This window comes from Rhipicephalus sanguineus, chromosome 1 (assembly GCF_013339695.2).
Source record: "Rhipicephalus sanguineus isolate Rsan-2018 chromosome 1, BIME_Rsan_1.4, whole genome shotgun sequence".
Lineage (NCBI taxonomy): Eukaryota > Metazoa > Arthropoda > Arachnida > Ixodida > Ixodidae > Rhipicephalus > Rhipicephalus sanguineus.
In genome coordinates this window covers 261771818-261881813 of record NC_051176.1, presented here as the reverse complement: position 1 = coordinate 261881813, position 109996 = coordinate 261771818, and the positions used below count along the sequence as shown (strand labels likewise).

The following is a 109996-nucleotide window of genomic DNA, read 5'->3' as shown; positions in this document are numbered from 1 at the left end:
TTCCAGGTTGATGCCAATTCTTACCTCTCCTTTAAAAGCACTGGGGAAGAGCGCTGTCATTGTTTCATTTCATGGTACAGTTAAAACTCGGTCTACCGAAACCCGATTTTACGAAGTTCCCGATCTAACGAAGGAAATTTTAATTCCCCGGCAATTACCCATAGGGTTCATTTTGTCATCATCCCGATCAACGAACGAACTTGGCCGCGAAGCCTATTTAACGAAGCTTTGTCTGAGATAAATGAATAAAAAGCGATGATTCCTTCTAATTTTGGAACACACGGGTTTTTCTTCGAGCGTCCGCTCTAACGATATCGTTTTTAAACATTCCTTGAAAACGTTCCTTGCCGCTCCTTTGGCTATCGGTAGCCTATCGTAGTTTCACGTGATCTGGGCTCCGTCGCCCGGCATGGCGGCTTCCATGTTCGGGCCTTCGCGCTTATTCACTGCGCATGCGTGGGCTGTCGGCAAAAACAATGCCATGGTAGATTTTGGGTCGCTACCTTATAATTTTATATTTGCCGAAGAATTTCGTTCTCGTTTCACAACTTCTCGATTTAACGAAATACTTAGAGCGTGGTCATCACTTCGTTAAATCGAGTTTCAACTGCAAAACTTTTTATAATTTTATCAAGCAGGCCAAAGGGATACCACTACTCAAAGCCTTATTCATTGGTCATCAGGAGAGAATGCAGGAAGCTTGCATTATAGTTGGTGTAGACAGGTATGTCTCTGACCATTTAGTAAAATAGTTTTTGGAAATTGTAACCGCTTTGAGAACAACCTTATTCCTTATCCATTAAATGTCTCAATACATATATCCAGCGACATCTCCAGCTTTTAAAGAACTGATTTTATATGCCCGACCGGGGCCAGTTAGTGTAGAGTACAGATTCTCGCGAGCCATGACGATACCATTTTTTATCAATATTTGAAACGGCCAGCAAGATTTGTATTATAAGCTTAATAGCTAAAAAAGTACGTCCCACCAACCTGGATAGCGAGCAATGTCTTATAATATCAGAAAAAGATGCATGCTCATTTCTTTAAATAAGAAGTGCCGAAGACCTAGTGAGTTCTAATATATCGGACATGCTCATAGGCGTGCGCAGGGTTCCCCATTTAGGAAGTGGGGGGGGGGGGCAAAGTTTCGTAGTAGCCCCCCCCCCCCCCCGCTTTGGATGAGCCCAAAGGACAACATGCTTCACAGCGGAGGATGAAAAAAAAGCATGGAGCGATGACGTGCTCCTCACAATGGCCCGCCCTTGATCCCTAATAAACCGGCAGTAAAGATGAGAAGTAAACATTTCTTGGAATGCAAGATTAGGGACCTTCGGCCGCCATTATCGTTGAAAACCTGCGTGGCCATAACTGGGTAAACGTCGGGCAGACTTTGCGCCACCTCCTTGGTGATCAGGAGGGGCGCAGTGTTTCATCCAATTTGTATGAAATTGACTTTGGTCTATTTTCGGCTCTAATTGGCAAGCCTAAAGCCTTCGGAATCTAGTAGTTTGCGATTTTTCAAGTCTTCATCGAATTTGGATGAAATCGATTTTCCCTCCGTTCAAGGACACTAGGTTAGTCTTGGGAAATCAGTTTTTTTTTCGACTTTTCAAGTTTCGTCGGATTTTGGTCAATTCGATTTTGGGACCATTTCGGCCTAACTAGTAAGCCTATAGTCTTTGGAAGTCTTGTATTTTCTTATTTTCACAGTTTCGTCGAATTTGGATTAAATCGATTTTGGGGTCCATTTCTGGTCGAAATAGTAAGCTTACAGCCTTTGGTAATATTGTACTTTCGATTTTTAAAAGTTCCACAGATTTTGATGAAGTAGGGCTTGGGCTTATTTAGTTTCTCTACTTTCCAACGTTTTGTTCAATTTTTCTTAAATTGATCTGAGGGTATCTTCTACCCCAGAGTGGAGGCTATTGGCTTGCTTTTTGGTAAAGAAATGCTTCTATAATTTGTTTTATCGTAATGCATGGATATTTCGAATACTCGAAAAATAAAATACTTTTAAAGGATAACATTAAGTCTTCGTCATTAATTAAACCAAAATATTTTTGAAGTGGCACCAGCAGCGAGGTTTGGACATACAACCCTAGCATTAATTTTAAGATTAATCGCGGCAATGCACAGACCGACTTGTAAGCACTGTTGGCTGTGCCGTTCCAGTAGCCGAGTGCTAAGGCGTTAAGCTCGAAATCGAGGGCAGTGGTTCGAATCCCGGTGATGGTATCGCTACAGAACGAAGGTAAGGCTAAACCCTCAGAATTAATGGATGCGATTGCGGCCGGAGGGTTCCTGGAATAAGGGGCCCTCCCACCTAGAGTGACCCTGGCCTCTATTTCAATCATTCTATTCTTTTAAATTTCGCCGCTTTATCATAAACCTATATCTTGCACGTGTTTACTAGCACCCTCGCCGCAGCGGTGGCGAAACGCTTGGGCGTGAGTTTCCGATACGGTAGGTGCTGGGTTCGGTCCCCAGTGCCGGCCGCCCACACAGCGGTTTCCAATGGGTACAAGCGGGCTTCGGGGTGATGCTACAGTGCCGCAGTGGAACTTGCTGCAATGTAGAGTCACTAGAAAAAGAGCACTCTACTGCATGGAACCAGTGGTCACGTCCCGTGCAGTGACCGGCAGTCCTCCTCCAAAATTGAAGTAAAGAAAGCCAAAACAAAAACCCCATGTGCTTTGGGGCCCCGGCCGGCCCTCTACTGCATTTAAGGGTCATTGCAACCATTGGTAACAACTCCAACGGTGGGCGTACGTGTCAGTGCAAGTCTCGATACATCCATGACGGCATCATTGTGTCCTCAGGAATACCGGCAGTGTGATCCGATCTGTATGTCTTTAGGGCACGGCTGAATTTCAGCCACGATAAGCTCTTCCCTGTATGGCTTTTCTTTATCTCAGCCAGGCCACCTGCAGGATTCGAACCAGCGCCCTCTCGGTTGTGAGTAACGCTTTAGTCACAAAACACCAGACGGCGTGTGTTTTGTGACCAGAACGGTATAAGGATATAGCGTCCGGCAATCCTAAATTTCTGAATTTTTGACCGAAAGGATAAGCCTATAACCTTTGGAAATATTTATTTGTTCGATTTTTGAATGTTTTGTCCCATTTTAAGGAAATTGATCTTACGTAAAAGAATCTCGGAGTTGTCTAACTGGTTCGTAGCAAATAATTCTTCAACGCGAACGAAGGGAGGACTAGATGAGACATATAATTGCAGGACGATCGCTGGCTTTCAACTGAACGTTTCATCACAAAATTGGGCTTACGTATGTTGTAGGAGCCACGCCCTCACTGGCTGGCTTGATATCGCCACGTGATGTGTACTAGCGATGCGCGTGTCCCATCCTGTGCCCTTAAAATGCCGCCTCCATCGCGCAGCGATGATCGTCTGGCTCCTACAAGAACGGCTCCTACAAGAACTGATCGTCTGGCTTCAACAAGAACCACACGCTGCCTGGAGTTGTTGCTTGCCGGCTTCTCGCTTCCTGCTTGCCCTGCCTTGCGCGCCTCGGTCGTCGTGCTGACGTTTGAGCCTTAAGTAAATTGCTGTCCGTTGCTCTGCGAAGCCTACTTCATCCTTGGTTTAACTACGGACGGGATGCAGCAGCCCAATACCCCCACGATGTGTGCCGTGACAGTGATGGCTGACTGAAACGACTGCCATAGCGGTGGCGGGTGCGGGGGGGGGGGGGGGGGGGGAGGGGGGGGAGGGCAAAGTTTCATAGTAGCGCCATCTCCCCCACCCCCCGCGTTGGACGAGCCCAAAGGACAACATGCTTCGCAGAGGACGAAAAAAAAAAAAAACATGGAGCGATGACGTGCTTCTCACAATGGCCCCCTTTGGCCCCTAGTTAACCGGCAGTAAAGATGAGAAGAAAACAGTTTTTGGAATGCAAAATTAGGGGCCTTCGGCGCTATTGTCGTTCAAAACCTGCGTGGCCATAAATGAGTAAACGTATCGGCAGACTTTGCGGCGCCCCCTCCTTGGTGATCATGGGGGGGAGGGGGGACTGCACTAGTAACATGTCATATGGAAATGTTACTAGTGAACTTTGGAATGCAAAACATTCGCGCTTTAATAAAAACGCAAAATACAAGAGCTTTACGGTGACTCCTTAATGTGGTTCTTAACCGCAGTACGTAAAGCACTCAGATCTTAGTAATTTCAAGGACGAATGCATCTCAGCAGATGCGCAGCAAATTGAGCAAGATATCTATGGTTTCACTGTTAGACCAGTTTAAAAAATTAATTTGTATGCGGTAGTGTTTTTGTAATCGTACGAAGTAGGCAAGGTGACACGGAAATCAGGCGAATTCTCCAATTACATACCGGTTTAAATTATCGCAATCTTTTCAGTGGGTTAAGAAAAATAATTACGTGCGTACGTATAGGCTCCTTTTTTGTGAAAGTCATGCTACAATTTCTCCACCACGGCTGGGCATCCGCAAAACGAAGTATATATTAAAGTATATCGAAAGCAAAAATAATAATTTTTCATAAATTAGTTTTTTTATAAGGTTATATAATTTTATAAAGCTTTCCATCGTTCAAACCGTGAGAAATTAACCAAACTAAACCACTAGAGCTTTGAGGTGCACCCCACACACTTGTAAAACATCCGATCTTACTCGAAGGACAGAGAGTGTTGCAGTGGGTCACAGTTCATAGCCCTCGCGTTACTTGAGCACTGGTGCACCTCAATGAAGCTACTGAGGCCTATGTTGTTTAGGCTTTTTTATAAACGACCTAATTAATACTGCAAATCAGTCAAATTTATCAGATACCTACAACCCAGCCTCTTCGTGGAATCTGGTGCCCTGAAAATATATGTTTGAAAACAGTTTCATTCAGATAGTTTCGGACATTTCAAAAATTTTCCAAATTGTTTGTAATTGTAAACTTTAGCTAGAATAAGGTCCAGGTTGTATCCGAGATAAAACTAGGCGTCATTTTGAGCAGCATTTATTCTGACGATCACTGGCAAGAAAAGCGTATACTTGGAAGCTTCACACTAATTTCTGGTTTTCCCTGCAAACTCCGACATGCGCTATCGTAAACGTGAAACTCCATTAAACCCTCTTCCTTTCTCTCCTCACCCTCACTTCTATTTCACCGCTTACATGGCTTTTCGCGCTGCCAGGAACTGAACGACTTTGAAACGGAGAAAGACACACACAGGGTGTGTCTCCGTTTCAACGTCGCCCAGTTCCTGGCAGCGCGAACAAGCCATGTTTCGCACCAACTAGCCCCATAGCAGCTTCACCGCTTAATCCGTAGTGGTTCCTCTTATGCCTACCGGTTAGTGCGTACCCTTATGCATTCGCTAAGACGACTCGACGAAAGCCATCTTTTGTTTTCTCAGTCGATGTGTTGATCCTGTCCCCCGCCACCTACGAAAACTTTCTGCACATAACGTGGTGTTGCACCGCCTCCAGGAACAGAGGCATCTCACCTAGTTTGCACTGCCTCCGTGATCGGCCCACCTTTGACCAACTTATGATGTCATGTGACGTCATCATGGGACGTTACGTCACTTGACGTCACAGTGACGTCATATGCTGACGTCATCACGTGATGATTTTTTGCATCACTCAAACGTCGACGTCGGCGTCCCGACGCCGACGGTCAATTTTCGCGCTTGATGAGGCATCTGAGGCTTTCGCCTTAATATTGCTATTTTTCCCTCCCGATTATGCGCAGTATTCTAGCTCGGAGCAGAGCTTCCCCTTCCACATAAATAAAATCCATTTCAAAAGGTCACTCGCACTCCGTCATAAAAAAGTGTTAGCGATGGCGTTCATGCTAAAGGTCTTTATCGTTTATGACCGTTTCAGTACTTTCTAACTTGCTCAATGTTGCCCCTGTTCACAAATACGAAAATAGAGTAACATATAATAACAATGTATTCCTTGACCCCTGCTTCCAGCCGACTGAGGGCGTTGCTAAACCTGCTTCTCTAACCCCTTCTTTCACTCGCAGTTCCCACTCAATATGTGTGACCAGTGGTCGTTTTGGGAGATAGATAGATACATAGGCGTGCGCACAGGAGGGGCGGCCGCCCCCCCTAATCACCTAAGAGGGGGGGGGGGCCCATCCACAATAATTGATATCCATGCGTTGCATTACATTTTCGCATACTCGGTATTTTCCTGGTACGCACAGTCGACCACAAAAGTTTACGGACCACACCAGTGCGCGGCCTAGAGCCTCTTCGCGACGTTTCCGTTACGCCAGCAGCGATCGACGCTACGCCCAAGACGCATCCCTGCCTTAAAGGAGTACTGACACGAATTTTAAATATTTTTGGATTGCCACTCTAAGAAGGGCCATGGTAGGGGCTAGTTGGTTGTACATATTTGGCACAATTTCGACGCGCTGTTTGAACACGAAGATACAGTCGCGCTCGTGCGTGTACTGCCTGTTGTTTTTTCGTGTGTCTTCGTGTTCAAACAGCGCGTCGCAAGTGTCAAATGTCACTCTAAGTAAAACACTTGTGTCGACAACCCTTATTGCGGTGCCTGGGAATGCATCGAATATATTTTAAAACCGCTACCTTAAAAAACACTTTCGGTTTCGATATCGAGGGACGGCTTCTTAGTCATCGCAGTGTCATCGCAGTGTGACGTCATGGGAAGACAGGAACTCCACATACTACGCGCAGATCAGTCTGCTCGTGGTGCACGTAAACAACGATGAGTGAATTATCGTCCAGTGACCCCGGGTGAATTCTGCGATTTAGGCTGCATGCAGGATGCACAGTTCGCAAACTCAATGGAACTGTGTTGACTCGTCGGGATAATGTTCGTTGCGGTGGGGCTGGCTTGCTGATGCTCAGCGAAGAAAACTTTAAAATCGAAGTAAAATATTTTACACGCGTTGTCTGATTCCGGTGTGCGGAGAGTGTTACCACTGCATACCGAGGAAATGAAAAACGTCCCTTTTCGATGTCTCAAAATCGTGTCAGTGTTCCTTTCATCAACGGCCCGTCTATTTTCCCACTAGGCACGAATATTTTCCACATTTCACTATTTTAACGCGACGCGCTTTTCGGTAGCCGTGAATACGTGCTTCTACCTCGAGAGCAGTCTATTCGCATAACTGTTATCAGTTCCAACTAGAGCATTGCACGGGCCGTGATTCTCGGCCCGGGACTCGTTCAGATTTACTCGCCCGAGCCCGGCCCGGCGACTCAAAGCGAGACCCGGGCCCGGCTCGAACCTGAGAAAGAATTTCGCCTACCCGGCCCGGCCCGGCCCGACCACAGATTCGGCCCGACAGGGGCCCGAGCCAATAATCTAGGTGGTGTTGCCCGAACATAGAATCGACCGCAAGGCGTTTTAAGTGGCAAATATCTACGCACGCTTGGCGCACGCTTTGCTAGCAAGTATACTTTAACCTACGGTACTTTCTAGTAAAAAGGGGCTCGCTCACCGTGAAAACAGTTGAGCGGACATACTGGGTACGATGAACGTTTGTTCGGCAGTGGTATACTGTACCTAATTTTCTAGGAATACAGTCGGGATCATCAAGAGCGTTTTGTAGGAGACATTGTAGGAGGAAAAATGATTTGCAGAATGAGTCCGGTTTCGATAAGGAGCGCAATGAAAACAGAGGGGACAGAGAACGGAACGCTCTCTTCACATTGTTTTTATTGCGCTCTCTATTGAAATTTAAATAGACACGAAAGTGAAACAATGAATCCGCTTAAATTGATAAATTGTACTCTGAGAAATCTAAATCGTTAATTTCAGCGACACACATGCATTAATGGAGAAAATCAAGGTCAAAGTTTCATTTTTAAATTTCACGCCAGAATCTCCACGCGTGACAACACGGATTTCAAAGCGTATTTTTCGTATTTTGGGTACTTTGGCTTGTCGAAATTTCCCGAAGCTTCGTACGTTAAGTCTATGGCCCCCTCGGAGACAATGCACTACATTTTTACCGATTAGGAACTGCGTAGGACCTAGCAGACGCCGTCGAAATCTATGACGTTCTGGCGTTTGAAGCGGGAATTTCAAGGCCGCGTCACCACCCGTAATTTCTTTTTGCGCGTTTTCTCGCTTACCATGCGTCTTCTCGCGGGCAGATCTTGGAATTGTGAAAGAGTAATTCACCAATACGACAAAAGTCGTTTTTTCCCTTTGGCGTCCCTTTCAAGCAAGGACAAAGCCAACCTTTCTGGATATGTACCGCCTATATCTCCATCATAGGAGCACCTTGCCACATCAAGAGAAATTGATGAAAAATGCGAAATTTATTACATTTGTTGTAAATGCACTAACCTAGACAAAAATATAACGAACCGCCCGCACCATTTGCACTCCGAATGCAAAAAAAAAAAACAATTTGCCATAGCATTCTATTATATATCACACCACTGCTACAGTCTATAAGTTTCTGTGGCATAGTTTATAGTTTATTTGTTCGCATGTTATTGCACAAAAAAACTGATTATCAAGAGATTCCGCTATAAGCACACCATGCGCCGTTGCATCACATGTCCTGCCGCGCTAAAGTTTCTTGCACTGCTTGCGCTAGCCGCAGGGGCGCACATCAGCCTTGCGAAATGTGAAGGCGTCGGCAGTCGTAGTTCTTAACTTCCGCCACTGGAGCAAATTTAGGATGTCTTTGTGAAACTCTGCAGAATGAAAACAGCAGTCCAGCTGATCCCTTCATTTCTCTCGTTCCTGAACGTTGTGCCACTCTTCGATATAATCTATAATGCCTCTGGGCTTTTCCTTCAGTTTTCAGCAGTGTTTTGATGCTCGGCTTGCACAGGGCTCTTTTTTTTCATATTATAATGGTGTACGCCTTCCCAACGATGTTGTAACGGTAGAAGGTGGCCTACGCTAGTAACACTATGCACTCGTAGGACTGGCAGTAGGTGGACGAAGTGATTGCGATCCATTTTCGGGGTTCATTTCAGTTTGGTAATAAAGGTGCGAAAGAGCTCTCGACGCTTACTCATTGGATGCATATGACTCGAGGTAAGCGGACAACACCCGGCGTGGAATTCGTTATTCTTATTCAAGCCAGATATTTCGTCAAGCGAATATACTTTGCCTTTAAACATGATATGTTTAATGGACTTATGCTATTCTTGCTCATTCCCAACGCTGTTGTGACAGTATCATGTAGCCCTCGCGCTATATAGTGCAGGGGTCTCAAACACGCGGCCCGCGGACCTCTCGCTATAGCGACCTGCGGCCCGCACATGTCTGTCTTCGTCCCATTTTTTTTTTATTTTCCTTATAAGTACGTTCTTGAGCTACACATTCATGACAGGTCTAAAGCATTTTTTCTTTTCGTGGGGCACCGCCTACAGCCACCAAGTGTTGATACATAACCGTGAAACAAAACTCTATATTGAGGAATTGGCGTCCAGATTTTAGTCATTTTGGAGATAGGCATCGATATGTGCGGAATATTGACGCCGAATACCCTTCAGAAATGACCCATATATGGAATATTACAAAGGTCTTTCAAATGGCAACGTTAGCTGACATCTGGTACAACCTATCCCCCCTCCCCTCCACTCCTACCTTCGTCACTGTCCAGGCCCTTGCGGAAGTAAATTTTCGTGAATGCGGCCCGTTAGCTGAGGCAAGTTTGGGACCCCTGATATAGCGGAACAAGACGAAAGCTCAGACGTTAACAATGTGGGCACAGAAAGCAGGCTGCGCATGTTCATCTCGCTTAACATGACCTCTGGGAGCCGACGCGGAGCCACGGAAAAAAGATGTATTTAAAGCGGTTTTATGCAACGAGACTCCGCGCAGTCTTTTCGTTTTAGTGGAGGGCTGGAACTTTCAAGAACGTTTCCCCGCCTTCGAGCTCCCTGATCGCACTGGCGATGATAAGTTATAGGTATAAATGTATTATAACATTTATTACTGCGATTACAGATAACATTGGCGATATAACATAATAACGAAGGCAAATAAAGTAAATAATAGTGAGATGTTAACTACGTAAGTGGCTGGTCTATTTACTTTTACTCGCTCGTTTCAGATAAATCAAAGTAGCCCTACATGCAAGAAGCAAAAGAAGATCAGTTACTAAAACTTCTCAAATAGCTTGCCCCCACATAAAAAAATCGTTTTACCGAGATAAAATTGTGAAACGTATATGTACGCGCAACGTGTGAGGAACACACTTGAAGGGGCACTAAAGAAAAAAAACAATTTTTCTATTATCAGCACATTACCTTAAAATTCCATAATCACCACGCTCGCTGCGACAAGAGTCTTGGTAAGCGAGAAAACGCGCAAAAAGAAAATGCGGATGTCAACGCCTCCTTGCAAGTAGTGCAACAAACACGGTGCGCCACAGATTGTGGCAGCGTCTACTGACATGTACGTAGTTCTAATCGTAAAAATTAAGTACATTGACCTCTGAGAGGGCCATCGGACATAACACTACCAAGTTCAAGAAGTTTCGTGACCCATTTCCTCAAAATACGAACAAATACAGCTTGAAATCGACGGAGATTTCGGCGCGAAATTTCAATATGGAACGTTGCCCTCATTGTCTCCTTATGGATGGTGAAACTAAGTACATTCCAGTCTCAGAGTACACTTTATTAGTCTTAACGATTCATTGTATCGCTTTAGTGTCCCGTTTAAGAACTGAGCAAAGTCCAATCCCGGCCCGACCCGAGCCCGCCACCTCAAACCCGGGCCCGGCCCTAAGCCCGGAGCTTCAGACCCGAGCCCGGCCCGGGCCCGCCGTGAAAACTACTTTACCCGGCCCGGCCGGGCCCGGGTTTTCGGGAAGGCCCGAGCCGTGCAGGCTCTAGTAGCAACCTTTTCTAAGTGATATCTGCCCACCGGCAAGCCGTTCGAAGCGCGCCGTGATAGCTTATCAAAAGTAGAAGTGTGACGCTCATACCGCAGAGAGGCGCTTTGCCTGAAAACAACGAACTAACATATGTGATGCGCGGCCGTAGAAAATTAATATACCAATGAATAACAAGAAGACCCGTGTTCCGGCACAGCGCTGCGGTCGACGGTATGTGGCGCACCGCTAGGTGGCGCGGACAGGCAGTTCGACATACACGCTCGTGTGGTCCGTAAACTTTTGTGGTTGACTGTACATTGCTTCTTGTCGGCTTAATTAACATGTTCTAAAGAGGGCTTTTGATTCACCATTTAAGGGGGATTGTTTGGGGGGTTCAACCCCCCCCCCCCCTTCCAATTTTCACATTTTGTATGCATATATGATAAACTCACACACAAAAACACGCCAGAACATACATAATAAAGGGACATACCCCATCCTCCCTTGAAAAAAATTTCTGGATGCGCCCGCACAGAAGAGAAGGAAGACTGAGAAACAAAGAGAAGGAAGCGAAGCATTGGGCGCTAATTTTCAACTGTTTCTTCTAACTGCGGAGCCAACAAAATACCACATTTGCGCATGCATGCGTCACTATCGTCAAAAAGCCATCACAGTTACATATCCACAATCACGAGATATTTCAACGAAGCCTTCATAGACAATGTTGTCATTCTACATTTGCTCTCTCTCTCTCTCCTCTCTTTTTGCATCGCCGCTACCACGCATTCATATGGTTCATATATATTCACTTGCTGCAAGCGTGGGTTTATGGGGTCTTAGGTTCGAAATCCAGCACCATCAAGGAATTTTTTTTATACGGTTCTTAACAGCGATTAGTCTTACATGACAAAGGCACGGACGGAGGGGCTCAAAGTTGTATCGTTGGCGTTGCGGGGAGATGTATGCCGAGCATAGGTCGGCAAAAAATGTGGAGCTCACTCAGACTCACTCATGGAACATATTTTGCCCTTAGAGCTCACTTGGACTCAGACTCACGAAAATTTTCCTCGACCGGACTCACTCGGACTCGGGCTCACTGAAAATTTTCTCAGCCGGACTCACTCGGACTCAAACTCGCGAAATTATTACTCACTCGGACTCACTCAGACTCAGACTCACGGCTCTGTCTGAGTCTGAGTGAGTCTGAGTGAGTCGACTCATGAGTCTGTTAGCGTATAGTTGGTTTTATCGACTATGGTGTCAATGTTCTTTCACACCAATATCTCGCATAATTGGTGCTCTACTCGGCACCTTTTCATCTTGTACCTTCAAAATATGAGTTACCGGTGGTTGCAATCCAGTAAGGACATTTTTATTGAAAGAGATGACTCAGATGAAATATTATCATCAAGAACTTCCTGCGAAAATGTTTTTGGGGGCAGGTCATGGCACCCCCCCTACGTCTGATCAATAAATATTGAGCTGGCGTATGAACTCTAGGGCTTTGAAGTATGTGTGAGTCGACGGGACCATAAACGTGAGCCGTCATAAGGCTGATAGTAACGCTGAAGTAGTGTAGATAGAACGATAGGTCGGCAAAAAGGTGTGGAGCTCACTCAGACTCACTCAAGAAATATATTTTGGGCTTACAGCTCACTCGGACTCAGACTCACCAAAAGTTTTCCTCAACCGGACTCACTCGGACTCAGACTCACTAAAATTTTTCTCAACCGGACTCACTCGGACTCAAGCTCACCAAAATATTACTCACCCGGACTCACTCAGACTCAGACTCACGGCTCGATCTGAGTCTGAGTGAGTCTGAGTGAGTCGACTCATGAGTGAGTTTGCCGACCTATGATGCCGAGTGGTATAAAGGCGTGCACTATATCGGCGCGGAGCATTATAGGTTTTGCTACGATTATGCCTAGGATGAAGAAGCAGTTGACTCAAGAAGCGGCGCGGCAGGAAAGGCAGCGGGAAGCTGATCGAGAACGGGCTCGGCGACGACGTGCCGACCCGGAGTTCCGAGCAAGATAGGCCGAGACTACGACGGCGAAGATCCGAAGACCCCGAATTTCGATCTAGGACGTGGTATCACGACTAGGCTACGACAGAGCAAAGTTAAGCTAAGGAAAGCCACAGCTCCACTGCTTCATCAGTCTTCGCACCAGTAGTATGGTGGCTAGAGGGCCACCATACTACCGGTGCACCTCTAGCCACCATACCAGTGGTGCGTAGCTGCCCCAATTTTCTTTTAGGGGCGAAGCACCTTAGGGTTCAGGCTTGTCCGGTGTGTGGTGTTGTCCGTGCTCACGGCACAGCACCGTGTAAAATCCCGTAAAAATGATTTAACAATAGACTATAATATCAATCATAATTGTGACAGAACAATATAAAATACCTAGAAGCACAAACCCTTTATACTAGTCGGGGAATTCAACGTAGACGTTATGGACCTTAGACCTAGCTTTGTCGTCGACGCTCACTGTCCGCAGTCATGGTGGTTAGAAAACCGTTGCTACAGCCGAAACATATCTGTGTATGTGAATCAAAAAAGGTTTACTATAGACGAACAACAATCGTAATCTTGACAAAACAATATAAAACACCTACAAGGACAAACCCTTTATACTAGTCGGCGACTTCAACGTACACATTATGGACCTTAGGACCGAGCTTTGTTGTCGACTCTTCATGTCACTCAATTTATATTATATGGGGCAACGCTCGGGTAATATATGTGAGACACAAAAAAAAGTTGAACAGTACACTAATATCAATCATAATTGTGACAGAACAATATAAAACTCCTACAAGCACAAACCCTTTATACTAGTCGGCGACCACAACGTACACATTATCGACCATAGGACCTGGCTTCGCCCATTCGTCATGCATTCAGTTTGTGGAGATGCGTTTTTTTTTTCTTGTACTCTACAATTGCAATAGTCGCTATACGTCTGGCAGGAGGAGTGGTAATGAATCAATCGCAAGCCGACGCGAGCTTTCAAGTCATGTTTTTCTCAGTCAACGTCCCTGATGGTGTGCGAGTCGTTTTCAGTGAACAGCAAGCAAAGTCACGTGCCGGCGCGTGAAGGGGACACTGCTCTAACGCAAGCGGTCGTGGCCCTGCACACCATCAAAAGATTTGCTTGAGGAAATACTCAAAGATGAGATCCAGCCATACGTATACAAACCACGTATATACGTATACTCTTCTTCCGTATTCACTGTGGCTGTTTGTTACGTGCCAATAAACCTTACCCCATTGACATTTTCTAAACACATGCCTTCTCGTAGGCAATCTGCCTGGCATAGAAATGTTTAACTGTTATCAATTTTCCTAAACGTACGAGAAAATGATTTTTACGGCGGAGCTGTTAAAGGCGAGCTCAAACGGGACGAGTATCGTCCGCTGCCTGGCGAAGGAGGGTGAGGAGGAGGGAAGAGAATGAAGCATGTCCATGTATAGTACAGCATAGCAAGAAGGTGGGAAAGGGAAGTGAGGGTGAGTAGGAGCGATGTGAGGGTTTGGAGGAGGGGAGATTATAAAAGCATAGCATAGCCATGTGTAGTATAGTAAGGTGTGGGAAAGGGAAGTGAGGCGGATGGAAAGTAGGAGGGGGAGGGCAAAGCATATGCGGAGGAAAAGGAAAGTGAGGGTGAGTGGAGATCTTAAAAACATAGCGATGTATAGTATAGCAAGGGGTGGGAAAGGGAATTGAGGGTGAGCAGGAGTGACGTGGGGGTGAGGAGGGGGCGGAAGAGAGGGTAAGCATGGCATAGTCATGTATAGTATAATATAGCAAAGTGGTGCGAAAGGGAAGTGAGCGTGAGAAGTGATGTGAGGGTGAGGAGAGAAATAAGGAGGGGAGAGGGTAAAGCACAGCATAGACACGTATAGTATAGTATAGCAATCGGTGGGAAAGGGAAGTGAGGGTGAGAAGTTGGAGGTTGGAGACATACGGGTGGTCAAGCGAAGAGGAGGTTCCTTCAGTGCTAAGCCATGCCCATCCTCACCTAGTTTTGCATCACTTCGCATTTCATCGCTGAGGCTTCCCCTCAGCTCCGTTGTACGTTGGCCTTTATGACGTTAAGTCAGTTAATAATTAAATTGTTGGGGTTTTACGTCCCAAAACCACGATATGATTATGAGGGACGCCGTAGTGGAGGGCTCCAGAAATTTTGACCGCCTGGGGTTCTTTAACGTGCACCTAAATGTGAGTACACGGGCCTCAGCACCTTCCTCCGTGGGCCTCAGGACATTTTAAATGCGAATGCATTTCTTAGTCGGGCTATGTCAGGCGTCGGTCGGTGTCTGCGCGCCTCTCCGCTCTCACTCCCTCTCCTATAGCAACAGCTGCGGGCGCGCGCGCTTATCCTCGCCCCTAGCAACCGGAGCAGGTGGTGCGGGCGGAGTAGCGAGAGTGAGTGGAGAGGAGGAGCGCGCTCTGGCGTGTGAGGGCGCTCGCATCGCGGGAGCTCGGCGGAGCTCCCGCGTGTGTGGAGAGAGTGTAGGAGAGGGTAGGTGCAGTGCTTCGCCGCTCCTTCTCTCGCCGTTCGCTCTCTCTCCCTCCCTGCGCCACCGCCTCAATGCAGTGCGTTTGAAACGCGTTTGTAGCGTTTGTGCTGCCTTGGCACAGCCTGAAAACAGCGCATTCTAAACGCGTTTGTGCTGCATTGAAGACGGTGGCAACATCCCTAAGGTGATTACGAACGCACGTAGGGAGCGTTCGTTGAAAGAGGCGCCCAAAAGGGAGACACTTGAGCGCGTCGATGTGTCCAGCTTTACACCATTAAAATTACTACGCCGTGTACTCTCGGCGCAAGAAATGCATTCGCATTTCCTCACGATTCCCTTCGGGGAGGTGGGGGCATTTTTTTCGCCACCATCGAAAAATGCGGCCGCCGCGGCCGGGATTGACGTTAAGTCGATTAAAGCCACGCATAATTTTTTTCTGTGTTTCTTTTCGAAAGATTATTTAGAGATTAACAGCACTACTCCGAAGGAGCCGTAATTTTCACTTAGAAGAGAATCGCATAGCCAGTGGCGTAAATCATGGGGGGTCAGGGGGATCCTGACCCCCCTTGTGTTCAGGCTGAGGGGGACACACCTTGCAAGTGTCCCCCCTTGAGATTTAGATTTCGAGCATCATATTGAATTGCTTGACTATTGAATCTTGCACACTCTCCTAAAAAAACCTACAATGAAACCTGAAATCCTCCCAAGGAGCAGAAACGAAGCACAAAAGTCATTTCCGTTTCGAAAGGCACTGTAGAGCATGATGTTTCTTAAGTGTTACGGGTTACTTCTGACGTGCTGCAATTTTTTTATTATACTTGGCTTTAATATGCAATGTAAATGAAGAATGCCCGACCATCTACCATTTATCTAGTTTTTATGTCGACGGTTTCTTGGAAGCTATTGATGATGAAGTGTGAGTCCGATTGCTGGACTATGGTTATGTTAATTTGAAAAAAAAAAATCGCCGGGAAACATAAATATGCTTTACAAGCAAGTTGTCGTGGGAGGCTATCAGGTATACACGACGACGGGGAGCGGATCTCGAGTTGAAGCTAAAGAAAAGCTGTACCTTTGCGCGTAATAACATGAGCGGGCTAGCATTTTCACTTGATCGTTTAACCTGAGGGATATATTAACTAGAAATATGCTAGAGCACACCTAAGACGCAGAAACTAACTTCACCAACGTAGCTTTCTACTATTGGCTGCTCATGCTGTTAGGGTATATAAGCTCCCTGACCTGGTGCTGAAGCCTATGCTCACTTTTTATTTTTATTTTCAAGGCATCATTTTAATTTTCACATAATAAAAATTAAACCTATATTTGTAAAAACAAGATGGCCACCTTGGCAAGATGTGTGTCCGCCCTTGTAATAATACTGGATTTACGCCACGCGCATAACGATTGGGAAAAGGGGACGTTAAATCTTTATTAACGGCAATGCCAGCTACATGCCAATTCCGGCGCAACCAGTCGTGAACCAGTGCAGGATCTTTGTTAACGCACGTAGCGGCAAATTTTGTGCGGTCGTTTCCCGTCGTATGGCCAAACTATATATGTTCAACCTTGCTGTGCTAGTCTGGGATCCTAGCTTTCCGAAAGACCATATGCTCGCCATTGCATGGTGTTAAAATGGCACCCATACCTAATTTTATGAAAACGTGATAAGAAGTTCCGAAACCGAAATATGCAAGACTTCACGAGTTTTTACACACGAATATGCTCGCATTATTTCGACAGAGAAGCACGCACTATCAGTAGGGTGTTTTAGCAATGCCGGTTTGCCGTATGGTAAGCACGGAAATGCCGTACCGTCGCGGTCGGGGCATCTGCAAGACCTTTATTAAGGCGAAAACCCTAGGTGCCTCATCAAACGGGAAAATTGACCGTCGGCGTCGTCCCGCGGCGTCGGCGTCAACACGAGTGATGCAAAAAATCGCCACGATATGACGTCATCGTCACGTCACAGATCGCCTAAATTTGTGACGTCACCACATGAAATCGTCGCTTGGTAAAATGTGGGCCGATCACGGAGGCAGTGCAAAACCAAGTTAGATGCAGAAAGCTCTCTGAGGAGCAGGGGGAGAGTCAATACATCGACTGAGAAGAGAAAGACGACGACGGCTTTCGGCTTCGAGTCGTCTTAGGCGAATGCAAAGGGGACCCTGTGAGTTTTCAGCCACTGCATGTTACCGCACGCATATTGTGGCACATTTAAAATGGATCGGTAATACCTTAGCGTAAACGGTACCCTATTACCTTCACTGCTAAAGTGCCCTAATTTTATTAGAATGTTACGAAATGTTCGGAAGCCGCAAAGCACTATCCGAAGTGAACCCAGAATAGACTATTAAAACTGTATGGAACTTTCAAAGACAAATACATTACAGTCATAAATACACCCACAATCGAATTTACTGGAATGGGATAAAACCTTGAAAAATAGAAACTACAAGATTTCCAAAGGCTTACCTCATTGGCAAAAATTCCACCCACAATTAAATTTATTAAAATGGGATATGAAACGTTCAAAATCTAAATTGCAAGATTCCCAAAGGATATAGGCTTACTTTTTTGGCGAGAATTCCATCCATAATCAAATTCATTAAAATGGAATGATACTTTAAAGAATCCAAACTATAAGACTTCCAAAGGCTGTAGGCTTATCTTTTTGGCAAAAATTCCACCCACAATCAAATTTATTAAAATTGAATGAAACTTTACAAAATCCATACTGCGTAGTTATTGTGAGGACGATAGGTGCCTGACTATCATAGCATTTTCATAAAAAATGAAAGCTGTATTGTCTTTAAAAAAATAATAAGGCAGCTTCGCACTATAGTGGTGCCAAGCCTGAAGGAAGTGCGGAGCTGGGCAGCCTTCCTTTCCTCCCCTCTTTCTTTCTTGTTCTCTTTTCCAGTTTTTTCTTTTTTCTCTCTCTTTATTTCTATTTTTCTTCCCATTTTTCCCCTTTCTTTTCCTCTCTATTTTTGTCTTGCTTCCTCTTTTTTTTTCTATTTTTATGCGTGGTTTTGCCTGCGTTACGCCAAGCGACGACAGCATACGACAGCCCGGGCCCTTAAAGTGCTCTGATCTTGATATCATCATCAAGGCGCTCCAAGAACAAGAGGAAGAAAACTCCTTGGCGCGAGAGCGCATTCAATATGCTACAGATGGCTACGCTATACGTGGTTTTGCCAGCGTTACACCAAGCTACATGAGACGACGACAGCATACGACAGCCCAGACCAATAAAGTGCTCCGTACTAAAAAAAAAAAAAAAAAAAAACCTGTATGGACGGCGTTCTGTCCTCTACGTGGACGCGGCCAGCGGTTACAACGGCCTCCCGTTAGGAGGTCCTGTTAGTAACTCCTCAGGATCTAATAAAGTTAGTTGTCTGTCTGTCTGTCTGTCTGTCTGTCTGTCTGTCTGTCTGTCTGTCTGTCTGTCTGTCTGTCTGTCTGTCTGTCTGTCTGTCTGTCTGTGTGTCTGTCTGTATTCCTGCCGTCAGCGTAGGCGTATCTACCGGGGGGGAGGGGGTGCAGAGACCCCCCCCCCCTCCCGGTATGCTGTATGGAAAATAAATTGTTTATTCTCTTATATTTTTATGTAGTCGTGCATAATTGGTCATCAAGCGATGAATCATTTTCGCACCATTTGTTGCATCGCGTTACAAGCAGGTGCTGTGTACATGACCCAGAAAACTTCCACCGATCGTAAACAGCTATTGACCAACGGAAAAGGAGACAATGCGAGGTAGCTTAACGTTACAATCACCCACATTGCTTTTTCAAAGAAAATTTATGGTTACATCACTTGCACTGGTGCATTCCCTTGAAGGTGCCGGAGGGCCCTCCAAGAAAGGTTGCAAATCCAAATACAATGCTTTTAAACAATGTGCAACTCGTCTAATACCACAAATTCTTAATTTTTAAAACAATACTTGTCGTTGACAAGTTATTAATCATAGTAATGCAATAACAGCAATCATAATAATAACCACGCGCTAGAAACACTATTTCAACTAGGAGCAAACAAGACAAAATATAGGCAATTTACGTAAACCTGAATATTTGCTCTCTTCCTGTCTCTTAAGGTTACACCTATCATTTTCCTTTCCATCGCTCGCTGCGTCGTCCTCAGTTTAAGTTGAACCCTCTTTGTAAGTCTCCAGGTTTCTGCTCCGTAGATAAGTACCGGTAAGATGCAGCTGTTATATACCTTCCTCTTGAGGGATAGTGGTAGATTACCATTCATGATTTGATAATGCTTGCCGAATGAGCCCCAACCCATCCTTATTCTTCTAGTTATTTCACTCTCATGGTTCGGCTCCGCGGTTACTACCTGTCCTAAGTAGACGTACTTCTTTACAACTTCCAGTGTCTCGCCACCTATCGAAAAGCGCTGTTCTCTGCCAAGATTGTTCCACGTTATTTTAGTTTTATGCATATTAATTTTCAGACCTACTCTTCTACTTTCCGTATCCAGTTCAGTAATCATGAGCTGTAATTCGTCTCCCGCGTTACTCATCAATGCAATGTCATCAGCCAATCGTAGGTTACTGAGATACTCTCCACTAACTCTTATCCCTAACTCTTCCCAATCTAGGGCCCTGAAAACCTCCTGTAAACACGCGGTGAATAACATTGGAGAGATCGTGTCTCCCTGCCGTACGCCCTTCTTTATTGGGATTCTGTCGCTTTCTTTATGGAGGACTATAGTGGCTGTGGATCCGCTGTAGATTTCTTCCATTATGTTTATATAGGCTTCGTCAATGCCTTGATTCCGCAGTGCCTGCATGACTTCTGATGTCTCCACCGAATCAAATGCCTTCTCGTAATCTATGAAGGCTATGTATAGAGTGGGTCAGGGAACAAACGAGTTGAAGAGTGAATGTACAGAGTGGATTCCAAGAGATGGCAAACGCGTGAGGGGGAGACAGAAAATTAGGTGGGTAGATGAGATTAAGAAGTTTGCAGGTATAACGTGGCAGCAGAAAGCACAGGACCGGGTTGATTGGCGGAACATGGGAGAGGCCTTTGCCCTGCAGTGGGCATAGACAGGCTGATGATGATGATGATGATGATGATGATGATGAATATTTGCAAGAAAGTGCAGTACTCTTTAGGAAAAATAAAAGGTACAGTTATTGCTACCTATATTAAAAGCAATTATTAGTGAGTAGCTTTTAGATATAACGAAATTTCGTTGAATTATACAAATCCATACTACTGGGAAGGCTGCCATCGACGTAACTGTAGTCATGCATAAAGTTGTGTGGTTAACGTATAAAATGTGTTGCTTGACCTTTTTCACAGAAGAGAAAAAAACGTCGCCATGCTGGGCTGCGCGCGGGAGTACGTCACAGCCTCGGCACTGCATTTTTGGGGGGTCACGCCTATTTAGCGCAGCCCAGAGAGGATCATGGCGGCGCCCAGGGAGCCGTCTGTGAAAAGGTCTATACCACTACCTGCATAACACGCATACGTATGGTTGTCGCAGCGTGTGCTGTATAAAAAGTGCACTTTTTTATAATGTTATTAAACAGTGCTAAGCAAATTCTCTCCGTGTATACAAACAATTGAGTGCTAATGTAGCTTTCTCTCTCTAGCTCTCTATATATATACACGGCCGACGGAGTGAGGGAGGTTTGCCCCCCGACTCGCGAACGAGTTGGTATGCCACTGGCCGTCAGTAGTCAGAATAGATGCAAACGCTCCTTCCAAAATATTTCAGACGCTTAGTTGTCGCAATGGAGATAAGGGAATAGAAACAGAAAAAGATAAATGAACGCTGCGCGTGCAAGAACCACACGCTGCCTGGAGTTGTTGCTCGCCGGCTTCTCGCTTCCTGCTTGCCCTGCCTTGCGCGCCTTCGGTCGTCGTGCTGACGTTTGAGCCTTAAGTAAATTGCTGTCCGTTGCTCTGCGAAGCCTACTTCATCCTTGGTTTAACTACGGACGGGATGCAGCAAGCCCAATACCCCCACGATGTGTGCCGTGACAGTGATGGCGGACTGAAACGACTGCCATAGGCGGTGGCGGGTGCGGAGGGGGGGGGGGGCAAAGTTTCATAGTAGCGCCATCTCCCTCCCCCCCCCCCCCTCGCGTTGGACGAGCCCAAAGGACAACATGCTTCAGAGCGGATAAAAAAAAAATCATGGAACGATGACGTGCTTCTCACAATGGCCCGCTTTTAGTCCCTAGTTAACCGGCAGTAAAGATGAGAAGAAAACAGTTTTTGGAATGCTAAATTAGGGGCCTTCGGCCGCTATTGTCATTCAAAACCTGCGTGGCCATAACTGAGTAAACGTATCGGGCAGACTTTGCGCCCCCTCCTTGGTGATCATGGGGGGGAGGGGGACTTCACTAGTAACATGTCCTATGGACATGTTACTAGTGAACTTTGGAATGCAAAACATTCGCGCTTTAATAAAACGCAAAATGCAAGAGCTTTACGGTGGGTCCTGAATGTGGTTCTTAACCGCAGTACGTAAAGCACATCAGATCTTAGTAATTTCAAGGACGAATGCATCTCAGCAGATGCGCAGCTTGTGGATGCTTTTGATTCATATTTCATCAGTCTCGTAAAACGCCGCCATGACTCTTCACTCGCATCGTAGTTGGTGGCGTTTAAATGAAGCAGTGCGCTATTTCAACTGACGACAGGACCTGGAATCCTTTCCGCTTTTACTTAATTCAAAAAATAAAATTAGAGCAAGAGACATCGATGGTTTCACTGTTAGACCAGTTAAAAAAATAATAATTTGTATGCGGTAGTGTTTTGTAATCGTACGAAGTAGGCAAGGTGACACGGAAATCAGGCGAATTCTCCAATTACATACCGGTTTAAATTATCCCAATCTTTTCAATGGGTTAAGAAAAATAATTTACGTGCGTACGTATAGGCTCCTTTTTTGTGAAAGTCATGCTACAATTTCTCCACCACGGCTGGGCATCCGCAAAACGAAGTTATTTTAAAATATATCGAAAGCAAAAAATTACTAATTTTTCATAAATTAGTTTTTTATAAGGTTATATAAATTTTTAGAAAGCTTTCCATCGTTCAAACCGTGAGAAATTAACCAAACTAAACCACTAGAGCTTTGAGGTGCACCCCACAAACTTGTAAAACATCCGATCTTACTCGAAGGACAGAGTGTTGCAGTGGGTCACAGTTCATAGCGCTCGCGTTACTTGAGCACTGGTGCACCTCAAAGAAGCGTACTGAGGCCTTTGTTGTTTAACCTTTTTTATAAACGACGTAATTAATACTGCAAGTCAGTCAAAATTTATCAGATACGCTAACGAACCCAGCCTCTTCGTGGAATCTGGTAGCCCTGAAAATATATGTTTGAAAACAGACTGTTTCATCCAGATAGTTTTGGACATTTCAAACATTTTCCAAATTCCTTGTAATTGTAAACTTTAGCTAGAATAAGGTCCAGGTTGTATCCGAGATAAAAATTCTAGGCGTCATTCTTGAGCAGCATTTATTCTGACGATCACTGGCAAGAAAAGCGAATACTTGGAAGCTTCACACTAATTTCTGGTGTTCCCTGCAAACTCCGACACGCGCTATCGTAAAACGTGAAACTCCATTAAACCCTCTTCCTTTCTCTCCTCACCCTCACCTCTATTTCACCGCTTACATGGCTTGTTCGCGCTGCCAGGAACTGGACGACTTTGAAACGGAGAAAGACACACACAGGGTGTGTCTCCGTTTCAAAGTCGTCCAGTTCCTGGCAGCGCGAACAAGCCATGTATTCGCACCAACTAGCCCCCATAGCAGCTTCACCGCTTAAGCCGTAGTGGTTCCTCTTATGCCTACCGGTTAGTGCGTACCCTTATGCATTCGCTAAGACGACTCGAAAACGAAAGCCATCTTTTTGTTTTCTCAGTCGATGTGTAGATCCTGTCCCGCCAACCTACGAAAACTTTCTGCACATAACGTGGTGTTGCACCGCCTCCAGGAACAGAGGCATCTCACCTAGTTTTGCACTGCCTCCGTGATCGGCCCACCTTTGACCAACCTATGATGTCATGTGATGACGTCATCATGGGACGTTACGTCACTTGACGTCACAGTGACGTCATATGCTGACGTCATCACGTGATGATTTTTTTGCATCACTCGTGTTGTCCCCGACGCCGCGGGACGCCGACGCCGACGGTCAATTTTCGTGCTTGATGAGGCATCTGAGGCTTTCGCCTTAATATTGCTATTTTTCCCTCCCGATTATGCGCAGTATTCTAGCTCGGAGCAGAACTTCCCAATTCCACATAAATAAAATCCATTTCAAAAGGGGTCACTCGCACTCCGTCATAAAACAAGTGTTAGCGATGGCGTTCATGCTAAAGGTCTTTATCGTTTAATGACCGTTTTAGTACTTTCTAACTTACTCAATGTTGCCCCTGTTCACAAATACGAAAATAGAGTAACATATAATAACAATGTATTCCTTAACCTCTGCTTCCAGCCGACTGAGGGGCGTTGCTAAACCTGCTTTCTCTAACCCCTTCTTTCACTCGCAGTTCCCACTCAACATGTGTGACCAGTGGTCGTTTTTGGGAGATAGAGAGATACATAGGCGTGCGCACAGGGGGGGCGGCCGCCCCCCCTAATCACCGAAGAGGGGGGGGGGCGAAATCTGCCCCGTACATTGACCCTGCTATTCGCCCAAGAGGGGGGGGGGAGGGCGCAAAATCTGCCCCATACATTGACTTAGTAGAGTTTAGGAGCGCTGCGACGAACCTTTAGCCCCCCCCCCCCCTAATGGGGAACCTTGCGCACGCCTATCGGTAGATAGATAGATAGATAGATAGATAGATAGATAGATAGATAGATAGATAGATAGATAGATAGATAGATAGATAGCCTCCTTTACCTCCCTTTGTATCATAGCACCATGGAAGAAAAATACCTAAAAATGATGAGTCGAGACAACGCCTCCTCTAGAAAGATGCCTGCGGAGTCGCTGGCTATCCCATTGTAGCCGTCCTGCCTTGAGTTGTGGTCGCTTGTCGAGAGATGGCGCCGCGTTCTCCCCTATTCTTTTCAATGGGGCTGGTGTGGTGCATGTGTGGTGTGACGTCGAGGGGGGTAATGTGCGCATGCGCAATTGTGTGTTGCAAGCGACCACCGCAAGGATCGCCAGCTACTGCCCTCATCAGAAACGGAGAAGGAGGGAAAGGGTAGGGCAGGAGGTTTTTGGCTCACGCGGCAGGCATCTTTCTAGAGGAGGCGTTGGTCGAGAATACTGCTCCCCAATAAAACTGTTGACAACGCCACTTGTCAACAACCGCACAGCTCGGGCCTGTGGCGCAACGGATAACGCGTCTGACTACGGATCAGAAGATTCCAGGTTCGAATCCTGGCAGGCTCGTTTGAATATTTTTTTAATGCTACATTGCTTTTTTTTTTTTTTTTAATGACGATTTCTCAAAAATGCCAGCATCGCGAACCTTATGTATATTTTTACTCGTTAAGAGAATACATACGACACACATGTACTTTGACATTGTGCCGAGAACAATATGCTTTGCACTCGTGCTTGCGCTGACTGCTGTTGACACCTCATGTTGCTGCTGAATACTAGCTGTATGGCAGGTCTCAGCGGAAGCTACAAGTACTAGACATGAGTGTTCGGAAGTGTTGCGGCGGCTCCTTTGTGAAGTGTTGCGGTTGTACCAGCCGAAGGCCCGCGACCGCGCTTGCACAAGTCAGAGAGGAGGAAAGGCTCGCTGCGCGTCGGTTGCCAGAACGTTCCTCCTCACCCGACGAAAGGGTCTCTTAGCACGCTGTACGTAAGTACGTGTCATCGGCGCACAAGCGTTACTAATCGCTTACCGAAACTTCTGAGTGACCTGTTCTCGAAATGCCTTGTGTCTGAAGCTCAATTTTTCAGAGCGAGATTTAGTAAATTGTGCTCTATGGCTACGAATTTTATATTTTGCTTCATCATTTTGCATCGTTGTGTATGTGGGGGTTTCTTGCGATCTACCAGACTGAAAACATTGTGCTTGTCTGCATTTATGTGTTTTATAATAGGTAGCTTTTATTTTTTTCTTGTGAGAGGTATTTATGTTTTTCTGCTGGTATTTTTTCGTATTATTTAGCTCTCACTTGCACGTTTGTGTTTACTCTTTTATTCATTTTAGGTACTTATCTGTGCCCAGACGCTATATGTAATACCACAATCCAGGTGTGTGTACGTTATAATTCGCTGTAATATCATTTTTGTTATGCCCGATCTTTGATATACGTCACGGAACTAAGCGGCCTCAGACTATAAAGCCAGCCACTGACTGTAGCTTTTTTCCTGGGATCCCTTCAAACCTCGGGAGAATAAAAAAACCGCTTCTGATGCACACAAAACAGGCATAGGCGTGCGCAAAGGGGGCCAGTGTCGCCCCCTGTGGGAGGCGCCAAGTCTTTGCACAGTCGGACCTGTCCCGCCATTGTTTAATGCGCAGGGTTATGGTCATACTGGTTTTTGACGATAATGGCGGCCGAGGACCCCTGATGTTGCATTCCAAGAACTGTTTACTTCCCACCCTTACCCCCGGAAAGCCGGGGACCAAAGGTAGGCCGTTGTCAGCAGCACGTCATCATTGCGAAGCTTGTTTTCTTTCGGACTCGACCACTAGAAAAAAAGGGGGGCGGATGCCACTGCGGTGATACTTGGCTCCCCGTAATGGAGAACCCGGCACTTAATGCATGGGAACAATTGTTACGTCCAGCGCGTGAACAAAAAGTCTTCACGCAGAACCTTCCGTAGCTTTCTTTTCGGGCGGCGTCGGCAGGGCATCTTTCTTTGTGTATCTAGCGTTGGTCAGCGCATGGAACCGCCACACGAAAGGCCCATCCCACAATAACTGATATCCATGCGTTGCATTACATTTTCGCATACTCGGTATTTTCCTGGTACGCACAGTCGACCACAAAAGTTTACGGACCACGCCAGTGCGCGGCCTAGAGCCTCTTCGCGACGTTTCCGTTACGCCAGCAGCGATCGACGCTACGCCCAAGACGCATCCCTGCCTTAAAGGTGTACTGACACGAATTTTAAATATTTTTGGATTGCCACTCTAAGAAGGGCCATGGTAAGGGCTAGTTGGTTGTACATATTTGGCACAATTTCGACGCGCTGTTTGAACACGAAGATACAGTCGCGCTCGTGCGTGTACTGCCTGTTGTTTTTTCGTGTGTCTTCGTGTTCAAACAGCGCGTCGCAAGTGTCAAATGTCACTCTAAGTAAAAACACTTGTGTCGACAACCGTAAGAGTATTGCGGTGCATGGGAATGCATCGAATATATTTATAAAACCGCTGCCTTAAAAAACACTTTCGGTTTCGATATCGAGGGACGGCTTCTTAGTCATCGCAGTGTCATCGCAGTGTGACGTCATGGGAAGACAGGAACTCACCACATACTAGCGGCAGATCAGTCATCTGCTCGTGGTGCACGTAAACAACGATGAGTGAATTATCGTCCAGTGACCCCGGCTGTGAATTCTGCGATTTAGGCTGCATGCAGGATGCAGAGTTCGCAAACTCAATGGAACTGTGTTGACTCGTCGGGATGATGTTCGTTGCGGTGGGGCTGGCTTGCTGATGCTCAGCGAAGAAAACTTTAAAATCGAAGTAAAATATTTTACACGCGTTGTCTGAGACCGGTGTGTGGAGAGTGTTACCACTGCATACCGAGGAAATGAAAAACGTCCCTTTTACGATGTCTCAAAATCGTGTCAGTGTTCCTTTCATCAACGGCCCGTCTATTTTCCCACTAGGCACGAATATTTTCCACATTTCACTTTTTAACGCGACGCGCTTTTCGGTAGCCGTGACTACGTGCTTCTACCTCGAGAGCAGTCTATTCGCATAACTGTTATCAGTTGCAACTAGAGCATTGCACGGGCCGTGATTCTCGGCCCGGGACTCGTTCAGATTTACTCGCCCGAGCCCGGCCCGGCGACTCAAAGCGAGACCCGGGCCCGGCTCGAACCTGAGAAAGAATTTCGCCTACCCGGCCCGGCCCGGCCCGACCACAGATTCGGCCCGACAGGGGCCCGAGCCAATAATCTAGGTGGTGTTGCCCGAACATAGAATCGACCGCAAGGCGTTTTAAGTGGCACATATCTACGCACGCTTGGCGCACGCTTCGCTAGCAAGTATACTTTAACCTACGGTACTTTCTAGTAAAAAGGGGCTGGCTCACCGTGGAAACAGTTGAGCGGACATACTGGGTACGATGAACGTTTGTTCGGCAGTGGTATACTGTACCTAATTTTCTAGGAATACAGTCGGGATCATCAAGAGCATTTTGTAGCAGATATTGTAGGAAGAAAAATGATTTGCAGAATGAGTCCGGTTTCGATAAGGAGCGCAATGAAAACAGAGGGGACAGAGAACAGAACGCTCTCTTCACTATTGCGCTCTCTATTGAAATTTAAATAGACACGAAAGTGAAACAATGAATCCGCTTAGATTGATAAATTGTACTCTGAGAAATCTAATATCGTTAATTTCAGCGACACACATGCATTAATGAAGGAGAAAATCAAGGTCAAAGTTTCATTTTTAAATTTCACGCCAGAATCTCCACGCGTGACAACACGGATTTCAAAGCGTATTTTTCGTATTTTGGGTTACTTTGGCTTGTCGAAATTTCCCGAAGCTTCGTACGTTAAGTCTATGGCCCCCTCGGAGACAATGCACATCATTTTTACCGATTAGGAACTGCGTAGGACCTAGCAGACGCCGTCGAAATCTATGACGTTCTGGCGTTTGAAACGGGAATTTCAAGGCCGCGTCACCACCCGTAATTTCCTTTTGCGCGTTTTCTCGCTTACCATGCGTCTTCTCGCGGGCAGATCTTGGAATTGTGAAAGAGTAATTCACCAATACGACAAAAGTCGTTTTTCCCTTTGGTGTCGCTTTCAAGCAAGGACAAAGCCAACCTTTCTGGATATGTCGCGCCTATATCTCCATCATAGCAGCACCTTGCCACATCAAGAGAAATTGATGAAAAATGCCAAATTTATTACATTTGTTGTAAATGCACTAACCTAGACAAAAATTATAACGAACCGCGCGCACCATTTGCACTCCGAATGGAAAAAAACAAACAATTTGCCATAGCATTCTATTATATATCACACCACTGCTACAGTCTATAAGTTTCTGTGGCATAGTTTATAGTTTATTTGTTCGCATGTTATTGCACAAAAAATCTGATTATCAAGAGATTCCGCTATAAGCACACCATGCGCCGTTGCATCACATGTCCTGCCGCGCTAAAGTTTCTTGCACTGCTTGCGCAAGCCGCAGGGGCGCACGTCTGCCTTGCGAAATGTGAAGGCGTCGGCAGTCGTAGTTCTTAACTTCCACCACTGGAGCAAATTTAGGATGTCTTTGTGAAACTCTGCAGAATGAAAACAGCAATCCAGCTGATCCCTTCATTTCTCTCGTTCCTGAACGTTGTGCCACTCTTCGATATAATCTATAGATGCCTCTGAGGGCTTCTTCTTGCAGTTTGCAGCAGTGTTTCTTATGCACGGCTTGCACAGGGCTCTTTTTTTTCCATAATACCATGGTGTATGCCTTCCTAACGATGTTGCACCGGTAGAAGGTGGCTTACGGTGGTAAGACTACGCTGGTAGGACTGGGAGTAGGTGGACGAAGTGATTGCGATCTATTTTCGGGGTTCATTCCAGTTCGGTAATAAAGGTGCGAAAGAGCTCTCGACGCTTACTCATTGGATGCATATGACTCGAGGTAAGCGGACAACACCCGGCGTGGAATTCGTTATTCTTATTTCAAGCCAGATATTTCGTCAAGCGAATATACTTTGCCTTTAAACATGATATGTTTAATGGACTTATGCTATTCTTGCTCATTCCCAACGCTGTTGTGACAGTATCATGTAGCCCTCGCACTATATAGTGCAGGGGTCTCAAACACGCGGCCCGCGGACCTCTCGCTATAGCGACCTGCGGCCCGCACATGTCTGTCTTCGTCCCATTTTTTTTTTATTTTCCTTATAAGTACGTTCTTGAGCTACACATTCATGACAGGTCTAAAGCATTTTTTTCTTTTCGTGGGGCACCGCCTACAGCCACCAAGTGTTGATACATAACCGTGAAACAAAACTCTATATTGAGGAATTGGCGTCCAGATTTTAGTCATTTTGGAGATAGGCATCGATATGTTGCTGGAATATTGACGCCGAATACCCTTCAGAAATGACCCATATATGGAATATTACAAAGGTCTTTCAAATGGCAACGTTAGCTGACATCTGGTACAACCTATCCCCCCTCCCCTCCACTCCTACCTTCGTCACTGTCCAGGCCTTTGCGGAAGTAAATTTTCGTGAATGCGGCCCGTTAGCTGAGGCAAGTTTGGGACCCCTGATATAGCGGAACAAGACGAAAGCTCAGACGTTAACAATGTGGGCACAGAAAGCAGGCTGCGCATGTTCATCTCGCTTAACATGACCTCTGGGAGCCGAAGCGGAGCCACGGAAAAAAGGATGTATTTAAAGCGGTTTTATGCAACGAGACTCCGCGCAGTCTTTTCGTTTTAGTGGAGGGCTGGAACTTTCAAGAACGTTTCCCCGCCTTCGAGCTCCCTGATCGCACTGGCGATGATAAGTTATAGGTATAAATGTATTATATTACATTTATTACTGCGATTACAGAATAACATTGGCGATATAACATAATAACGAAGGCAAATAAAGTAAATAATAGTAAGATGTTAACTACGTAAGTGGCTGGTCTATTTACTTTTAGCTCGCTCGTTTCAGATAAATCAAGTAGCCCCACATGCAAGAAGCAAAAGAAGATCAGTACTAAAACTTCTCCAAATAGCTTGCCCCCACATAAAAAAATCGTTTTACCGAGATAAAATGTGAAACGTATATGTACGCGCAACGTGTGAGGAACACACTTGAAGGGACACTAAAGAAAAAAAAACAATTTTTCTATTATCAGCACATTACCCTTAAAATTCCATAATCACCACGCTCGCTGCGACAAGAGTCTTGGTAAGCGAGAAAACGCGCAAAAAGAAAATGCGGATGTCAACGCCTCCTTGAAAGTAGTGCAACAAACACGGTGCGCCACAGATTGTGGCAGCGTCTACTGACATGTACGTAGTTCCTAATCGGTAAAAATTAAGTACATTGACCTCTGAGAGGGCCATCGACATAACATACCAAGTTTCAAGAAGTTTCGTTGACCCAATTTCCTCAAAATACGACAAATACAGCTTGAAATCGACGGAGATTTCGGCGCGAAATTTCAATATGGAACGTTGCCCTTCATTGTCTCCTTATGATGGTGAAACTAAGTACATTCCAGTTCTCAGAGTACACTTTATTAGTCTTAACCGATTCATTGTATCGCTTTAGTGTCCGTTTAAGAACTGAGCAAAGTCCAAGCCCGGCCCGACCCGAGCCCGCCACCTCAAACCCGGGCCCGGCCCTAAGCCCGGAGCTTCAGACCCGAGCCCGGCCCGGGCCCGCCGTGAAAACTACTTTACCCGGCCCGGCCGGGCCCGGGTTTTCGGGAAGGCCCGAGCCCGTGCAGTGCTCTAGTTGCAACCTTTCTCAAGTGATATCTGCCCACCGGCAAGCCGTTCGAAGCGCGCCGTGATAGCTTATCAAAAGTAGAAGTGTGACGCTCATACCGCAGAGAGGCGCTTTGCCTGAAAACAACGAACTAACATATGTGCTGCGCGGCCGTAGAAAATTAATATACCAATGAATAACAAGAAGACCCGTTTCCGGCACAGCGCTGCGGTCGACGGTATGTGGCGCACCGCTAGGTGGCGCGGACAGGCAGTTCGACATTTTCGACACACGCTCGTGTGGTCCGTAAACTTTGTGGTTGACTGTACATTGCTTCTTGTCGGCTTAATTAACATGTTCTAAAGAGGGCTTTTGATTCACCATTTAAGGGGGATTGTTTGGGGGGTTCAACCCCCCCCCCCTTCCAATTTTCACATTTTGTATGCATATATGATACACTCACACACAAAAACACGCCAGAACATACATAATAAAGGGACATACCCCCCTCCTCCCTTGAAAAAAATTTCTGGATGCGCCCGCACAGAAGAGAAGGAAGACTTGAGAAACAAAGAGAAGGAAGCGAAGCATTGGGCGCTAATTTTCAACTGTTTCTTCTAACTGCGGAGCCAACAAAATACCACATTTGCGCATGCATGCGTCACTATCGTCAAAAAGCCATCACAGTTACATAACCACAATCACGAGATATTTCAACGAAGCCTTCGTAGACAATGTTTCTCATTCTACATTTGCTCTCTCTCTCTCTCTCTCTCTTTTTGCATCGCCGCTACCACGCATTCATATGGTTCATATATATTCACTTGCTGCAAGCGTGGGTTTATGGGGTCTTAGGTTCGAAATCCAGCACCATCAAGGAATTTTTTTTTATACGGTTCTTAACAGCGATTAGTCTTACATGACAAAGGCACGGACGGAGGGGCTCAAAGTTGTATCGTTGGCGTTGCGGGGAGATGTATGCCGAGCATAGGTCGGCAAAAAATGTGGAGCTCACTCAGACTCACTCATGGAACATATTTTGCCCTTAGAGCTCACTTGGACTCAGACTCACGAAAATTTTCCTCGACCGGACTCACTCGGACTCGGGCTCACTGAAAATTTTCTCAGCCGGACTCAATCGGACTCAAACTCGCGAAGACAGAGCCGTGAGTCTGAGTCTGAGTGAGTCTGAGTGAGTCGACTCATGAGTCTGTTAGCGTATAGTTGGTTTTATCGATTATGGTGTCAATGTTCTTTCACACCAATATCTCGCATAATTGGTGCTCTACTCGGCACCTTTTCATCTTGTACCTTCAAAATATGAGTTACCGGTGGTTGCAATCCAGTAAGGACATTTTTATTGAAAGAGATGACTCAGATGAAATATTTTTATCAAGAACTTCCTGCAAAAATGTTTTTGGGGGCAGGTCATGGCACCCCCCTACCTCTGATCAATAAATATTGAGCTGGCGTATGAACTCTAGGGCTTTGAAGTATGTGTGAGTCGACGGGACCATAAACGTGAGCCGTCATAAGGCTGATAGTAACGCTGAAGTAGTGTAGATAGAACGATAGGTCGGCAAAAAGGTGTGGAGCTCACTCAGACTCACTCAAGAAATATATTTTGGGCTTACAGCTCACTCGGACTCAGACTCACCAAAAGTTTTCCTCAACCGGACTCACTCGGACTCAGACTCACTAAAATTTTTCTCGACCGGACTCACTCGGACTCAAGCTCACCAAAATATTACTCACCCGGACTCACTCAGACTCAGACTCACGGCTCGATCTGAGTCTGAGTGAGTCTGAGAGAGTCGACTCATGAGTGAGTTTGCCGACCTATGATGCCGAGTGGTATAAAGGCGTGCACTATATCGGCGCGGAGCATTATAGGTTTTGCTACGATTATGCCTAGGATGAAGAAGCAGTTGACTCAAGAAGCGGCGCGGAAGGAAAGGCAGCGGGAAGCTGATCGAGAACGGGCTCGGCGACGACGTGCCGACCCGGAGTTCCGAGCAAGATAGGCCGAGACTACGACGGCGAAGATCCGAAGACCCCGAATTTCGATCTAGGAGGTGGCATCACGACTAGGCTACGACAGAGCAAAGTTAAGCTAAGGAAAGCCACAGCTCCACTGCTTCATCAGTCTTCGCACCAGTAGTATGGTGGCTAGAGGGCCACCATACTACCGGTGCACCTCTAGCCACCATACCAGTGGTGCGTAGCTGCCCCAATTTTCTTTTAGGGGCGAAGCACCTTAGGGTCCAGGCTTGTCCGGTGTGTGGTGTTGTCCGTGCTCACGGCACAGCACCGTGTAAAATCCCGTAAAAATGATTTAACAATAGACTATAATATCAATCATAATTGTGACAGAACAATATAAAATACCTAGAAGCACAAACCCTTTATACTAGTCGGCGAATTCAACGTAGACGTTATGGACCTTAAGACCTAGCTTTGTCGTCGACGCTCACTGTCCGCTGTCATGGTGGTTAGAAAACCGTTGCTACAGCCGAAACATATCTGTGTATGTGAATCAAAAAAAGGTTTACTATAGACGAACAACAATCGTAATCTTGACAAAACAATATAAAACACCTACAAGGACAAACCCTTTATACTAGTCGGCGACTTCAACGTACACATTATGGACCTTAGGACCGAGCTTTGTTGTCGACTCTTCATGTCACTCAATTTATATTATATGGGGCAACGCTCGGGTAATATATGTGAGACACAAAAAAAGTTGAACAGTACACTAATATCAATCATAATTGTGACAGAACAATATAAAACTCCTACAAGCACAAACCCTTTATACTAGTCGGCGACCACAACGTACACATTATCGACCATAGGACCTGGCTTCGCCCATTCGTCATCATTCAGTTTGTGGAGATGCGTTTTTTTTTTCTTGTGTTTAGAAAAAATTTATTTACACTATGTACAGAGCATACATCCTGCGTGACATATCAGTGTTCAGGGACACATTCACATTTTCACAATTGTACATCACAAAAACTAACACTTTCACATAGGGCGATCAGCAGAAGTCTGATCAACATAACAACGAACGAACATAGCTCACAATTGACACAATAGGGAATAGGGTAAAAGGGTAAATGGGTGAATGGGTGGGTGACCATTCTCTTCCATCGTGTACATCGCCGTGGGGGTAGATTCACTAGGACATGAGATATCAAGGTGACGAACACAGATCAAAAGGTCGAGAAGACAAGCACATAAACTCCGAACCGACGGTGCGGCCTAGCACCATGTCGGCCGAAAAATAAGTTGAACTCGATCACGCTCAACGCCGACAAAAGGGCATGACCAATGGCGCAGAAACTCGCGCTCCCCCAAGAAGAAAAGCTCCTCAGAGAGGAACGCGAGGATCTCACGCCTCATGCGCCCCAATATCGGCCATAAAGCACGTCGACGGCAATTCCCAGCGACGGCTTCGCAGCGATTGCGCCAAAGGCTGAACAGGCCGGCAACTAGTAAAAGTGCCGCGAAGCGCCCTCGTGGGAACCCGCCGCCGGACACGAACCCTCGGACACCTTGTCCACGAAAACCAGCATGGACCGCACGCCAAAAAAGTCGGGCGACGACGCATTCGATCGTCGCATGCCGGTTGGTCTCAACCATGACGCAGTTCGGGCAAGTGGAGCTGCGTACCACCTGCCATCGTTGCAGCCGATCTCGAGTTGGGAGCAAGCCCCAGCCCCATCGCCAAACGAAGTCACGAAGGTGACCCGGCAACGCCGCTGCGGTCATGTGCTTCCACGGGCGACTCATTACCGCTAGCCGGTGTCGGGGTACTAAAGGCTGCACTAGGGCGGCCATTGTGTCCACTACTTTCGCTTCGGCTACATCGATCTCGGGGCATGTAGTCTCTAGACGGCGGTGGAAGGCTAGGAGGGCACGATACACAGTCGGTAAGTGAGAGGACTGCGGACCACAGTTGAAAGGACCAGCGGGCACTAGGACACGTAGGGATGGGCCCAGGTGGTAACGCGCGAGTGTCTGCGCAGGCGTACCATCATTATTTAAAACGCGCAATAAAGTGCGGAGGGACAGTATGGAAGCCGTAACGGCCACGTCTGGGAACGCGAAGCCTCCTCGGCTGCGCGGTTGCGCTAACGTGGGGCGCGATAATAATTCCGTACCGCCAGACCAAAAGAACGAGGTGATTAAACGCTGAACTTTCTGTGAAACGCGGAGCGGGGGTTTGACGGTGTGACATAAGTACCAAAATTTGCCGAGGTAGACCGATTGCGACAAGTACCGGCGTTCTAAAAGGGGAAAATCGAAGTGCTTAGCAGCCTCTATGTTTTCTGTTAGAGATTTTATAACAGATGCCCAGATATTTTCGTGTATACCGAAAGCATTATAAGTGACACCTAGTATCTCCATGGTGGGAGACCATTGCAAAGGCAACGTGATGTTAATACGTCCGGCAGGGTTTCCAATGAAGAAATACTGACTTTTTGACAAGTTTAAACGAGCACCGGAAATCTCACCGAAATGGGAAAAGGCATTCAGGACGTGCTGCAGTGACTGTTCGTTGTGTATGTACAGAGTAATATCATCGGCATAGGCAGTTACCTTAACTTCAGTGCGGCCAGGAAGGGGTAAGCCACGAATCTGTGGATCTCGTTCGATAGCCTTTAAAAAGGGCTCTAAGGCAAGGACGAATAAGACGGGGGAGAGAGGACAACCCTGACGGACTCCTCGTGTAACCTGGAATGGGCGGCTCTCGCGCGAATCTAGGAAAAGGGTACTCTCGGAGTTAGCGTACATAGCACGAATGAGGCGAATGAACTTGTCAGGAAAACCGAATGATTGTAAGACGTTGAATAAATAGGCATGTTCAACGAAGTCAAAAGCTTTTTCCTGATCTAAGGAAACCAGTAACCCCTGGGCGCATCGTCCAGTGGTGTACTGTATTATGTCACGCGTGAGCCAGGTATGACTATGAATGTCGCGGCCTGGAATGGAACAGACTTGGTGGGGAGCTATTAGCGATGGAAGAGACGGACTGATGCGGCGTACCAGAATGTTAGCCAGGAGTTTGTAATCTGCATTGAGAAGGGTGATGGGGCGCCAATCTTCGGGTCGCATGGATTGGGAGTCTTTCTTGGGTATAAGTGTGATACGGCCGCTACGGAAAGAGTGCGGGAGGGAAAGATCGTGGAAACAGCGCCTGATGACACGTGACATAAATGGGCCAATAATGGGCCAAAACTCGATGTAGAACTCGACGGGGAGGCCATCGGGTCCAGGGGCCGAACCCTTTTTCATTGCATTTAAGGCATCTTTGATTTCAGAATCCGATGGTGGCGATAGGAGAGTGTCAGAATCCGCGTTGGAGTAACGGGGTAAATCTTGTAGGAGGGAGTGCAAAGAACCCCCTGCGGCAGAACTTACGCTAGTAGCTGACTGAGCCATAAATTCAAAGTGGCGCGTGAAAGCCTGGAAGTCGCGTGAGCCAGTAGGGGCAGGAGCTATGGGGCGTAGCGTGTGAGCAGGCGAGCCGCACGGACGGATGAGCGCCCGGCGTGCATACCGGAGGACCTCAGGGTGTGCACATGGCGCACGTCTACAGCGCCAAGCTGCCGCTGAGAGTGAAGAGGCGCGCATGATACGCTGGTACCTGTCTACTAGCTCTGCTTGCCATGCACGCATGACGGGAGAGGGGCATGGGTCCCGGTGGGCAATGCGGATTTTCTGCATTAAAACGTTGGCGTCCTGTGTCACACGAGCGCGAAGTGCCCTACCCGACGCACTGCAATGGTGACGCCATTGTTCTTTCAGATGATCCCAGTCAGTGAGATTTGCGCCAATAAGTGATGCGTGTAGTGCTCGGGACAAACCTTGGGCCGTTTGAAAGTCTTGAAGGACGCGGCAATCCAGACGCCATGGCCTCTGAACCGCCGGCGTCCACGCAGGCAGGTGTAAGGTCAGCGCAACCGGGCGGTGGTCACTTATATACACGGGCGTAGGTGGTAGTGACAGCACCTCAACATCGCGTACAAATGCCATGAGGCTGGGGGATACATATGCTCGATCAAGTCGACTGCTCGACGTCGCGCGACGCCAAGTATAAACATACCTCCCGCCATACGTACGGTCATATACATCTGTCAGTGACAACTGTTGTACAAGACGCTCAAGTTCTTTGGCATTCCAGTTAGACCGGCCTCGACCTGGACCTCGGACGTCAGTGTGGGAGTCTAAGACACAGTTGAAATCTCCTAAAAGTACCAAATGTCGAGAATTTAAAAGGTAAGTGTCAAGGGAGCGAAAAAATGCGGCAGAGTTTGCGGACACCGCCGGCCCATAGACGCCAACAAATCTGATGCGCAAAGAAAAAAACGTGCAGTCGAACGCCAGCACGCGTCCAAAGGCATCGAAAGTGACATGGTGGTCACGCAGAAGGCTGCGGTTAAAAACAATAACTCCGACGCCGGTCGAACGCGTGCTAGCGAACGAAAAGTAACAATCAATGTTAAATGCGCGTTTGAATGTCAGAACATCTGAGAGTTTGAAAAAAGTTAGTTTCCTGCAGAAAAAGTAGGTCACAAGATGCTGAACGCGCAATATTTATAATTTCAGCCTGTTTTTGAGGGTTGCGGAAACCATGAACATTAAATGTAATGACTTTTAAAGTGAGAGCCATGATGAAAGAGAAGATAAGGATACAGAGTAAGTGACGGAAAGGCAGAAGTACCTTCAATGAGCGCGGGAGCGGGTGAACGCGCCCCGCAAGCAGTTCAGTCATTTCTTGCGGCCGGGCGACGCACCGGAGGCGCGGGGCTTCCGGGGTCGCGTTGGTGTCCGCAAGGGACTTCTGTCACGGCTGTGGGTTTCCGAGTCGCTGCTGGAAACTCGGTGACGCTTGATGCTGGAACTTCGAACGGAGGGGGGCACTAGAACGTCGACACTTTCCCGGCTGACGTCGCTGGGAGTAGCGTCTTCGTCAATTTGCAGGGGCGTCTCACTTGAAGAACTGTCTGAGTCTTCAATGTGGACGGTTCCGTCAGCTGTAGACGAAGACTCCTCGATGGTAGGAGGATTTGCAGACGATGAGGACGCCGCGTGACCAGCGCTGGACGTCACGCTGTCGTCTGTAGACGGAGATTCCTCGATGGTAGGAGGATTCGCAGACGATGAGGAGGCCGCGTGATTAATGTCGGACGTCACGCTGTCGTCGGCGTCTGTCCGCCCAGCAGATACGCTGTGAAGCGAAGTGCCGGCATGTCGTTCGATGGTGATGACCGGTGGGCGCGAGACGCACACCTGATCATCGGCCGTGCAAGCGTTGGCCGGGTCTGGGCTAACCGGGGACGCAGCGGGCGTTGGATGTGGCGTCGCGTCCTGTGAGTTTTGATCTTGGGCAGGGCCAGGGACAGGTGTCGGTAGGACCTCGCCTTTGTCCGTAGCTGGCGTCTCGGGTTGAAGCGGCGGAAAGTCCTTAGAGGCTGCCTCTGAGTACGATCTTCGGATGGTGCAGGCGACGGTAGCATGGGGGTCTCCACAACGACGGCACGGAAGGGAGCAGCCCTTTCCGTCGTGGCCATAGGTGCCGCACCTCCCGCAAAACGGCGCCGTGCAGTTCATCCTGAAGTGGCCACTTTCTCCACAACGTCGACACACGCGCTGAATACCTTTGTAGTCACAGGTCACTCGGTGACCTGCCACCCTCAGGTAGTTTGGCACAGGGGACGACGATTTCATTTCCATGCGGACGTACCGCGTTCCAGTGGTCACGGTCGGGCGCGACCCCATAAGTCCTCTGGTAATATGGAGCACCTTCCCGTAAGGAGACAACGCCTGGGCGAGGGCCTCACTGGGGACGCGGCACGGCAGAAAGAGAACGGTGACCTGTGTTACTTGAGGGCCCAGGGGCACAATGGCGACGCGTTCTCCTCGGATGTTGAGGTGCGACGCGTCCACGATTTGAGCCAGAGCGGCTTCACTGTTGACGGTAACTTGGTAGTTCCGGCCTCCGAAGTGTTGAACGCAGTATACTTCTTCGATTCCTACTATTGAAGACGTCGCGTCAACGACGTCTTCGGGACTTGCCCCCTCAGGGACAACGACATCGAAGGCTAACGCCTTCTTCGGTGGCTGGCTTGCCATGATGGGCGCCCGCCAGCCCAAGGACGTCCTGAAACGTCAGCTACCAACTAACACAGCGTCAGGTAGACAGGATCCTGTCACTGTAAGACGTTGGGAGATCACTCTACAATTGCAATAGTCGCTATACGTCTGGCAGGAGGAGTGGCAATGAATCAATCGCAAGCCGACGCGAGCTTTCAAGTCATGTTTTTTTCAGTCAACGTCCCTGATGGTGTGCGAGTCGTTTTCAGTGAACAGCAAGCAAAGTCACGAGCCGGCGCGTGAAGGGGACACTGCTCTAACGCAAGCGGTCGTGGCCCTGCACACCATCAGAAGATTTGCTTGAGGAAATACTCAAAGATGAGATCCAGCCATACGTATACAAACCACGTATATACGTATACTCTTCTTCCGTATTCACTGTGGCTGTTTGTTACGTGCCAATAAACCTTACCCCATTGACATTTTCTAAACACATGCCTTCTCGTAGGCAATCTGCCTGGCATAGAAATGTTGAACTGTTATCAATTTTCCTAAACGTACGAGAAAATGATTTTTACGGCGGAGCTGTTAAAGGCGAGCTCAAACGGGACGAGTATCGTCCGCTGCCTGGCGAAGGAGGGTGAGGAGGAGGGAAGAGAATGAAGCATGTCCATGTATAGTACAGCATAGCAAGAAGGTGGGAAAGGGAAGTGAGGGTGAGGAGGAGCGATGTGAGGGTTTGGAGGAGGGGAGATTATAAAAGCATAGCATAGCCATGTGTAGTATAGTAAGGTGTGGGAAAGGGAAGTGAGGCGGATGGAAAGTAGGAGGGGGGAGGGCAAAGCATAGCAAGGCGGAGAAAAAGGAAAGTGAGGGTGAGTGGAGATCTTAAAAACATAGCGATGTATAGTATAGCAAGGGGTGGGAAAGGGAATAGAGGGTGAGCAGGAGTGACGTGGGGGTGAGGAGGGGGCGGAAGAGAGGGTAAAGCATGGCATAGTCATGTATAGTATAATATAGCAAAGTGGTGCGAAAGGGAAGTGAGCGTGAGAAGTGATGTGAGGGTGAGGAGAGAAATAAGGAGGGGAGAGGGTAAAGCACAGCATAGACACGTATAGTATAGTATAGCAATGGGTGGGAAAGGGAAGTGAGGGTGAGAAGTTGGAGGTTGGAGACATACGGGTGGTCAAACGAAGAGGAGGTTCCTTCAGTGCTAAGCCATGCCCATCTTCACCTAGTTTTGCATCACTTCGCATTTCATCGCTGAGGCTTCCCCTCAGCTCCGTTGTACGTTGGCCTTTTTGACGTTAAGTCAGTTAATAATTAATTTGTTGGGGTTTTACGTCCCAAAACCACGATATGACTATGAGGGACGCCGTAGTGGAGGGCTCCAGAAATTTTGACCGCCTGGGGTTCTTTAACGTGCACCTAAATGTGAGTACACGGGCCTCAGCACCTTCCTCCGTGGGCCTCAGGCATTTTAAATGCGAATGCATTTCTTAGTCGGGCTATGTCAGGCGTCGGTCGGTGTCTGCGCGCCTCTCCGCTCTCACTCCCTCTCCTATAGCAACAGCTACGGGCGCGCGCGCTTATCCTCGCCCCTAGCAACCGGAGCAGGTGGTGCGGGCGGAGTAGCGAGAGTGAGTGGAGAGGAGGAGCGCGCTCTGGCGTGTGAGGGCGCTCGCATCGCGGGAGCTCGGCGGAGCTCCCGCGTGTGTGGAGAGAGTGTAGGAGGGGGTAGGTGCAGTGCTTCGCCGCTCCTTCTCTCGCCGTTCGCTCTCTCTCCTCCCTGCGCCACCGCCTCAATGCAGTGCGTTTGAAACGCGTTTGTAGCGTTTGTGCTGCCTTGGCACAGCCTGAAAACAGCGCATTCTAAACGCGTTTGTGCTGCATTGAAGGCGGTGGCAACATCCCTAAGGTGATTACGAACGCACGTAGGGAGCGTTCGTTGAAAGAGGCGCCCAAAAGGGAGACACTCGAGCGCGTCGGTGTCCAGCTTTACACCATTAAAATTACTACGCCGTGTACTCTCGGCGCAAGAAATGCATTCGCATTTCCTCACGATTCCCTTCGGGGAGGTGGGGGCATTTTTTTCGCCACCATCGAAAAATGCGGCCGCCGCGGCCGGGATTGACGTTAAGTCGATTAAAGCCACGCATAATTTTTTTCTGTGTTTCTTTTCGAAAGATTATTTAGAGATTAACAGCAATACTCCGAAGGAGCCGTAATGTTCACTTAGAAGAGAATCGCATAGCCAGTGGCGTAAATCATGGGAGGTCAGGGGGGTCCTGACCCCGCTTGTGTTCAGGCTGAGGGGGACACACCTTGCAAGTGTCCCCCCTTGAGATTTAGATTTCGAGCATCATATTTGAATTGCTTGACTATTGAATCTTTCACACTCTCCTAAAAAAACCTACAATGAAACCTGAAGTCCTCCCAAGGAGCAGAAACGAAGCACAAAAGTCATTTCCGTTTCGAAAGGCACTGTAGAGCATGATGTTTCTTAAGTGTTACGGGTTACTTCTGACGTGCTGCAATTTTTTTATTATACTTGGCTTTAATATGCAATGTAAATGAAGAATGCCCGACCATCTACCATTTATCTAGTTTTTATGTCGACGGTTTCCTGGAAGTCTATTGATGATGAAGAGTGAGTCCGATTGCTGGACTATGGTTATGTTAATTTGAAAAAAATCGCCGGGAAACATAAATATGCTTTACAAGCAAGTTGTCGTGGGAGGCTATCAGGTATACGCGACGACGGGGAGCGGATCTCGAGTTGAAGCTAAAGAAAAGCTGTACCTTTGCGCGTAATAACATGAGCGGGCTAGCATTTTCACTTGATCGTTTAACCTGAGGGATATATTAACTAGAAATATGCTAGAGCACACCTAAGACGCAGAAACTAACTTCACCAACGTAGCTTTCTACTATTGGCTGCTCATGCTGTTAGGTTATATAAGCTCCCTGACCTGGTGCTGATGCCTATGCTCACTTTTTATTTTTATTTTCAAGGCATGATTTAATTTTCACATAATAAAAATTAAACCTATATTTGTAAAAACAAGATGGCCACCTTGGCAAGATGTGTGTCCGCCCTTGTAATAATGCTGGATTTACGCCACGCGCATAGCGATTGGGAAAAGGGGACGTTAAATCTTTATTAACGGCAACGCCAGCTATATGCCAATTCCGGCGCAACCAGTCGTGAACCAGTGCAGGATCTTTGTTAACGCACGTAGCGGTAAATTTTGTGCGGTCGTTTCCCGTCGTATGGCCAAACTATATATGTTCAACCTTGCTGTGCTAGTCTGGGATCCTAGCTTTTCAAAAGACCATATGCTCGCCATTGCATGGTGTTAAAATGGCACCCATACCTAATTTTATGAAAACGTGATAAGAAGTTCCGAAACCGAAATATGCAAGATTTCACGAGTTTTTACAGACGAATATGCTCGCATTATTTCGACAGAGAAGCACGCACTATCAATAGGGTGTTTTAGCAATGCCGGTTTGCCGTATGGTAAGCACGGAAATGCCGTACCGTCGCGGTCGGGGCATCTGCAAGACCTTTATTAAGGCGAAAACCCTAGGTGCCTCATCAAACGGGAAAATTGACCGTCGGCGTCGTCCCGCGGCGTCGGCGTCAACACGAGTGATGCAAAAAATCGCCACGATATGACGTCATCGTCACGTCACAGATCGCCTAAATTTGTGACGTCACCACATGAAATCGTCGCTTGGTAAAATGTGGGCCGATCACGGAGGCAGTGCAAAACCAAGTTAGATGCAGAAAGTTCTCTGAGGAGCAGGGGGAGAGTCAATACATAGACTGAGAAGAGAAAGACGACGACGGCTTTCGGCTTCGAGTCGTCTTAGGCGAATGCAAAGGGGACCCTGTGAGTTTTCAGCCACTGCATGTTACCGCACGCATATTGTGGCACATTTAAAACGGATCGGTAATACCCTAGCGTAAACGGTACCCTATTACCTTCACTGCTAAAGTGCCCTAATTTTATTAGAATGTTACGAAATGTTCGGAAGCCGCAAAGCACTATCCGAAGTGAACCCAGAATAGACTATTAAAACTGTATGGAACTTTCAAAGACAAATATATTTCCAGTCATAAATACACCTACAATCGAATTTACTGAAATGGGATAAAACCTTGAAAAATCGAAACTACAAGATTTCCAAAGGCTTACCTCATTGGCAAAAATTCCACCTACAATTAAATTTATTAAAATGGGATATGAAACGTTCAAAATCTAAATTACAAGATTCCCAAAGGATATAGGCTTACTTTGTTGGCGAAAATTCCATCCACAATCAAATTCATTAAAATGGAATGATGCTTTAAAGAATCCAAACAATAAGACTTCCAAAGGGTGTAGGCTTATCTTTTTGGCAAAAATTCCACCCACAATCAAATTTATTAAAATTGAATGAAACTTTACAATATCCATACTGCGTAGTTATTGTGAGGACGATAGGTGCCTGACTATCATAGCATTTTCATAAAAAATGAATGCTGTATTGTCTTTAAAAAAATAATAAGGCAGCTTCGCACTATAGTGGTGCCAAGCCTGAAGGAAGTGCGGAGCTGGGCAGCCTTCCTTTCCTCCCCTCTTTCTTTCTTGTTCTCTTTTCCAGTTTTTTTCTCTCTCTTTATTTCTATTTTTCTTCCCATTTTTTCATTTTCTTTTCCTCTCTATTTTTGTCTTGCTTCCTCTTTTTTTTTCTATTTTTATACGTGGTTTTGCCTGCGTTACGCCAAGCGACGACAGCATACGACAGCCCGGGCCCTTAAAGTGCTCCGAACTTGATATCATCATCAAGGCGCTCCAAGAACAAGAGGAAGAAAACTTCTCCTTGGCGCGAGAGCGCATTCAATATGCTACAGATGGCTACGCTATACGTGGTTTTGCCAGCGTTACACCAAGCTACATGAGACGACGACAGCATACGACAGCCCAGACCAATAAAGTGCTCCGTACTAAAAAAAAAAAAAAAAAACTGTATGGACGGCGTTCTGTCCTCTACGTGGGCGCGGCCAGCGGTTACAACTAGTTACAACGGCCTCCCGTTAGGGGGTCCTGTTAGTAACTGCTCAGGATCTAATAAAGTTCGTTGTCTGTCTGTCTGTATTCCTGCCGTCAGCGTAGGCGTATCTACCGGGGGGGAGGGGGTGCAGAGACCCCCCCCCCCCGGTATGCTGTATGGAAAATAAATTGTTTATTCTCTTATCTTTTTATGTAGTCGTGCATAATTGGTCATCAAGCGATGAATCATTTTCGCACCATTTGTTGCATCGCGTTACAAGCAGGTGCTGTGTACATGACCCAGAAAACTTCCACCGATCGTAAACAGCTAATGACCAACGGAAAAGGAGACAATGCGAGGTAGCTTAACGTTACAATCACCCACATTGCTTTTTCAAAGAAAATTTATGGTTACATCATTTGCACTGGTGTATTCCCTTGAAGGTGCCGGAGGGCCCTCCAAGAAAGGTTGCAAATCCAAATACAATGCTTTTAAACAATGTGCAACTCGTCTAATACCACAAATTCTTAATTTTTAAAACAATACTTGTCGTTGACAAGTTATTAATCATAGTAATGCAATAACAGCAATCATAATAACCACGCGCTAGATACACTATTTCAACTAGGAGAAAACAAGACAAAATATAGGCAATTTACGTAAACCTGAATATTTACAAGAAAGTGCAGTACTCTTTAGGAAAAGTAAAAGGTGCAGTTATTACTACCTATATTAAAAGCAATTATTAGTGAGCAGCTTTTAGACATAACGAAATTTCGTTAAATTATACAAATCCATACTACTGGGAAGGCTGCCATCGACATAACTGTAGTCATGCATAAAGTTGTGTGGTTAACGTATAAAATGTGTTGCTTGACCTTTTCACAGAAGAGAAAAAACGCCGCCATGCTGGGCTGCGCGCGGGAGTACGTCACAGCCTCGGCACTGCATTTGGGGGGGGGGGGGTGTCACGCCTATTTAGCGCAGCCCAGAGAGGATCATGGCGGCGCCCAGGGAGCCGTCTGTGAAAAGGTCTATACCATTACCTGCATAACACGCATATGTATGGTTGTCGCAGCGTGTGCTGTATAAAAATTGCACTTTTTTATAATGTTATTAAACAGTGCTAAGCAAATTCTCTCTGTGTATACAAACAATTGAGTGCTAATGTAGCTTTCTCTCTCTAGCTCTCTATATACACGGCCGACGGAGTGAGGGAGGTTTGCCCCCCGACTCGCGAACTGGTATGCCACTGGCCGTCAGTAGTCAGAATAGATGCAAACGTTCCTTCCAAAATATTTCAGACACTTAGTTGTCGCAATGGGGATAAGGGAATAGAAACAGAAAAAGATAAATGAACGCTGCGCGTGCAACAGAATGCATAAGACGGTCACAGAAGTCGGTAGACGTGAAAAGCTGCAAAGCGTCTGCATTAGTGCGAATGGCTGGCGTTTTTTTTTTATTATTATTCTTTACGCGAAAGCATCAAATAGATCCTTGAACGAAAAAGCCCACATCAGCCCCAGCGAAAAGGCACGGCACCTACTCTCACTGCATTGGCTGCGACGTCCGGTATGTGCGCGCCTCGACGGAGCACAGCGGAGGAAAGGGAACACTTTCGGATGCGCTTGCGCACAAGGTGTCGTGCGAGGGGAGACGGCATTGCGTCTGCGTCACGTCACCCTCGCAAGCCTCTGTCACCCGAGCATCCCTTGACCTCGGATAACACAACTCCCGCTTGCGTTATAAATTCGCCTCTACAATCACTGTACAGAAAAACAAAATCTATAAAAAAAAACAGAATTCGAAAAGAAAAAGTTTAGCTGTTATGAGTTTCCTATGACCCTGCGCTCAGAAACCGAGTGTCTCACCCACTGGGCTAAACAAGTACCTTCCATACAGCCCACTGCGCTGTGTTTCATGACATCATGCTACTTGGACCGAAATTCTGACGTCAACGCTCTTGTAGTTGAAAACTGTGCGTGAGTTCGTTCTCTTCTCCTGTGTCCTTGTCTGCATGTCATTGCCTTACCATTTTTCATGTCCCTAACAACTAGCTCAACTTTCTTACAAACCGCCTGCACACCTCGATGTGGAATAGGTTACAACGAACGGAAAATATAATTGTCTACATTACTGAACTTTACAGTGCGCACTATGTCGAAAGTTTATTCCCTAGAACAAGGGTCTCAAGCTCACCTCAGCTAGCGGGCCGCAGTCACGAAATTTAGTCCCGCAAAGGCCGGGACAGTGAAAAAGGTAGGGGGGGGGGAGTGAAAAAAACTGTCATCTAACGCTGGCATTTCAATGCACGCATATCCCATATCTCATGTACGAATTATTTTTTAAATGAATTTTACGTCAGCATGCAAGAAACATATGGATTCTGATCTCCAGAATGACTCATATGTGGACGTCGATCCTGCCTACCTCACGAAAAAAATGCTTGAGACCAGTCCCGTCTCTGGAATCTGGAATTTACACCAAACGAAGCGTTATTAATTGCAATAGGGGAGTAAATATTGCGAGTACCTTTCCTAGTGAAGCCCGCGGCTTCACTAGGAAAGGTACTCGCAAAAAAAAAAAAAAAAATCACTTCCTTTCCCACCAACTTCCAAGAGGAGTAACGTATTCTCATAAGGTTAATGCGATTGCGTTTTCGCCTAAAACTGAATACTGCGACAGCACAAGTGGACTTCCAGTGGCATTTCTAAAACTCGCACTTTTATATGCGAATGTAGCAGCTTAAATAACATTCCAACGACCCATAACGTGTTACACCCGCAGACGTGCAGATTCCGCGACAGCAGCGCGAGGAAATCGCCGCCAGTAGAGCAGAGAGTCACTGCCACATAGCAGATAGGCGGTGCAGCAGTCTAACTCCCGCAGTTCGTGTGGCTTCGAGTGACGCTGTTCCGTATAAAGTGTTATGCGAAACAGTGTTACTGGACACTACACTAACTTTTGCTATTGTGCTTGTCACCAAGCACACCTATTTTCATACTTTTTGGAGCTTACCTCGGTAATACAATTTTCGAATAATACGTTTTATTTGCCAGTTACCGGGAACATCGCATCAGCGAGGTTGTATTGTACATGTCAGCAGCTGGAGAAGCAGCTACTTATTCCTTACGTTCGGTTTTCACTTTGTCGCTTTTGCCGATTCGCTCCTAAAATTTACAATAGCCTTTTGCAGGTTTTCGGGAGAGTCTTCATTCCGTTCCAGTCAGGTGCGTAGCGAGGATTTGATTGGGGGAGTCCTACCCTTCTATATGTGTGTCTGTGTGCGTGTGTTTGTGCGTGTTACACACATGCAAACTGAAAATTTTCGGAGTAGGCGGGTTGAACACCCCGAACTTCCCCTGGATACGCCTATGAAACTTTGAATGGGAACATGGCTGCCGCAGCTGGCAACGCAGCCGGCAACCACGCCTGGCGCTTCGTTCTGTGTAGCAGAACTTGATCACCCATGGCATGTAGTCACCATGGGTCTTTCCCACGTGGTAAATTCTTTACAGCTAGCCCAAACTAGAAAAATATCAGCGATGTCATGCTTATAGCCTAAATTAGCGTTGTAGTGGACCCCCCTCCCTATTATTTTTCAATTTTGAATGTATGTAATACACATGCACATATGCAAACGCACGCATGAACATACATAAAGTATGGTTGAACCCCCCCGCCCAAAAAAAATTTCTAGCTACGCCCCTGCTAAAGAACATCCATTAAATAATAGTCTGATCACTATGCTGGTGTTTCACATATGAGTCAGCACATTTCAAATAAAGACAGGACAGGAGTTTTTCAGCATGCAAACATTACTTTTTATTTAACGCTGGTGCCGTGCCATTACACAACATTAGTGAAGCGCAGAGAGGCAATAAATGGCATCCAAAAATATGGCTACCCACATTGTCTCAAAACTAAGATCAGATATTTGTCAAAGGCCGCTACCTTTCCTTCATGAAGAATAACTAAAAAATATCACCATCTATACAAAAAATATATTTATGCTATGTGTAAGTGAATATCGCTAAACAACACAGCACTGTCATGAATCACAATGATTAAACCATCTCAAACTAAAGCCACTGAAAGTGAAATGTCATTTAAGAATGGGCAGTTGAGTTTGTAAAGCTTGTAAATATATTGTAGCACTGGCATGCCTGAGCAGACAAAAGCACTTTTATATATTTTCTAAATATTTCTCATGTCTCTGTTAAATTATATAAGCCTGAGAACCTGTTTCAGCAAAATAGAGCTATGAGAATAAGCTGTACGACTTCAACAGTGGACACATTCTATACGCACACCCACTATGGATAGAAAACAACAAGATCAACAATATTCAACGCGTCTATTAATGAACACGTTGGTTCTGAGCAAATCTAACATTTCAGCATGTGAAGGCATGGCATACGTCTGAATATATGCAGTACACATGCAGTCCATCAAAACTAGACTTAGCTGACATGCAACAGACAGACGTCTTACAAGAAATTTGAAACAGTGAGACACCGTAAGTGCAAATGCAGTGCAACGGAAAAAAAGATGTTGGGCCACTGTCTTCAGCACACATATATACTATATACATATACAACTGGTCGTGTGTCTGTTATCCATGAATAGCGGGAGCATTGCTCATGGCGAGTTAAACTGCAGTCACATTGAACATACATAACGACCTAGCCCTGATCACATGAACACTGGGAAGATGTAGCTTCCAAAGAATCCCAAACACACCAATTTGAGACACCAGATAGAATGCTTTGAATTCACTTCCATGAAAATATGCACTATTGTTGACAAAAGTTTACTGATTATGACGTCCTGTGAAAATTTTTCTGCACTGTAAAATGAGCCATGACTAATAGGCACTGTTGTTTTCAGTTGCTTTTGGTACCACTGCTATGTACAGTTGAATTCTGGGCTGTGACCACATTATGCTTAAATACATATATGTTTCTAAAATTTCGTGGCCCGGGAACTTTTGTTGCTTAAAACATTCTACATGAACAACGAACAAAGCGTTTCGCATATATTTTACAACAAAAACCAAGAGCTGATATTTACTGTGGAAGCTCACTTTTTAAAAATTAACAGATCACTAAGTTCAGCACTTTTAAACAAGCACCGAAAGAAATATGTAAAGCTGAACTTAAAAATTATGTAAAGTGAAACAACACCTTCATTATGGGAACTTTCACAGCTATAGGACTTTAGAGAATACAAATACTACTGCTAGACTAACTAAAAAAGTAACTACATAAAGTAACTACATAAAGTTAACTGCCCAATATTTAGGTAACAAAATATACTTTTTTATTGAAAAAAGATCAAACATTATTACTACACCATACATTTGCAGCTTCAATGGCTCAGACCACAAATGATATGTGACTTTCAGAGCCAACTTTCTTTTTGTAATACGAGCAATGGTTGCAATAAAATGTGACTTTTAGGCAGCAGTTAACTTTTTCCTAAATTACACAATTCTTAAACATTATGACACACTTGGAATAAGTTAACATGATGGAAGATATATGTTGCTGACTGCAACTTCTATTTACCTGAAGTGATGCTGGCACAAAGTGTACGATGAACATGAGCAGAGAACTTGATATGCACAGTAAAAAATATAAATTCATAGCATGAGTTAAAATGGGAACGTTTCCATAACAGCCCACGAAGCACAACTTGTCTGAGAGAGTTACTTTACGAAACAGCAAGTAGTGATTGAAAAAAAAAAAAGACAGAACAATGCAAGTCCACTACGTCAAAACTACTTACTATATTACGTCACTACATGAGGGCAGGCACATAGTATAAAATGCATCTTTATGCATTGTGCCCCACCTTTGACACATGTACAATAATGTGCATGGTTTATAAACACACACACACATATAAATAAAGCTATATATGCAGCCACTGTTGCAGTAAAACATGTTCCTTTGAACCACCATTGGGCATGTTGTTCTTTTACAGTTAAGTATTTTAAAAGGCTCAACTGCAGGTGCACCTTTGAACTCCAGCACATAAAAGCCTTACAAACCACTGCTCTATAATACTCCTTATCCTTAATGCATTGAAACTTCACTTAACAAGCTTCACAAACCTGCATACTTCAACTGTACAAACAAAGAGGGTATGTGGTAAGAAAATGTCTTGCAATGAATTTAAGCTACAGTCTGAAACCCTACCATGCTACTTCAACAACCTTATAAATGTGATTTAAACAACAGAAAACATTTAAGGCAATGCAATCACGGATGCATACAATATTTTATTTTGTGCTTAGAATGCAGTAACTATGGGTTATGTCATGCATCCTGTATCTGGAATTTCCACACCTACGTTTAGGTGCAAGCATTTTAAGTAATAGACCAAAACACAGGAGAGTTTGTGAAATGTGAGGCAAAACAAATGATACGTGCAATGGTAGTTTTCAGTGAACTGCAAACGCTTGTTTAAGTGAGGCTTCAGTGCAAAGGAAAAGAAAAGAAAACAAATCTAATACTAGCTATGGCTACCTCCCCAACCGTAGAAAAAAAATAAAGCAAACCCGGCAGTGTTCACAAGTCTGTTTCATTCAAACTGTTTACGGACTACAATGATTAAAACTAAGATCACTATAAGACTATAAATTGTGGTGAGATATTATCCTGTCATTCTCAGCCTAATGTGACAGTGCTAACTGCAGTAATGGCTACTGTATGACCTGACTATGAATGAGCTTCATACTGACACTACCAATTTGGCATATTAACAAATAAGACTGAATCAAGAAGACAGATTTACCTTGTACTTATTTTAAAACATTGCTTCTAAATAATTTTCTTGGTGTACACCAAGAGTATGAAATTCAGACAAACACACACACAAATACATATACTCATGTCCAAAGGAAGTTTCACATGTAAAGTATGCACAGACATCAAAACGGCATTACTTGTACGGTGTTTAACACCATGAAACAAACAGCAATTGTGCGCAAAATAATTGTGATGCAAAGGAGTTAAACAGGAGCAAATGAATTTGCGTAAGCCAGTTCACACATCCTGCGTTGTACAATACAATACATTAAACACGTTACAGTTATGTGGAAGGTGTACAACAATGCCAGCCGTAAGACTAGGCTGGATGCAACATGTGCCTCTTCAGCCGTATGTTCAAAGAAGCAGCTGACAAGAATGGAAACAAGAAAGTGACAGCGACCCTTCAGCATTTTCCTGAGTGACCTAAGATCACCGGGGCTCTGTAACAACATCAGCAGACACTTCAAACGTTTTACCACAAGGAATGGAAGCTGACCTGACAGCCCAGCGCTGGAGATCACCATCTGCTGTTTCAGGCAATCGAGATGACAGGGTAAACACCTCACCCTCGGCATCAGCACTGGATGCTGTTGTGGCAGCAGTAGTAGCAGGTGGAGCTATTACACGTTTGGCAAGGGGTGGCAGGGCTCTGACATGCGGCCGAGCTTCCCGTGGGCTCTCCTTGTACGAATCTGAGTGGTGCTCTATGAGCAACTCTCCAGGTGTGGATGCTGGTAACACAGTATTTTCAGAAAAGAGCAAGTTGCTAAGGCTTCCTCCACAGGCAGAAGTGCCCAGGCTTAAGGCTGCATTGGCTGCCACGGGAACCTGAACTGCATCATCAGTGTCCAAGGATGACTGGGAGACCGAACGGCTGGCCGAGGTGATGCCAGCCATGCTGATCGAATCGAGTCTAGTTCTTTGGTGATCAGGGGCCCTTGCAGGTGATGGTGTCATTCCTAAGTGCATGAGAGAACAGGACCTTGATGCTGCAGCAACTTGTAGTCACATTACCAATATAAAGGCAGAGGGAAAAAGTATGCTTAGTGCTTAAAGGGGCCCTGCAACACTTTCTCAGCATGGCCAGAAAACGCTGCCGATCAGTAGTCGAGGCTCCTCAGAACATGTGAGCCAAACATTATAGCACAGCACAAGGACTGGAATTTACAATTAATTCTCAAAGTCAGCTAAAAATTGCTCCCTCTTCTCTCTACAAATGATGCCATATACTCAAATGACTGTGCCATATATACCCAAATTCACAGCCATTGGCTGATCTGAGCATCGCTGGCTGCATAGTTACTGCGCCCGCTACGGAAGGTTTCCACGTGCCACACGCGCGCTCGCGATCTCACTGAAGGTTAGCCACGCGTTCAAAGAAAAAAGAAAAAGTGCTCAAGGTCATGACGCGTGCATGACGTGACTTCTTTCCCCCATGCCATTCCTCCCTGCTTAGCTTCCAGTGCATTCGTCGGTATGAGAGAAGAGACAAAGCAATTACAGCGTGCGACAAATCTCTGTAACTCCGCTTGTATTTGACGGGTTCAAAAAATTTTTGTGGTGGTCAATTCGTGAGGCAATAGCCATTCGATGGTTACTTGAAAAAGTGTTGCAGGGCTGCTTTAAAGGACCACTGACATCCTTGGTAATCCAGACCTAAACCTTAAATGCCCCGTGACATAATTATTGTGAACACTATTAATTATGATCAATTCTGGCATTTCTGCAAAACAAGTACTTGATGTTGTAAGAAATTAGCGATGCAATGTGGCGGTCGCACATGATAATCAGATCATTTGTGCTCAATCTTTGGTGACGTTGAGTGCATTTGCTGAAATGGAATCCTCTGTGCAGGAAGGAGTGAAACAATATGGCTGCTATGGTACCATCTCATTGCTTTAATGGGCATTGTTGCCCCGTGCACAATACAGTAAAACCTCGGTAATTTGTACTCGGTTAATTGGGAATCCCGGATAATTTGTATTATTTGCGCGGTCCCAAATTTTTACATGTAAATTTAACCGGATAATTGGTGCGGCCAGTCTGCGACTTCCCGGTTAATTGGCACACTTGGCCGCGACTTCCAAGATATGCAAAGGGTGTTGCGAATCTCGGAGGCTGTAACTAAAACATGCATTTTTTTTTTTTGATGTACGGATCTCGAAGGCCATGTTTTTTTTTTACCGGAAATACGTCGTAGACGCCATGTTTTAGCAATTGCCAGGCGGCGATGCGTGCGGTTGCGATCATGATCATCATCATCTCAACAGCGATGTTAGCCACTCTAGCGAAGTGAATGTTTTGTGGAGTCTTTGTGCCATTTGGATGTCGGCTGGCGAGCATTGTGCGATTCCGTGCGACTGCTCCATTTGTCTCCTGTCTCCGCTTGAGTGTCTTCCCTGTGAATTAGTTGATTGAGGTGTGCTTGGAAGGAAGATGCCGAAGTACAAGAGCTTGTCCCTGCACGAAAAGGTGTGTTTAATTGAAGAGGCCAGCAAGTCGACGGCGTCGAAAACGGCTCTCGCCGAAAAGCACCACGTGCCTCTGTCAACGCTGTGCAGCATCATCAAGAATAAGGAGAAAATTCTCGATGCTTACAGCAAGACGCACTCGTCAAAGCGTACACGAGTACGCCCGCCTACGTACGCCGACGTTGAAGCAGCTCTGATCGAGTGGCTGCAGAAAGCCAACGCAGCACACCTTCCTGTGAATGGGACCATATTGCGTGAGAAGGCCAACCAGCTGGCGCTGCAACTTGGACATTCTGAGTTTAAATGCAGCAATGGATGGTTTTGCCGATTTAAGGAGCGCAACAACCTGACATTCGTGACTGTTTGTGGCGAGAGTGGCAGCGCGGATCAGTCTGTTGTCGACGGCTGGAAGCAACACACCTTGGCTCCACTACTCGCCAAGTACGAAGCAGCAGATGTTTACAACCTTGATGAAGCTGCTCTGTTCTACAAAATGTTGCCTACGAAGACGTTCGCTTTGAAGGAGGCAGACATTAAGGGGCGGAAACAGAACAAAGATAGAATCACTGTTTTGTTTGGTGCAAGCACGTGCGGTGAGCACAAGCTGCCACTGCTTGTTATTGGGAAGACAGAAAAGCCTCGTTGTTTCAAAAATGCACGACTGCCATCCAAGGATGACCTGATCTATAAAAACAACAAGAAAGCTTGGCACTCTTTGAAGAATACGTGCGGCACCTTGACCGCAAGTTTGCGGCCGCAGGGCGCAGCGTTTTGTTCGTCGTCGATAATTGCCCAGCTCACGGCGACATTCAGAACCTGCAGGCAATCAGGCTGGTCTTTCTACCCCCGAACACGACGTCGCTATCGCAGCCGATGGACCAGGGCGTCATACACCATACCAGGAAAATATATCGCTACAATCTGTTGAAGCGAATGCTCCTTTGCTATGACAACGGAAAGGAGTATAACATTGACCTCCTCGGTGGTATTTGCCTCATTGTTCACGCATGGAGGCAGGTGGAGGCCACCATTATTCGACGGTGTTTTGAGCACGCCGGTTTTGTGAAAGAAGAGGCAACCTCCGCTGAGTTTGCTGTCACCGCTGTCACTTGCCCATTTGATGAAGAAGGGGAGACTCTCTGCGCTCGATATGAGGCTTTGCACGCGGACGAGGAGTGCACTCCAATCGGATTCTCCGAGTACGCAAATGTCGAGTGCACAGTGCAGACGTGTTACGCCGACATCGACAGCGAGATAGCTGCGAGATCGACCGATTCGGCCTCTAATGTTGACAGCGATGACGAGCCCTCCTGAGCACCCCCTTTGGCGGATGTCATCGATGCCTTGAGTGTTGTGCGCAGCTTCGTCGAGTGCAACGGCGGCGAGGCTGAGATGCTGCGCCTCATTGACAGGCTGGAAAATATGACTTTCAGTGCTGGGAACTACCGAACACGTCAGTCACGCATGGAGGAATTTTTCTCCAAGTAGGCTGACTTGCCACAATAAAGGTGTGACTTCCGTACATCACGTTTTCTGGCTGATTTCTTTGATTTCGCGTTGTTTCGGATAATTGGGAATCCCGCTTAATTGGGATATTTTTCTCGGTCCCGAGGCCTTCGAATTAACGAGGTTTTACTGTACGCGCCATCATGACAGGGTGCTCACGTCATATTGATGATGTCGCAAAGTGCTGTCAACTCAGATGAGCTCCACTGCTTACTTTAAAGCTAGTGCTGCGCGAATATTAGAAAACTTGAATAGGAATCAAAGAGTCCATGCTCTTCCATTCGTATTCTATTCAGTAACTAACAGTTTGGAGTTGTCGAACATTCATTTCTTCGAAATACATATATAAATGATAACAACACTTATTGGAGATCCAAGAAAGACTGAACAATTGATGTGCGATGAATAATTTTTCTGAAGGATAGCTGCAGTTGATGCACAGGAGCTGTGTGGTGCACAATTCCTGTTCAATAATTCTTCTCATTCAATAAAAATGGCTTGCTTTCTGGCATAATAGCCTATAAACAATAATAGGACTTTTTGGGGGCCTAGTTGGTGTATACTGACAAAAATTACTTGGCGCAATACAAACACAGCACACAAGGAAGGTATACAAGGGACAAGCGCTTGTCCCTTGTGTACCTTCCTTGTGTGCCGTGTTTGTATTGTGTTACGTAATTTTTGTCTGTAAACAATAGTGTTCCTATTTACTAGTACACGGCCCGTCTCACCATATTTCCATCCCTTAAAAACACACTTCTCTCCTTCATCAAACACAACTCTATATGTATGTCTGGCATGGTGTTTGCTGATGTGACTGCTACGTTGCCCTAAATAATTAAAAGCAAATGTTTATCATTTCTTAGGACATCTCATTATGAATGGTAATATAAATACCAAGGTTGTGTATATGAGCCTGAGTTCTTATGTGGACTCTGCACAAGCTTCATATTTGATATTGCTTCCAAATGTGAAAGTATTCCATGTTCAAAGCCCGTAAAACTTAGTCAGTGGTGCCTATGTACACAAGAGAACCAAAGAACACAAACATCTCGAGTTTGAAATTTTTGTTTTCGGTGGTCCTTTAACCTTTTCCCTGATCAGTATGACAAAACATTTTTAACAAAGCACAAAATAAAGATTTCAAGGCTATGTATGGACCATGGATGCTTTTGAAAGTCAAATCAGAAATGGAAGGCAAAAGAAATAAATAAAAGCAAGTACTGTAATCCTTAGAGAAGGAAGCGGTTACTCGCACAATCTATTTTGAAGAAAGCTAGCTTTTGAAAAAATGTTACAACCATAAGAAATTTCTGGCTTTTGCTAAAAGAAAAAAGAAGAAATAAATTTAATTTCTTGAACTCATTTCAGAAGATTATAAGAGGGACATTTATAAAGTAAAGGCTGTTTTGCTGTAAAGAAACATATTTTTGTTAGTAAGCATTTTTATGGTTGTTTTAGTTTTGCACAAACCTTCTCCTTTTTCTTCATAATTGCACTAATTTCTGAGCACTTTTCATAACACTGCATCAACTTCTTCATTCAATCTGCGTTAAAATTCATTGAAATTCATGGCTGGGAATTGAGCCAGTTGACTACAAGGGCCTTAAAATTTTTTTAATGTTTCAGTGAAGAAGAATGGCGCCACTGAATTGACCGTTTCTTTTTATTTCTGCATTAGTGCAGCATATCGACATCTCGTGGCCTGTAAGAGCATGAAAAAAAAAGCTGTCTCTGTTTTGTTGACAGTGGTCCAAAAACGGTCATCCAGTTGACATTCTTTCCTTTCTGTGTTGGCCGATAAGCATTTTCGGTATCCACCTTGCACACACAATTTGCAATAACTGGGGTTTTATGTTGCCATCGAGTGAATAGTGGAGTGTCCAACAAAAAGAACTGCTATATCATTCAGAACTCTAATCTTCAGCTATCAATAAATCACAGTTTTTGGCTTGCTTATTGAACGATTTCATCGGTCTGTATACTGGGCCTGGCACTCTTCTCTTCATCATGCACATTTGTGCTGCCATTTTTGAAGCCTTGATGTCATTGTATAACATTGCTTCACTCACTGCTCTAAGTCCATAAACTAGACAACTCTCGATGAATTTTGGCAGCTGATGACCCTCTCACACACAAAAATCGAATCACAGCTCGCACTCAGCAACTGGCAGGAGTGACAAATTCGATGGACATTGTCTGCATTCACTGACAAGCTAACAACTACTGGATCTCAACAATAACCTTAGTGCCTGCAGAGGGATCCAATACATGGCCCTGCATTAGTACAACATTGTTCCGACCCTCCAACACTGAATATAATCAAATGGCCCTTACTTTCTGAATATACTTCATAAATAACTTATGCTTAACTATTGCAAGATAGCAGTACGATACCCACAGCATAAGGGTTCTTCAGCTGCTCTCATTGGCAAAAATTTTGTCTTGCTTTGTGATTGAACGTTCCATATTATAGTCATCACTAAATGAAAACTGGTGCACATTTATTCTGATAAGGAAATATTTAACCTGCATTAGCAAGTTGCAAGTAAAACAAAGGCATGTGCTTCAGAACCATGCTTTGTACATTAAAGCATTAACAGCAGTTATGTGTACATAAGTGACCATATAGTTGTTGTACTTTTGCCTCAAGCTATATGTCACAGCTGCAATAAGCATTTCAGTAAACCTCAGTCGAGATGCTAAAAAAATAAATAAATGAAAATCACCTTATTTATCTACTACTGTGGAACATTCTTGCGATTTTTTAATATTTAAGCTCACAATAAAAATGTTTGTCAACAGCGCTCTTGCATGTGCCAAATGCAGAGAATGAATTTTCCTAACATCACAAAGGTAGTAGAAAGTCGGTATTTTGTAGCGATGCCTATTCTGATGGTAATGCCTTTTCATGCTTTTCATGTTTCAACAGGGGTCAGAGTGATGACCCACCCACATTATCAGCAGGATCAGCTGGTTGTGAGTGATGGATGATGAGACTAGCACAGAATCGAGCATAACGCATCGCTACGAAATGCTGGCCGAGTTAAGTTGACATATAATGATCCCATCCAGAGCATACTTTCAGTTGCTTATGAGAAAGCCAGCTACTTATAGTGACCTGGTACCCAGCTCAGTTTGGCAGCAACAAAGAACCACAGCACAGCAGCGTCTAAACGAGCCAAGGGAAGGGAGAAGACTATGTAATGCCCCCACATCACATGCCACGTGACACAGCAAAAAGTCAGTGCAACATAGTGCCTCACGTTTATTTTCTTTTAGGCTTGTGGATGTGCTGCAGCTGTGGTAGCATCATTCAAGAAATTACAAATGTGTGGCTTATAAATGTTTCTTTCCCTCATACACTGTTGATGCTACCGTGCATGGAGCAATCCTTTCTGTATTCTACAAAGTTTTTAAACTCACCTGAAGACTGCTATTACAGCTTGTAACACAGCACTTGCACTCTTTATTCAAACATGATTTGTGATGTCAGACTGGTTTGATGAGCCGTGAAAAATTTCTAATTTGGCCCCTTCTAGTATATAAACCGAATTTCTAAAATTATAAATGGCAGGTCCTCACGGGTATTTAGTATTAGTAAATACAAAAAACTCCAATCCTGATGAATAAAGCTTGTATCATTCAGCTTCCCTCTTTTTCCCTATATATTCTTTCTTTAATGAAAAATTTTTCATTGCGATAAAAACAACGGAGGTGCTTTTACCCCAATGATGAATTATCAACTGCCCTACACCCACAGCCTTCCAAGAATTAATTGTTTAGTACTCATTTCAATATCTAAAGCTAATCCTTTGCAAACAATAATATATATATATATATATATATATATATATATATATTTTTTTTTTTTCTGTCTACTCTTTCAACATTTCCATGTTACCATGTTATGGGGAAAAATAAATCTCGCTAGGAATGGAATGCATTCTTTTAGGAACATGGACAACGATAATGTAGACTAATTTCAAAATAACTACAGTGAGAAAAAAATGGCATGTTTCTATCAAAGTTAAGTGACAGACCGAAACCACTTTGGCGAAGCTTCTGGAGCAGCTAAAACCTCACTTTGGAGCAGCAAATCAGCCTTTTGGAGCAGTTGCCTGTCACAGATTTACGAGCACAACTTTTATTAAAGTCGCTAAGCGGGAGTAGTTTTATCACGTCTAACAAAATAAATATATGTGCACATAAGTGTACTAATATCCTAAAAGGTGAAATTAACTCACAGCTCCTTGCTTTCCTGCAAACAGCCCTAAATTTATATACATCCGTGACATCAGGCTGCCCGACATTTCCTCGTGATACACTTCTAATTTATTATTGAGCGCGGCTTTCCTTGATGCTTCAAGCTGCACAAATTTTTCTCGCATATATTTTTAACTACCAGAAACAACTATTGCAATGACGTCTGTACTTTCAATGCAAAATTGGTGTTCGAGTCGCGTGGTGAAGTATACGCTGTCGCACTTCATGGACAGACTCGTTAGGCTTTTGGTTCATTGACAGTTAATAAAATAGAGGGTTTAATAAGTAAGTAGTATATTGTATCCTAATTCCGACGCCGCGCTCAAAGAAATTTATCATAATAAAACTTTTCGCATTTTATTTAGACAAGTTCTTTAACTTGAACTTTTGCCGAAGTCGAGAAGCAGCACAGATACACCATAGTGTGTCACTGTGCTTTCCCAGTGAAATTCCACAGGCCACTGCAGCGGCTGCAATTGTTGATAAATTCCGACCATTGTATAGCATTAAAACATTAGTGCCCTGCGTGAAATCTTTTGAAAGTCAGGACAAATAGTACTATCACAATTTTGTAAAATAATGTAACTAAAACAAAATGTTCTTAAGTACATACAAGTACTGCTTACTATAATAAATGTAATCAATCTTTATATAAAAGATTGGTGTCTCACAAAAACTTGTAATTTCATCGATTATTAGATATTTTCTGACACCGAAACATTCAGTAAATATTTTTACCTGACTTGACGATGGATTTCACAGTGTATATACAATGGAACCTGATTGATACGACTCTGCATAATACGTTTATTGGCCTAATATGCTGTTCTTTTTACTCCCGGCCAACGTTCCTTGGAAATAATGCATTGTCATGCTTTTAGTACAATCACATTTTTGCTCGAAATTGGATAATATGACCGCGAAAGTGGATCTTGACCGATATATCTAGAAATCCTACGTTTATTCTTCGGTGTGCTAGCTCAAACCGCATTGCAATAAGCCACAATCTGCACGTTTCAGAGCCGACGACACCTTAGAAGCCGGAGAGAGCCATGGCGACCGGTGTTCAACAGCAAGCGACGCACTTTGAAAACTTGGACGCACTTCGCAGCTTCATCGTGAATGCAGAGCTCAGTGAGCAAACTGCAGCTTACTTTTCACTTTTCAGAAGAATTTACTCCTAGTCATTTAAAAGAAGAAAGTGCAGTGCAAATGACCAGCTACTTCAATGCTGCTCAATAAAAGCGAGTTGCTGGTGAAGTATGTATACTTTCCTCATTTTTTAACCTCTTTGGTTAATATGATTTTTGCATGATGCGTTTTATTTTCCGGTTCCTGGGAAAAACGTATCAACGAGATTCCACTGCAGTTGGTACTGTATGGCAGGGTCCCCCCTACCGGCCAGAAAACTTAGCATGTTAACATGCAGAATTAACAGCTGAATTGAGTCTAGACATGCAGTATATAGTTGTGTATATAAACTTCACATTTTCATCAAGACATTTAGTATTTATAGTATGAGCTTGCCACAATACATGGCAACTTCAGCTTTCGCCCTCCTCGCCATCGCTGTCTGGGCCAGTACATCAAGCTCTCGTACAACATGCTGCTTACAGTAATGATACTGTATGCTGCAATCTCTTTGCACTAAGCAAAAGCTTACGGTAGGGAACGCACTTCAGGGCTGATGTCGCCATTTACAAGACACTGTGTGCATGTCTTTGCAGCTGAGAAAGACGGGTCGCAATGGGCAAAGTTGTAGCATGAATGATGGTTAGGCATGAACAATATTGTAAGCTCAATCAAGAGCTAGGTAGCAACTGCGAGTTACTTGCTCATTACCATTAGCTCAATCGAATAATCTCTGTTGAGTACATGTAGTTATCGGCCTTGAGAGACTTTTAAAACTACACAGCTCTCATATGTCTGCTCCAATGACCACTAAAATTTCACAATGGCAACTTAAGTACTATACATTTCGAGCACCTACCACTCTTTTTTTTCTGAAAGACCACAAAAATGGCATCTTGGCTCACGCTCAGTGCAAATTATGCGATTTCTGTTGAAATGTAGCAGGACGTAGCAGGTTTCACCTCATGGCGCAGTTTGGCGCAATTGGAGTAGCAACCACGTCACTGCTATCACCATAAACACAGACCACATCAAGGCATATGGACAAGTGCAGAATTTACACACCTTACGGATCACACATCCTTTCATCACCCATGACAATGTAAAAGATGTGCATAAGTGCTTTATGTAAATGAATGCGAGGCAAGGAGCTTATGTGGCTTGCAACCACTGCAGTGAAAAAAGCAATGAAAACAATAGAAGTGAAATAATATTTACAGCTTTCAAGCTTGGGGAAAAATTAAAAAATGGTGCAGCTGCAGCAGTGCAGATTACACTACATAAAAAACAATGAAACAATGCTACTAAAAATGGCATGGGCTGCAAATGCAAATTCTTTTGCAAAAGATATGCCCACTAGGTGCTTTCTCTAGAATATGAAAAATAGAATAAAGAAAGGAAGGGGTTTGACAAACATAATTTCCACTCAATGAGAGAAAGTATAATGGCTCATCTGGTCTTAGCACACAACACTTTCTCGCGATATTTTCAATCATGAAGTCTGCATACTGAAAGGTTTTCTGTAGTCATTACCTCCCTTCAAAACTTTCTAAAAACGGAATTTTCCAGCCTACACTGCCTCCTGAAAAGCCACTGTTTCTTTAGTGTGTCTTACAAGCAGCAACAGTGTAGTTGCAATGTGCACTTTGTATTTTGGCACTATGGGGAGTTAATTGCCAGTGATATTTAGCTGCAAAAGCTTGCTAAACACTAGAAAAAGTTCTCAGTTCTTGCAGTTTACAAACACTACAGACTCATAGTTCTCACACACTAGAGACTTCTCTGCTTTTTCATGCAGAAGGATTGCAGAATCGGCAGTGTTCCAGACCTCAACCTGACTTCATTATGCTCTACAGTCAGCACCACATGCACTGTGTGTCATTCGGCTATTGAGGAGAAGTGGACTTATGCTTGCCTTTAGCAATTTCTTCAGCTGCCTTGACACAGTTCTGAAGAATGGCAACTTATGCTACCATCATAAAGAGAGAGCCTTAAAGGGGTCATGAAGCACCCCTTGGGCTGGTTGAAAAAACACATCCTGCGGAAAGCTGACACGGCTATGAACTGCTCTGCCAAATATTACAGTCGTGCGCGCCGCGTAATGGCCACAAGCGGAGCGCGAAGTTGCCGTTTCCCCAGGCACCCTCTTTTCGAACAGAGGCCGGTTCTCACTCTCGTCGGTGGGCGGGGCATCTGCACGTTGACGTCGCGGATCTGCCAGTTTACGTCGCAAGAGACAAAGCATGCTTATTGGCCGATAGCCGACGTAAATCGAGAGCGGCGTTCGGATCAGATGTGCTTCTTGCCGAGGGGTGCCGCCACTTGCCGGCGCCGCACTCCTCAGTACACGGTAGCCGCACTCGCGCAAGCGAATCACAGCGGGAGAGCGATCGCGTTTCATGACGCGCGCTGACGTAACTTCTTTCCCCCATGCCATCCCTCCCTGTCTAGCTTCCAGTGCGCTTGTCGGCACGAGAAAAGAGAGAAAGCGCTGGGAGCGTGCGCCAAACCCCCGTAACTCCGCTGATTCTTGACGGATTCGAGAAATTTTTGCGGCAATCGATTCGGGAGGCAGTACACTCCGATACTGAGGTCATTAGATCATTACTTGGAAAAGTGGTTCATGACCCCTTTAATAGCAGATAAAAATGCAGAGATGCAACACATAGCTTTTCTAAACATGCAGATTTTCTGCACCTCAGTTTCAGGATTGTATAAACTGTCAATTTCTTCAGATGAACTAATGGGAGTGAGGAGCAAGGAGCGCGCTGTTGTAGAATTGCGCAATGAAAGAACTTATGAATATCAATAAAGAGTACCAGTGACTGCATTGTAGGTTTATGACAGCTTTTTTAATGAATCACGCTCAAGTGTTGTCAGCCCAAAGGCAAAGCAGTGTCAATCATGCAGGGATGCAACAGCCGAAATAGGATTTGGAGCAATTTTTGGAGCAGCCAAATGTTGCTTTTGAAGCACAAAAATCCCAATTTGGAGCAGGTTGCGAAAAAAAAACCTGAATTTTTTAGCCCGAAATCTCAAGTTTGGAGCAGTATAACAAGGAAGGCTTACTTTTAGAAAAGAAAGCAAAAATACGTAAAAAGCATTCAACATCAGCTAGTTCGTGCACAGTGCACGCGAACACTACTATTTCAATGAAAGCAGTGTATTGAGCCACCCCACAGTGCGAACAATGACTAAGTCCACATTAGCATTTGCAGGACCTGTCAAATAATTTGACAGGCACTGGAAATGCTAATGTGGACCTGCCAACCTGGCAACCTGGAAATTTGGGAGATTCGTAAAGCAGGAGCAAGTGGGGATAGCGAAAAAAGAAAGCTGGCATACGCTTTTGTCTATTGTTTCCCAAGGCCGCAGGAACGCCATACATAGCAGCTCCAAATGATTGCCAATAATTTTTTAGACGTCAGCTACCATACTAGTACTCGTAATTAATCGGCGCATGCACGAATGAGTAATTAAGGAACAAAATGTGCTGTGTCCCTGACAGCTAGTACTAATAGTCCCTTCTAAATCTCAGCATGCTTCTCCGCAGGACACCAGTGCACTGCGGCAAAAGTGGCTTAAATAGCGTTCTGCATGCAATAAAACAAGCATCAGGAAATTTGAGAACTACCGTCCTTTTCTATTGCGATACCAACTATATGGACACTCTCGACGAGCTTTTGCCGTCATCTCCCGTATAAAGTCCAAACTGATAACATATCCCTCTGCATAGTATGTTCTACCGTGGGTAAAAGCGCGCGAGTGTGTGCGACGAATGCGGCTGAAGCAGAAATCAAACGAGCTAGCCCATCTCTGTCGCTCGGAAGGCGCATGCGATAACACCACTCCGCTCGGGAAGCCTGCCATCGAAGCATAGAGGAAACTCCCCGCCCGTTTTGAACGAGCATGAAAAGACGCGAGAGGGGGAGGGAGGAGGGGGGCTGTCGCTCGAGCAGCAACTTTTGAACCGATTCTAAGGGCGCGATCGCTGGCGCGCGCTATCTCGGCAGCCATCAGCGGGCGGCTCTTATATCCTGATACGTGCTGCGCTCTCAATGCGAAGACACTGTGCAGAAAGAGCATCTTTCCCTGGAAACGCCGTATTCTCTTATACCAACGTTCTGTAGAGTTATGCGAGATCGGATACAAAAGCGTTTGCTGCCAGCCCCACTTCATAGAGCATTACAATTTGTTGCTATCGCATTCATTGCTTCGTCCTTCCGGTGAAACTGACTTTTTTTTTCTTTTCTTTCGCGGGGGGGTTAGGGTTAGGGTCTGCGCGTCTGTATTGGATGACTATGCCCACACTGCAGATGACCAACGCGGCCTTTATTTCTCACTCAAACTTGCGCAACTGAGAAAATTTTAATCTCATTGGGTATTTTGGCGCAGCGTGGCGCAATTTTAACAAATTTCACGGTTTTGGCTCAGCTTGGCGCAGAAATAAGGAATTGTATCAAATTGGCGCAATTGGCGCAGCTGTTGCATCCCTGATCATGCAGCCAGGTTGTGTGGCTATACCGGAAGAACCAATTCATAGCAATCATTACGTCATTTGCTGCATGTTACAGCAAATTTGGACACAAGCACCAAACCAAGCTTCTCACAAATGGGTGACACTGTAAAATGTTACTACTGCTCCGTCAAGCTTTCTTTTTCATCTTGAAACAAATGTGGAGAACTAGATGACTCAATTCTGATGAAATTGTTAACCTTGCAACACTATGAAGTGTGATACAGAGTTTGTATCACTTTGATGGAGACTGAAAGTAACTGTAGCAAAAATGATAGAAAAGTTTTCCTCAATTCTAGCTACTATTTTTAAGGATGCCTTTGTGACTGATTGATCTGCCATCCCCATAAAGTTTATCAATTTGCTAGTTTACAAAAAATAGAACATTATTCTTGTTTGTTCATATTTTGAGATAATTATGGTGCTTCATTTGTTAATATAGTCGTTACTAATATTAAGCTTACTTTTCACCTAGTACATACATTCACAGCCGCAAATTCAAAATTGTGTCCTTGCCTCACAAAAAGCTTTCAGTTCCAAAGATTGACTATGGGCAATGGCAATTAACATATACCATGCTAAAAGTGCGAGAATGAAACCTCATGAGAAATTCTGCATCACACTGGTATCGCATCACAGGTATCGTAACCTGAGCAATTTACCAAGGTCAACAAAGTTTTACCAAATGTGTGCTGTATATCCTGTGGGATTATTATTAAACAATTTTTAATCTTTTACCAACAGCCTAAATGGTATTGTATATCACAAACCATGGCTTACCTATCACTGTGAATTTATGCACAATACAGCAATAATCCTGATTCATCTTGATTTCAGTGAACAGACAGTTGTGCGACTACAATTTACAACAAAGCATATTAATAAAGTAGGCAAGCACATTGTTATATAAAAAGAAAAGTATCAGAGTGCTGAAGCAGATCTTCTCAATTTTGGGGTGTTATCGCATGTGCATAACATAAAGAAACAAATAAGGAAAGAAAAAGACTGCAAGGATCAGCCTGAAGAAACTGTGTTCTTTGAGATTGCAAGAGTGGCCCTAAAGCAAGAGCTACAAATCATGACTACATGGGGAAAAGGCTTATGGGAAACAAAGGACCAGGAGGTGTGAGGAGAAAGCACAAGAAGCCAGTACCTGCAGAGCAGCCAAGGCAGGTGCAGTGTAGTAGGACATGCACGCTCACAGCCTCACAGCATCTGTGCGGTGACCCCAAGAACCACTACCTTGCTGATTGACGAGCCCCACAACTGGAGTGGCATGGTTGCCATGCTCCGACACTTCCATCAGCTTGCCAGCCCGGTTCTTGCGAGCCACCTAAGGAATGATAAAAGTATCATCACAATAGGACAAGACCATTCCGTCACTTACTAACCTGCAATATTCTCTCTTGAAGAGGTACACATACCATAATCTTGAACACACAGATCGACAGATAAAAGAATTTGAAACTGAGGGCAACACATGCAAGTTTTGTTTTCGAATGGATTGCTGTCCAGCCATATCTGAAGGCAAAACTCATGCCTAAATCTGCACATCAACCTACGAACAACGTGCTTGTCACAAGTGAGACTACCTGAAAAAAACCAAGTGTTTGCAAGAAACACTATTTCCTCAGGTCAATGATGCCAATATCGAATCAGCATGTGACAAATAGTAGTTGAACCAGTTACTTTTCAGCTGTGCTAACCCTTCTTGAGCCAATGATGAGCCTCACTTATCCAGGAATTTCCATTCATCTAGTACTGAGAGCCATGGAGACTTGGCAGTTGTTTTATCATTTTGGTGTGAATGCTACACTACTGAATGGTACCAGCTTCCCAGAAAACAAATTTCTGAAAGTCTAAGTATGGCTTCCTTGGGTTTTTACAAATGGTGCCATGAAGTGTACCAACTGCAATGATGATGGCCACCACTTCAAGCATGAAATTATGATATCTTTGGACATTTCTTCACAGAAGTAAATGATTATTCCTGGCAAGCTCTAGTGAACTGTATTTGGAGTTACAACTTAGTATTAATGTTTACGAGAAAAATTTATACCTGTGTCACATGGGCACTTTTGAAAGGCCATCCAGTCGATGGCCATCAAAACGCCACAGCTCTATTGACTCGATGGAGTTGTCGCGCTGCTACACGGCAGCTTTGAACAGCTGTTGAGTGCATGGGCAGTGCCAGTGGGGAGTGTGTGTGTGTGGGAGGGGGGCAGCCCCCTTAAAATCCCCCCCCCCCCCCCAAGAGGAAACATATTCAAAACAGAAAGCACAAGTTACGTATCCGCCTCCCTGGCGCCCTGAAGAAACTCGTTTGTAGTGAGTGCCCCACCCGTAAGAAAATCCTGGCGCTGCCCCTGGTTGAGTGGTTCAGGCATTTCTCGTAAAAATTGTCTCGCGCTGCGGATCTTCATTTTCGTATTCACGTCACCAAAAGATAAATAAAATAAATCCACTTAAAAACACTAATATTTGTCTGTTGCTTTTGTCTAAACATTTTAATAAATTGTTTATTTATAGTTATGAATACATATTTAGTCTAAGTTGTTGAGCAGCGAAACTGCAGTGAATGAGACACGGCAAAACGGCACGATGAAGACAAGCATGCTGCCGTTGTTGAGAGTAGGTGCAGTTCGTGTATTTTCAAGTGGCAAAAAAATACTTTATTAAAATAATTCATAACCCTCACACATACTGCTTTTAAAGCATAATGGTTAAAAGTTTTTCTTTTTCTAGTCGTGAGTACGAGCACACTGTGAATGAGAACGCACGTTCGCACTGTTTCTGCTTCCGTCGCTCAATGGCCATCGAAGTTTTGATAGAGTTGTGGGGGTGCTCCGTTGACTCGACAGACTATTGACTCGATGGCCTTCGAAACCCTCCATGTAGCAGGCCGCGCTTGATCGTTGAATCAAAAAGACTATCGGTTGAAAGACCTTCCAAAACGCCCATGTGACACGGGGTATCAGAGCCTGTGGTGACCTTTCCAGAGCGGACATTGCTCGACTTTTCTAGAAAAACTTTGCCACTGGCACACCTCTGCAATTTCTTTTCTACGCCACAATAACAAGAGTACTGTACACAGAGGGCAGCAAAAGCTCGTTTGAGGATAAGAAAAGCTGTCCTGCACTGGGTCACAAAAGGTGTACTATGTAGGCTTACTAAAATAATATTGACATTTTGGGTATAGCGCTGACAAACTTGTTCAATGAATCCTTTCCACCAGGAACCTACATCAGTCAGTTGCAAACTAAAAGAGTAGTAGCAGTACAAAAGGAGATAACTTACATGACCTGGCAAGCTATCATACGATAATCATTTCATCATGTATTAATTAAAGGGGTGCTGACACCAATTTTGGAAGCTGACTTTACTCCCCCATACAAATCTTTTGCATACAGAGAAGGCTCTGAGCAAATGTGAAGCTCAGGAAATAGTGACAAGATATTTTATTGTGACGTTAAAGTCAATTTTCACATGGTGCACATACTGACATTGACACTAGCATGGTGTGAGGCATGGAGGAAAGAATACTAAGGAGAGGCCCTATCGTATTTCAATGCATTGCGAAAAGTGTGGCGGAAATGACGTCAGATTTATGGGGCAAACAAACCGGTATGGGGCAAACAAAACAGCAGACGCCCCGCGGCGTGCTCTCCGCGGTGGTTAGCTTCTGCGCAGATTTGTAGTCCCGGCGTAAACTTAGCGCGTATTGTGCGGTTCGCACGCAGTAAAATGTTGCAAGCAGACGTTTACCAGGCTGTTCATGCGTGGCAGGCCCGAGCGCTGCGTGCTGAAATTCTTCGTGGAGCGTTTTTGTGCAACAGTACAGAATACCGGTACGTGCCGTGATCAAAAACGTTCAGCCCCTGCATCATCATATTCGAACTCACCTAGCAGTGACTTACGCGTTCTCCTGGGCGTTAGGCCTTCCCTTTCTCGTAGCCCGATTTCCCGATCTGTTGCCGGATTAGCGGTTGTTTGTTCGTGTATATGAAGTGAGCGTAGTAGCTATTCGGCGCACCGCCAACCTATAGTTGACGTAACTTCACGTCGAAAAGAGGACACCACTGTATTGTATACGCGATCGTGCACGTAAAGTTGGTAATTCCAGTACGCACACAACAACAAGCACGCAGCGAGCGCACACCGCACAATACATACATCACGTAGTCCGATAACAACAACATAAGTTTATTGCCCTTTCGTTGAACGACACAGCCTCTAAAAACGTACGATGCCTTCGACGCATGTTATGTACGGCGCATCAGACGCCAAAAACAAAAGTTCACGTGTGTTCTGAGTTGACACAATGAGTAAGGAGCAACAGAGCGCACATCCGAGAGCTTCGCATGCAAATACCGTGCATTAGTGATCAGCAGTGAAGCGAACGTGTACGCACACATGAAAAGTGACACCCGGTACTTTCCGCAGCGCACGCGATTTGCACCGGGTATACGCAACCATACGCAACAGCTGGGCATTGCGTAGCTTTCCTAAAGAACACACACAGGGAGCAGCATGCGTGAATCGACTGCGCCGCGGCCCCGCGACCGCGGCGCCTTGCACGGCGAAAAAAAAAAAAAAAAGGCTCGAATTGCGCATGCGCTTGCAAACGACATGGCAGAAATCGCGAAATGTTTCGAGGCTCCTTCGCTAGGAGGCGATGCGGGTGTTTGCGATGTGGAGGCTTCACGAATGTGACGTCAGGGCCTCTCCTTATTTTTCCTTCCTCCATGGTGTGAGGCTACAGCATCAATTCTGGTGACTTCATGCATCAGTATGGCTAGTTGTTATGTCAGGTACCAGCATATACAAAATGGCTACTTGAGCGGAGTGGCCATGGAAACATGATATGTTGTGCAAGCACATGACGAGAAGCTCATACTGTGTTGTGACATCAGGGTACAGTAGGAGCCAAAACTAGCAGGAGTTTGCAAATACCTGAATATTCAAATATGAATCGAACAGCAGCTCTACGAATAGTTCGATTCGCAAATTGAATATATACTATTCGATTTCTGGAAATAGTCGCTGCTCAAGGATATTCAAGTTTTCATGATAGCATGCTAGTTTGGCAGTTTAAACGAGCACATAGTACAATAACTAAGTAAAACATTGGTGATACTATAATCCCACGGGGTCACCAAGAATATTCGTATCACCCGAAAGTTCGCATCGCCAAAAAACATAGAAAATTAGTATGCAACAAAAGAAAGCTAGTGTACGTTTTCATTTATTGTTTTTCAGGGTCACACCAACGTCATGAACAGCTCTGAATAACTGACAGCCAAGTTTTGACGTCAGCGATCATACTTGAACTCGTAAATATAAGGCGCGTGTGCGCATGTGTAATCAATGAACCAGATGTGTTGTAACCCGTCACAGCTAGTAGCCCCTTCCAAATCTTAGTACGCTTTTCCGCATTACACCAGAGTACTGCTGCGAAAGTGATTTAAGGAGCACTTTGCGTGCGATAAATGAAGGGCAGAACATTTAAGAACAGCTTCCTTTGTTGTTATTATTTTCTTATCATGGTGGTGTTGGGTATGTTTCTTGGGGATTTTACGGCCGTGCCCGCACTATCGGCAGGTTTGCTCAAAATTCAGGAGTGTCCCGTGCATTTTAAATCGGAGAGTGTTGACGTTGTGAGGCCTAGCTGCTTCGCCAAGATGCGCTTCCTCTTTCGGTCTGAGTCCACCTTTCATAGGATGTCAGATTGCGAGTACTAAGTTTGCATTGATGTGGTAGGCACGTGTAAACGTGCCTACCACACGTGTAGGCACATGTAGGCACAGTACAACAATGCTGCCTCAAGTATGGCAGCACACGTGCGACGCCAAGGCCATCTGTAATCTAATCGTGAAGGCACACGAAGGCACCATTAGGGCCTCCAAGATTCGCGCGCACAATCTCGGAGGCTACGACGCGCCGCAGGTGGCCTATGCTGACAAACCGGCAGCGCGATGCGCTTGGGTTCCTGAGCCTCCGCGTGGTTGCCGCGCCTTCCGCGACAGCGCGGGCAGTACTTGTTCGTACCTGCGCGGTAGTGTACGTTCGTATCAAACATCAGGGGGGGTGAAAATCGGTTCGCAACAGCCGTACTTCATTACACTGCAGGCTAATGGGCCTTGGCCGGGGCCATACAAAAATTTGTACCACCCCGAAATTCGTATGAGCCGTGATCGTCTCACCAAGGTTCTACTGTAACACAACTCCCCCCACACCCCTAACGCCCATGGCATGTCAGGCAATCAAACAAAACGCAGTCACTCGAATGACTACTTCTCCTTACTAAGTAATTTTCCTTTACTTCGATGCCCAGTCCACGCTCCCCTTAAAGTGCGTCATTGGTGTTCCCTCTTCAGAAGCAAAGACACAGGCTTCTTGCACGACCATGTCGCATATCACCAACAGAGACCAATCGCGTAGTTTGATCGCATATGCCGCAAGCCTCGAAAAGCGTGCCGATTTCTGCCAGCAAAAACCTCGGTGCTTGGTGTTACATGCATGTAACAGATGCTTTGTCGTTTGGTCATGCTGCATTTGCCACTGCCGCACCAAACATACAGAAGCTCCAAACTTGCGTCTCGCTGCGCTGTTATTACTTTTTTCGGCATGGAGAATAGCAGCCCTCTTGAACACTGCTGTGAACGAGTGCTGGAAGCTTTTGGGAGAGAAGCTGACCCCCGAACAAGTGAAGCAGCTACTCTTCTTGTATGAAAACTTGACAAAATTGAGGTCTGTGAAAATAAAATTTTGGATATTCACTTTGGTATTTGACTTTTTTTCTTTATTTCGAATTGGTATTCGATTCGAAGGCTACTATTCAGCATTCGCACACCCCTGAAACCTAGCTTTTCAAAATATGTAATTTTACAAGGTGCACCCACACCTGTCCGTATGTTTTCTAGGCTCTTGAGGGTTTGGAGTTTCATTTGGCCCAAAAATATAACTGAAAATTTTTATGTCTGTACCCCTTTGATGTGCCCCTCCCCCCCCCCCCCCCCCCAAAAAAAAAACATATTGCTAAGTATATGGCAAGCTATACATACTATGAAACAGAACACACTTTCAAAAGCACAACACAGTTTTTAAACTGATTACTCTGTCATTAGTGCCATATGTTCCCAAGCTTAAGTTTTAAACAAGCAGTAAATAAGAATTATTTCAAGTACTAAGTATATTCTTAGATATTTAAATTTCCATGAGTTGACTGATCATGGTATACAATTGAATAAATTAGAGCATTATGGATTTAGAGAACAAGCACATCAGTTTCTGTGCAGTTAGTTAATAAAATATAAACTATACGTTTTACAATCAATGACAAATTTTTCAGATTTCAGATTTTATGTACATCATGATAATTTGGATGCCTTCAAGGCATTGCTACGTGCCCCATAGAGGCAATGTATAAGACATCTGAAATTTCAGACCCCAAAACCTTTTGCCGTCTATCGTGGTTGAAGGTTCAAAATGGCCTTCACTTATTTTTATTTTACATACTTCCAGTCATCGAGGCACTGCAGAGGTGAGTGGGTGACATAACATATGAAGAAAAAAATTAGCAGAATAAAACATGCAGAATTACACAATATTAGTGAGAAATTACAAACGTAGAATGAAATAAACAGAATAAAAACGTAAAGGAAATGTTGAAAAGGGTGGAAAAAAAGAAAGAAAAAATGCCATGGTTCAATGCGACTAAACCAAGCTAGTCTAGCGATAGCACTAACTACTGTGGAAAGCATGAGGCGGCGGTGTCTCTCATGTCGGCGGGAGTCACGTGACAGATGTTGAGGTCACGAGGGGTGCCCACTCGCTTTTGTACTGCTGAGAAACTGTCACAAGTTTGTATGTGTTAGGATTTAAATTCGTGAGCCAACTATAGGACCAACTTCTAATGTTATTTACATTAATCAATGCAACCATCCCCACCGTTTTTATTGTCTTGCAGCCTCAAGCCAGCACTCTTGCATGCCAATTCACTGCAAACCATAGGGTCATCCCATGTCAAATGTCCCAGACATTGCGCTCGACCCCCTCAGAGTCTGTTCTAAAAAATTGTAGGCAATCATTTCAGTGCACTATTTGCCCTCCTACAGTACTTTTGCCAGAAAAAAAATTTTTTTTTCTGTCCTTAGCAGTGATTTCAACGTTGCCATTGTGGGTGAAACCTAGGTTGCTGAAAACAAATCCCTCAAAAATACAATACCTCATGGAGTGCCAAAAATCTCTGCTGGTTGCTAGAAAAAAATGCCACTTTCTTATTCACTCCCAACGGCATCCGCTACTTTGTCTCACAATATGCTTTGTGGTGAACAATATGGCGATTCTGCGGCCATTTTGAGAAATTGTAAAAATTCTACAATGTATACAAACACAACACAACTACACCACATGGTTGGATAGTTGCCAGTATGCGACCTTGTCCTTTTGTGTACCTTGTCTGTTTTAACTGAAATAGGCAAGCCTACAGCCAGGAGAACACAATGATATACAGCGATAATCCTGTGCAACTGGCAAGGTTACATGCACATCTTACGATGATCTTTGCCGAATTCTAGTATATGTTTGGCTGCTGTACAAAGTTCATTCCTACAAAATCTTTTCCCAACAACTAACATTGTAACCCACCTCAATGCAGAGGACTGCATTGTGGGATCTGTGGGGTCAAACCGTATGCATAAAATTTTTTTTTTCGGTTTATATTTCGTGTGGGGGGAGAGGAGGTACTAATTGTGGAAACAGACAAGAGCGAGTTGGAGTACATTTACGATGTTACAATACAATTACAATCCCAATATGCAAACAAATTAAAAAATTGGGGTTTTGTGGTAAATTGGGCTGCACCTGTTCCTTAGAACAATGCAGTTCCACTGCTCCTCATCGAAGTATACTTCCCAGTTCACCTCAAAGCACCCAGTGCTCTTTTGGAGCTCAAATAGGTGAGAAAGAGAATGTGCCTACGGACAGCCAGATGACACTCAGAACCATAGCTTAGTGAGTCTGTTGATGAGATAGTTTTTGGTTAAAAGAGTTTTCAAAGCAGCCTTTCTGCGAACTGCACATTTTTGTCTAGCCTCACCTTCAGCCTTGACTTGTGTATCTCTCGGAGGACATAGCGCTGACGTGATGGACTGTTGGTTTGCTGCACATCTCGAGAGTGTAATGAACCACCACGGGTACTTTTCTCATGACCATTAGGGACGTCGATCCTATTTTTATGCAGGAAAGAAAGGAAAAAGAAACAGGTGCCAGTTTGCGTATGCCAGTACGTAATGAGAAACTCTATACAATGACAAATCAGTTCTTTGGGAAACCCACCAGATCGAAGAATGTTCATGAAATAAGAAAATTATCATCAACCCGTTTGCAGCCCAAAGCTACAAGGAAACCCATATGGCTATCTCAGAAAGAAACCTGCCCAGTTGAAGAAAAACTTGTCCTCAATCAGGGTGGATAGTAATAGTCCCGGGTTCAAATCCTGGACGAGAATGAATTTATCTCCAATTTTTCCTCCCTTGGAACCTGTAGGTCTTTATGTAGCCTGTGTTTTCCAGGTGCGCAGTAACGTGACTTGCCCTAGCCACTTTGAAACATGTTTTATAGAAGCACAATGTACATTTTGCAACAGTCAATTAACATTTTGTAGCAACAAAAGTACTTGGTAGATAAATGGAGATCCATCCAAAATCATGCTTCCCACTTTATAACAAGCAATTACAATAGTCAATCCAGTGTTACTCAAAGTAAACGAGATACTTTGCTTAATAACTTGCATTCCTGCTGTTCTGTTGCTCTTCTCTATCCGCTTCAAAAATACTTTTGTAATTCATGGTCTAGTCATTACTCACTAGAAATTCGTTCACGCACATCTGGTCGACTTCATGATCCACAATTCTGCATTGCCACAAGTCACTGCATAATGGAAAAACCTTCCAGGTGATATTGTATCAGTAAATAATCCTGCCAAATTTCCAAACAACTGCAACTTCATCTGTTATCTTGATTTTGTATAACAATGCTTTTTCCATTTTCTCTGTTACTATGTTTGCATAGACTGTTTTCTTCTTTTACTTCTTTACAATGTATATGCATTTATTTATTTTGCTTTGTATGATGTTCTTTTTTATGCCTTCTTTGTAGTTGTTTTACTGCAACCACCCCTACTCAATGCTCCTTTAGGGCCTGTAGGGTAATATGGATTAATTAATTCATTAATTACATATATGAATTTTTGTAAAGTATTTAGGTGAATGCCATAACACTGTTATCCCTCATTACTGTGAATGTCTTGCGTAATGACATATGCATTATATGAGTGTACAATTCCTCTGCCCCGTTTAGGTGCACAAGTTGCCCTGTCCTCTTATCTCCTGCTTCCTTCTTTTTTTTTCTTGCAACGAAGCAACCTACCGTAATTTCCTTCCAGCAAACTGGAGGTAATACACTGTCTTTCTTGCATTTAACAGCTCAGTTTTAGGGGTTTCCCAAAAGCCTAGTTTTAAGGGGCATCCACCTGAGAGACCTACAGCACTTACAGCGACGAATAGACATACCTTAAGAATATTGCAAGGATTGGTAGTGAAGTCTTGAAATGTATCACATTTACATTGAAAAATTGGCGACTCACACAAAATTATGGAGAAGTCAAAGGCATTGTATATAAAATCAAAGGCATTGTAAAATCACATCCCACATGAAAATAAAACTATTAATTCAAACTTTCCAGAAGCAGTAATCACTACAACATGACTACATACTTGACACTTGTTCTTCCAGCGGTGTCAACGGCATCACTTTTTTGAGCTGCTGAGGCTTTCTGCTGCACGGGTGAAACCTGGTTGACCTGTGAAAGAAATACGGCATATAACCTGGCATATAACCACTCAGGTAGCCACCAAAATAACACCTTTACTGTAAAAGGCAGGAAAGGTATACACAAAATATAAAAGAAATGCTCACACAACAAACATTCACACCAACCTAGTGATAATGGAAGGGATGGTCAACATTTTATTTCCAAGCATCACAGCTACAATCGCTCAATCCAAGCCACAGGCTATGTGCCAAAAGTTTACTTAAGTGTTTACATAAAGATTGTTAATGCCGATGGAAACAGACTATTAAATATTTCTTGTAGTATATATCGCAATTCCATCATATCAGCTGGATTACATGAAGAGGCCGACACTATTTGCAGAAATAGCATAGTCATTTGGCCAGTTTCGAAATATTTACATCCCTTTAAAACAATGTGAGCTATTAAAGAATGAAAGAAGGTGAATTTTAAGGGCTCGCTTTTCTTCGCTAGACATAACATTAATTAGAACTAACAGACAAGAAAACCAAGGCAAGTATAGGGGTTTTTATTATTACTGAGCTACGGCGGCGGTCATCCTCCCGCCCACTTTATATACAGTAAAATACCATTTGAACGAATGTCGGTTAAACGAACTATTCAGTTTACCAACTTCTTTAAATCCCCACCAAAGCGCCATTGGACCCAATGCTAGCTCATTTCAGTTTAACGGAATATAGCGCAGAGCACATTTCAGTTCTAAGAGCATATTTTGTGACACCATCCAATGCCTTCCACGTCATATTGGTCACCAGTACAAACCGCACTTTCTGAAGCACAGCTTTACCGTGGCCTTCGCGATAAGTTCTGCCAGCGGCACACCCAACAACGCTGTGCCTTTTGAGGACTACGTCACCCGTTGCTCTCGCATTGAGACATGCGTCACTCTGTCTACAGAAGAGATTGTAGCGAGCGCCCTACCCATAGGTCGGCAAACAATGTGGAGCTCGCTCAGACTCACTCATGAAATATATTTTATCCTTATTACTCACTCGGACTAAGACTCACCAAAGTTTTTCTCAACCGGACTCGGACTCAACCTCACCCAAATACTACTCACTCAGGCTCGTTCAGACTCAAACTCACGGCTTGATCTGAGCCTGAGTGAGCCCTGAGTGAGTCGACTCACGCGTTCCTTAGCGTATAATTAGCTTTTTTGACCATGGTGTCAATTCTTTTTATCAGCAATATCTCGTATAATCAGTACTCTACTTGACGCGTTTCGATCTTGTACCTTCAAATACAAGTTATCAGTGGTTGCAATCCAGTAACGACATTTTTATTGTAAGAGATGACTCAACATGAGATGATTTTTATCAAGACGTTTCTGGGGAAAAGTTTGCGGGAGGGGGGGGGTCAATACTTACGCCTCTGATCAATAAATATTGAGCTGGTGTTTGAATGCTAGTGCGCTGCGTGAGCTGACAAAAGGCTGATAGTAATGCGGAAGATGAGTAGATATGACCATAGGTCAGCAATAAAAAGTGACGCTCACTCAGACTCACTCAAGAAATACATTTTACACTTAGGGCTCACTCGGACTTAGATTCACCAACGTTTTCCTCAACCGGACTCACTCGGACTCAGATTCACTGTAATATTTCTCAACCAGACTCACTCGGACTCAAACTCACCAGAATGTTACTCACACGGACTCACTCAGACTCAGGCTCATGGCCCAATCTGAGTCTGATGTGAGCCTGAGTGAGTCGACTCATGAGTGAGTTTGCCGACCTATGGCCCTACCCCAGGAAGAAGAAGAGGAGGAAGAGGAAGTAACCTTGAAGAGAAAGCATGAAGAATTTCAGTTAAAGAAGCGCTGATGTACTTGGCAGAAGTGAAGTCCTGTGCTGCCCAGCACAGTGTTGTGCTAAAGAAGGCTTATGAGAGCTTTGACACAGTTACTCAATTCATGACCACTGCTGTCCGAAGTGCAGCAAAAGATTACTGCATTCTTCAAAACATGCTAAATAAGCAGAAATTCACATTCAAATAAGCAGCATTGCAAACAAAAGGGTCCAAATTTCATTTCAACTACTGATGTTTTCTTTAGCTCCTGATAACAAGTTGCAACATAGCTATTTCGGATTGGCGAACTTTCACTTTAACGAACTTTTTCCTGGGGTTCCTTGAAGTTCGGTCAAGTGAGGTTTCACTGTATATGTGCATTTAAACATAAATGTGAACATATGTGTAGTATGCGAGGGATTATTGGTCAGCTGCCTGCTCATAAAAAGATCACGTGCTTCGTGACGCCAGCAGGCAGAAAAAGAGTGTCCCACACTCGCCATCATGGCTACTAGTGGCGTTGACTAACACTCCTAGGTTTAAATGCACATATATACCCCATAAAGTGGACGGGAGGATGACGCCGCCGTAGCTCAGTGGTAGAGCATCGGACGTGTCATTCGAAGGTCGCAGGTTCGGTCCCTGCCAACGGCAAGTTATCTTTTCATCCACTTTACTTTCTTCACATTTAAACCATAATTACTACAAATAACATCCCCTATACTTGCCTTTGCTTTCTTGTCTCTTAATTCTAATTAATAATGTGAGCTATTGTAACATAACTGAAAGCAGTTTATCACTTACTACCTGGTAAATTATCCGGGTGTACAATTCAGAATACTAGTCATACATACAAGCCCTAATTTTATTTTTACAAAATCTACTTGGCACAAACTTATTTTGTGTTACTTTAGAAATGAGGAAATATTGCATATATCCAGTTCAAAATATGGTGTTTTTTTTTTTAAACTACTCATATGATTAAATTAGAAATTTGCATGATTCAAATGCCCTTAGAATTAACCCTTTCTGTACTGTAGACAATCTAGGCTCGTCCATGCTGAAACAAACGCTCCTGCAGTGTCACAGTCAAGCTACCATGATCCTATTCATTTAATTTTCTGTGGCATCATCAGATGGCAGAAGAAAAAAAAAAGTATGCTCAAAGCATCAACTTCAGTCTGGGATGTTTCTGATACTGGCAGCTAAATTCCTTCTGTGTGTGGGCGTGTTCCAGCAAAGGCAGTGCTTTGAAAAAAAAAAAAAAAATTATCTCTGTTTTTGGAATTTTCTGGTGACGATGACAGTGACAAAAAAGTGCAAGTGTCCGTCACGTATGCAGCAACAATTCTCCATGGAATCATCAGACTCTGACAGGGACGGCCTGTCGCTGTATTGTATAGTGGTCATCGACAGACCCCAAGTGTCGATTCTAAGATTTGTTTTCGCAGCTGTGCATTGCCTCAAAACACCTTGACAGGTGGTGTTTTTTAAGTTCAACTGAACAATTTCCTGCATGCTGGACAGCACTGACAAAGCCATTAAGTGCTACAGTGAAATCAATCTTCCATCCCGATTCATGGAGAAATACTTTCTATCATGCTTACAAATAACATGGCTTTTGTCAATCTTCTTAGTCATCCTAAGAGACAAAGAATTGATTAGACAAATAAGAAATTTTGCTATTTCTTGATTAATTATGGCTAGAAAGCTCTATAGTCAATGGGTTAAAGGAACTGACCACTGGTTTTCAAGCACCTCACATTTCTTGATGTGATGGAAAGACTACCATCTGAAGTATCTATACCTGCAGCAGTTTGATCTAGAAATGTCTGAAACTTCTAAAATGTAATTCTGCTATCAGCAAAATCTTTAGTACTGCATTGTTTAGTGTACAAGACACAGCTTCTGTTCCTAAATTTTCGCTGGTAATCTCTTATACCAGGTATATCAAGAAATGATTCTGAAAATCATCAAAAATAAGAGAAATGGAATATTTGCTTGCTGCCTTTGTAATTACTTTTTCTGTGGCAGAAGACATCTTAAGATCAATAGAGACAATAACTACATATGTAATTAAATAAATTAAATTAATTAACTTTTAATTTCTGGAAACAGCAGTTGAGTCAAATGGAAGAATTGAAGTATTTCCTGCGAAGAGCCAATTGCCACTTTGATATTTCGAAAAAGCGGCCTCTGGTAATTAATGCAGAGTGATGAAATTTGACCAAATGCACGGCTGAAACTGAAACAGAAGTGCCGTTGAGCATAACTAACAGACAATCAGAATGATGTCACTGTTCACGATGGTTTCAGTGGTGTTAGTTCTCCTGCATTCATTAATGTACGTGTGCCACGCATGCTATAATTGCAAGCGCAGCCCACACACCCACAAAACAATGTCAATCAGTGGTCGATATAATGCCTGCTCATTTTGGACACCTCCGAAGAATATGGCAGTTGCATTCTTTCACGTTTTGGTTCCGCCAGTGAAATTGGTCAGATTTCATCACTGTGCCAAACGTACAAGCGGCCGCTTTTGGAAATTTCAAAGTGGTAATGAGCTTTTCGCAGGAAGGGTTCCAATTCTCCCATTTGACCCGACTGCCTCTCTGCACGAATTAAAAAGTTACTTTAATTTCTTTGATTACTGCTCTAATTGATGGTCCCAGTCATCTTAATGTTGCAACACAGAAACAGTAATTATGAAGGCAGCGAGCAAATATCGTGTTTCCCTTATTTTTGAGGATTTTCAGACACATCTTTTGAAACACCCTTTATATGCAAAAATCATGTGCACTTGCGAGACAAATAAGCATTTTTCTTTTTATCAGTATAAAAAACTGTGTGCAGCATTCCAAAAAAAAAAAAAAAAGAATCTAATTTTGTTTTAATGATAGAGCAACCATGGCTACAGATGTCAGCGGCCTGCTTTAAGGGGGGACATGGCTTGTGGAGATATTTGCTGTATTTTATGTCCAAACCTGATAAAACTAAATAGACTTGTTCAGTTTTGCAAGCTGATTGCAAATGTGCAGTAATTTTGTTTGTAGGTAAAGTGGTTTATGAGATACACAAAGCTGCCTCTCTATTGTTTTCGGAGACAATAGAAAGAAAACCGGTCAGAAGAAAGTGCATATTATTAGGTAAATAGATACTACAATATGCAATAAGTTTAACGCTGCAAACAGTTTTCAGATCGATTCACAACTTGTCATTCTGCAGATGATTGAAATTCAATGTCTATACCGTGACTACCATAAAGAAAAAAGAAAATGAAATTTTAAAAATCTATGAGCAGAAAATGAAAATTCTGCTCTCAGCACTTTGTGATACACAGCTTGGGCTTTATGTTAAAAAAGTAATTACAACTCTAGCCGTTCTAGATCATGAGATATCACTCAGACAAGCTAAATAAGTGACCAAAAAAGATTTAACGTTCAGCTCGTACTCGTTGCACAAATCTAAACAGCGGATGAAATACTGATCTTATAAGACTTATGTTAGGCTTTACATGCGAAAGAATAGCTGTAGATCTCAATAATGTAATAAAAAAAACTTTTTTTCTTTGATGACTTTTTTGGTTTCCACAAGCCATGTCCCCGCCTAAGAATGTAGCAGCCGCAGAGTTTGTGGGCAAGGCGCCATCGTCACGCATTCTATTTTGCTGTCATAGTTTAGGTTTTTTGTAAACAGAAGCATTAAACCCAAAGAACTAATGCAGTAAATGAGAAAATGAGACCACAATGTTTCAATGTTATGTTGTAGCACTGGCCATCTCCCCATTACAAAAAAAATTGCCCTTATCCACGAATTGAACCCGTATTTTGTGTGAGCATACGTTCTCGAATTTCTGCAGTCACTGTTTTCTAATTATTTCCGCTCCATCCATGCTACTTTGCAGCAATTAAGCACCAACTGTTCTTTCCACGCGCTGATACAGGACTGATTATGTGCCTCTCCAAGAGCCGATTTATGTCAGGTACAGAAGCCGTCCACTCCGTGCCATGTTACCTGCGCAAGTGATGTCATCCACAGCAACAGCTGCATCCCGGACCTCATTCTTGGCATTTAGCTAACTTTTATCGTCGAGCTTCATACACCCGCATCATGAATATTCATAGTGGGGGCATGCACACTCGTGTGCACGAACAAAGCACCACTTCATTACCATCATCACAAGTTCCTGCATTAGAAGACTCAGCATTCCAGCACTTGTATGCTGCACCAGTTGCAACAGTGACAACTGCTACTGATGGTGACAGCATACGGCAAAAACTGAGTAAATTCAAAACACGTAGATTAGGTGGCAGAATAACTCTTTTATCAAATGCTGCAATTGTGGCCTAAAAAACAGCTAAAACACCTGTTTAACAATGCAAAATGTCAAGGAACTTTTTCTGTTTTGTGGAATTACATGCTGGCGAGCAAAATGACTCCGATCAGTGGACTCAGTGGATGCACGTTTTTATTCCTTGCTTCTCAGGGCCACAGTAAGTAAAGCTGTTAGACCCGGCAGTCTTACCAATGCTTGTAATTATAGTGTGTGTGCAATTACTAATTAAACACACATGCAGGGCAAAATGTGCAATGACCAACTAAATCTAGTAGCCCCTTCCCACACTTAGCATGCTTCACCGCATTACTTTGTACTACAGCGAAGCTAACTTTGGACGCATTGCAGTGTGATGTTATTGTGAGTTCCTCGTCGAGATAAAGATATAACATGCTGAACCATAAATACCCAAGGTCACACACAAACGCGACGCCATCTACTCCCTCTCATCAGTGCGTAGCGGGGAGAGTCCTGCAGCACGCTGATGGGGGTTCCTCAAGAACAGAAAATTTTTAGAACAGCTGGCCTTTGTAATTTTCATTTCGATTGGGTTAGGGCTGTTTATCAGGAGATTTATGGCCACACCCACACAATCGGGAGGACTGGTCAAATCCCGGGCAAATTGGGAGGGTTGGCAGGTATGTATACTAATTCTGTACCTCAATAATTTTCTGTTTCCCTCAATTTCAATAGACTAAGATTTCTTTGTACATGTATTACCATCATCAAATGTGATGATGTAAAGTTTCATCTATAAATGCTACATATAGGTCCCTTCAAGTTAATAAAAAAAATAGTACGCTACTGTGGTTCTTCAATCTATCCAGATTGAGTACGTGAAATCTTAATCCTGTACCTTATTAGTACATTGTCAGCTTACCTTGTGCTTGCACCACTTCAAAAATAAGTTCCTTTTTTCTGCTGGTGTGCTTCCATGGAATGATGCATTACGCTTGAGAACAATATAATCATAGGTTGACAGCCCTTTGAATGCTGCAACAATGAAAAATACATATACATAGAAACAAATAAAAAAAATATCTTCAGCAGTACTAAGCGAAAACATTTAAATGTGGGCACATGCAAGTATACAAAACCAGGATAAAACACAAACATTTTCAAATAGCCCTTTTCTCATTTACATATACATATACATACAACTCGGTAAATCACAAATGTCTCTGCAAAATACACATTAGGTTCTAATGTCTAAATCGAAGACTGACATTTGCTAGACCACACAGGATGGTACATTCTTGCCAGAGAAATCTAGGATGTCTAGACTAGAGTGTGTTGCTTCGAAGAGAGGGCCAAAGGTCTTTAACACATGACCTGTAATGTTCGCATATCATACATTTACTTTGCACATTTCCCAATACAATTTACTTTTAAAGGGACACTAAAGGCAAATATTAAGTCGATGTTGATTGTTGAAATAGCGGTCCAGAAATCTCGTAGCGCTGCTTTTGTGCCAAGGAAGTGCTTATTTTGAAACAAAATCACGTTTTAGTGGTCCGCATCGCGTTAGCGCGCTTCAAATCTCCCGCCTGAAAATACGACTCTCATACGTCACTGCTGCCGCCGTGCCCAACGTTGCCCGCTTTTACTGCGCGGCCCGCCGAAACTAGTAGCAGCCGAGCGGAAGTAGCGGGACCCACAGTAGCAACAACGGCGCTGCGGCAAAGACTTGCTCGATGGGCCCATTCAAAGCCGTCACCAAGTTGCGGTTGGTCTCGTAATCCTCAGTACGAAGTGCAGCGAGCACACCGCAGAGTTTTGACTGTTTAGCCCACTGGCGCATGGCATGACACTAAGCCACTTCGAGCGTAAGGGTTCATTCCGCGGCACCCAGTGAAAAGACACACCGGTTTCCTTGCTGCAGCACTGGCGTTGTGCACCATTCGGGCATCCGGCAATATCACACCGCATGCGGCATTTTGTCGAACTTCTGTCACAGCGACTTTCACGAGCGCGCAAAACACGCACGGCAGTACGCGATCCCGAAACTACCACTGAGACGGGCGAGGCACAGTTCGGCGAAAACGGAACCTTTGAACCACGCGCGCCGTTCCCCATGGCAACGCCACGGAGGTTTTGTTTTCCATGAATCAAGCGGAAACGAACAAACAGCATTTTATTACGTCTTTTGATGCTCGGAATGCTCTTTTTTTACTGCTGGGTGATTCCACGTAAGATCGAACAAACGATGGCTGGTCGACCTCTCAAATTTATTTGAAAATTTTATATAATATTGCCTGATGAGTGGAAAGAAGAGATCCGCAATTTGTTTTGCCGCCAAAATTTTTTCGAACCACAGGAAATCAATAATGACGAAGAGGTGGAGTGGAGCGCTCAACCGCTCTGCTGTTTTGGCCAACTTTCGTTATGAACTGCACAAAATATATTAAAGTTATGTAGCTGAAATTTATTTACCTAAATATATGCATGTTTTTGCTTCTGCTCAGGTATTTTTAGTTTTTATGTGTAGTGTAGATGTTTTTATAAAAAACCTCAAAAATGGTCCAATCGGCAAAATTTTCTTTACTTTGAAGGTCTTTATCTCAAAAAAGCCTTGTAGCAGAGCGACAAAAATTCTGCATTACGTTCTTCGCATGCTTATCTACCAAACTGCCAAATCTTGTATTTATATAACTTTTCAGTAAAGAGATATGATCGGGCTAACTTCGAGAAAACACCGAACAATGAAAACTTCTGACGACAATTAAAAAAAAACCCCATTTTTTAAATTTCTTAAACTTTGTCCACTTATTCTCCTCCACATCAGCTTTCACAATCATTAAAAACATGTTGCATAATGTCGTTGCACTAATAGTTACGGCCCCTCCAATGAGACCCTTTGGCAAGGATGGGCAATTCCGACTTCTTGCCCAGCAAGTGTATAAAATGCAGGCAGGATTGAATTTCTTTTTATTAAAAGGTCAGCAGGTACCTAAAAAGGTGTCGCCGGCACTGAAGACGTAAATTTTGAAATTATTTGGTCACTGCAGCGGCCACGAGCTCGGAGCTACCGAGTAGGCGCGCGCGCACCCGAGATGCTCGTTGTAAGAGACGGCGCAGTGAGAGCTCGTTCTCGCGCCCTCAGACCGATTGAGTTCGAAACAGCAACACCTCACGGGTGACTTGAACGCACGTGCACTGGAGCTTCGCTATTCTATCCGCCCTCTGTTCGCATCTCAGCTAGGCGCCGATAACGCGGCGGAGATGGAAGCAAGATGAAAGCTCCATAAGGGAGCTATATGAGCGCTCGCTTCACGCACGCTGCTGCCACAGAAACTGCGCTGCGCCAGTTGCGATCAGTGGAAAGCATGAACGTGGCGCTCCAGTGGCAAAGCAAAATATGAATTGTCAAAGGAAAGAAAAGCAAAACTATTGGTAACCGGATGCGCTTGTCTATATTAGATGTCGGCAGCAGACGGCGTGAACTGGCCGCGCGTTCGGTGCGCTGTTCACACTTCATTCGGCGCGGATAGTTCTTGTGCTTTGCTCTTACTCTACTCCTCCTGTGCGTCTCATGACGAGAAAGTATAGCTCTGAAGAGTCTATTGTGGAGACTACCTTTCGAAGCACAAGAAGCTTAAAGGAGTACTGACACGAATTTAAAAAAAATTCGGATTGTTGCTCTAAATAAAAATACTGGTGTCGAGAAACCTAAAACGACTATTGTCGTGCCTGGGGATGCATCCTATATATTTTAGTTAGCGCCACCTTAAAAAGACACTTTCGGTTTCGATATCGAGGGGGTGGCTTCTCAGTGTCGTTTCATAGCAGTGTGACGTCACGGAGATACAGAAATTCGCGACGTACTAGCGGGAAATCCGTCATCTGCTCGTGGTGCAATAGACAACGATGAGTGAATTGTCGTCCAGTGACCCTGACAGTGATTTCTACGATTTAGGCTGCATGCAGGACGCAGAACTCGCGAACTCGGAGGAACTGTCTTGACTTGTCGGGATAATGTCCTTGCAGTGTGGCTGGCTTGCATATGCTCAGCGACGAAAACTTCAAAGTCAAATTAAAATATTTTATACGTGTTCTCCGACTCCAGTGTGTGGACAGCGTGGACACTGCATACCAACGAAGCAAAAAATGTCCCTTTTGCGATGTCTCAAAATCGTGTCAGTACTCCTTTAATTATTGCAAAGAAGCCAAAATTTCGACAGAGTTACCGACCTAGACATAAATGCTTTGAAGGAACGTTTAACGCCCGAAAGATCAGTGACTGTCAGTGAGACGGACTACTTGTGCTACGCGTGCTTTTGCTACCACTGCAATGAAAGATCTTCACGGAACGCACAGTTTAACGATGACATTCTTATGCCCCCTGAAAATGAAATCGACGCAATTAACCAGATCACTGCGACTACCGGTGCACGTGCGTCCAAGTCACCCGAGAGGTGTTGCTGTTTCGAACTCAATCGGTCTGAGGACGCGAAAACGAGCTCTCACTGCGCCGTCTCTTACAACGAGCATCTCGGGTGCGCGCGCGCCTGGTCGATAGCCCCGCGCTCGTGGCCGCTGCAGTGACCAAATATTTTCAAAATTAACGTCTTCAGTGCCGGCGACACCTTTTTAGGTACCTGCTGGCCTTTTAATAAAAAGAAATTCAATCCTTTTTCAAAATTGGCTAGCGCGAAAATCGACAAGGACTGAGAAGGAACACTCATGTACAGGACAGGCGCTAGTGTTCATCAGTGTTCCTTCTTAGTCCTTGTCGATTTTGGCGCTAGCCAATTTTGAAGATTATGAACCAAGTAGCCCAACAGCGTATACTATTAAAATTCAATCCTGCCTGCATTTTATACACTTTCTGGGCAAGAAGTCGGAATTGCCCATCCTTGCCAAAGGGTCTCATTGGAGGGGCCGTAACTATTAGTGCAACGACATTATGCAACATGTTTTTAATGATTGTGAAAGCTAATGTGGAGGAGAATAAGTGGACAAAGTTTAAGAAATTTAAAAAATGGGTTTTTTTTTTAATTGTCGTCAGAAGTTTTCATTGTTCGGTGTTTTCTTGAAGTTAGCCCGATCATATCTCTTTACTGAAAAGTTATATAAATACAAGATTTGGCAGTTTGGTAGATAAGCATGCGAAGAACATAATGCAGAATTTTTTGTCGCTCTGCTACAAGGCTTTTTTGAGATAAAGACCTTCTAAGTAAAGAAAATTTTGCCGATTGGGCCATTTTTGAGGTTTTTTATAAAAACATCTACACTACACATAAAAACTAAAAATACCTGAGCAGAAGCAAAAACATGCATATATTTAGGTAAATAAATTTCAGCTACCTAACTTTAATATATTTTGTGCAGTTCATAACGAAAGTTGGCCAAAACAGCAGAGCGGTTGAGCGCTCCACTCCACCTCTTCGTCATTATTGATTTCCTGTGGTTCGAAAAAATTTTTGGCGGCAAAACAAATTGCGGATCTCTTCTTTCCACTCATCAGGCAATATTATATAAAATTTTCAAATAAATTTGAGAGGTCGACCAGCCATCGTTTGTTCGATCTTACGTGGAATCACCCTGCTGCTAGTTTCATTACTAGCGATTTATTGTAGGCCGACTTCCCTACGTCATCGGGATCACTTCGAAAATGTCCCACTCGTGGCGCTCATTATGTGATACATTTAGCTTAATTTTCTCGGTAAGTAGGGCACTGCTGTTGATAATATTGTCGTTTTAGAAGTTGTCATACATTGGGCTTTCACTCTGACATAAATTGTTATTTGCCTTTAGTGTCCCTTTAAATAATTATGGGTTAACTGAATATGTCACATGCGCCTGGCAGTAGGTCTAGAACAGTGGTTCTCAAATGGGGGTCCGTGAAACCCATCGTCGAAAGAAAAATAACTAAAAAAAAGGCATTTCTGGGAAGCAGACTATGTCCCATAACAACGACCCCTTCAGATTTTTTTTTGTATGCTTCACTGCATAACAATTCTGCATTGCGGCAGAGCTGACTTATGTTTCCCCTCCTTCATGAGGTGGTTGCAAAGTTTTTGTTGCAGTTTTCCACGATATATGCACGCAAGTGTACTCTTATCAGGCTTTCATAGTTGAAGAGCAAACATAGCTAGAAACAGGCTGAATGTGCCTGCAGACCACATAACTTATTGACAAGCTGTTGAGATAGAATTGGCGTGGTACATTAGTTTGACCATTCTTTGCCAGGGGAAAACAAATGGCACCTATTTTATGCTGCATATTGTGTTAATTTATGACCCCCCTTCCCCTTCTCTCACTGCAAGTGGTCCACAAAGGCTGAGACATCCATGGCTGAGAACCACTAGTCTAGAAGAATGAGTACACCACACTTCCTTGTGCACACACACACATGCACATGCGTGTGCATGCAATGTATCTGATCTTGCTGTGTGGGTGTTCTGCCCACTGCATGTCACACGGAGTCAGCAGCGAACAAGATATTCATTCTAGCAAACACTCTGGAAAATGCCCTGATATGCCGGGCAGTCCCACATGTCCACGACAGTCACAGCACACTACCTATGCAATGTACGTTTCAAATATCCAGGTGTTACACATAGGCAATGTTTCTGTAACATGACTTAGGCAGCAGTTTATCAGTTGTAGTAACACTGATTTTTAGTAAAATGGAGAAAAAAGAACGTCTTGCGGATGTGTATTAGGAGCAACCAAAAACACCTCATGAATTTTAACTCAACCTAATTGGTTTCCTAAGAAACGTGGCTTTACATCTTAGTAACAACTGTTATTTCTGAAGACCTCTAAATATTAAGCTCTCTGCGGTCCACTGTCAGGCCCCTCTCAACAACACAACGCTGTCGTAGTGGTCCACTATCAGGCACTGCACGACAAGTTTTTCAGTGGCTGAATCTATGTGCATTTTTTCACTGTGCTGTGCAAGCATTATCCCAATGCCTAAAGTGCCATCTCTTGAAGAATAAATAAACTTCTTTTACTCAAGCTTTGTTTCTCTCTTTACATTAGTGTGCAATGCTCATTTAGCTCGGAGCCTTAGAACATTCCAGAGCTCTCAACGGCACGAAACTCACTGCGAAGTATGGCCACTTTCTCACCTAGTGCCTTCTACGCCAACTATTCTGAAGCTTTTAGTGAAAGCGAAGATGATTAAATCATGTGCCTTCACAAGATGATGGAGATGGTGATTATACTGAATCCAGTGACGAAGAAAACGGCAGCGGATACTGCAGCTATGATGACACACAAGGCAACAACAACATGAAACCACGTGCTACGAACTGGACAGCCTATACAGATGATTTCCCAAACATTGTCGCTTCAGCTGTGGATGCGGCAGCTGAAGCAGCAACAGCAAGAGCACCGATATTTGCAGTACTACTGGAATCTGATCGAGCAGCTGGTGAGTGACGTGAGGGCTTGCGCTTAAAAGTGGAACTACTAGCTGCACATTTGGACTGTGAAGAAAGGCTATGGATGGAAAGCCTCCTTTCCTCTACATGCTCCCCAGTTAAAGCGTCAAGGACTGTGCCATTTGCAATGACCACAAAACAAAGCGGGGCACAACAGCAATTGCACTACTCCACAAAACTTGCACCAATAGTCCAAAACTGGACACAGGAAAGTGCCTGAGCATTTCCACCTATGCCCAAATATCGATGAAAGACTTGGGAATAAAAAGATACAGCAAAAATAAATGTCCTCAGCTTCTCTTGCAGTTTTTTCTCTTTTTTATTTCATGGCACCCAATACTGGCAAGACAGTTTCAGACCACATCACCTGGCAAGCGGGTAACAGTTTGAGATTGCAAAGGGTTAACACTTAATTAAAAACATTAGTTTAACACGTGGAGTGGGTCCATTTTGAATGGTACAATTATGAGCTAATGTATTACAGTTTAGCCATTTTTTTACTCATGTACAAATATACTGCAGCTATAAAATGTACAAGACTAACAGGTGAGGATAAATTACAGTACATTACAGACTACAAACTGAAATATTTCTAAGCAGATAAACACAAACACAAAAATGATGTAAACATTTTGTTCTAAAAACAGAGAAATAGAGAAAAGAGAGAAATGAAAACCTTACTTCCTGTTACAAGAGCAGACGAGGACAATGATAACAATGTAGAAAAAATCCTGATATTATATTTATAGTTTTTCCACTAGTGCTGCAATGATGTTTAAGTGGCGCCATCTAGTGTCAGGCTAGTTCTGACCCCCATGCCGTAAAGTGTAGATAGCTGCAGCAGTGTCTGACTGTGCCTGCACATCAGACACTGCTGTACACATCAATGAATGATTATGTAAACAAAAACAAGTGTCCTGCAGCACCTTTCATGAAAAATGTTGAATGAGCATAGTATTAAAGGTCACTACTTCACGAACCTTTTTTGATAAGAAATAATTTTCATGGACTGCAGCTAGCAAAAGTGTCAGCAATAAAAAAAAAACTGCCAAAATAAGGTGGAAGGTGGCCGTGTAAATGACACTAGCCCAATACTGATCTCCACGACGAGCCACTGCCTCATGTGATAATATCTCGGTTAATGTTTCTGCAGCAGGCACACCGAAACTATTCAGCCATAAATCAAACAGCACATGCAAAATTTGAAGATTGACCACTATATTCATTACATTTTATGTTAGTGTAAAAGCTGCATTAAGTTAAAAATTATTGAATTAATTGTTGCATGCACTGTAGAAGCATCGAGATAAGGGCTAGTTGGTAAGCATTCATTTTTACAGCTCAAAAAAAGACGGGACAGTGCTTGTCTTGTAGCTTCTCTCTTTTTGTTCGTCTTTTTTTGCGCTTTAAAAATGAATATTACATGCAACTTCTCTATGTAGATAGAAACATGCAATAACAGCCATGAAGACGACTACTTACCAAGAAATAAGTGAAAACCAAGCAAGTGGCTTAGAAGGGCAATAGCAAGGAGTGAGAGTGCTGCACATATTTCCACCATAAGGAGCCAGATGGTCTTGTCTACTGGCACAAACACGTAGAATAAACCTGCAAAAACAAGCATAAGTTGTCTTTACTGTACATATAGGGGCTTGCAAAATTCAGCTCAGTCTATGGACTATGTATGAAAAATGATTAAATTAAATCTACGAGCACAGGTAGACCAAGAATCCCCATATTTTAGCTTCAATGACTATACGTTGGCAAAATCACTCATGAGTCGACTCACTCAGACTCACTCGGACTCAGATCGAGCCGAGAGTCTGACTGAGTCCGGTTGAGTAATACTTTGGTGAGTTTGAGTCTGAGTGAGTCCGGCTGAGATAAATTTTAGCAAGACTGAGTTCGAGTGAGTCTGGCTGAGGAAAATTTTGGTGAGTCTGAGTTGCAGTGAGCCCTAAGAGCAAAATATATTTTTGAGTGAGTCTGAGTGAGCTGCACATTTTTGTGCCGACCTATGGTAATAACTACTCAACTTCAGCATTATTATCAGCCTTATGCCGGCTCACGTTCATACTCCACACGTCTACTCACACATACTTCAACGCACTAGTGCTCATACACCAGCTCAATATTTATTGATCAGAGGTGTGAGTTACGGGCGTGTGAGGTGCCTTGACCTCCCCCTGCAATCTCTTTCACAGAAAGTTCTTGATAAAAATATTTCTGAGTCGTCTCTTTCAATAAAAATGTCGTAACTAGATTGCAACCACTGATAACTTGTATTTAAAGGTGCGACATCAAGAGGTGCCAAGTAGAGCAGCTATTATGTGTAGGGATGGGCGAATATTCGGGCGTTTCGAATATTCGGACGAATATGAAAGTATTTGAATTCGCTTCGATACGAATTTATATTATTCGAAATTTCGAAGTATTCGAAATGAACGAATATATGTATGTTTGACCGCACATAAGCCCTGTAAAGGTGGTTTCACTGCAGCGTCGGGTTGCTTTGCCGTGAAACTACCCATCCTGGGGAAATCTGCACTGCCGCGAAGCCACACTTCAAGGCTAAGTGTACATATTTTTTTTTAAGTTTAAAAGCGTATTATATGGGCTTATATGCGCTAAGGATAGTAATTTTTAAATTGTAACGTATTGTACCCCTTATAACTTGCACTCTACTGCTATTCAAATCTTGATAGTATTCAAGCTTGCTTCCACTTCATTTCAAACAAAAAAAAAGTGGCATTCACTAATGCCTAGTTCCAATCCTTGAAAATATTGTGCAAGGGTCATGACAAAAATGCTCATTTTTCTTAGTAATATGCGGTAAATACTATTCGAACTATTCGATTCGAAATTATTCGACCAAATCACTATTCGCTTTGGATTCGCTTCGAACCTCAAATTCACTATTCGCCCATCCCTAATTATGTGAGATATTGCTGTTAAAGAGCATTGACACCATGGTCGAAAAAGCTAAATATATGCTAACGGACTCATGAGTCGACTCACTCAGGCTCAGATCGAGCCACGAGTCTGAGTGAGTAATGTTACAGTGAGTTTCAGACCAAATGAGTCTAGTTGAAAAACATTTTAGTGAGCCTGAGTCCAAGTGAGCCATAAGGGCAAAACAGATTTCATGAGCGAGTCTGAGAGAGTTCCACATTTTTTTCCGACCTATCCACGTGACTTAACTTCACTTTTCAGTATTTTTAATTTCTTTTCTTGCACAAGAGCTTCACATTACCTATATACACTCAAACCTCATTATAACAAAGTTGCATCTGCCACGAAAATAACTTCGTTATATCCGAAAATTCGTTATAAACGTTTATTTGTAACACTGTAGTTGTGACAAGACTATTCTTCATTTACTTCGTTATAACCGATAATTTGTTATATCCGTGTTTGTTATAACGAGGTTTGAATGTATGCCGGGCTCCCTAATCATGAGTGCCAGTTCTCAACTACCTGTGGCCATTCTCTTCAACCACATGATACCTTTGCCTACAGCCTATGTTTGTGTTTTCCCAGGGCTTCGCTCTACTCTCATTAGTCAAGTTATCCCTTCAGATACATTTCCTGCAATACACACAATAAAATGTGGTAATTTAGTGGTGAAGACAACACCAGTGATGAAAAGGTTGTCACAAGAAAACCATCTCAGCAGTTTACACTGTGCAATACATCTGAGAAAATCACACCTAAAGCAAATAGGTTACTTCAGGCACTATTAAGAGCATGTGGTAAAACAGCGGCGGTGCCCTACGGTGTGTAACAAAGGCTGTTCATGAATGCTGGTGCTGATGACTGTAGTGGTTCTCAAATGGGGGTCCGCGAAACCATTTTTGGGGGTCCGTAAAAACCATCCCCGAACAAAAAAAAAAGCGTTTTAGAGGCATACTTTGTCCTGTGATGGTGGCCCGTTCTGATTTCTAGTATGCTTCACTGCATACCACCTTTGCATTGTGGCGGAGCTCACTTATGTTCCCCCTTCTCCATGAGATGGCAGTAAAACTTTTGTTGCAGTTTTCTACAACATATGCATGCGACCATGCTTTTTCCAGACTTGCATATTTGAAGAGCAAGCATAGCTAGAAACAGGTTGAACATGGCTGCAGACCGCCCAATTTATTGATAAGCTGTTGAGATCGAACTGGCGTGACACTTTTAGTTTAACCATTCTTTGCCAGGGAGAAATTAAAGGCACCTATTTCATGAAAGAATGTGAGCTTGGGCATGTTGGTAATCCATCTTAACACCTATAGCGCACAGAAGGGACAGGAACACAAAGAACAACGTGGACGCAGCGCTACTTCATGCTGCATATTGGGTTAATTTATGACATCCCTCTTACTGCAAGGGGTCCCTCATCACTAGAGACCGGATTTTAGGCAAATGCCTATTTTGTTCCTTGCGCTCCTATCGTGCCACTTTGATATATAAGCATGAATCAGAGGTTAAGAAGGGCTTTTATAGTGTTTTCATAGTGCCTATAAATGCCTATTTTTTGGCATTTGTGCCTAATGCTTACAAATGCCTATAAATGCTTATTTTCAAAATTGGCGCTTATATCAACGCTATTTAGCCTCAAGTTCCGCTACCGGGAGCAGTTTGAGACCGTTATTCATATTACCGCGCGACACTGACTGCTCAGAACTATGGGGTTCAACCTAGTCCTCTAGTTCAACCAACCCCCGGACAACAACCGCTAGCAACCATGAAGTGGGACACGCCGGCGAACATTCGCTGCCGCAGAGACACCCAGGAGTGTGTTGATTCGACAGTGGACACTTGACTGACCGTGCAGAACATGGGAAAGACCGTGTTCTGTGAACCGTGCGGGACAAAGCACAATTGCACAGCTATGCTCAACTGCTGGCGCCTTTGTGCCATCTTAAGCAATAACAGTTTTGTTTTCCTGTTGTAAACAGAGGTCGCGCACGTCTTCGTTTGAAATTTGCATTTATGTGAAAATTTATTGTGCCTACATTTACGATTTTGGAAGCCTAAAAGGTTGTTTTACCTGCCTATTTCTGGCGCCTATAACGAGCTTTCTAAATGCCTAAAAATCTGGCCTCCACTCATCATTTCCACCTGTCCACAAGGGGTCCCTGAAACATCCATGGCTGAAAACCACTACTGTATAGTGAAGCACTGAAGGGCTTACGTCACAGCTTCACAGTGTCATGCAGAGGATGTTGCATTGTTGAACTGTCAAAGGTTAAAAGTAAATGGCACCTATTTTTTTTTCTATTTACTGATACAGCCATTCTTCCGTGATGAGCCAGAGTGGTGGATATGCAGCATGCACTACATGAAGTATACACTTTTGTTGACATTGTAATCAGTGTTGTAGGTAACACGCTACCAGTAACGCATTACTTTCTTCGGTAAGTTAGTAACAAATTCGTTACCATTTCAGAACTGTAACGGGTAATGTACTTACGTTAATATTTTTCGATAACATGAGGTGTCACGTTACTCGTTACTTCTTATTCCAATTATCCCGGGAGTTTTACACAAAACTCCTTTGTCTTGTAGGTGCCACTTTCGCAGAGCTCACCCCGACATTCTTTTGTCACAGCGGCAGACTGCTGCCGGCCCGCTAGACGTTAAGAGTACAGTCTAACGAGTTCGTCGAGTGCCTATTCAGTGTAGGTGTGGATGTATTTACTGGGAAGCGAGGTGAGCGGTCCGACGACAGCTTTGAAAGGCACTTGTTGCTCAAATTATACAACAAGTTGTAGTTACTAGAAAGCTTTCCCTGCGATACTCTAGCGCTGGTTATCAACTTTGTTTTCAATATGAAATTTGCTTCTTCATATCGGCAACTGCGGGTATACGTTTCAATAGTTCTTCAAATTTTTTAGTGAACGAGACTGACCTTGCACACCTTCACATACACCTTCACATAAACACTTGCAATTTTTGCGGCAACTATACGGGTTAAAGGGGAAGAATTGTATATACTATGTGTAAATATTTTTTTTTTCTCCAGAACTAAGCCGTTTAACCCTTTGAGGGTTTTCGCCGTACATATACGGCATCACCTAACAGACACCAAAGGGTTTTCGTCGTGCATGTACGGCACAGCCTGTATGTTTAAAACGTGTGCCTTTTTCGATCATTTCTCTTGCTTGGCATGTGCTGCCACACTTCAGGAATACGTGGAATTTATTTCATACGCCGATGTCTCTCCTTCGTATTTTTTTTTTGTGCTTCCCAAAGCGGCGCACCCGCTACTGCTTGCCCATCCGAGTGTGTTCGTGGTGCGGCTGGTTTAAAACGCACGCCTTTTTCGAGCATTTCTCTTGCTTGGCATGTGCTGCAACACTTCGGGAATATGTGGAATTTTTTCATGCCCCGATGTCTCTCCGCTGTTTTTTTCCTTTTTTGCTTGCTGAAGCGGCATGGCGGCTTTCACTTGCGCATTAGAATGCGCGCACGCGGTGTGGCTGGTTTCGGTTTCGTCCTTCGGGTGGTTATCGCTTCTCGCGCCCGCAAAGCTGATGGCTGTCTGGTTTCTAATCTCTCAAAGGATGACCGCTTGTGACTCCCTCGTTTATTGCTCACCTGGGCGCGATTACATCTGTTTCCGTGCGGTGCTAAATTACACAAACGTCGCCCGCCATTGCTGCATTTCCTGTTTTGGGGAGCACGAACATTTTTTACCAGAAAAGTACTCTGGTGCACTAATTTTTGTATGTTTGTAAGCTGTGTTTAATACAATGCATAATTTTTATTTATGAAAAATCGTATAAGTGTTTTTTTTTAGGATTTTGCTTGATGTTACTAGGAATAAACCTTGTGTATGTAACAAAAAAAATGGATTTTTTTGGTCACTTTACGGTCACGAAAAATATTTGACAATTTTTTTCTGAAATAGAATCGTCTGAAGAATTTATTTCAGCAATAAAAAAATTACACATTTTTGAACTGCATTTCGCAAAAAAATTCGACCCTCAAAGGGTTAAGGATTTCGTTGTGACTACAAGATCTGAGCATCTGTCTTTCAAGTAGAAGCTCACCGTCAGAATTACTATAAATTTGTTGAGAGTTAAGTGACATTTCCCTTGCGGGGAGCGTTGATGATGAAATCTCATTTCGTCTCTAATGTCATACTGAGAAAAATGGCTTTACCATGAGCCACAGAGCTAGAAGCCATCACATGTAATTCTAGAGGCAACTTCATAGGCATCTTTAATATTGCTGTGTACCGGTACATTTGTGCAAACTATTCTCGTCAAATAAGTATTTCACGTAAGATTGTTGTTTTGGTTAGAAGTTTTATGTAAAATAAAAACATGAACTTTATAACGTTGTTATTGTGGGTGTCTGCAGCGACAACGCACTGATTCAAATTTCTGGCCATGGCATAACTGCGCAAGTAACATGCGTTACTTTTTTCTGTAATGGTAACAGTAACGCGTTACCTGTTTTGGGGGGTAACGTAGGGCGGTAACGCATTCCTTTTTGTTAGCGTAACAAGCTAATCTATTTAGTTACTTTTTTTCAGTAACGCCTACAACACTGACTGTAATGCATGCTTCTAATGTGCTAAGAGCTTGCCTTGTTGCATTTGGTTTAAGTTGTGTCCAATTACTTAACACTTTCCTGTCTGCAGGAAAATAGGCCATTTTTGGGTACTCTATAAACAATTTTTCTGTTGCCACACAAAAACATTAATACTCTAATATATGGTGCGAATCTGTAGAACAAATAATACACTTTCTAATGGTATTAAATTTAAAGCAAACGTTACTAAATATAAACGACAACACCAAGAAATGGCACGAAATATTGTGAAACTATGATGGGTGCATGTAGTGGTTGTATCTTTAATTATTATGTTTAAATGGCCTAATGATTTGCAGTGGTAGTTCCAACTGATTCTTACTCAATTTACTCAACACTTCTTACTCAATTTACCCCCTAAAAGTTCAGCGAGCCAAAGGCTGATACTTTTTTGCAGTGACAAATGTCATCAGGAACATTGCAAGGCCTGTGCTTCATAAACACGGGCCTTGCAAAAAAAAAAAAACGTAATAGTGCACAATGACGTAACTGTGAACCTCTAACATAGCAAATTGAGGTTAGGTAATCAAATTACCGTAGCTCAGTGCCTTTTTAGACCAAATACACAAACACCAACCGAAACAAGCAAACTTCCCAAGAAAGGCTGTATGGGATCTCTGGAAGGAGCCTAGGAGATGATAGAATGTATTGTTTCAAAGGTCTCAAAGCGATTTATTGATGACTGTTCTGTCCCCTCTTGAAGCGAGCGGCCATGTGCTGTGTTTGTCTGTGAAGTGCCACCGAAGGAGCGTCCTTTCCCCACATATGTCCCGACTGGGGGGTCCCTTCTTATCTCCGAACCCTGCTTCTTTTGTTACCCACTTTAAACGGGCGACATGTGCGACCATCAGAGTGCAGCTCGGCGTCGTCTTTGTCAGTTCATGGAGAGAGAGAAAACGCCGCCGACGAAAGAAGAAACACAAGGTTGCGGCAGTCTCACCCCACCAGCCCGACCAACAGCGCTGCTTTTTTGCGGGGACTAACTGAGTGCTTGTGAATGTTTTAAATGAAATGTAACCTACGTTCCTGCTAATTAAAGTTAGTTTTGTTTAAATGTTCACCAGTGTTCGACCGTTAACTGGCTGGATAGCGGACGCTTTGACCCGTCAAATGCGAGCTGCGAGACCAGCATAATGACAAGAGGCAATGATTTTAGGTTACAAGAGACAAAGTTCACGGAGCAAAATACAGAAGTATGCTCCCTAAAATGTGCTAAAATACGGCTGAGTGCAAGCCATGCGAGTGCTAATAAGGAGAATCGGCGTCTTGTGATCGAACTTTCAATGTTAAAATGACTGCAGCAAGAATGCCTCGCGTCGTAGCTCTAGTGCCCAATGGCATTTCGCTGCTGAGCAAAAGGTTGCAAGTGTGAGTCTTCACTGTTAATGCCAATGAGGATGGAATATAAAAATATCCACATACACATGTTCAAGTACACATTAAAAGTCTCCCGTTGGTCAAATTAATCCATAATCCTCCAGTATAGTGTCCCTCATGGGAATAAAAACTGGTTAAATGCTGGGGTTTTATGGGCCAAAACAGCACTATGATTATGAGGAATGCTGTGAGGAATGCTGTAGCAGAGAACTCCGGATAAATTATGGTCACCTGGCGTAGTCTGATATATGGGCATCTTTTTATTCTGAAACCAAAAAAATGCTGCGGCCATGGCAGGAAACTGAACCCACTACCTTACACTCAGCAGCCACCAAGGGAGGTGCCCCTCGTAAGATGCAGTTCTGTGTTGATCCAGCCTTATGGAGGACTCTTATACACATTCTTGGTGCTTAATTTCAGCAAGTTGACTACAAGCAGACATACATCTGTCAGACATACCGTTTCTGTTCATGGCTTTAGTTACCTTGTGTACAACTTACTGTTATCAGTCACATAAGCTAGGTGTTCATTCCTTACTTACCTGCAGTGTGGTTAAAGAGAGCACTTTTAGCAAAATATGCCACAATAAGCCCAGCAGAGACCAGGAAAGTCAGAAGGCAGGCCATAAGAGCACTGGCCACACATACGGCAAAGTATCTGAAGAGAAGAAAAATAAGTACTGCATGTTTAACACGAAAAAAACGCATCCACATAGAAGCCCAAAATCCACAGAAAGCAATATGCACAGAACCCAAACTTCCACTTGCACATCTATGAATACTACATATCATGACAACTTAGTTAACTAGATAGACACTCTGGGTTGAAATGCGAGCGCTTAACGTAGACAAGCACGTAAAGAAATAACACATGGACAGGCGTTTTTCCCATTAAACCTTCAGTTGGTAGTAAGTGCCTGTCCGTGTGTTATTTCTTTACGTCCTTGTCTACGTTAAGCGCTCGCATTTCAAGCAAGCAGAATGAATCACCAACTAGCCCAGTCAGCCATTTAGACACTCTGGGACATTAAACCCAACAAACCAACCAACCTTATATATATATATATATATATATATGATAGGCACAACCAAGAGTACTGAGAAAGTTTCATTGAGGTGCAAGAAGAGTTTAATACAGTAGTATGTACTGACAAATGCCACTACATGTGTGATAAGCTATCATCTCTATCACTTGTCTAAGTACCATCCTTGTATGAAGTTTTGTTTGTACACTGCATTGCTTTCTTTTTATAAGAGCCTCTGGCACTGACTATCTGTGTCGGTTCTGCAAATGCATGCACCAAATAACAATCTATGTGCAACAAGTTCTGTTCCATCTTGGGAAATTTTTTATATCAATGAGCTTCAGCACCAAGAACTTTTATCACAAGGCAAATGGGTCAACCAGTATTTTTATGCTGAAGTGCCCAAATGGTTGCATGAGTGAGTTTGCATTCTAAGATTTCGTGTTCAGCGCACGTCAGTGCAACCAGAGTCCTTCAATGCTTTTCTGGTCACGAAACTCCTCCGTAACGCTGTGGGGAGAGCTTGCTATGTCACCGCAGCTGCCGCGCGGCGGCGCTAGGAGCGTGCGGGGGGCATTGAGGAGAGCTTTGCTGCGTAGGGAAAGCTGGGAAACTGAGGAATCCGGCGGCATGGGCGTTCAGTTTTCCTCGTTGTTTCTTAATTTGTGTGACTGATGGGTGTGAGAAATGTGTGCGAGGACACGGATGGTGTACGCAAGTGATGATGCCAAAGACTTGCTGTGTATGGAGTTTTTTCGCTCGGGGTACAGAGGGACGAGCGGAAAGGTGTCATTGTTTAGTTTGCTGAGGGATGAAGAGAGACGTACAATACCGCGACAGGAAGCTGGACCTTCTATTCTGAACATGTTAGAGTGTGTGAGAAACATTTTGACGCCACTGACGTTATTCGAACGGACGACTTCATAGTTAATGGAAAAAATGTGTCTTTGCAACGCGAGAAGGCAAAGTTACGGGTCGGCGCTGTTTCTTTCGCAGCTTGCTAGTTTTTTAGAATACCAGAGAGCTGAGCTAGTTGGTAAGCATTCGTTCTAAAAAGACACAGCGTGCAAACACGAGCACAAGAAAGAAGTCACGCCGCCACAAACGTCGTATGTGGTGTCGTGACTTCTTTCTTGTGTCCGTGTTTGCACTCCCTGTCTTTTTAGAATAGTTTTTTAGCTTCTTTCCAGCTTATTAAATGCTTTGCGTTGTTTCCTTGTTTGCCATTGTTAAAAAAAGCATTTTTTTTCTATTTTTATTGACTGAATGTCAACTAAGCTAATTTTTTTTAAATTTTTATATTGTACTTCAGTGTTTTCCTTGCTTTTTGCATTAGCTTGCTCCCTCCATGTGCTGGCCATGCAGAGAGTTTCCCGACGCTAGGAAACTGTCGCTCGTAGCTTTCTGTTTTCCGAGGTATTTTTCCAATAAAAGTTTTTCTATCTTTCTCTTTCAATTGTAGCATTTTTTACTGTAAATTAGTGGCTCGACAGTGGGATGTTCTCAAACATGTGCATTGAAATAAGCAATTATAGGGAAGTATGGACGCAAATGGCATTAGTGTTTCCTCAGCTTGATACGTTTGTGATTATTTTGCCCCGTGTTACGTTTTCTGCGTTCTGAATAATTCGAAAGCACAACAGAGCTCTGCTTATGAACACATGTGCTTACTTTCTCTAGATTAGCGAAACGCAGTTTTGTTTCAGTTAATCAAGTCTCCCCTGTGCAGTCTTCATTAAGAAAATCGTTGCATCACGCAGTGCAGACGTAGTCCATCTAAGCAGTCAAAGTAACGCACGTTGTGATTTGTGAAGGTGCCACGAGTGCGAAGATTCGAGATACCCGAGTGCCTTTGCGACGCTGCACAATGTAAAGTGCGACACATTTTCGCTCGTGCAATGTCCACGTAACATGAAATTGTCAAAGTTACTCGTAGAAAATGGACAAAACGTGGTTAGAAACTCGGAGTTAAGGTTAGATTAGGTCCTAGAGATCAGCTGGTGTTCAGACGGCACACGGACGTTATACCTTGCAAAAGCTTCGTCACTCCCGATTTCAAGTGTTGCCAAAGCTCTATGAGGTAGGCTGCAGTGCAGTGAAGTTATCTTTTATAAACTGTAAACACAGGAATGTAGAGCTTTTCTTTTTTGTAATGCGGCTGTATTTAAATCCGCGGCGTAGACGGCCTGATTGTAAATAGCGCGATCGGTGCTGTCTCAACTCCCGTTACGAGACTTTAGTTTGCGAGCTGGTGGGTTTGTAAGGCTTGTGCAGCGTAACAAGTCTAGGTAAATATCCCGTGCCTGAATAAATACTCTCTTGTTCTACTGCCCGAGGTAAGGAACCTCGCTGGAACAACATATACAGCTAATATTGCTGCGTTGGCACGACTGTGTCCATCGCAGCCTTGATATATATAAAAAAAAAAAAAAAAACGCGAAAGTAAGTTTTTTACACTCGTATACGACTAACACATCGTATGTCAGGTGAAGTATGAGTGGTAGTTGAAACATTGCGGTTTGGTGCAGGTTAAACGATTGCCCCAAACCGCCACAGCATTCAGCCGAGTGCAGCGCGTGTGCACGAATGCACCTGCGTTGAGCGCGGCGACCCTAGCGGCCGCCTCTGTCCCTGTATGAAACTGCGGGCTGAGTTTTGTGACCAGAAAAAGCATTGAAGGACTCTGATGCAACCAAAGCAGAGCATGCTCCCTTGCTGATCCTGCCTAGCACGTCACGCCGACGGTGGCGCCAGCTCTTCCAGTGGTGGGCCTCGCACGCAATAGTCAAGGCGTCAGGATCTGCACATGCTTGATGCACAGTAAATTCATTCAGAAAGGTTGTGCTTCACACAAACAACGCACACAACCTTTGGTGCATGCCATCGATGCTTGGAGTAATGCGATCTAACAAAAACAACCTCACAGTTAACACCAATGGCATGTCGAAAAACATCTTTGCCACCTTCGCAGTTTCTCTGAGAGGTTGTGAGTCCAGACTCGGACCCTTTGCTGGGCTTGCAGAATACTGCTCAGTGGTGAAGATTATAGTGGCTTGAGTTACAGTCCTGCTGCCAACTAATACGTATGTGTGCAAGCTGCGGGGCTTCTTCAGCACCATAAGTGAAGTCGTCACCCTTTCCGCCTGTGGAAAGGGTGATTTTTCGCCTGCTTTAATGCATTTCAATTTACGTCATAATTATTACACTGCCGTTTAGCACAATTAATTTCCCTTTGCTTTCCTCGGCCTAATTGTCTGTTGAGTTCACTTGATTATGTTTGACAAAGAACTAACTCCCTCGAAAAAATTCCCCTTCTCTCGTTCTTTCCCATTTTACTGTTTTTAGAAGTGCAATGTGCACCTGCATCCAGCCATATAAAAAGATTCCATACTGAACAGTGAGTATCATGTTTTTGTAAGTCATTTTTCATAACAAAATGGGCTTTAGATTACAAATCTTACTTTTCACACAGCACTACTTGACATCCGTTTTGGTAGACAATGCGAACAATATTTCCCATGGTTTACATGAACAGAACTGCCACATTGGTTGTAGGTATGGCTGTCCTTACAGTCCTCTGCCCCGGTTGTCTTCTTCTTTTGTTCTCAGCACGTTAGTTCAGGCTATATATTACTCTGTATGAAAACTGGTTCTCTGTCACCGATATCTTCCAATGTAAAATCAATCAAAAGTTCATAAATCTCTGACAACCACAAGTAGACTTGCCCACTGCTTTGCCATGGTTGCCCTTACATGACAGGCAGGGGCGTAGCCAGAAATTTTTTTCGAGGGGGGGGGGGGGGGGTCAACCATACTTTATGTATATTCGTGCGTGCGTTTGTATGTGTGCGTGCCTATATACGCAAGCAAAACTGAAAAAGTTCGGGGGGGGGGGGGGGTTGAACCCCCCCAACCCCCCCCCCCCTTGGCTACGCCCCTGATGACAGGGCAACAGAGCACTGAGACATTTGTCCTCTATACAGTAAAAAATTTCATTGACAGGTTCTTTTTACGCATCTAATCCATATGACTTCTCCATAGATGGTGCAACAATTATTCAATGTAATATAGAGAACTAGTTGCTTTTGGTGAGACAGAGAGTGCACAGAAACCCCGAAACAGGTAGACGTACTTGAGAGTGACAGAAAGTTGCATGAGGGTAAATACCAGAGTTATCTCGGGAGCAACAGTGAAAGGGTTAAATTGTGTGTGTGTTTGGGGGGGAGGGGGGGCATGTTCATGTGCTCAATATCACAAGGCACTAGCCTCAGGCACTACAGGCCTGAGGCTCCCCTCAGGCCTGTAGCCAGGGGGGAGCCGCTCCCCCCCCCCCCCCCCCGAAATTTTGGTGATGTGTTTTTACCAAAAATAAATAATAATAATAGGTGTTTTTCTCAAAAAGTTGAGGTTTTCGGCAAGTTCCACCCCGAAAAAAATTCCTGGCTACGGGCCTGGCTCACCTATCCAGAAGGTGAAAAAGAATAAAAACTATGATGCATTAGATTCATCACACAAGAAGTGCACCATGCATACAGCTAGCAAATTAAAAGGTGCTGGTAATTTTATGAAGCACCTATTCCTGCAGTCTACTCACTTGTAGTTTCTTGATCCAACACAGTTGTTCAGCCATTTGCAATGATGATCAAATTTTTCGATGCACTTGTTGCAACTGCTGCAGTGTTTCGACCGGTTCCCCCTATTATAAAGAGTTAGAGAGTTAATTATCTGGCAAATGTGACTGTGGCAACTCAATAATTTGGAAAAGAAAAGAAGCAACAATTAAAGACATGAAACAGAAATGTGAATGGTAACGAAATATGTTGTAAGCTGTCATAGTGCAAGCTGTTATAGTGCCTAATCAATGATCCTGATATATATGGGATAGTTTTACACCAAAGGCCTTTATATTTGCAGTGATGCATACTGAAGCTGCAAAATAAGCGTTGGTTTCATTGCTGGCATCACATGCTTTTCATAAGCAGATTTTTCACTCATAAAGGAGCAAGACCGTGTGCCAATTTCATTCTCAAATACCTTCTGAAACCAAATTAAAATGCTCCCACAACTATACAAATGAGATACATGAACTCTCATCAGCTTCCCCTCTATTTTTTGTTATTGCACGCATGTGCAGTATGGTACTTGTATACAATGTAACCAAGTCAGGCTACTATACATGCTGAATGAAAAGAGGCTTTTTTTACAGCACTGTGCATTCACAGAAGATGCACGTCTACTAGGAAAGCTCATTAACCCTGAACTGCGAGTGTTACATCTGCTTCAGCTTTTTTTTACCAATACACCCACATCAGCATCTATCAATTAAAAAAAAGTTCTCATTGTCCTGTACTGAGGCCTTCATTATAACACAAGCTGAAATTACTGACCCTTATTAGGGGTGTGAGGATAACAAACTTTCAACTTCGAAGTGCAACTACAGATTTCGCAAAAAAAAAAAAATCACTAACCAGACGTGAAAAAAGTAAGTGTGCTGTATAGCAAATAACATACAGGAAATTCATGCATTTTACAACACTACTGATTGACAGTACAACATATGCAGTTATTTAATGTTGTCATGAAGGATGGATAGCTGCTTGGTATGTTCAGGAAGCAGTGAGCGACACCATTGTGCATGTCACCACTCCTCCAGACAACGAAAACAGCAGCTCACAAGATACACTAGTGCTGTTGTGTTAATCTTGTCATCATAGTTTAACCTTCTAAGATTGCTTTCTCAATTTGGAGGAGCAATGACAACTGATTGGCACGATATTCATTGTAGGCGCTTCATCTTACGATAACCCAGAATAATGCTGGATTTCCTTATTTTTAGGCATCATTAAAAATTACCATATACCGCCACACAGGTTACACATTGCCACAATATCCTTTTTAAACCCTGCTTCACAGCAAACCCTGAATAAAAATGACAATCATTTATTTTAAAAATAAAAAAATAGTCATTTAATTAATTAAACTTCGGTATAGAATGCTGTAAGGAATACTGTAACAATGTGAAGTATTTGCAAATAGTTCAAAAGAGTCACTATGAAAATCACAAACCAACAATGGGTAGCATATCAAGCAAGCAATGCCATAATGTTAACTTTGTTTCTGAACAGGAAAGCAAGTATTGTGAGCACAATATTCTTCCTTCATCCTCTTCACCTATTTATAATCAACATCACTGTGAGCGTCATCTTCGTATTACAGTATTATTAATACATAAAATATCCGGCATAACCTGCTGTTAGGTTGTGTCTATATATATATATATACAGCACTGTGCACCATACAAAAAAATGATCCTTAAGAAAATCCGTCACAGGTGAACAACCGCACAATCAATCAAGCCATCAACCCTTTGCAACGCGACGAGACACCTTAGACAATTCAGCCATGAGCACATACATGCTCCCCTGTGCAAACGGCAAGCTGTTTATAGACATCCTTTAGAGTTGGCGATGCGTGCATCTCTCGACTAGTTCAGCTCCTTCAGCATCGCAGACGCTCGCTTACTAACTGCCCGCAAGATGGTGCGAAGCGCTTAGGGCACAATGTAGTGCGGCCTGGCGGGCCCTACCTTGAAAGCAACCTGCAAAGCGATAAGCAACGAAGACTGATAACTTCATGTATGGTGTGTTCTCGCCACTCGCTTGTTGGAGGACCAGCAACATCGCAAAGTTGCATTTGTTTTGGTCAGGCGCAGTGGCTCTGCTGTAAATTCTTGCACACACACTGGCAGCATTCTGTGGCAATGAATACAATATAGTGACATCATCTGATAGCCACCACATTGGAGCACCAGTACAGTGGGATGCTGCATGTCTTACGTCATGTGCAAGCCATCTTATGCTTAGCGACCTAAAATGCACTGCTCACTGCAGCCACTTGTCGTCAACACTACCATTCTATACGCGGCTTGCAGGGGTCACCGAGTTTCTTTGATCAACTGGGTCTGGCCTTGCCGCAGAACACCTGCTTGCTTAGCAAGTTCATGTTTACTAGAATTAATATTGCTCATAAAGATGCTTGCCATAATTCGTATAATATTCCAATTTGTGACTGTGACTGTTTTTTTCTTCTCTACAATCTACACATTACTTCCCTTTGTGATATGATGACTCTTTCCTTATTTTTGTTCCCAAGATCACCAACCAAGGTGTACAACAAAATCCGTAATTTTAATTGCTGAATTCCTGGCCTTGATAACGTTTATGCACAAAATAAAGTTCTGGTTAAAATTATGACATGTCCTTAACCTAATATTGCTGTTTTCAACAATATAATTAAAGGAAGCATGACTACCAGCACTTTCAAAAATGGTAAAGCATATATGTATTGATGTTTCTAAAGCTTTTTTACCAACGTTTTTAGTAAGGCTGAATACTGAACATAACATTCAAAATTACATACTCTAACTTGTTAACGAATATAGAGAAGTAGGTTTTCCTCACTGATACTTAATTGACAATGCCATGATTCATCTTACAAATTAAGACATATAAACATAGCCAACAAGGTAATGTGGTGAAACGTAAAGCAAATATAGAGAAAAAAAGGAGATGTAAATAGTGCCAATTCCAAATTTCAACTTTTGTTGAAACCTTGTTTAGCTTTGCATTAACTTGCCTAATGTAGCACTTTGCTAAATACACAGGAAAGTTAGTCATTTTATTGATTTCACTGAATCCTTCAACTCAATTAACCACGATATATTTTTCACATAAGCTTCACTTTTACAGAATAATGGCCCCAATAAGAATCAATGTTTTAATCAGAATTAACCTTCTTCAGAATAAAGAGTCAGCACATCCAGAGTAACATGCCCAATAATAAAATAGCTAATACTGGAGCTCTGCAAGGTCTAAACTTTTAGCCTGCAATTGCTTTTAATTTGCATAAATGACTTGCCCAGCTTACTAACGTCTCCTAATGAGCACTCAAGAGCAGATGATACCATGTTAGTTCTTTTTTTATGATACCACTTTGCTGACACAGGCTTCATAACAGCATTAAGAAATCAGTTCATAATGCAGAAAAAAAGAACAGCATAATTATACATCCCACTAAAACAGAGTATGTGGTGCTACCTTCAATCAATAAGTACAAAATGAACAGTGTTTCAATATATATTAGCTTTTTTTGATGCCTAATGATGTAGTATAATGAAACGAAATGTGAACATGAAAAAAAAACTTTCCTTTTCACATTTTTCACTGTGCAATATGCAGAACAGGTTATCCCAATGCAGAAGAAGCAATGAGAGTGTGCATGAAAAAAGGAATGTCACTCCTTGTTTCATTACACTCATCGCTTCAAATATAAAGACCTCATACTTACACTTTGACTTCACAGATGTAGCAGAACTGATTCTCAATCACATGTGCATGCTTGCTTCGATCAAATTGAGGAAGTGGACCCTTAATGTTTTTAGCCCGCACATTGGCATCTGCTGGGTCGATGGTAACACTCAGAATGTGGGAAACTACATGAACAATGCCAACAGCTGCATTCACCTGACATAAATGTCAAGGAAACACAATGGAATTCATCATGGTGTTTACAAGTAGCATCACAAAAGCCCTAATTCCATTGTAAGCCCTTTGCATCGTTCTGTGCTCTCTTTGCATTCTTTTGAACATCTAAATTCGTTTTAGATCATTCTGTTGTAGATCTAAAAATTTCTAGTGTCGAATCGTGCACTGATTACAAAAAGTGAAACATGGTTAGGAAAATTATACTAAAACAGCAGAATACGTAATTGACGAGCAGCTCCACAAGTATATGGTAACCAGCACATACAACGAGTGTTCTATTGAGAATGTACAGCTTTTTTTTCATGTCCAGTAAATTTGTTCCATGCAAATTGCGAGGACACTTCTGAATACACCAAGACAATAAACGTTTTAAAGGATACAAGTGACAGGCCAATCTGCCAGCCTCCGGCTGGACAGCTGGGCACGAGCACAGCAAAATACATGACCAAAAAGTATGCGAGAAAAAACCAGGCCACAAGCTGCAGCGGATGCAGGGGCAGACTCCACCCATTTTGGCGGCTCCATTCACCACCTTTCGTGGTCTTCACACCGCAGTCGACAAGTACCTGGAAAGGTACGCACAAAATTACCGAACCACGCGATTCCTCTGCAACGCTCCGCAATATGCTGAGTGATGCGCAGGACCGCGAATGTTTATAAAGACGCTTCCACAGACACTAATCATGCGCGCTTCGCAGCGCGCACCAGCCGCCAACAGTAAGCACAAACAAGAAAGAATGAAAATGCGACTTAGAAACATGAAAAGAACTATCACAATAATAAAAAGAATTGGGCAATTTCGCTTGTAAACACACCTTGCTTTTAGGTTCAAAGACAACTGACCTCACCAGTAAAATCAGTTTCTTAACGCAATTGAAGGCCAGTTGACCTGCACAATGTCATAACGCTATTACCTACACCAAAATGAGCGAGCTGGTATGAAAATCCACAAACCTGGCATACTCCCAAGAGGTGAGCACAGCGGGTCTGCAGGATGTCTCTCTTCATAGCAGCCCTCGATGCGCTTCAAGGCTACGGCCAAGCGCTAGGCAGATGTGACTGACGCACGTCTAGGCGCAGTAAAACGTGCAGAACATGGCTAGGAAACAAAACATCACTAAAGATTAGCGACGACGTCAGTGCCTTAAGTCAACAGGCTACCGTTTTAGGCGTAAACGAAGAACCTGCCAAGGCACCCTAGCATATTGACGAGTTCAAACTAGAGGAGAGCGTTGTGCGCAGTGCTCTAGGGGGTTGACTTGCCGGTGAAAAGACGAATCAAACGGAAAGTTCGAGCCTAGAGCCAACATTTGCACTCATAGGTTGCTCCCATCGGCATCAGTCGCATCTTCTCAATCTTTCCACCATATCTTCAGATGCGAGCACGCACGGATACATGGCCGCGCATGCCTGTGACCCTGGTTGCCTTGGTTGCAGCAGGGAACGGAGGGGGGGGTCGGGAAGGCCCGGGAAATGCTTCGGGAAAAGTCGCTAGGGGTGTCACCGGCGCTGCAGGCGCTGGGGTTTTCTTTTTCTGCTTTCCTGGAATTTTCTCCGTCGTTCGCGCGACGCGGAAAACAGCCACACGACGGGCGCGTGAAAACGAAACGACTACTGATTGCGTATTGGGGTATTTGGTCCAACGTGCCTCGGGAAAAGATGTCACACCTTGCTGTGCTTCGGTATTTTTCGATCCGAGATTTTCAAATCGGATAACTGCGTTCCAGATGAAACTGCGTTGAAAAAGAAAAAGAAGACAGCAGACTCCGGATCAACGCTTTAATGTTTTTATGGCTCTTTAAACCGGGTGTCTTCTTTCTCTATTCTTTTTTTAATTTGAGACAGCATAGCGTTGTTGAAAATCACAGCTGTGATAACATTTTGTTCTCGTAGAGCTCTATTAATCCAAGCGGAGACATAAAATGTGCGAGAAATCCATATACATTATTGGTCAATGAACAAAAGTTACCCAATTAACTTTAATCAATAACTTTAGGCACATATTACAATTTACAAATTCGCAAGGCGTATCCACTTTTGAACTAATTATCAGGATGACACCAGCTTCGAGATTTATTTGTTTATTATTTATTTATTTATTTATTTATTTATTATTTATTTATTTATTTATTTATTTATTTATTTATTTGCGTGTACTGCAGCCCTATGGGCTATTGCAGGAGTGGGTGTGAATACAGAACACTGCACAATAGAGACAATACGAGTATAAACAAGCAAAATGAAATAAATGTTCCTACTATTCGATAGTTTCTAAAAATAAATTTAAAGGAAGAGATCGAGTAGACCCAG

At 43.9% G+C, this 109996-nt stretch overlaps 1 protein-coding gene and 1 non-coding gene across 3 annotated transcripts; one reads left to right on the top strand and one right to left on the bottom strand.

The window, feature by feature from the left end:
* Window positions 1-24643: 24643 nt before the first annotated feature.
* On the top strand, window positions 24644-24716 carry Trnar-acg (transfer RNA arginine (anticodon ACG)). Its single transcript has one exon. It is a non-coding gene; the product is annotated as a tRNA-Arg (tRNA).
* Window positions 24717-47856: 23140 nt separating this feature from the next.
* Window positions 47857-109115, bottom strand: LOC119378850 (palmitoyltransferase ZDHHC1). Of its 2 annotated transcripts, none has more exons than XM_037647888.1 (11): window positions 108641-109115; window positions 108067-108252; window positions 107490-107665; window positions 103738-103839; window positions 98661-98776; window positions 90641-90766; window positions 82645-82757; window positions 75543-75628; window positions 73865-73994; window positions 66007-66097; window positions 47857-51833 (listed from the first exon to the last, which is right to left on the bottom strand). In XM_037647888.1, exons 1-11 carry the CDS (start codon window positions 108692-108694, stop codon window positions 51304-51306), a joined length of 1710 nt encoding a protein of 569 aa, XP_037503816.1. In that variant the 5' UTR covers window positions 108695-109115; the 3' UTR covers window positions 47857-51303. The 2 variants fall into 2 exon arrangements, with proteins under 2 accessions (XP_037503816.1, XP_037503817.1); XM_037647889.2 differs by having other exon boundaries at window positions 51622-51833; window positions 65918-66097.
* Between the last annotated feature and the right edge of the window lie 881 nt (window positions 109116-109996).

Bases quoted from the DNA above. Each gene is read 5' to 3' on its own strand.
- LOC119378850 (XM_037647888.1), bottom strand. From the start codon at position 108,694: ATGAAGAGAGACATCCTGCAGACCCGCTGTGCTCACCTCTTGGGAGTA. The intron at 75,629-82,644 runs GTAAGCTGACAA...TTTCTTTCACAG, and splicing joins TGAAGTGGTGCAAGCACAAG to GTCAACCAGGTTTCACCCGT. The intron at 73,995-75,542 runs GTATGTAGTCAT...GCATAAAAATAG, and splicing joins GCTGGAAGAACAAGTGTCAA to GATCGACGTCCCTAATGGTC.